General features: G+C 44.4%; 2 protein-coding genes across 5 annotated transcripts in view; both read right to left on the minus strand.

The window, feature by feature from the left end:
* Nucleotides 1-725: 725 nt before the first annotated feature.
* svopl (SVOP-like) lies at nucleotides 726-117,833 on the minus strand. Of its 4 annotated transcripts, XM_078568512.1 has the most exons (17): nucleotides 117,735-117,826; nucleotides 109,080-109,162; nucleotides 104,454-104,610; nucleotides 62,634-62,728; nucleotides 60,046-60,144; nucleotides 57,820-57,891; nucleotides 55,022-55,146; nucleotides 46,531-46,594; nucleotides 43,198-43,323; nucleotides 35,059-35,187; nucleotides 33,794-33,867; nucleotides 29,382-29,575; nucleotides 22,716-22,827; nucleotides 20,394-20,475; nucleotides 10,036-10,125; nucleotides 4,765-4,878; nucleotides 726-2,891 (listed from the first exon to the last, which is right to left on the minus strand). In XM_078568512.1, the coding sequence occupies exons 3-17, from the start codon at nucleotides 104,524-104,526 to the stop codon at nucleotides 2,862-2,864; spliced, it is 1,479 nt and encodes a 492-aa protein (XP_078424638.1). In that variant the 5' UTR covers nucleotides 104,527-104,610; nucleotides 109,080-109,162; nucleotides 117,735-117,826; the 3' UTR covers nucleotides 726-2,861. The 4 variants fall into 4 exon arrangements, 3 of the variants coding, with proteins under 3 accessions (XP_078424638.1, XP_078424637.1, XP_078424639.1); XR_013580242.1 differs by lacking the exon at nucleotides 109,080-109,162 and having other exon boundaries at nucleotides 20,390-20,475; nucleotides 117,735-117,833; XM_078568511.1 differs by lacking the exon at nucleotides 109,080-109,162 and having other exon boundaries at nucleotides 117,735-117,833.
* A 24,368-nt stretch (nucleotides 117,834-142,201) lies between these two features.
* The window catches only part of LOC144696784 (V-type proton ATPase 116 kDa subunit a 4-like), a 116,122-nt gene continuing 114,144 nt past the window's right edge, over nucleotides 142,202-144,179 (minus strand). The window contains exon 21 of the mRNA XM_078568514.1: nucleotides 142,202-143,235. Coding sequence (XP_078424640.1) covers nucleotides 143,142-143,235 — 94 coding nt within the window. The 3' untranslated portion in view covers nucleotides 142,202-143,141. The remainder of the gene's footprint in view (nucleotides 143,236-144,179) is intronic.

Here is a 144,179-nt window from a genome sequence, read left to right on the forward strand (position 1 = left end):
ATCCCCTAACATGAGACATGTTATATAACAGTGGAATATTTCTGCCTGTGTCATGCTTAATGATGGGAATTTGATTCAGACAAAACTCAATTACTGATTTTCTTTTGCTGTGAACGCAACTTTGTTAGCAGAGAAAGTTATAGGGAAATTTCAATTTCAATCAATAACGGTTTTGACAAGAGTAAATAAGGAGAACTGATTCCATTGGAATCGGTAACCAAAAAAACACACATTTAAGATAACTGGCAAAAGAACCAGAGGGGAGACGAGGAGAATTTTGTTTTCGTACAGCAAGCTATGTGATCTGGAAGGCATTACCTGAAATTTTAGTGGAAGCAGATTCAATAGTAACTTTTAAAGTGGAATAAGATAAATACTTGGAAAGCAAAATGTGTTGAGCTTATGGAGAATGAACAGGGGGAATGGGACTAATTGGAGAGTTCTTTCAAAAATCTAGCACCGGTACCATGGGTTGAATGGCCTCCTTAATGTGCTGTGTGGTTCTAAGACTTAAAAGTAAAAGTTTTGTGACAGGTGGAAATTTATGGACAGAAGAGTACTCGGGATGGCAGGTTTGAAACAAAGGAAAAGCTCGATCCTACCTCAGTAATAATCTGTAATAAATTCAGCTGTGAATCAGCAAATAAAAGACCAGGCATGGTTGAGAAATGTTCCTAATGCATCTCAATTTCATATCCATAAAAGGGAATTTTCTACAACATTCATGTGCAAATATCAAAAGTTTATTGTAATGCAATCATAAAAAAGTCTTTACCCAAATAGCCTTCAACGTGATAAAAATGACAAAACATTCCTCAAAGCAAAAACAGTAACTTTCTGTTACTCGTAAGCAACTGCATAAATTTCTCACCGTGTGGTCAGTATAGCACTTCTGGGAGGAACAAGTGATTTTTGGACCTACAGTTGGGATTTTCCTCACATCATGTCTGTTGTAGACTAATTCATGGAGGTTAATTGCATGATTAGTCAACATCTGTATTACCATTGCATCAAGCGGCTATCAGAAGGCGAGTTAAATAGACCTCATTCTTCTTTTGTCTAGTAATTCCTGAGTTCCAATGTTAAGGGCTAATTTCCCAACTTGGTGCACCCACTGAGTATGCCGTGGTCCCTGGGTTTTGGTTTTTCTGTTAATTCATTTGACTGGTTGTTGTCATTGTCTGATGGATAATCAAAGTGTGGGTATCTACGATTTTCTGATCAGTGCTCATTTCGAGTACTATTCTTCAACAGGAGAGCAAACCAGTGAATCAGCCTGATGATATTTGTTATACACATTTTATGTGAAATTCAGTCATTAGCAAAGTAAGTTTAGCAAACAAAATCATTGTAAAGGCCTCAGTTAGCCTGGGCCGTATACATCTACTAAAATGGTAGTGCAATGCTTTAGTAACTTGGGTCAACTCTGGTGTGTACAAGCTTCTTTTTAAAACGCATTAAGGAGAAGTCCTGGTGAAGAACTGAAGTCTTTCATAGTGGACAACACCGAGTTTGAAAACAGCATAGAGAAGTTGAGTTGAATAAATGCAAGATACAATTTGTGACTCCAAGTGTGAGTTTTAGGAGCTCATAGTTCATGAGAGGAAGCCTCAGGGAAGTAAGCAGGTTCCACAGTTTTGTTATAAAAACAAAAAACTGCGGATGCTGGAAATCCAAAACAAAAACAGAATTACCTGGAAAAACTCAGCAGGTCTGGCAGCATCGGCGGAGAAGAAAAGAGTTGACGTTTCGAGTCCTCATGACCCTTCAACAGAACTGTTCTGTTGAAGGGTCATGAGGACTCGAAACGTCAACTCTTTTCTTCTCCGCCGATGCTGCCAGACCTGCTGAGTTTTTCCAGGTAATTCTGTTTTTGTTTTCCACAGTTTTGTGGTCTATTGAGATAATTAGTGTAATAAAGTCTTGATTTCAATATAACAAGGATTCAGAAAACAATCAATAAGACAAAATCTGGAGCTTATGGGGAACAAGAAGGGCAATAGTAATGGAGCATAGCATTATCAGTAAAATAGAGGAAGATGTGTTTGTGATAGTGAAGGCCATGACAAAATATTCAAGGGCAGATATAGAGACATGTGTAACATGATAAGCTGACTACCAGAGATTGGCTGTGTTGTTGACTTAAATAGCTACCATATTTTTGACAAACCTTTGAGGTAACAGATAACTTAAGCACTAATAGAAACAAAGTATAGTCATAGGGAGATGGTTCGAAGGATGAGACAGATCAGCTTTCTTCAGGATAAGAGGAATGCAAAGTTCCAGGGCAAAGGCAAAGAGGACTGGCAACAGAAGAAGACAAGCTGTCAAGACCTGAGATTTATTTCCGTTCAGGGGACAGAAGATGCAACAGGGCTGGCAAGGAGAGAACGTCAGATTGTTTTAGTGGTGCTCAGTGTTTCGAATGATGCTTGTTCCAACCCACCCAATGGGGCAGGAAAGTACTGTTACACTTAAGGTGGAAATAATGTATTTTTTCCCTCAGCCACAGCTGCAATTTTTCTTTTGCTTATTATTTCATGCAGCATTTTATGCCACAAAGTTTATTCCCAAGTGCAGACAGCAGAACAAATTGCTCTGGAAGTTCAGCCTTTCTAAACCTTCTTCCTCTGTCAAAGGCAACTTGATAAGGATGTTTGAAGGATGTGAGACAATGAGATACACTTGCAGATAAAGTAGTGCATGTGGTAAATAAGATATGATCCCATGTAGAATGGAAGTAATATCACACGACCTAGACAGTCCAGCAAATGATTCAGTATCTCATTGTCGAAGGTGCTCCAAAGGTATTGAAGAGAAATTCTGTCTGCTCCGTCGAATATTGATTCCACAACTAAAGTTTAAACACTGGAGGTGGATGGATTGATCTCCTGTAAAATAAATCAAAATGGTTGCTAAAGATGGCAACAATTTAAAGGAATAAAATATAAGGTTGCAAACCATTCCCAGAATGATACTATGGAACATCGCTGTATAGATACTTGGAGGATTCATCTCAGGTGACTTTGTTCATTATTTTAGTGAGACCATATCTCAACACACGGACCTTCAATTCCTTCTCCGGCCCGGCTCAGCTCATCAGCTGCTAATATCCATAGATAGATTCAACAATTGCAATGCTCACCTGTTCAGTTTGCATGTTGCAGCCTTCATAAACTAACATCACCCAAACCTCTGCTGCAGATATCCTAACTTGCACCAAGTTTCATTCTTCTATCACGTCTGGGCTTGCTGACCTACATTGGCCCCTGGTTCGGCAATGCCTTGATTTAAAACTTTTCATCTTTGATTTCAAATTCCTCTATTTCCTTGCCACCACGACCACCACTGCCCTATTTCTGGAACCTCATCCAACCCTATAACCTTTCAAGATGTTTGCTGTCCTCCAACTCTGGGTTCTTGAGAACCCAGATCGTCTTCACTCCACCGTTGGCGGCCATGCCATCAGCTGACCAGACACTGGAATTCCCTCCCTAAACCTCTTCAAAATGCATCTTTGACCAAGTTTTGGTCAGTTGTGCTAATATGGTTCAATATAAATTTTGTTTGATAATGGTCCTGTGAAGCACCTTGGGATATTTTATTCTGCTAAAAACGTGCTATAAATGCAAATTGTTGTTATTGTTGAAGAGTCAATTTTAACTCTCAGCTAGAAACCAGAGGGCTCATTTAGTTTCTGACTAGCCTGGCAGCCATAGTTATGAAGCCACAATACTTTTGAAGGTTGGCCTTATTATCATACCTGGGGCAGGAAGTGGCTGCTAACTATTCAAAATCGCTCAGCCCATGGCTACCACAAGTGTGTGTGTAGCTGTGGAGGAGGAGCTTCAGTGAGGATCTCATAGGAGCAAAGAGAAGAGTTTTCTCAGGGATGGAGCTAGCCTGATCTATCTTTGTTGGCGGCAAAAGAGCAAGGGCCTTGTTCCTCCTGGGCCAACAAAGAAAATTGAATAAATTTACCTTTCAAAGTCTCATCATAACCCGATTTGCATCTGAGCTCATTCAGCCCTTCGCGAAAGCCGCAGCTTGCCCACTCTAGCCTTCTTGAAAATTGCAAGTAATCCTGTTGACATTTTGGTAACGTTTTTGCCTCTGAGTCCCACTCCGGGACTTGAGCACAAGAATCTAGGCTGGCACTCTAGTGCAGTTTTGAGGGAGCGCTGCATGTCAGAGGTGCTATCTTTTGGATGAGATCTTAAACTGAGACCCCATCTGCCCCCTCTAGTGGATGCAAAAGATGCCAGGGCATTAGTTCGGAGAAGAGCAGGGCACATCAATTAGCACTTCACAGATATTTAAGAACTTTTGAAGTGCAGTCCCCCTTGTAATGATGTCCAATTTGCACACAGGAAGGCCTCAAAAACATCAAATGATAAATGACCAATTTTTCTGTTTTTAAGATGGTTGTTGAGGAATAATATTAGTCAGGACATTTCTGCCTTTCTTCAGATAGTGCAATGGGAATGTTTGCATTCACCTGAGAAAGCAGATGACCTCACTTTCTATCTTATCTGAAAGACAGTACCTCAGCAGTGCAAAACTCCTTAGTACCGTACTGGAGTGTCAGCTCGGATTATGTGCTCAAGTCTTGGATCGCCTGATGTTTTAACTCCAATGGAAGAGTGCTAGCATCGGGTGTAGCCTTTTTAAACACATGACCATTTCAAGGGTCAGTGTGGAAGTAAGATGATTTATCAAGAAAGAGCCTTGAGGATATTTCAAGGAGTGTGATTCCATTCTCACCTGCATTGCACGTCCTTTGGTCTCAATGGGAAGAGTGAATGCCAAAATAGAACAAATGATGCACACAGCACTAAAGAAGCACAGAGCTGTTATAGGCCATGTGCTCATCAGGACCTAGGTGGAGCAAACAAAGTGAGTTAGCAGATGTACTGCGCTCAGGTGACGAAGATGGCTTAATGTTAGCATTAAAGAGACATGAAATGAAATGGTTAATTGAAATTCTGCATAAATCTGTTGGAGAAAATACCATTTTAAAAGAGCTAATTAGGGCATTTACTGATAACTTTCAAATACTTCCAACACCAATTTCCTTTCAAATCCTTAACAGCACTAATTTTCTTTGATAGTCATGTTAAAAACAAAGACCTTTAGAGAAGGAAATTGTTCCATATTAGATAGGAGCAGACTAACAAGAATTACAATGCCGGGTTTAGAATGCTTGTACATAAATACACAGTGTGGTGGGTAAGACTGGTGAGCTACAAGCACAAGTAGTCGTGTGGAAATATGGGCCAGGATTTTACGGACCCTCCCACCTGGCGGGATTTTGTTTTAACTCCTAATAATGGCTTTATTTAATTTGAAATATTCATTTACAATGGAATGCTGGTCCAACACAGGATAGAGTTCAGACATTATATCCAATAAGGCTTTTTCGGCCAATGCAAAACCACATCAAATTTCCGTGGCCACAAGCGTATTCCTCAGGGCGTCCTTTACAGTTATTTGTTTGTAACCCCCAGCCTTAAATGATACCATAAGCAGTCCCGCCGAACCGAATGGAGATATAAATGGCTCGCTGCATCCGCCGGGGGAGACACGCTGCAGCGGGGCCATAAAATCCTGGCCATGATGTACTGGCAATAATGGAAGTGTGGCTTAAAAATGCTGATGACTTAATATTGGGAATACAAAGTGTTCAGAAAAGATAGGAAAGAAGAGAAGAGTGGTCTGACAGTACTGACTAGGGAAGACTTTCTAGTGTTGGATTGACAGGATGTTGTTGAGGGAACAAGGACAGAATCCATTTGGTTAGAGTTGTGAAGCAAAAATGGGATGATCATGTGATTGGTATTCTATAGGCCTCCAAATGGGGTGAGGGGGGAACAAATCTGCAAGAAATCACAGATGTACAAGAATTAGTGATATTGGGGGACTTTAATAACTCAAATATGAATTAGGATAATGTTAAAGGTTAAAGAGGAGGAGAAATTTCTGAAATGTGCTCAGGAGAACTTCATTGGCCAGTACGTTCTCCATTCATCTAGGAAGCAGGTACTGCCATATCTGGTGCTGGGGCATCAGGTGTGCCAAGTGGACCAAGTGTCTGTGGGGGTAACACTTGGTAAGAGTGATCAGTGTATCCTAAGGTTTAGATTGGTAATAGAGAAAAGCAAGGAACAGTCTAAAGTAGAACATCTAAACTGGGAGAGGGCTAACTTCAATGGGATGAGAGGGGATCTAACCAGGGATCTAAAGACTGACAGGAAAAACAGTAACAGAACAATAATGAGGGCAAGTTTCAGGTACAGGTACATACCTACATGGGTGAAAGGTGGGGGAACCAAAACCACGGCTCCTTGGATCATGAGGGAGATAGAGAATATGGTGAAACATAAGAGTGTAGGATGTATGGCAGGTGAATTCTTCAAGTGAGAACCAGGCCAAATACAATAAATTGAGAGGGAAAGTGAAGAGGAAAACAAAACTGGCGAAAAGAGAATATATGAATAGAATGGCAGTTAAAATAAAATAAAAAGGAACCCAAAAATCTTGTACCACATGTAAATAATAAGTGGGCAGTAAAAGGCAGGGTAGGGCCAATTGAGGGAAAAGGTTAATAAATGCTAGAGCAGCAGGACAAGATTAAAATATTTAATGAGTGCATTGTATAGGCGTTTACTAAGGAGGATGTTGATGAAGTATCGACGGAAATGGAGTTGGATGAGCTGAAAATTGATAGACAGAATGTACTAGAAAGGCTGGCTATACTACAACTGGACAAGTTGCCTGATCCAGATTGGTTGCATCCTGGGTTGCTAAAGGAAGTGGGAGTGGGGATAGAGGAAGGGCTTGCCATAATCTCCCAAACTTCCCTAAAAATGAGGGAGGTACCAGAAGATTGGAAAGAGGCAAAGTGACACCCTTATTCAAGAAACGGACCTAGTACCTACAGGCCAGTTAGTTTAACATCAGTGGTGAGTAAGGTTTTAGAAACAATAATCATGGGGGAAAAAATCAACATGCACTTGGAGAGATTTGAGCTAATTGGAGAGAACCAACATAAATTTGTAAAAGGCAGATCGTGCTTGACTAATTGGGTTTTTTGATGAAGTAACAGAGAGGATTGAAGAAAGGAATACAATGGATGTTGTCCAAATGGATTTTAGGAAAAGTATTTGACGAAGTATCACATAAAAGACTGCTTAACAAAATTGAGGCTCATGACTTAATGACATAAGACAGTGAGTCATGGTAAATTGGGTGTAAATCAGGCTAGACGAGGGTAGACAGTGGTATTTCGCAAAAACAGTACTAGGAACACTGCATTTTTTGACATATATAAATGACTCGGATATTAGAATAGAGTAAAATTTGCTGTTGATACCAAACTTGGAGATATGGCCAACAGTGAGGATGATTCAAATAACATAACATAAGAAATAGGAGTAAGTTATTTGACCATTCGAGCCTGCTCTGCCATTCAGTGTGATCATGGCTTATCAGACTGTGGCTTTAACTCCACTTCCCTGTCTGCCCTTCATTACCCTTGACTCCCTTGTTGATCAAAAATCTATCTAACTCAGCCTTGAATACATTCAATGACCCAACTCCACTGCTTTCTGTGGTAGAGAATTCCAAAGACTAAATGACCCGCAGAAAAAGAAACTCTCCTCATTTGTCTTAAACGGGCAACCCTTAATTTTAAACCTCGCCCCCTAGTACTAGATTCCCCCATGAGAGGAACTGTAATAGGTCACAGATAAGCTAGCAGAACAGGCAGATTAGTAGTAGATAGAATTTAATACAGAGAAGTGTGAGGTGATGCATTTTGGAAAAGGAGTATAGAGAAACATTATAGTCAGTGGCACAGTTCTAAAGAATATGCAGGGGCAGAGGGATCTTGGGCGCAAGTGCACAAATTCTTGAAGATGGCAGGACACATTGAGAAAGTAGTTAGCAAAGAATATGGGATCTTGGGCTTCATAAATAGAGGTACTGAATGCCAAGCAAGGAAGTTATACTGAAACTTTATAAAGCTCTGGTTAGGCCACAACTAGAGTATTGCATCCAGTTCTGGCCACCACACTTTAGGAAGGATATGAACATCCTCGGGAGGGTGCAGAGGAGATTTACCAGAATGGTTCCAAGAATGAGGGATTTTAGCTATAAGGTTAGGTTGGATAAGCTGGGGTCTTTCACCTTGGACCAGTAGAGATTGAGGGGAGATTTGGTAGAGGTGTACAAGATTATGATCAGTTTAGATAAGGTTGACAAAGAAAAGCTACTCCCATTAGATGACAGTACAAGGACTAGGAGACATAGCTTTAAGGCTTTGGGCAAGAGATGCAGGAGTATTGAGAGGAATAACTTTTTTACACTTAATGCCTTCAAGGGTGATGGAAGTGGAGACAAGGAATGATTTCAAAAGAAAATTGGATGGATATTTGAGGGAAATAAACTTGCAGGACAATGGGAATAGAATGGAACAATGGGACTGATTGCATTGCTCTCCAGAAAACCAGTATGAGCTCAAGGGGCCAAATGGCGGTCTCCTGTGCCACAATGACTATGTCAATGGAACTATGTTCACCCTTTGCTTGTTATTGCCTCAAAGTATTCCTTCATCATGACAACTGGTATATAAAAGAGTGAAACAAGATGTGGCACTGGGAGACTTTACATTGGCTCAATGCCTACGATTGCTTTGATACTGAGAGCCAACTTCATTCACTCACAGGTTCTGCTGCAAAACTCAGAAGGATCATTTCAAAAATTTGAATAAATGCATACAGCACCTTTCACAAACTCATATTTCCCAGAGCTGTTCACAAGCAAGAATCTGGAAGGGTGGGATCAGATGGACTGAAGCGCCTTCTTCATCTAGATTGGTCTTGTAATCTCATATCCAAATATTTTCAGACATTTATTTAAATCAGTCTCTGCTTAGATACCTTTGCAATATTGTTGCATTTCAAACAGGAATATCAATTGCCTGACAGTTTTTTGAATTTCTCTTTTTTTATTCATTCACAATGTGACGGAACAGAACCTAAAACTACATTTTTACAAAAATATATCCTCATTGCTATTTCATAATTTTAAACTGGACCTTTTGGTTGAACAAAGATCATTAAGATAGCTGACCCCCTGTCTGTGAGTTATTGTCTGAGAGTCACCAGAACAAAAGAAGCCGCTTTGCGGTTTCGGAAATGTCACACCTCGTTATTTCTGAGGAGTTACTAACAGACCACCTAGGGCCTGCACATCCCAACTTCAAAGGGAGCTGCACGAAGGCCATGTGTACTTGACAGACCAGGCCTGCCAGTGGAGTCAGTGTCTACGGAGACAATGATTTCCCAAATGCCAGACCTTCAACAAATAGCACCTCTTTCAACCCATAATGGCTGTGACTTTATCAGCCTGAAACACAAACCCAATTTCCAAATACCGGATAAATGTCCTTTGTTGAAGATATTGTGGGTAGGTAAGGTCACATAACCTAAGACGCTGGCTTGTTGAATAAATTAATATTGCCTTCCTGAGCTGCACAGCAGTCTGCTGTTTTAACATCTGACTGGCAGGGCACACAGAAGGAGCTCTGGACAACTGGCCCATCTACCCTGGCTCTGCTGGTAGCTCTGTACCATCGCCTACAAACTGATTGATTCATCTCTGCGTGCCCATTTCATCTTGTGAAGTCAACACCACCAGAAAAGCGAATTTTACAACACCGCTTTTCTTCTAACTTACTTATGGAGGCAAAGTGGGTTCTGATATGAAGCCTCCTCTTTAACCTGTTCAAAATCACTCCGGTGCAATTCTATTGAACAGGAATGAGTGGAGTCTTTTTTTTAGTTGAGAGTCATGATTAGTTTAAATAATTAGAAATCAGCAAACAATACAAACAAAATAGAATTCAAACGTGGTCCCAACTGAAAATATGAAAAATTGTTTGCTGAAATAAACTGAGGAAATCATTGTACCCTCAGATCTGGTTGTCAAATGTAGGCCAACCCATTCCACGAGAAAGAAAAATACTCATCTCACCTGTGCTACAAAGGGTGCAATCATTGCCCCAATACGAGCCATCGAACTACAAGAGCCCAATCCCAAGGAACGGATGGTCGTGGGATAGACCTAGAAAACAGCAACAAATAACAATCAGTGCAGTTTTAAACAAAAAGGTATTTTTAATTCTTTAATCTGCGTTAAAAGAGCAGATGGTAACCAAAGAAATATTAGTGTGCACACATTAGAAGTCATCATCCAAACTGCAGTTTGGTAAGGATTCAAACTGACCAACTTGAATGGCAACGCTAATAAAGTACGTTGCGGAGTGGCAAGTGCTGATTATATCAAACGCAGATGAATCAACAAAAAGCAAGCAAGCAGCCATACAGCAGATGCCATCTCACCACATCCAATCATTGCACGTGCTGTGCATTCAAAGTTAATTATACTAAGTTAGTTTAAGTCAAGGGTGGTTTAAAGTGTATGGTGAGTACATGCTTGTTTTCTGAATCCAAAATGGCTGTTGGTTTGATTTCTGTTAAGGGTTAAATAGAATAGTTAGGGAGAAGCAATCCCCTCTGATGGGGGAGTCCAGAACGAGCAGGTATTATCTTAAAATTAGAGCTATTAGAAGTTATGCTGCAAAACACTTTTTCTCACAGAGGTTAATGGAAATCCTTTCCTCCAAGCAAGCTGTTCAGGCTAGTTTGATTGCCAATTTCAAAACTGAGATTGATAGATTTTCTGTTACGCAAGGGTATCAAGGGCTATATAACCAAGTAAATGGAATTGAGTTACAGATCAGCCATGACCTAATTAAATGATAGAACAGGTTTGAGTGACTGAATAGCCTACACCTGTTCATATGTCTTCACAGTAGACAATCAGTGTTCCATTTAGGCACTATTCCTGATTATCCCCTAGATCTTTTTTATATACAAGAAGCCTTGTGTGACATTGTGCCTCATTGCCCAGCCTGTTTATATTTGTTCTGTTACATATATTTCATCTGGCTGAATAAAACTGCAAAAATGCTTTGCTTTCTTTTTGTATCATGTTGGCCTTAATTCCAGCAGCTTGGGTATTGCTTGGAGTATGGTGGCCATGTTATTTGTTATCTATTAGTCGTCGAAGGCTTGTACTAATAATCTGGAGGCATGAATTCAAATCCCATTATGGTAGCCAGAAATTAAAATTCAATTAATTAAACAAATTCAATGAATTAAATAAAATATGCAATGAAAAACTACTACACTGTAACCTCTCCAGTCTGAAAATCCAAAATCTGGAATTTTGAGCATGCCACACAACTCTCAGACTTGCCACTTGTGACTCACCACAACCATGAAATAGGAGAGAGGCAAGATGGATGACAGAGGAAGGAATGTTGGCAAATAAGTAGGAAGTATATCTAAAAGTCAGAGCCTGGCACACTGTTAGTACATTCCTGGGGACATTGTTCTGCTTTTTACATTGAATGTTTATCATGACCCAATTCCCCAGCTTGGGTCTGTTGGTCGCTCTAATTCTGGGTTCTGTTCAAATCTGACCTCGCGCTGCATTTTCCTGCACTACAGTTTACATGTTCCCTGCTACCACCTGCCACTTTCTTCCCTCAGTCCTTTTGCTTTAGAGCAGACCCAGGGTATACTGTAGTTCGGTACAGTACCATTTTGGTATGGTATGGTATAGTACTTGGGGAAACATGGAAGATTCAGTATGTGGATAAATAACAATTTTTATGAGTGCTGTATAATATTTTGTCACTGTTTTAAGCCTCAGGTACATATTTATATCTGGTTCACACATTTGTGGTTAGCCACTCTAATGCTATTCTATAATCCAGAAAATTCCTAAATCTAGAAATGCTTTGGTCCAAAGTGTTCTGACTGAACAGGTTACAGTATATTGGTAATAGTGACAATGATATTTCAAGATTATCAAAAGACATCATCTTTTTCACTAATGTCCCTTCAGGAAGGAAATCTACTGTCTTTAATCATTCTGGTGTACATGTGATGTCAAACCCGCAGTAATGTGGTTGACTACTCTCTTAAATAGCCTTGCAGGCTCCTCAGTTGTATTCAAGAAGGCGTTTCACCACCATCTTCTTCAGGGCTATTTGGGCTGGGCATTAAGTGCTGGCCTTCCCAGCCACGCTCACATCCCATGAATGATTTTTTCAAAATTAGGGTTTTAAACTTAAATGAAGTGTTATGATGAAGAATTTTTTTTTAAATATTGCTCGATAGTGTGAAGTGGAGTCCACTGAAATAATAGATCCCTGGATGCAAGAGACCAGCCAGAATGGTATGTCATTGGGGTGTCATGATGAGGCCAAGTTCACTTAATGGCTTGAGGTCATCCCAATCTTATCTGGTGCCCATTTCGTCTTCACCAAATATCAAGTCAGCTGAGGTTTCCACTAAAGAGCAGGCGAAGGATTACTGCACACTTAAAAAGTCAGGACCCAATAACAGAACCGGATTTTCATGGAGGAAGAGGGAAGATCGAGTCTGGAAATTAGATGACCTGGCAGACCTAGCTCCTTAGAAAGGACCCCTGCCTGCCATATTTTTGTCGCAGGAGGCAGGAGTGGTATGGAGTTGGGCCTACCTAATCCAGAGCCAAGCCAATCCAATCCAGGAAAGTAGGCTGGTGGGTGGCCAGGCCGGCAGGCTGGATGATTGTCAAGCCCTCAAACCTTCACCTAAACCCATCCCATATGCCCCTTCCATGTCCCATACCCTCCATGCCACCTTAATTCCCTCCATAAACCCATGCTCCCATGCCCACTTGGAAACTCCATAGCCACTCATCCAGTATCTACTAGGGGTAGGCCTCAGGATATCTTTGAAATGGACTTCAAAATTATAAACTTCTAAAATCTAATAGAGCTGTCACTTTCAAAGACTTATTACTGAAAAAATCTTTCATCCCTAAAACTCACATTCAAAAATGTAAATCCCCTCTAGTGGTCAAACTTTTATAAAAATGGACACTTATCCACTTGCAACATCAAATCTTTTAATAACCTCTTAAAACTGTCAATGAAAATGTGAACACAAACCCCTGCCGGAATTAAAAGGTTTATCCCTTTTGAAATTCAAACAAGCATTCATAATAGCCCTAGCTATCAAAACAAACCCTCAATGTCAACAGTGGAGTCCACTGAAACTGAAATACCAGATAACCTTTTTTCATTTCCTGTTTCATTTCCATTTAAAAGCAGATTTCTTGAAAAAAAATGGAGTGTAGCAGGTGCTTAGATTTTTTTAAATGTTCAAACAGCAAGGCCATTTTTTTCAAAGCCAAAGATTCAGGACATTTGACTCTCAGTCCAAAACATGATAGAAGTACAGTTTTGAATGCATTATGGCACTTCCTCTTTTAGGAAAAGTAGTCTAACGCATGTGACCACACGCAATGGTGGTCAATATAATGGTGAATTTACCTTTGCAGGACAGAGCCCTATAACCACTCACTGCAGTGAAAAAGCCTGTAATTTTCAGTAACACATTTAATCATTGAAACTGAAGAAACATTGTTTTTGTATTTCAAAACCTGTCAATGAAAGAATTCCAGGAGCAGGCGACTGTTCCTTTTTGGTTCCCAATTTGGGCCTGGGGTTCCTCCATGGTTCATGACTCCTCTGAGGTGCCATGAACCACGTCTCCTAGCAGCACGGGCCCAACTCCATGAAAATAACGAGGGAGTCTGAAATGGCCAACCCTGCAATGGAGTTGGTAAATGTGGGATTGCTGAGCCAGGCTCACTATCCCTACCGGTATCATGGAGCCATAAAAATCCCACATGGCAGGAATGGTGGGAATCCCAGAATTGGGTCCTATCTGCCGTTTTGAAACCCCTTCCTACCTCCTTTCCAACATGGACCGTGGCATGAAAATCCAGGCCTTAATGCCCAGTCAAGGGGAGTCCGCACCGGGTGGAACTCGACAGCTGAATTAAAGTGGGAGGAGTTGACTGGCCAGAGTAACCCAAGGTAAGTTTTTTTTTTAAAAAGCGACTTTTATCAGTGATTTTTTTCAAAGTGACCAGCACTGCTCCCCCAGGATCCACAGAGTCCTTAATTAAGGTTTCAACTGCCCCTATACCTCCAGACCCCTAACCCCACTGACTGCTGGTGGCTTTTCTCACAAGAGCCCGATTGCAGCCTCTTGTCATTGAACTTGTGCCTCTTCCTGCCTACTAGACTTATTGTCTGGTGGTTGGGCAGGACTCAGAGATTTAAGGAAATGAAGCCCAGCTGTTAAGATTGGTCATATTTCCAAACCCTTGAGTTCATTCTCATTTCGGAGCTCAACCGCACAGTACAAGCACCCACCTCACCTTAAAAGTGAAGTTATTACTTCTGCACCTCATGGTATGCCTGACAAGAGGCAAAGAGAAATTTCATATCTTCCAGTGAAAAACCTCAGCTGTTGATACAAAATCAATTTTTTTATATTCTCAATTATTTGCCAGATCCCTTTATTCATCTGTGAGGAGAGAAGAGAGGTCTAATTTTGGGGGGAAATTGGGGATTGACTTTCTTAACGTTACAAGAACAAAATACTGCAGATACCAGAATCGGAAATAAAACAGAGAAGGCTGGAAATAGCTGGTTTGGCAGCATCTGTGGAGAGAGAAAAACAGTTACTGTTTCAGATCGATGACCTTTGGTCAAGTACTGCTGGTTGGGAACCTGAAACATTAACTCTTTCTCTCTTAGCAAATGTTGTCAGATCTGCTGAATATTTCCAGCATTTTCTGTTTTCATCAAAATGTTTCTTTGGTCCAATTTATTTCCGTTTTTATTCAGTCCTTGTATCAGTGTTGAGCAGCGACTTACTACTTGGCTTTAAAACAAAGGGTTGGTTGTAATCTAATTGGGACAAAAAAACAGTCATCTTATAGAGTCATATGGTTTCCTCCTTTTCTACAAAACTACACCTATATTAAATTCTCACAAGAACAAGGTGGAATGGTACCCATGCCAGCCTCACAAGCTGTTAGACCCAAAGCAAAAGGGAGAGTCAGCGAGAAGAACGTAATTAAATTCAACACACAGCTGCTTATTAGTGTTTGGGTTTACAGAATCACAGAATTCTAATGGCACAGAAGGAGGCCATTTGGCCCATCGTGTCTGCACTAGCCCTCCAAATGAGCATTATGACCGAGTGCTATTCCCCTGCCTTTTCCCTGTACCCCTGCACATTGTTTCTATTCAAATAATCATCTAATGCCTCGATTGAACCTGCTTCCCTACCACACTTCCAGGCAGTGCATTCCAGACCCGAACCACTCATTGTGTGAAAAAGTTTGTTTCTCACGTCACATTTGCTTCTTTTGCAAATCACTTTAAGTCTGTGCCCTCTCGTTCTTGATCCTTGTACAAGTGGGAACAGCTTCTCCCTATCTACTCTGTCCAGCCTCCTCATGATTTTGAACATCTCTATCAAATCTCCTCTTAGCCACCTTCTGTCCAAGGAGAACAGTCCCAACCTCTCCAATCTATTTTAAGTTTAGTTCATTAATAATATTAAAGCTCCCTTACAGATAGTGGACTTCAGGCATTCAGATGAAAGTCAATTGTACCAAAGATATACATGGGGGGAGAACCATTTCCTGGCTTTTTAACAGAACAGAACAATTAATGACACCAGAAAGTATAACTCTTAATTTGAATGGACCATGATCATGTCCAGTCATCATAGTTTCATCCAGTGTTTCATTGAACATTACAATGTTGACCTATGAGGTAAATTCACCGATTCCATTCTCCCAGCAGAGTTGAGAGCACAGGCTGTAGAATTGGGACTACACATTTGTAGCCCTATCTCTGACCTGCACTCTATTTGATCATGCCTTCCTGCTGAGAGCACAAAAAATATATAATTATTTTATTTTTAAAAGCCAGGACTCATTACACAGACCAGCCAAGATGATGTAATAACCTGTAACAAAGTACCTCAGACACATATGAAGGCAGAATCATGAGGGGTAATTTCATGAAGCTCTTCTCTCTGCGTCTGCAGTCTCACAAGACTCTGGAGCCTGAAATAGGCTGGCAATGCTAAAAGCCTGATTGCCCGAGCTGCATTTTGCACCAGCTATGAAGCCTCTGAAAATTACACCAGTAAAGATCTCGTAAACTCCAAATTCAAACCACAAGTATGAAGTGACAATCTTCAGAGTTCATTCCCACCCACCCTACCCGCTCCCCTCCCTCCCTTGCAATTTAATGCAATTTTATGTTCTTTGCAGAACTACCACACACTGGTTAGAATTTTTCCACTGACTTTCTTTTCACTCAACCTCCTTGAAGTCTAGGCACCAAGGCAAATTAGGAAGTAGGGATAAGATTATGTTAATTATAGGAATGTGACAGAAAGGTGTAGATTGGGGGAAGGGGTTCAGCAATGAGCCCAGGATATTAGGACATGGAAATACACAAGTTCCAACATGAGTAGAGGCTGTTCAGCTTCTCCCTTCCAAATGAGCAAATAATCCTAATCACATTTACCTACCTTGTTCCCATATCTTTCAAGCCTCTTTTGTTCATCTGCCTAGCCAATCTAATCTTGAACATTGACATAGTTTCTGCTGCAACCACTAACCCTGGAAATTAATTCCACAGCCTCGAGGCTCTTTGTATGAAGTAGTTTCTACTGTTCTCTGTTCTAAGTCTGATGTTTCATATTTTTATCCTATTACATATCCCTCAACTACTGGGGCAGGATTTTCCATTCGTTGCATGGGCGTGGCGGGTGGGCCCAGGAGTGGCCAGGAAATGGTCCACCGCCCGCGGTTAACCCCTGACTGTGATTTCACGCTGGCTGCCCAGTTAACAGCATGAAAGGAGCGCTGTGGAGCTCAGCACTGCCAGGGTGGGGGCGAGAGGAGTGCAAGCGCTGAGGTCTGTGCAGGCACTGGGGAGCACGCACTGAAAGCTCCCTGAGAGCACAGAGCTGTCTCAGGGAGCTGAAGAATTGTAGAAACTAAAGTAAAGATTTTCAAAAATGAGGTAAACATGTCACTCAGTCACATAAACAGGGACATATTAAAAATGATGTCCAAAAATGTTATTCTTTTTTAAATTACTGTTGGAAACCACATCCTGCCCATGGATGAGGTTTCATAAAAAAATCCAAAGGCCGCCTGGCCGATTCGCCCGCCCAAAGGCCGCCTGGCCGATTCGCCCGCCCAAAGGCCGCCTGGCCGATTCGCCCGCCCAAAGGCCGCCTGGCCGATTCGCCCGCCCAAAGGCCGCCTGGCCGATTCGCCCGCCCAAAGGCCGCCTGGCCGATTCGCCCGCCCAAAGGCCGCCTGGCCGATTCGCCCGCCCAAAGGCCGCCTGGCCGATTCGCCCGTCCAAAGGCCGCCTGGCCGATTCGCCCGCCCAAAGGCCGCCTGGCCGATTCGCCCGCCCAAAGGCCGCCTGGCCGATTCGCCCGCCCAAAGGCCGCCTGGCCGATTCGCCCGCCCGCCAAACGTAAGGTTGCAGTGAAAAATGGGTTTCAATTATTTGATTAAGGGCCTTAGTAGGCCTCTTAATTGTCGGCAGGCGCGCTGCCAACTCTTGTGCGTGCCTTCCGACCGAAATATCGCGCAAGTGCACAATGACGTTGGGTCACTTGCCTGACCTAATCGCACGCTATTTAACACCCAATCGGGTCGGGCGGACACCTGCCTGCTGGATGTAAAATTCTGCCCCTGGAAACAATCTGTATCTATTTATTCTGTCCCGCCCTGTCATAATTTTAAATACTTCAACCTTATCACCTCATAATCTGTGTTCTTCTAATGATAAAAGATCCAACTGTTCATGAGTTTCTTTGCATTTGCTCATACCAGGTTTCTCCTCTATATCCTTCTTATGGTGTAGCTCATTATTGTGCACAGTACTTTATCTGAGGTCTTACTCAGGTTTTGTATTGGGCTCACACAAAAGCCATCATTTTCTCATGGCTTTCATAGACTATGCTTCTTTTAATAAAAGCACAGAGCTCCATTAACTTGTCTTAATGGCCTTATCAAGCTGAGGTGCAGCCTGTGTACCTGTACCCACTATTCCCTCAGCTCTTTCACAGCACTGAGGCCACTTACATTCAGAGAATAATGATGGCTATTATTCATTTCAAAATGCATCATTGTGTACCTACTGAAATTGAGTTCCATTTGTCATATTTTAGCCGATTCCCCATCTCAACAATATTGCTTTGCGGCTAAATTTGCTTACGGCCACTTCACAGTATTCCATGAAAGAGGTCAAGTGGAGAAGAGCCTTGATCTATTCCTTTCAGTGGCTGTCTGTTCTATCTTTCTCCTCCAGCTCTCTTCAAAATTTGCCTTATGTTGCTTGGATTTTTCAGTAATTAGAATGGGCCTTGTAGCATAGATTCACAAACTGAGTGCTTTCCTCACCGGTTTACTGAAAGCTTAATTTCCTGGATGACCAGTCATATTGACTAATGAAAGGGGAAGAGGAAGATTTGTTGGTTATAGAAACTTACCTGTTCCATGTTTAAAAAAAAAAGACATACAGCCACAAAAACAACTGCCAATTTTCCCTTCCAACATTAGAAATACACTCACTGCGAAGCTGCTTTGGATCATGCACCTGACCATGTCAATAGCAGTGCTTTCTGCAAAGAGTAAAATCTTAGAGCAAAGGAGGAGGCTATTGGGCCCATCATACCTGTGCTGACTCTTTGGCCTGGATTTTCGCTCTTGAGGCAAGTGTGTCGAGTCAGGAAATTTCCCAGCTTGCCTTGGGAAAAAGTGCCCAAATGGCGAGATCTTCGTTCTGGTGGGGCAGGGGGGGTTAGGGGTGCAGGATGGAGTTGGGTCCACCATCCTGGAGGTGGCTGCATTGGCTGCTAAGTGTTGAGGTGGGCTGTATAAAAGGCCCATCTCAGTTCTCTGGGACTTTGTCCCAGTTGTTTTCTTAAACATTAGGTCTTCTAGGCCTTGCTCGTCACACCCACCTCCCCTCCCACCCACTCCCATGGCCCTTTGTGGTCTCTGTGTCAATTTAGTGACAACTTATGCCTCCCAACACCACCCTTTTGCCCTTGCATCTTCCATGCCAACTCATCCAATATGCACCATGGGCAGACTTCAGGACCCATGCGGAGATGAAATTTTTGAAATATCTATTAAGGCCTTCACTATATATAGAAAAAAAAACATTCATGAAAGCCTATTCACACATTTAAATCCCCTCAAGTACTTAGCCCCTTATAAAAACATATATTTATATTCATAACCCCACATTAAAGACAGCTAATCCTTTAATAACCTTTGAGCTGTCAATCCAAACTGTAAACCTGCAACTCCTCCCCCTCATCATGATCATGATAGTTGACGGAAAGCAGTCAAGCACTAATAACAATAGAATCGTAACACTTGGGGTTATGCCAACATACAGCTATTCAAACTAACAGGAATTCTTTTCCTAGAAAGCAGTGGAGGCTGGATCATTGAATTTATTAAGGGCTGAGTGAGATAGCTTTTTGATAGACAAGGAAGTCAAGGATGGGGGCGCAGGGGGCGGACAGGAAAGTGGAGTTGAGACCACACTAGATCAGCCATGGTCTTGTTGAATGGAAAAGGAGGCTTGAAGGGCCGAATGGCCTACCCCTGCCCCTAAGTCCTGTGTTCCTATAAAACTGGTAAAACAGATTTCTTTTCCATTTTCGCAGACACAGACAGACACTTTTTTTTCAATTTTTAAAGGGCTGGCCATTTGAATAACTAGTCAGCTTGACAGTTGTACAGACCTTAACTGCCCCTCATGAGCATTTACAACTTCTCTAAAGATTCATAACTCCCACACTGCGGGATAAGACCTTTGCTGCAGTGAAAATGGGGTCTGTTTGAACTCAGCATTGAGTTAAAATGCCCCTGCTGAGCTTGGGTTTCCCTCATGTGAGAATGACGTCCGAACCGTTTCAGAGCTTGCCATAGTCAGATTTGAGCTCTCACTTGCTGGTCCAGTGCCAGAACCTCCAGGCTGCTATTACCTGTTCGTGGGTCTCACCTGGCTTTCACGCTGCTCTGAGATCACGACCCCCATCATGTCCAATGAAGCCTCCCCAGGGTTGCTTCATCATCAGGACTAACATGGAACACTACAGCACTAGGGAGACCAAGTTCTGCAGGTCTCTGTTTAAAGGGCCAAAAATGGAAAGAATTAACTGGAATGCATAGAAGAGTCCATTTTTATGGTGGTATCGTTTTTTTCAATCTACAATGCAAAAGTGCTTGGAACGGAAAGTATTCTCCCAAGATGTTCTTTCACATTTCGCAGAGACAACAGTGATGCCCTCAATGGCAGGGTCTGGTTCTGCATTTATATTTACAAAGGGTGTTCACTGTTGCCTACCAACCTCTGCAGTGTAGATGTAGATGATGGTGAAATTAGCAGCAACAAGGGCTCGGAGAACAAAAAGTAATGCAGTCAACACAGCCCTAGGAAAGAAAAAAAGACTTGCATTTAAATACCGTTTTTCACCATTCCCAAAGCAATTTTTTTGTCAATAAAGTACTTTTAGCATATAGTCATTATTACAACAGCTAACTTTCACACAGCAAGGTCCCACAATCAGCAATGTGATAATGACCAGGTCATCAGTTTTTAGTAATGCTAGTTGAGGGATAAAAGTCAGGACACCAGAGATAATTCCCTTGCTCTTCTTCGAACAGTGTCATGGAATCTTTTACATCCACCCGAGCGGTCCTCTGTTCAATGTTTCATCTGAAAAACATCACCTCTGACTCCAGCTCTCCCTCAGTACTGTAGTGAAGTACTAACCTGTGTGCTCAATCTTAAGAATCCATGATCTTCCAACTCAGTAGAGTACCAACACAGGGCCAAGTGTAGAACTTGCAGGTTTATAATGGATGGAAGCTGATTTACTAAGAGCGCTTTGGATATTTCAAGGGGCATGATCCAATTCTCACCTTTATTGCTTATTCTTGGGTCTCAGGTTAAGACCTCATTGGAAAGGTGGCACCTCGAGCAGTGCAGCATTGGAGTGTTAGCCTAGATTATGTGCTCAAAGTTCTGCAGAGAGGCTTGAATCTGCGACCTATCTGGACTCAGATGGTTAGAGTGAGCCATGAATGACACCAGCAAGCCGCGGAATGATTCACTTGGCAGTTTTAACAGCACGTCAAATGACACTAAAATAAATGCAACTGCAGAAGGGAAAATTCCTTTTCCTGATAATACTTAGGGCAAGTGATTTGTTATCGGAAAGAGAAATTCTGAACTGGAAAGGCAAAGATGATGAAAACCATGAATCATAGGAACCCAATTCGACTGGGAAAATGTGTGTTTCTAAACAATAATGTTCAGATTGTATTCAGCCCACAGTGCTGCTCTGTCTCTTTGAAGAGAAGTTTGCAAGCAGTATACATCGCAAGATTGTACCATGACACCTATTGCTATCACGTCTTGGGCTGCAGATATGCTGGCACTTTTATAGTGGTTTTGAGTGAGCATCCACGTGAGAGGCAGTTTAACTGTGCCTTCAGATCAGCGATCTGCGCCTCTCATCTTCCCAAAGGATCACCACCATCCTAGTAACAAGTCACTGTACCAAGTTTGTAAATAATGGGAGGCCAGCAATGTAATTACAATACTTCAACCACAGCTTGCCCTGTGCCAGCCTCTGATTTTCTTAAAATTTGTTAAAACAACAATAAGTAAAGCTTAAATTAAACAAGAATTACAAATTTACCATTCAGCCTGCAGCAGAAAATTTATTTTCCTAAATGTAAGGCTAAGATTGAGTTTTCAGAGCGGGTAGTACCAGGAACAACAAAGGGACACATACAGTGAAGGAAGGGATTGTGAGTGAAGGATAGCTAGATTGAAAGGTAAAGGTTATGGATAAATGAGCGGTACACTGAAAGAAGGTGTTGTGGCTAAAGGGCAGCTACAGAAAAGGTAGGGAATGTTAAATGGACTGATGAAGGAATGGATTCAGGATGAGGAACAGACATGTCAAAAAGAGGGGTTGAGGTGACAGGGATAGCTGGACAATGGAGAATGTGGAGAAGATGGAGGAGCAGGCAGCATGAAACAGAACTAAGTAGGTGAAGGGATGACTAGGAGATCCACGAAGCATAAAGATATTTTTGGGGTACTGTTTTGTGTACAGCTTGTTGATGGAGATAAGTAAAAGCTTTTTCCGAATTGGGATGATTCTTCATAACCAGTAGATGTGGTGGCCTAGACAACTATAGGGAGCCCACTTAGTACTGAAAGGGTTAATGGGAGAAATTGAACTAAATGCTTAGGCCCAAGAGAAAAATACTGCAACCTTGAAGAACAATACCATCAGGCCTGACCACTGTTGTAAAATGAGCCCTGAGACATTCCATGTTGTTCTTTCTTAGGCCGAAATGTAATCAAAGTTGTGATAACCAAGTGCGTAGGCACCGCATCTGTTGTGGTGGGAATGGAAATTAACTAAAACATGGATTGGTCAGTTAACGTATGCAAATAAGCAGACTGAGATGTGCAAAATTTACTGATTGATTGTAAAATGCTTTTAAGCAAGTGTTTGCGTATTCTGCTTTGAGACAGTACAATAACTCTCACTGTATTGTCCTCTCTTGTGCACAAATAATAAATGGGGTCTCTACGTACGAAATGATGCCTTGGTGTGATTAATCTCCAACATAGACAATAGCTATCTTACCTGCTGCTGCATAGGTTGAGGAAGAGAAAAAAAATCCCAGAGGCCCCCATAGTTAAAGCCAAACTGCGACGTCTTCCCAGTGTCTCAATGACAAAAGGACTAAATGGAACAACTGAAAGAAAAGAAAGTTTAATTGTAAGGTAAGAACAGAATAATTCCGTTCAAATTGTGTGTAAGACTTGAGGGGAAAGAATCAACTGAAAGGGTTGGAAATGAATTAAACTGATAAAAACAACTAAAATTAGATGTTGAGTTTGTGTTCCTCAGATGTGGTATTAGTTGAGTACAAACTATTGTTTTCCTGCATTTTTCCATGAGGCATTCCCCCATTGCCTCACTGACATTGCCATTCATCATGTGGACAGTGACTGGTGACAGGCTATTCAAGGATGGAGAGATCACCTCACCTGATCCTGTGTTGATTGGAAATGGTCATATCTGTCATTTACTGACGAGCACTTTAAAAGAGAACTTTTCTTCAAAGTGCAATGCAATTTGCTGCTTAAGGTAACTCCTAAGAGCCATTATTCAACAAACACATTTTATGATGTGTTTCACTGGGTTAGTGTCAGTTTTAAAATGACTCCATTGGAAGATTACCACTGAAAAAGGATTTTTCTAAGAGCTGTTTATAGTGGTTTTGGTCCTTTAAAGGGTTTGCATTTATCTATTTCAAGACCTCAGAACATCTCAAATGGTTTTACAACAATTTTTTAAAAATTCATTTACGGGATGTGGGCATCGCTGGCTGGCCCAGCATTTTTTGCCTATCCCTAATTGCCCTTGAGAAGGTGGTGATGAGCTGCCTTCTTGAACCGCTGCAGTTCATGTTGTGTAGGTACACCCACGGTGCTGTTAGGAAGAGAGTTCCAGGATTTTAACCCAATGACAGTGAAGGAACCGTGATATATTTCCAAGTCAGGATGGTGAGTGGCATGGAGGGAATTTCAAGGTGGTGGTGTTCCCTTGTATCTGCTGCCCTTGTCCTTCTAGATGGTAGAGCTTGTGGGTTTGGAAGGTGCGGTCAAAGAAGCCTTGGTGAGTTCCTAAAGTGTATCTTGTAGATGGTACACACTGCTGCCACTGTTCGGCGGTGGTGGAGGGAGTGAATGTTTGTGGAAGGGGTGCCAATCAAGCGGGCTGCTTTGTCCTGGATGATGTCAAGCTTCTTGAGTGTAGTTGGAGCTGCACTCATCAGGCAAGAGTATTCCATTGCACTCCTGACTTCTGCCTTGTAGATGGCAGACAGGCTTTGGGGAGTCAGGAAGTGGGTTACTTGCCAAAGGATTCCTAGCCTCTGACCTGCTCTTGCAGCCACAGTATTTATTTGACTAGTCCAGTTCAATGGTAACCCCCAGGATGTTGATAGTGGGGGATTCATCAATGGTAATACCATTAAATGTTAAGGGACAATGGTTAGATTCTCTCTTGTTGGAAATGTTCATTGCCTGGCACTTGTGTGGCATGAATGTTACTTGCCACTTATCAGCCCAAGCCTGGATATTGTCCAGGTTGCTGCATTTGCACATAGACTGCTTCAGTATTTGACCGGTCACGAATGGTGCTGAACATTGTGCAATCATCAGCGAACATCCCCACTTCTGACCTTATGATGGAAGGAAAGTCATTGATGAAGTAGCTGAAGATGGTTGGGCCCAGGAGTGTACCCTGAGGAACTCCTGCAGTGATGTCCTGGGACTGAGATGATTGACATCCAACAACCTCAACCATCTTCCTTTCTGCTAGGTATGACTCCAACCAGTGGAGACTTTCCCCTGATTCCCATTGATTCCAATTTTGCTTGGGCTCCTTGACGCCATATTCAGTCAAATTCTGCCTTGATGTCAAGGGCAGTCACTCTCAACACACCTCTGGAGTTCAGCTCTTTTGTCCATGTTTGAACCAATATTGTAATGAGGTCAGGAGCTGAGTGACCCTGGCAGAGCCCAAACTGAGCGTCACTTTTATAATTCAAGGAAATGCGGCAGTTATTGTGCACAGAACAAGCTTACACAAACAGTAATTAAATAAGTTACCAGATCATCTGTGATAGGTATTTGTTGAGGAATAAAAATTAACCAGGACACTGGGAAAAGTCTCTTTTGAAATAGTGTCCTGGGACCTTTTATGCTCACTTTAGGTTATAATATTTCATCCAGGAGATGACATCTCTGGTGCAGTACTCCCTCAGTACTGGCACCTGAATGCTGGCTTAGATCTTGTGTTCAGGTTTCTCGAGTGGGACCTGAACCCACAACCTTCATCCTCAGAGGCTTGGTGCTACCACAGTGTCAGGGCTGACACTGAAAGATGCTTTAAAAGATTGTAGTCTTTTCCCAACATCTTGCATTGGCTGCTCAGAATTTTCCCATTAAGGATATGTCCCTCTTCCAATTTTTTTCCAAGGGAACCTGTGTTGGGCCTCATAACTTCATGTTGAACATCCATTTCCAGGAGTGTGGACCATGGAGCCTTACAGCACAGAAGTTTGTGCCTGAGAATCACAATACAATAAATTCAAAACTACCAGAAAATATGTTAGTTTTATAATATCCTGATTGCTTGTCTCACACTGTAACAGGGGTGTTGATGAGAAGCTCTTTTCGGGGAAACACAGCAGACAATTTGCATACAGCAGGACCCCAAAAACAGCAGTGAAGTAAATTCCACTGCACCTTCGAGTTAGCCCTGACATATGACTTATATTAAGCAAACACAATCAGTGCAGTATCCAACTCTGTTGGCAACACCACAATAAGCATTGGAGAGGGTGAGTTTAAAGAGTAGCAAGACTGATTTAAGTTCAGGGTAAATAAACTGTGTGGAAAGGTTAGGGAGAAGTGTCAGATTTACAGTCAAAGGAGAAGGTTTAAGGAATCACCAAGGTCCGTAAACGTTAACTGATGTTGATGAGGTAAACTAAGATTGTTACTTCGAACTAAACCAACAATGTAAAACCAGAGGACTTGAGTCTAAATCATGAGAGAGAAACTGAGCTAACAGGCAGGATTTTACATTTCGGGTTGGGACCAACGTCGGGGCCAGAGTTGAGGCTTGCTATTTGAAATAAAAAATGGCCCCATCCACCAGACCACAGCTGTGGCCAGGGAGGTGAGGGGCTTCCTCAAAGTCTTCCTGGAGCACTGTTCCCCTGGTCTGCTGCCAGGAGGCTGTCTCCAGGCAGCTGCTGCGTTCCCAACACCAAGGGAGGGCCAGCAGGCTGAATGAAAAGTTCAATTTGCCTCTGATCAATGGCCTTAATTAGCCTTTTAATTACCATAACTCGCTATCTATCACTTGCACTCCCACCATCCAGCCTCTGTGAAGATGGGGGTGGGTTAGTGCTGGCAAACCAGCACGCTGGCTGGCAGCATGAAATTACATGCCCTCCCTTCCCACCCTATATTGGGGCAAAAAACCTGGCCAAGGTTTCAAGTCAATAACTCGTTTTCTCTCTCCGCAGATTCTGCCTGACTTGCTGAGTGTTCCCAGCATTTTCTGTTCCTATTTTAGATTTCCAGCATATGCAATATATTGTTTTTGCCTAAATTATGAGAAATTGTTTAAAGCAATTATTCAGAGGAGCTTTCTTCCTCATTGATGGCAGGTGGTTCAGATTATCAGCCCGGGAGGGTGGAGTGGGATGTTCCAGGTGCAGTTGTTGCTGTAATGGGAGAGTCCTGGTAGTAATGGAGCAGGTTTCAATGGCTGAATGGGAAGTCTGGCTGAATGCCTTTCCTCCAAATTCTGGCCTGGCTGAGGTCAACTAAGTCTTCATACAGCAAGGATGAAACCTGGGGCCTTCTTGGCCTGTTTTGTTCAGTTTGACATCAGATAATCTACTCAGATTTCGCTTCTCTTCTTTAATTTGCTCAGCGTTCTCAGTGCCTCCATTCGGGGTGGAAAATGCACCATGTATTCCTAATTCAAATTTAGGAAGGTTTATCAGTGTGGTAAATTAATACTTACACTGTTCAGTGAGTTGTTAAGCAGATGACATAAACACAAGAACATCACCAATAAAACAGAGTTGTTAGCACATGGAATGCCGCACCAGAAGCAGCGGTGAATGCAGAGTCCATAAAGGGGTGGATTTTCAAATCGTCACCCCTGCTTGAAACTGACGTTGCGGATTTGACACTTGCTATCTCTGTGGAAATGAAATTTGCTATGAGAGCTTGCCAATTCACAGTGCTAGTTTTAAAACTGAGTGGTGGGTTGAAAATCTACCTCAATAACTTATAAAAGGGAAAGAGTGGTAAATATTTTAAAAGATTTAGAAGGAGCACAGATGAAGGAAAGGGACTATTTGGATAGCTCCTTCAAGCAGCTGGCATAAGCAAAATGGGCCGAATGGTCTCATCCTATGCTGCAAATTAATTCTAACATTGGCATATGAATGTGAGAACTAATTTGGATGCTTGTAATACATAAATTGAGTTTGTCCCAGTAACCTTAAGTCTGTGCTTTGTAGGGGTGAAGAAAATAAAGGCTTTGTGAAGTGAAATTACTCTTGCTGTTTGGCCGATACTATATCATCAGTAACATGTCACTGCAGTCTCACCATGGCAACGATAGTGTGTGAGGCACAGCCTAGGTGGATACTGCTAATACAAACTGATCTCATGTATCAGAAGAAAATAATTTTGTTTGTCATTATAGTGGCTAAGAATGTTGCTGAATAGCCTTTTCATTAAGTTGACTCACACAGGCTACTGGAGCACCTTCAAATTTAACCTGCAAGCGATCTGATTCTCATCATGTACTTAGTGTACAGTCATACCTAAGTTTGCCAAACACAAGTGTTATTTGTAAGTTATGGGAGCTAAATTACCCCTTTGCTTGATATGGCGCCTCTGAGGAGGGGAGGAATCTAAAAGCATAAAGAAATTTTTGTTATGCTCCCCTGATCAGGAAATCCCCTATTAAGAAAGAAGCTTGCATTTATATAGTACCTTTTACAAATCCAAGTCATGCATTATGCACTAGCCCTTTATTAAACACTACCCTCAACCAAGTATATAATTCAATTCTTTTTGCGATATATTTAGTTGAATTCCTGGCACATTACTTTCATAAACCAGTCCTTATAAATTCTTTGTGGTATGGAATTAAGAGGGAGCTCCCAAAAGTATAAATATATCCTTTACGTTTTGTTAATAATACCTAGGCTGATTACTGTTATTTTACTTGGGAGTGTCTTTTGTCCCAGTTTATGCAACCTGTCCAACAATGTTAGAATTCAACAAAGGATAACTAGAAAATCGATAAAGAGAAAAGAAAATATGAAAGTAGATTAGCAAGGAATATAAATAAAAACAGATTGTACAAACTTCTATTGATAATTAAAAAGGAAGAGATTAGCAAAAGTCAAAGCGGAGGCAAAGACAGGAGAAACCATAAAGTGGAATAAGGAAATGGCAGAGATATTGGGCTAGATTTTGTGCTTCCAGTAATGGTGGCATGTTCAAAGTTTGCTGCAACTGGATGTTGGAGTGGCTTTGAAACTTGCTGAGTGTACACACTATAGCACTGTGACATTTGAAGTCTGTTGTATAAAGGGTTAATGTTAAATATGTAAATATATGGTCTACATCAACAGTGATGTAAGGTCACATGACAACAGAGCACGGAGAAAGATAGTTTTATGTGGAGCCTCGTGCTGAGTCTGTATTGTACACATATAATGTTCAATAAAAGGTAAAGTTTACCAAAGCCTTGCATCCAGCATTGTCTGCAAGCCTAGACCCACAACTACCACGTCTGCGACCCGAGACAACAATAATGGAGAATCTGCACCTGAAAAGTAGAGTGTTAACTTCATTGTGAACAGTGGGTCCTGATATTCTCTTTTAAACTGAATGGTCCCTGTAAGGGCTGGAAGCAGTGGCATAGTGGTATTGTCACTGGACTAATATTCCAGAGACCCAGGGTAATGCTCTGGGGACCAAGAGTTTGAATCCCACCATGGCAGATAGTGAAATTTGAATTCAATAAAAGTTTGATGATGACCAGGAAACCATTGCCGACTGTCGTAAAAACTCATCTGATTCACTAATGTCCTTTAGGGAAGGAAGTCTGCCGTCCTTACCTGGTCTGGTCTATGCTGTGGGTCTGGAGTTACACAATGTGGTTGACTCTTAAAATGTCCTCTGAACAAAGGCAATTAGAGATGGGCAAAAAATGCTGGCATAGCCAGGGACGCCCACATCACATGAGCGAATCAAAAAAAAATTAACGAACATGCAGCTTTGGAATGTGCAATTTACTTGCCAGTAGAACTTGTTGCTTCTTAGAACTGTAACCTTAGATGCAGAAGTCATGTAGAGTTATTGTCCAGTTATTGCATTGAAGTTCTACTGTGTGCATCCTTATCTGGGAGTATGTAATTTGGTTTTTGCCGACCAGTTTTTACAGTAACATTTTTACAAATCTTTCTTCTTGACCATGAGATATCTGCCTTTTTTCCCAGCTGTCTAAAGCTGCACCAATATTATGTCATATTCTACACTGAAGACATTTGAAAGAGGAAGAACAGGACAATCCTCCAGCTTTCAACATGCACATAATGCAATGTTCAGAGTCACATAGATTCAAGATCATGAATTCCAACAATTACATGCAACAGAAAGGATGAGTAATAATTAAAAATTTTCAAAATCTTACACATGAATTCTCCCAAAGTGCTGATGATCATGGTCTGGTAGTCTTCAGCTTTGAACATCTTACAGTGGCAGGTCTCCAATGTAGTGACCACATCTGATACCTTGCTACCTCCTGTATTAGCACAGACGGGATTGTTTTCCAATAGTTCTGAGCTGGTTAAAACCAGCCCATAATATGCAAATGCAGTTCCCAACCTAGAAAAACCATGGAAGTCAATTACTTCAAAACAGGCACCCTCTTTCAATCGGTTTCAACTCAGGTTATTTTACCAAATAAATGTCGGCATATTATTTCAGGAAATCGTTACATAATAGCGGTCAATCGTCACAAGCCTGATTCAAGTGAGCCAGGCCAAGCAGAAGACCATCTAAATTGGCCCATTGCTTTAAAAAAACCCCTTCGGGCCTCCTTCAAATACAGGCACAAAGAAACATTTATTAGCCCAGAATTTGCTGAAAAAATAATGGCACCATTATTAATGTGCAAATCAGCCAGCAACTTGCGATGAGGAAGGGATACCTCATGGATTGCAAATTGCTGCAAACTACTGGCCAATTTACACCATTCTGCCATGAGCTTTTGAAAAACAGCATCTCACTCTCAACCTCCCCATAATTTTCATGAAGTTGCTGAATTTATCCATAGTCTAGTAATTAACAGCACAAATACCCTTTTAACAATATGTTGATTGCTGTCAACATCTTTTGACCAAAAACTAAACAGTTAAGAGTGAAGAGTCAGGTTGTGAATTGCTGCTGGATTTAAAAATGTCAAATTTAAGTTTCATACTTATCCATTCTGTCACATTTTTTCTCTTATTCCAGTCTTTCATGCCTATTTATTTTCTTTTTTGCACCTGATTTGACTTTGAATTCACCCTCTCTAATTCACCCCCCTTCTCAATCATTTTTCTGTTTATTTCTGAATCTGTTAATCTCATTGTTTAAGGAGATGCACTGCTTGTTCCATTGTTCACTTAAGTTTCAGATGCCCAGTTGGTCCCATTGCCTCATTGTCAGCTTACACTTCTAGCAACTCTGGGAAAATAAATGTTAAAAACTAAATTTTCACAAACAAGTGTAACTAACCAGACATGCAGCAAGATGTGCTGCTCCTGCAAAATCTAGGCATTATTGCTCAGATGTAGCCAAAGATAAAGGTATATCCATTGTCTCACGGGCCTTTGGACAGGATATCATGTTGCTTATGTGGAATATTATAGTCTGTTTACCTAGTCACCTAGTGAGATCAATATTATTACCAATTCAATTCAAAGATCCACATTTCTTGAGTCATGTAAGTTGGATAAGAAATATACTCAAACAAGTGTATAAGATACAGATATAGGCCATATACTGTTCAATTTCTAGCTGTTAGCCAAGCAATTCTTGTCACCAATGGAAATATTTTATTTGATTCAAGGGTCGATTGAGATGCCAGATCTATAGCTTATTAAATTTGGTCTGTATGGCACCCACTCCTTATTTGGTCATCACTGTTCTATGACGTGCAGTCATGCCTGAAGTTATACAATTCCTTCATTAGATGGTGCATCCACAGCTCCAGGAGGTGTAGATCCCATCTCAATACCTACAACATTAACACGCTCTGAGGGAATCTCCCTGTTATCCTGACTTTCTAATGGGCAAAGCCACGGGAGATCCAGATGAAGTTGAAAGAGTCCTGGACATTGTTGTAATTACAGGGAGAAATTCTTTTAAAGTGGAAGTCTGCAATAGTGAGATCCATAGCTCAAGCAGTTGAATTCCTCAGCTCCCAAACTGATGGTGGTGACTTTGAGCCTCACAGCCATTGACCGCTTGATTGAAAGTGCTTCATTGGGTAGGGAGTTCCATCATAGCAAGATCTGGCCATCCAACCATCCCTGGTAACTCTCAAATCTGGATCATGGCTCAATCTATAGATGTTCAGCCAACCAAGAGCCCAAGTTAGCTCACCTTCCCAAATACATGAGAATGGAAGACTGTTATTGACATTACCCTATGTTCTGGTGGGTCAGTACACTTGTTAGGTATAACAGAAGGTCCAATCGACCCAGGTTTCATCATCAACTTGTGCTAAACTAGCTAATCTCAAACATAGGGCAGCATTTACTGCAAATTGCTGAAGTGGGCTTTGAGACGGGAAGCGGGCAAACAGGAATTCCGATGGCCGAAACTGATGGCCAAATGAAATGGCCGGCGCTGAGGCAGCATCATTGGGGCAGGAAGCCAACTTTAATAGCTAAGAAGGCTGTTAACATTCATTTGCATGTTGAACGGTATTACACGTACCTTTTACAATTAAGCAGATAGCGAGTGGGGATTATGGGCTGTCAGATCCCTGACAAGTAAAAGCTGGCAATGTTGAAGTAGTGGGGTGGAAAGCCAGTCATCTCACTGCTGCCTTTCACAGGAGGATGGAAGGACTTGCAAAGTTGCAGTCTGAGGGGTATAGGTCAGCAGGAGGGGAATCTGCTGGGACAGTCTGAGGAGTAGAGATCAGAGGGGGAGGGGCTGATAGGACAGCCTGAGGAGAAGAAATCAGAGGAGGAGAGGTTGATGGGCCAGTCTGAGGGTCATAGATCAGAGGAGAAGGGGCTGATGGGCCAATCTGAGGGTCGCAGATCAGAGGGGGAGGGGCAGATGGGATAGTCTGAGGGTAACAGAATGGAACTCAAATCTAGGGCGGCAGCCAGTGACATGAGTTGTCACCTTAACTTAATACAGCACGACTTCTTTGACATTGGAGTCTAGGTCGTGAAAAATATATGATTTCGCAAAATAATCCAAGAGCAGCACAAGTTTACATTATAGAATATAGCCACCTATGTTTTTTTCAATTAAGAGTAATCTTACAGCACCCTGGTATGGAACGAGAGTAAGGCTGTTTTGTTTGCAAACAGTATAACTCCACCTTCCATTTTTAATGTAGATCACAATGTTGGACACATGACCAGAGCAGCATCGAGGGAGGTGTCAGCAGGCACCATAGGCACCATTATCAGTGAGATCAGCAAAAGGGCCCCTCCCTGTCACATAATTGGGAGGGCCCAGCGCATCACTTTCACTAATTGGCCAGCTTTTTAAAATTAATTTATGGGATGTGGGCATCGCTGGCTCGGCCAGCATTTATTGTCCATCCCTAATTTCCCTTGAGAAAGTGGTGGTGAGCTGCCTTCTTGAACTGCTGCCTTCCATGTGGGTGCAGGTACACCCACAGTGCTGTTAGGGAGGGAGTTCCAGGATTTTAACCCAGCAAGTGAAGGAACGGCAATATATTTCCAAGTCATGATGGTGAGTGGCTTGGAGGGGAGCTCCCAGGTGGTGGTGTTCCCATGTATCTGTTACCCTTGTCTTTCTAGATGGTAGTCTTCGTGGGTTTGGAAGGTGCTGTCTAAGGAGCCTTGGTGTGTTTCTGAAGTGCATCTTGTAGATGGTACACACTACTGCCACTGTTCGTCAGTGGTGGAGGGAGTGAATGTTTTTGGAAGGGTGCTAATAAAGCAGGCTGCTTTGTCCTGGATGGTGTCAAGCTTCTTGAGTGTTGTTGAAGCAGCACCCATCCAGGCAAGTGGAGAGCATTCCATCACACTCCTGATTTGTGCTTTGTAGATGGTGGACAGGCTTTGGGGAGCCAGGAAGTGAGTTACTCGCTGCAGGATTCCTAGCCCCTGACCTGCTCTTGTAGCCACAGTATTTATATGGCTAGTCCAGTTCAGTTTCTGGTCAATTGTAGCCCCCAGGATGTTGATAGTGGGGGATTCAGCGATGGTAATGCCATTGAATGTCATTGAATGATGGTTGGGTTCTCTCTTGTTGGAGATGGTCATTGCCCGGCACTTGTGTGGCACGAATGTTACTTGCCACTCGTCAATATTGTCCAGATCTTGCTGCATTTGGACATGGACTGCTTCAGTATCTGAGGAGTTGCGAATAGTGCTGAACATTGTGCAATCACCAGTGAACATCCCCACTGCTGCTTGATCGGGTTTGGCTGGCCCCTTCCCACTGCCTCAAGAATCCCGCTGATTTCAGTAGGACCCCTGGCTCCTGGACTAAATTCCTCCCATCTCAATGTGGTAAGCAGAAATTCACTGGCCCTATTTACTATCTAAAGACCCCTGCAGGAAAATTGAACTGAAAGTCAGGTGAATGACAGATTTAGGCTAAGCCATGATGCCTTTCATACTTCAATGTCTCAACACTGACCATCTAGATCTCCAACTGAAGAATGCAGAGGTGGGGTAGGGGAGGGGTGCCAAATAGTTTTCAGCACTTGTGGTGCCTGTAACTCAAAGAAGTCACCAACTTGAGAGGAGCAGAAGGAGAAGAGCCACACTGTGTTAGCCATAGAATATTTACAGCTTTGTTTAAATATCTGGATATAGTTTGAAGGTAGACAGCATTTACCAGATGAACCAGGATTGTAGTGTTGTGCGTCTGTACTCTGTATCTATCAAGTCAAAGAGTGTCCCCTTCCTTGGCTACAGATTTAAAAAAAATCCAAGTCAGAAATTTGTCAGTCATTTCTTCTCTCAGTCAAGATTATCCTATCACAATGATGACCTATGCACATACCCAATTGGTGCAGCTTTCTCCAGCACTGAGTTTTGATATCATGCTCCCGTTGTATTTTCAACAACAGTTCTGAGGGACCATCTTGTAGCTTTGAGAGGTCCTCTCATTGGCATAGTGCTATTATTTGATGTACTGGGAGCAACTCTCTTCCCAGCTTTAAAAAAAAATCAGAAAACCCATCTTTTCAACTGAGCTTTCAGTCACCTCCCAAACTCTCCCATCATAGCTCGTCATCTTTTCTATTTCTCATACCTCTGAAAACTTTGGGAATTCCTGCAGGCTAAAGGTGCTATATAAAAACTACCAAGTTATTGACATTGTTGGAATTATCCTGGCTAATGTCCCTCCTTTAACTAAAAACCCATTAACTGGACATTCAACTCATTGCTGTGTCTAGGATTTTGCTGAGTACAAAACAGCTGCCCATGTACCTATATCACAAATACCTTCCCCTTCCTGGTCCTACCAGTGCCGGCTCTTGTGGGGAGACACTGCCTCTGGAGCTAGACCTTGCCCAGGCATCTATTCTTCTAGTGTGGATTGGATAATGAGCATCAGTTGCTCAAGGCTTCAGTTCAGGCCACTGAAGCTATATGTAGACCACCCCACCCCCACCCCCCCCCCCCCCCCCACCCCCAGCCACCTTGCACCACCCAAACTACTAAAGAAATTAGTATTAATCAGAACTTTCTCACCAAATGGGTAAATGTGAACTTTCTTAACTCAGAAGCTCAGATTGAAGGAAATCCAGTTGTAAAATGACATTCATAATGTTTGTAGTCAATAATGCACCAACATTGACAGCCCTTAGGAATTGAAGATACAACAAACTAAAGCATTAAGAAAAATATTCCACCTGGGTTTTCATTGATCTGTCAGCTTGTTGGCTTTAACTAAACTACAATCTTTAGCCATCTTATATTCAACCTAACTATTTTGTAGTTACTTATTTCCAATTGTTCTCCGATTCTCAGAGCATCCTAAAAGACATTCCCCTGCTGAAGATCTTATTTAACATATGATCCTGGTGATATGCAATCTTCTCCAGCCACTGGGAACTAAATTGCTACGAATATGGGGGTATTTTTTGGTCTTACCACTTCAGTTTCCATTAAAGAGCCCTGAGGGAGACAGGAACGATTCATCTTTGCAATGTAGTTCAGGGTCTTTGTAGCAATCTGAGATTTCCCCTCAGAGACATTGTAACGGGCTGATTCTGGAATACACTGAAAGAGAGAAGTGATGAAGATTCAGCATAATGGGTGCACAATGGATCAGTGGTGAATGGATAGGTGGGTGAGTTAATTGTGTTGGGTGTTGTGTGGGTGGCTGGATTGATGGGTTAATGGATGTATGATTAGATGGAGGGGAGTGAGCGTAGTGATCTATGGGTTGAATTGGGGCAGAATTGGGCCCATTAAGGAGCCTGAAATGTAGGACTGGTCAAACATGTCTCCCGACTGACAAAATATGTGATCAACATTTTTAGCAACTCTGGAGGGGGAGCAAGTCACCTGATAAATTCTTGGTCACACTTTTTTATTGGGAGGGAGCTAGAAAGCACTCCAAGAAATGCTCCTACTTAGAGTCAAGGTGTGAGATGAGATTATTGCTCATCAGTTATGGAGGTAGTGGTATAATTTGTTAAGAACAGAATCACTCGGGCAGAAAAGAAACAGTTATGGATGTAGCAAATCAAGACAGGATTCCTTGTAACACAAATTAATACAGGTCATCCAACTAGCGTCAACAATTCTTCATTGCAATACCAAGACACTGTTGATGAATGCTTGCTCAAAATCATGTGACTCTACATTGCACGAACATTCACCATCTGTTGAGCAACTGCGAGCTCTAGAACATTCCAGAATGTTTGGAACAGCACCAGGTTGTTTTGCTTGCAGCAGTTTTTGTTACTAAGCAATTGAACACACCTGGAATATAAAGCACGTTTTATTCAGTTCACATCTCTCCCTTCTACAGTTACAACTGATTATCTTATTACATTTCCAACAGAAACATGGAAGGAATTCCACACCCAGGTTGCAAACACTTATTCTTTGTTCCTTAAATTGGGGCATAACTTGGATACTTTTGGTGACTTCCTGCTTTTTCAGCAATGATGAGATTTCTGTGAAATTTCAAACAATTCATTGGACATACCCTTTTTGGAATGAGAACTCTTGTGGAAATATTCGCAGGATGTTTTTCAATTGTTTAAATTTTCCAGTCACGTCTCAGCGCTGATGAATTCTTCAATGGGCAGAATTGTCCCAGATTTGCACTAAGTGCGATAGTGGGCTTGTAAAATGATGTTTTACCCGATGGCTATGATGGGGGTTTTCATGCAGTATCACCCCAGACCCACCACATTAGTTAGGCATTCCCGGGAAGCATGCCATTTCCATGGCGGGAAGGCTCTCATTTGCCTGCCTGCCATCGTCTCATCAGTTCATCACACCAGGCACCATATTTAAAGTCCAGCCTTGCGCATACATCTCAGTGCTTCCAGACCACGAATGCTGCAAAGAAGACATGGCCCTGAAAGGCAAAAAGACTGCAGCCCCCGGTTCAGCAACCCATCACTGGAACAACTTTTGGATGCCGTGGAGTCCCACTGGGATGTCCTCTACCCCTGATCTGGCCGCAGGATGGGCAGCAAGCTCACTAATCTGGCTTGGGAGGTGGTGACAGTGGTGGTCAGCGCCAACACCCTTTGAAAGGGGACAGCCACCCAGTGCTGCAGGAGGATGAATGATCTCCTCTGTTCTGCCAGGGTAATTCACTCTTCTCATCACTATCAACTCAAGCATTCAAACCCATCACACATCCATAGGAATCTTACTCACTGCCAGCTCATGGGGCATCACCATTCACGCTCTCTCACTCGCCGTCATTGTCCTCATCCCATCCACACAGGCCAGACATACTTATCACCTGGCCTGGCTGGCATCCTGCTCACACTTTCTCCATCTCTATTCATGCAGGACAAGCTGGCACACAACAACAGGGAGTGGTCACAGACTGTTGGAAGAATGCCTGAAATCAAGGTCCTTACCAACTTTGAAAACAGAGCCATCCAGCTGGCCGGCGACAATCTGGACCGGTCCTGTGCTGACGGTGATATTGGCACTGCTCTACCAAGTGATAGTCCAGCAGTGCAACATCCATCAGACAACCATGCTGTGAATAATGTGTCCTGTTTTACAGGCCACTGCCATGCACTAATTATCTCTCCTTGCTTTCACAGGCACATTGGCAAAACAGCCAATGGAGTCCATAACCCAGGGCCTCCAATCAAGCCCCAAAGAAACTTCTGAAGTGGAATCTGAAGGCACCCTCCTTAAAGTCCCATCACAGCACTCACCCACACTCTCCACTAGTGCAGAGACACGCACCCCGGTGGGACCTAGCCTTAGAATAGCCTCAGGATCACAATCTGGTGAGCACTTCTCACTGTCTGATCCACAGCAGGTGGTGGCAGGGACCACCCTGACATGCGGCACTTGGAGGATTGCTGGAGGCCAGAAATTTGCTAAGTCCAAGTCAGATGACAGGCCTCTGGACTTGGTCATGTCACAGTTGCTGGAGCTGCAAAGGCAAGCTTGGGGACATCAGGAAGGAATGTCCGCTGCACTCCTCAGATTGCAAGGCATGATGGAGCAGTCCGTCCGCCTTCAGGCTGAGGTGATAGCGCCGGCATACCAACGCACAGAAGTTAACTCTGGTAGGATAAAAGCAAAATACTGCGGATGCTGGAAATCTGAAATAAAAACAGAAAATGCGAGAAGAACTCAGAAGGTCTGACAACATCTGTGGAGGGAGAAACAGAGTTAATGTTTCTAGTCTGTATGACCTTTCTTCAGTGCTGTTAGGTTCTGGCTGCCATGGACACCTTGGTCCAGGACGTTACCCCTACATTGCTGCACGGGCTCAACTCCATCACTAGCGCCATAGTTGGCCCCCAACAGTGTGTACGCAAGAGGGGTGCCGGGCAACTCAATCTCACTCCAGATACTCCTCTTTAAGGAGTCAGCCTGGGGCCCTTGGGCACACATAGGGAGGAGGAGCAGGAGGTGCATCCGCCCAGATGACTCCGACAGTGCCCAGCCCATCCAAGTCCCCTCTTCCTGTGACCTCAGCAGCTCCAGCTCCACAGGCCGAGGAGGGTGCCACTGCCACACAGCAGGACCCAGAAAGCAGGCCAGGACCCTCCAAGTCTCGGCCCTCCCGAGGACGCCCATCAAGGTCATAACAGACAGGGTGTAGCAGTCAGCAGGCTGCCTTCACTTCAGCTGTGGATGTCCAGGGTGCACCAAGATATAGCGGCAGGTTTAGGAAGTTAAGAAGAATTAGTTGCATAGCCTGGGCATGGGTGTTAATCACTTTACATACTGTTCACTACTGTCAATAAACTCCTAAGAATGTTTCCCTGCCTATGGCTCCTTGTTCTGATGAGCAGTGTTCTTGTCACTCAGATGTGAACCCTTTCTGTACAAGATAAAGGCAGATGTCTCAGTCCAGGGCCTCTTCCCTGTGCTCTGTGCAGCCTCCAGGGCCTCTTCCCTGTGCTCTGTGCAGCCTTTGGACCAAAGTGATGGTCTGGTCTCTCACTCCCTGGAAACAGTACTGATGCCTGCACCTCGGCAGTGCTTGTCATTGCTTCCAGAATGTAATGTGCAGGTGCCACAAAGTGTTCTCATTCTCTCTGTGTGCTCTCAACACCTTTAAGGTGGAGCTGGCCCCCATTTCTTCAACATTTGTGACCCTGATGCTGTGATCCTGAAGGGCTCAGGTGCTGAAGGCAGACAAAGGATCAGATGCTTCAAAAGTTTCATGTCTGCATCCCTATGATATGACCCTGTCATATAGCGCAAGCGAGCTGCCCTCAGCCAGACAGGAGTCAGACATTCTCAGAGGCTGTGTGAAGATCTATGGAGTGTCCTCACTGCATATTGTCATCATCTTCTTGCAATCGACTGCTAGGGCCTCCACTGCATCCCCATGACAGGAGCATTCTCACAGGGTATTTGCACTGTCATAAGTCAGACTGGATTCAAACATTCACAGATGCAATATGAGGATATATGGGGCCACCTCACTGCATGTCATCATCCTCCACAAATCTAGCAGCTATGAGGGCCTCCTGAGTGCGCCTGCCTTGTCTAGCCAGTGCAAGGGCCTCATCCCTGTCATCGTCACCTCCGAAGACCACCTCATCCTCATCAGAGGAGACATGCAGCTCCACCATCTCCTCCTCAGCCAGCTCATCTCCCAGTTGCAGCGCCAGGTTGTAAAGGGCGTAGAAGACGATGTGTGACATCCTCTGCGGACTGTACTGCAGGGTCCAGACCGGTCCAGGCAATGGAACCTCATCTTTAGCATCCCAATGGTCTGCTTCACCAAGTTGCGAGCTGTAGCATGAGCCTTAATTATATCTTTGCTCTGCTGCAGTCTGAGGCTGCCACACGGGTGTCATCAGCCACAAACTCTGCGGGTAGCCCTTGTGCCCGAGGAGCCATCCCTGCAACTTCTGTGGACCCTGGAAGACTTCAGGGATCTGTCACCGACTGAGAATGTAAGAGCCGTGCACATTCTTTGCAAACCGTGAGCATACCTGCAAGATGCGTTTCTGGTGATCGCACACCAGCTGCACATTGAGCAAATGGAACCCCTTGCGGTTAATGTAGTCCACCGTGTGTTGCGACAGAGATCTGAGTGCCACATGAGTGCAGTCGATCGCACCATGAACTTGTGGGAAACCCAAGATCTGGGTGAATCCAGTCGCACTTGCATCATGGCTGTCCTGGTCCTGGGCAAAATGTACAAAGTTGTGTGCCCTCACAAAGATGGCGTTCGTGACCTCATGGATGCATTTGTGGGTGGAGGTTTGTGAGATCCCTGCTTGGCACAAAATCCAGCAGTAGCTGGCAGATGTGACCAACCAGCTCCCTAGACATGCACAGTCTTCGGCGACACTGGTTCTTGGTCATCTGCAGGAATGCCAGGCGGCGTCTATAGACCCTGGGCGTCGCTAGGTGCTGACCAGCAATGGCTCGCTGTGGTTCTTCGGCAGTGTGTGCAGGATCCCTGGCCACCTCTCCTTCCTGAGGTTGCTGTTCCTGCCTCTGCTCAGCCAGGAGCCTCAGTCGCTGTCTCCTCCATCGTCTTTGCGCTCTGTAGGCCATCAGGCATATAGCTCTTTCACCAGGCTCCATGATCCTGATGTACTCCTGCAGGATGAAAGACAGAGACACATGGTTAGCATGGGTGTACTAAGAACCTGTCCTGGTTAAGTATGAAGGCCCCTTAATGGTTCCCAGAGAGGGCTGGCCACTACTTGGCCAGAGATTAGTGTGCTGCATGGCTACCCGAGACCCCACTCATCACTGTCCCACTTCACCTGACCGATTGGCGGCAGCTTTGCCCACTGGACTGCATGCGCTGCAAGGCTGCACTGTAAGCTTGAATCATGGGGGAAACTGGTCCAAACCGGGATGCTGACATTGCAAGGGTCTGTGAGCACTTTCGCCAGTGACTGCTCCATGGCCAGCTTTAGCGAGGAGATTGTACAAAGTGTGCAGTCGTCCAACTGTTCTGCAGTCCACAGAAATGTTCATGACTTTGTAGCCTGTGCCAGCAGGGGTTGAAAAGCTTTGGAGTATTTGGTGGCACTTTGATGCTTCTGCATTGCTTGAGTGGGCAGATAAGCTAGAAGCCCGACTCCAATCATATCAATGTGGCTGCACTTGAATTGCCTCAGTTGCAGAGGAATGGTTACTTTATACAGGTTTCCCTAATTCGTGGCAACTTCCCTCGCCCACCCTACCCCCTACTCCGAATGCTTGTGCACCATATTCAATGGGAGGGCTGCCCTTGCTCTCCCCCAGCCCCCTCAGCCCCCAACAGGTCGGCTCAATGGCTGGGCTGCCCTTAACCCTGACCCCACAACACCCCATAAGCTTGAAGCCCAACAGGCGATCCTGGCAAGCGCTGCACAATGTTACTTTGTACTCACTTCCGAGTTCCCCTCAAAGTGCAGGCCACCAAGTGCACGTCTTTTATGTGCTATTGTGAAACACGTCGGCGTGCTTTCCTGCTGACGTGGACAGATGACCCAGCAGAGGGGAGGAGGATGATTCCAGAGGGCTGGCCTGATAATTATATGCTGATGTATTACATTGAAGTTCCCGACGTCTGATGGCAGGAAACGCGACCCGCCATTGGCAGGCTGAGCGGACAGCTGCGAACTGATTTCACATCATCGTGAAACTGATCACGCCATATTGTCCGCTCACGCCGCCGAACATGCCCAGCACCAGTGGGCACAGAAAATTCCACCCGATATCTTAGCTGAGACCTAAGCAAAACACAACAAACTACAATTTAAATTCACCAAAGGATGATGGCTCTTCCAATCACACTGATCTCAGAGGTCACACGCTTGGTCCTTGTGTTAGCTGTTAGTCAAGGCAATGAGGGGTACTTTATTGGACTCAGCAGCCTTGGACTGGTGGGCATACTTCTGGTTGTTATTCTTGTTGGCAAAGGTACATGTCGAGACTTTAGGTGAGAGCAAAATCGGGAATCGTTGCAATGCACTCTTCAGTCAAAAACCTAGTCAACACTCACTTGCTGTGGCATATGATGGGTTTGGCATGGTGTGATAGACAGTTAGCTGACCAGAGTTATAATCCCGGCTGTGCCTTGTGTATCCCAATAAGCTTCGCTACTACAGAGCTGATTACTTGCATGGATATTGGTCAAATTTCAACACAGACTAGACTCCAACAGCACTCCACCTCAGCACCAGCTCAGGGCTCCTACATCCTGTTACTGTTAATGTAAGTGATTCAGTTCAAGTGCACACCATGGATGGGGATTCTTTTGTAACATCTTCAGCCAGCAGTCTGACTAGATGATTTATCTCAACCTCCTTCTCAGGCCCCACTATCACAGAAGCCAGTCTTCATCCAAGTTTACTCCACATGACATCAAAATATGGCTGAAGGCACTGGGTACAGCAAAGGCTACAAGTGCGGAAAAAGTCCTGGCTATAGCACTGAACATTTGTGCTCCAGCATCAGCTGCGCCCCTAGCCAAGCTGTTCCAGTCCAACTAAATCACTGATGTCGACCCATTAGGTGGTAAGTTGTTCAGGTATGTCCTCTCCAAAATAAGCAGGACAAATACAATCTGACCAACTACCACCCATCATACTACTCTCAATCTTCAGCAAAGTAATAGAAAGTGTTGCCATCAGTGCTATCAAGCAGCACTCGCTCAGCAATAACCTGCTCACTGACAGATTGGCAGCCCATCCACCACCTTAAGCATTCATCCCCTACACCCTGATGCATAGTGTGTACCATCTACAAGATGTATTGCAGCATCTCACCAAGGTTCCTTCAACAGCACCTTCCAAACCTGTGACCTCCACCTAGAAGGATAAGGGCAGCAGATGCATGGGAACACCACCATCTGCAAGTTTTCCTCCAAGCCTCTCACCATCCTGACTTGAAACTATATTGTTGTTCCTTTGGCTGTCACTAGGTCAAAACCTGGAATTCTTTCCCTAACAGCACTGTGGATGTACCTACACTAGATGAATTGCAGTGGTTCAAGATGGTGGTCACCACCACCTTCCTGAGGACAGTCAGGGACAGGTAATAAATGTTGGCCTAGCCACCAATGCCTACATTCTATGAATGAATAAAAAAAAGACTCAAGGGTCAGACAGGGCCGTGGTTTAACATATCTAACAGTTGTCACTTCTGACAATGCAGTACTCAGTACTGCATTGGGAAGGTCAGCCTAGGTTCTATGTTTAAGTCTCCGCAATGGGACTTGGACCCATAACCTTCTAACCCAGAGGCTACCCCTGAGCCCAGACTGACACCTCTTTACTTTTCAACCCCTCACGTTCAAGTTAAGAGTCAGCATCAGTTGGAAAGAGATGAGAAAAGAAGATTGAGTATACAGGTAGGGTTTGGAGAGTGAGAGGAGTACCAGTTCAGTGGAGGGGCAAGGAAAAAGAAGAGTAGAATTGAGGTGGGAAAGGAAAGACGATGACAGCCTACCCTCCATAAACAATCTGTATCCTCCATAAAGGATCTGTGTCCCTTCTATACAATCTTCAGTGGCTATACTGTTTTCTGTTGTCAGTTTAACACACATTTAATCAAATATCTGTTAAAATTGTGGGCTCTGAGAATGAAGGGATTGCTTTGCCTCACCTTAAATAGCACCAGCAGGACGATGCTGGGTATGGTGGAGATACGCACAAGCCAACGCCAGCCCAACGTGGGAATAATTAGGTATGCCAGCAGGATCTCTATTGTGGATCCCAGGAGCCAGAAGATCTACAAGAGATAAAGAGAAGGAAATAATAAAAAGAAAAAAATAAGAATGACTGGTCCATTTCCTCACAGGAGAAGTGAAATAAATAATTAGGTCTGGCAGATTCTGGCGAGAGAGAAAAGAGGGTTAAAATTTTGATTAAAGATTCTCCATCTGACTTGGAAAAAGGAAGTCCCAGTGTCGGACTGAATAAAACAAAGGGAGGAGGAGGGAGGTGAAGTGTACACAGGTAGTGTAACAATACATGGTAAAATGCAGGTAACGTACATTTCAAAATAACACCTAAATGAGTTAAATCAACAGATATTGAGAACAAAAGTTGTTCATGGTTAAAAATGTTCAAGATTTAGAAGAATGACATACATCAATCAGGCTCTGAAGGACTTCAGAAAGATTAGAGTAAAACAGATCTAAAGTGGAGGGGAAAGAGAAAAAAGGCCATCTTTTGAGAAAAGTGTGTTGAAGACAAGTGGATTCATAACTCCATTGTAATGGCACAGATAGGAATTTATTTGCTGTTACAATAAAGATAATGTAAAGACTTAAGTAAACTTTAACATTAACCAAATAACTTACCCCGACCACCTAGTGCTAGCAATATTCTCCTGAGTCCACTGAGTCTCAGGGTAGTGCATTAGTTTTGGATTGATCCAGCACAGATATGATGGGTCCACTTGGCCTCTTTCTGTGCTGTAAACTACTATGGTTCTATGGGGATGATTTTCATCTCACCAGTGCCCTGCCTATACTTTAAAAATGAGCTATAACCAAAGCAAACTTAAGCGGTGGATAGTTATGCTGACTTACTGCAATGTTGATGCTTGTTCTGCTTTCTGTTTTGGAAAAACCTGAATTCTTGCAACCAGACACCCAATCAGAAACAGGAGAAAACCTCTTGCATTTTAGCATCTGGGATTCAAGTGGCATGATTAAGAGCCCAAAGTTAATTTTGTCTCTACCACCTGACTCCTGCCAGTCCCTGGCTGAGGAGGTGACCATTTCCAGCCATAATTAAAGGGACCTTCAGCTGCCATCAGAGAAAGCAAGATGGAGCTCTCAGAGAAGTCCTTTTTACTTCCAGTTGTTTGTGGATCTTTGGATCCTAATGCAAAATGCATCTCCCCTTTCAGCTGCTGCTCATGTCCAATTTCCCACCTCCAGATCAGCAGGCTACCTACTGGGATACCTGCCTCACACTGGCAGCTCACTGACCGTGGGTTAATGATTTGAGCCACCATGAAAATCCACCAGGTCCCGCACTGAATACTCCAGACACCTACCACCCACCTGATTAAAATGCCCACATCAAAATGGCACCCCCATATCTCCACACACACGCATATGCGCACAAACTGTAGATAGAGGTCATTGTTCTTCTCAGGGGCTGGTCTTGAGCAGAACTGGGCATTGGGATAATTTGGACTTTGTGAAACCTTGTGAAACAGGCACTGTGGGATTAGCTGTCTGTTATACATCTCTGCTGAACACACAGTCCAAATATAAGTATTCTTTCTTGAACAAGTTTTCCCTTCAATAGAGGAAAACAACTCAGAGAGGAGAGCAGGAGTGCCCACCAAGGCTATCATTTGATTTTTTAAAAATTCATTTTTGGGATGTGGATGTCACTGGCTGGGCCAGCGTTTATTGTCCATGTCTAATTGCCCTTGAGAAGGTGGTGGTGAGCTGCTTTTTTGAACTGCTGCAGTCCATGTGGTGTAGGTACACCCACAGCGTTGTTAGGGAGGGAGTTCCAGGATTTTGACCCAGTGACAGTGAAGGAACTACGATATATTTCCAAGTCAGGATGGCGAATGGCTTGGAGGGGAACTTCCAGGTAGTGGTGTTCCCATGCAACTGCTGTACTTGTCCTTCCAGATGGTAGTGTTCGTGGATTTGGAAGGTGCTAACTAAGGACCCTTGGTGAGTCTCTGCAGTTTAACACACTGCTGTCACAGTTCGTCAGTGATGGAGGGAATGAATGTTTGTGGATGTGTTAACTGTTGTTGGAGCTGCACTCGTCCAGGCAAGTGGGGAGTATTCCATCACACTCCTGACTTGTGCCTTGTAGATGGTGGACAGGCTTTGGGGAGTCGGGAGGTGAGTTACTCGCCACGTGATTCTTGTAGCTCTTGTAGCCAGAGTATTTATATGGCTAGTCCAGTTCAGTTTCTGGTCAATGGTAACCTCTAGGATGTTGTTAGTGGGGTTTTTTGCAGTGATAATGCCATTGAATGTCATGGGGCGATGGTTAGATTCTCTCTTCACAGAAATCAGAATGTTACGGCACAGAGGGAGGCCTATTGCATCTGCACCAGCACTCCAAATGAGCATTATGACTTTGTGCCATTCTTCTGTCTTTTCCCCATACTCTTGCACATTGTTTCTATTCAAACAATCATATAATGCCCTCTTGAATGCCTCGATTGAACCTGCCTCCACCACACTCCCGGGCAGTGCATTCCAGACCCGAACCACTCACTGTGAAAATGTTTTATCTCACATCACATTTGCGTCTTTTGAAAATCACTTTAAATCTGTGCCATCTTGTTCTCGATCTTTTTACGAGCAGAAACAGTTTCTCCCTATCTGCTCTATCCAGCCCCCTCATGATTTTGAACACCTCTATCAAATCTTCTCTTAGCCTTCTCCTCTCCAAGGAGAACAGTCCCAACCTCTCCAATCTATCTTCATCTTGTTGGATATGGTCATTGCCTGGCCTCCAATCTATCTTCATCTTGTTGGATATGGTCATTGCCTGGCACTTGTGTGGTGCAAATGTTACTAGCCACTTCGCAGCCCAAGCCTGGATAATTGTCCAGGTATTGCTGCATTTGGATATTCAGCATCTGAGGAGTCACAAATGGTGCTGAACATTGTGCAATCATCAGTAAACATCCCCTTATGATGGAAGAAAGGTCATTGATGAAGCAGCTGAAGATGGTTGGGCCTAGGACACTACCCTGAGGAACTCCTGCAGTGATATCCTGGAACTGAGGTGATTGACCTCCAGCAACCACAACCATCTTCATTTGTGCTAGGTATGACTCCAACCAGCGGAGACGTTTCCCCTGATTCCTATTTGCTCCAGATTTTCTAGGGCTCCTTGATGTTGAGATGATAAACACTAAATAGTCTCTCGTACAAAGTATCAACTTGCCAACCGTTGAAATCTGACCACTTAGCTGTTCATAGCACACACACTTGCTCACCTGTCCCAACGGTAAAATACGACCTCGATATTTGGTGGGCATGAACTCTGTCATGAGAATAAATCTGCACAGAAGAAAATAAAATTGATGTCACCATTTCAAAAAGTTGTCATAGAATGATGCAGTACAGAAGGAGTCCATCGTGCCTGTGCAGGTTCAAGATACAAGAAGAAGAAAAGCAGAGAGAAGTATACGTGACTTAGAGGCAGCAAAGAACAACAGAAGTCAAGCCAACGCCCAACAAGATCCTGTTCTACAACATACATTGGAAAGAACCAAAGCAGTTAATGAGAATCCTTATCCAAACATAGGGAACTGAACAAGACCCTTAGTGAAACATGTGCAAATAATATATCACATCTGCATGACATCAAGACTTGAGGAAGTGTGTAAATCTTGGTCCAAGTCGAATCATTAAAAAATAATGAAGTTACTGCAGCTTTTCCAATGGTCAGTCAAAGAATATAAGTCCAGACCACGCAGGTGATAGCAGATGGGTTCGGAGTTTGCTTGCTACACGCCATGACTGATCTAAGAGGGTAGCACTATTATAGGACCGTACTCAACTCTATGACATGAATATATTAAATCACTAGTGAATGAGCTAAACAAAACTGCAATGTAACTAGCTTTATTTAAACTGTAGTCAGCGCTTAGTACAAATTGTAATTCCATGCCACTTGGAAGGGATTGGACAGTTTTAAGTACACAAAGTAATTGGGCCAATTGTTATGTCTGAAAAAAGAGTAAAAGGACAGACTTGTATTTATTCAGTAACTTTCACAACCTAAAGATGTCTCAAAGCACTTTACAACCAATGAAATACTTTTTGAAACGCAGTCACTGTTGTAATGTACAAAACACAGCAGCCAGTCTATGCACAGGAAGCTCCCACAATCAGTAATGTGATAATGACCGGATAATCTGCTTCAGTTGATGTTTGTTGAAGAATAAATATTGGCTAGGACACTGGGGAGAACTTCTCTGCTCTTCAAAATAGTGTTATGAAACCTTTCGCATCCATCTTAGAAAGCAGACATAGCCTCAGTTTAACACCTTTGACAGGAAGCACTCCCTCACTGCTATCAGCTGAGATTGTGCATGCATCTCAGGAGTGGGACCATGCACCTTCTGACTCTCAGACAACTGAACCACAGCTGAAATCATGGGTAGGCTTCTGCAAAAGCGCCGAATGTCCCGACGGTAGGACCAGAAGTGCACAGTCCACTCAGAGGCAGGTGGCTGGCCCCATGCAATCATGCAGCGGACAGCCAATTAGATACTCAGAGTCGTGGGGCCCAGCCAATTGTGCGACAGGGGCGGGCAGGAAGTCATTGATCCCGTTGTTATCTTACAGGGTCGAAGGTCCGGGTGCCATAACGGCATTCACTCCCCACAAGTCAGCAGCATCAGTCTGGCTGTTTGAGAGGAGTTTTTCAACTCTAACTGCTGCTACCCCCTCTCCACCTGCCATCGTTGGATCCCTGTAGCTGGTGCCACCCACTCTCTACCGGTGATCTCAATCAACTGCTGTCACCCCATACAAAAGTGGATAAAATGTCTCAGTGCAGAGAACAAGTGGGTCCACAGTTTGGTGATGGCTCTCTGCAGGTTATCCTCCAGGCCGTCCGGGAACAGCGGTAAGGGGGTCCTGTTTCCCAGCAATGACTGCAAGAGACAGTCCTGCCTGACTAAGGTGGCCGGGATGGAGATTGCAGCAGTAAACAGCTGTGTGTTCCACAACCAAAACTGGGTGCAATTCCAGAATGGGGTCAACAACCTCCTCCGCTCAACAAGGTAAGTGGCACTTTGCAATTTAGGCAAAATGGCTCCCATGAGGGGCATGAAGCAATGTATATGTGCCAGTTGGGAGTCAGTGTTTAAGACCTCAGCACCAGATGGAACATGAGGACTGAATGTGTGGGGCCAGTTCATGCTGAGAAAGGTGTACCAGTTGTGGGACAGTGCATGTGTGGATCACTTACCAGGGAGGTACCACTAGCTGTCCTGGGGCTGCATGCTCATAAAGGGGCTAGCTGTCCACTGAGATGAAACCTTCTGTCTGCCTACAGGCTGAAAGAGCACATTAGACCAGGGAGCAGGGTTAGATTCCGCCCCATGTTTCCATCCGTTAATGAGGTCTAAATTTCTGCTACAAGGACACCTGCAAGCGGGATGTGAAGATGGCAGACACTGACAGTGACAACTGGGAGATAGTCGCTGATGGCTGCAACCTCTGGAGGCTGACTGTTTGGAAAGGCATTGGGAAGAGGTCAGCAGAAACAAAAATTCAGCTGGTTGGGAAGAGGACCCGGTGAATCATGCATCTTCTCAGCCCATTGTCTTCCTTTGTAGCAAATGCGGCCAAGACTGCCGTGCCAGCCAGAACGGGGCTCCTGGCCACAGAGTCGGCCATCACAGACAAACCATCATCTTAGGAGATGGAAGGCTGCCACCCAATCACCTTCATGCGAGGCACAAACTGCTGAGTAAACACAGCTGCCCAAAATTAAAAAGCATTTAAGATGGTAGAACCAGCAACCCTGAAATTGATGTTAATGCAAATGGTTAATATCTATCCCTTTACAGCCAAATAAGTGACTGCCTATTTTAAATGTGACTGTGGTGAGAACTGTATTTTTATAGAAACAAGATGGAGGTGGAGGAATGTCAGAAACCCACTGCATGGGGCCACCTAGTGGCCAGAATCTGTAACTTCATAACTTGATAGAAAAATTGAATGGGAAGCGTTGACGTGGCAATTTACTGTGGAAAATACAGGCTCATAAGTGTAACAAGAGGAAATAAGGTTTGTGGACAGCAAGTATGCACACATTTCCTTTTAGTAACATGTAGATATTTGAAGTACATAATGAGAAAACTTGCCCCATCAAATTGTTTCCTTCCAATTCATATCTATTTTGCAAAGTTAAATCAAATCCCACTGAAGTTGTACTGCAGGCCATGGGTTCAATATTTCCCCAAAATGACATTAATTTCCTAATGTTTTTAAGAAACCCTTAGCTTAACGATTCCTCTAGTCACTGCATCCAATTATACCAGAGGAATATCCTGCCCTCTCTTCCTCCAGGCTCTCAACTTTCTAGCACAGGGTTGCCCTCTCTTTTAGCCTCCTGATTTTCATATCCCTCTTTCAAAGCTGAGATTGGTTGGGGACACCCTTGATGGGGGACACCCCTGACGGTGGGTGAGGGTGAGATGGGGTGAGGTAGCAGCGAGACGGGGGGCTAGGTGAGATGGGGGTGGGGGGAGAGAGAGAGAGGGAAAGAGAAATATAGGATGTTCTGTCTTAAAACTGAATGCCAGCACTAACCTTGTCTCTCTCTATAAGTATAGACTGTCTGCAGTGGTCCAGTTGCAATTATCCATTGATAACCTAGCTAAGGTTAAGTTTTGGACAGCATTTATCAGACCAAAATGCTTGAAATTTTTACAGTACTGAGTATTTAAAACCTAGGCCAAAGCTGCAATCCTAACTGCATGGCATAGACAGGTAGGCACACTGATGCATTGTGGGAAATGGGATAGGGGAAGCATTTCCTGGAGGAGCTACATAGGGTCATGGGAACTCAAGTTCTCTATGCTTACAAATCCAGCTGTTGCTGCTATTGTACTGTGTCAATGAAATTAATTGGATTGAAAGTAGAGGCAGGTCACACGCTGCTGGAAAGAAATAAGGGACATTTTGTCGGGGGGTGTGGGGAAAGGCTTGTGCTGGTGGTGCTGCAGACACTAGTGACTGAGGTTGGGGGGAGTCAAGACTTTTGGGAAGCCAGCCAGACCGCCCACATGCTTGGGCCTACTGACCCCTGTACCCACAGGCATCCTGGACTCGGCAGCCAGACACCCCCATCCCCACCACCCACCAATCCCCTCACCAATTCCTGTGCCTGTTGGACCACCCACCCCCTGCACCTGTGGTCCAGGACATGGGAAAACAACAATAATTCTGGGACAATCCCCTAAAATACAGGATGGTCAGTCACCCTGAGTGCAGGCTGGAGAAAGGATCCGTGCGATCTGATAACACAGAACTACCTGGCAAAATTCAATAGCCAGCATATGGGCAAAGGTTTACAAACTCTGTCCAATATCTGTTAACACACAAGAATAGGGAACACTAGCCTGATCAGACATATGCTACAGGGGCCATAAGTGTCTAGACTTCATGCAGTCAGTTCCCAGTAAATCACAGCCAAGGTTGGCTGACAAAATCAGATGCCAACTGATTTACGGTTGGAGGTCCGAGCTGTTCCAATTGCTCCCGTTCGGAAATAGAGAGAGTCTAAATAAGTTATATTGGTATTTGTGGGTGTTAGGAATGAGTTTTAGCTTTAATGTTGAAGTTTGATTTGTACTTCTGTATCTGTGTGTTAAGAAATGATCAAGTTGAGTTTTAGTTTCACTTTAAAAGGTGCCTGCATTTCTAATGAGTTAACGACTGTAAGAGAAATTAAACACGAGTAAAAAAACTGAGCTGTTGCCTAGCAACAGGTGTCCAGAGAGGCAGGTCCCTCCCATAGACACACACACAAGAAACTAGAAACAGCAGTTTTGAGTTCAGTTTTGAAGACAGCTGCCAAGCAGAAGCAACCTGGAAGGGGCAAATAGCCAGTCCCCAGTTAAAGTTGGTTGAAAGTAGCTGCCAGAGAAAGACTGGAGCAAATGGGGCAGATAGCAAGTCCTAAGCTAAAGAAGAAAGTCCACAAAAATCTAGGGGAGTGGAACAGGAGAAAGTCCCAAGAAGACCTTCTAGTCAAATGAAGGACAGGAACCTGGAAAAGGTTCTGTTAAGTGAAGTTGAGTGAGGAGCACGAAAGGCTTCAAGCTTAAAGTGATAAAGGCTTGTGAGAAGTCAAAAGATCCAGAGAGACAACTGAAGGTCTGAAACTCTTTCCTATGGACATGTGAAACAGTGGTATACTGTTAACAGCTGAGTGGGGGTGAGAGAGTGCGTGGAAGAGAGCTTGAATGCATGTGGTGACCCAGGGGAGAGGAATATCATAAGGAGTCGAAATCCTGGAGGTGGACCCTTGCGGAAGTCATCAGAGAGAAAGGGTTGGTTTGGGAGAAGATTTCAAAGCGAGTTCTTGGAGAGTGGAGATTGGAAACACTCATGTGAAGGACAGAGTTCAGTGAGACTGATTGGCTCACAGTGTGACAAGTGTCTGTGCGGGAGGGAGGGGGGTGTTGTTGAGGAGGGATCCATAGTATCTGGTTGAGGTGGCATCTGTTATTTGTTTTCAGGGTGTGGTGTGCCTGACCACGGGTCGCCAATTGGTTTACATGGACTGTACTTACTGTAGACAGAGTACAAGATAGCTTTTGTGGCATCCTTACAAATCTCTATATATCTGTAAAGGTATAGTTATGGGTGAAGGAGTACTGTAATGTAGTTTATCTTGTTTAATAAATGTTTTATGCTTTTGTTAAAAGTTCATTAGCTGACTCCGGTGACTCTGTTCACTAGCCCCTCTCCACGTTTCTAAACAAACAAACAAAAGTTAGGTTAAAAGCAAAATACTGCGGATGCTGGACATCTGAAACAAAAACAGAAAATGCTGGAAAATCTCAGCAGGTCTGGCAGCATCTGTGGAGAGAGAAACAGTTAACATTTCAAATCCGTATGCCCCTTCTTCAGAGCTGAAGAGAAGTGGAAATGTGATTAAATTTATACTGTTTAAGTGGGGTGGGGATCTATCAAGGATCTAGCAAGCTGAGTTCCACTCTGGGATCAGGCTTGTCCAGCGATTGGAGACCGGTTCGATACAGTTGGTTTTCCTTAGAAACAGAGAGGATCTTCACTCTTCACCTCGCTGACAAGACTCTTCAGATAATAAGAGAATCACCAAACATAACAAGAAGCAGCAATATTCAAGCTCTCACAGCCATGTTAATAAGTGCTGCTGATGAACTATCTACAGTGTGGGTTGTCAGTCAGCCCTGAGGTATAGCATTACAGCAACAATAATATCAATTATTGGGATTTGTTGGCAGCAGGAGGGATGAAATTAATTTATTAGCTTGATGGGTCTAAAATCTGACTAACTTCCCCAAACCATTTATAACAAAGTAAATCATATGATTGACACAATGCCTGCAATTATATTAACACCACACAAACACCTGATTTCTCAAGTGTACATGTCTGAGATTTGAAACTGAATTCTCAGGTGTATGGTTGAGGTTTTGTTTGTAGATTGCTAATCCTCTTTGGTGGAGGAGTTTTAAGATCCTGCTTTGAAAGGCAGTAATCTGTTCCCTAATCAGTTCATTGTCCACCTCATTTCATTCTAAGAATGTAGGAACAGGAGTGGGAATTCAGACCTAGACTCCTGTTCTGCTGTTCAATCAAAGTATGGCATCTCATTGAGGGCACATGTTATAGAGTTGATCTTCAGACAACTTTTCTTAGTGGAAACATTAAACTTTATTTACAAGAAAGCAACAGCAACTACATGTGTGCATCAAACTCCATAACTAAAGAAGAACTCTCTTGTAGAGGTTCCCCCTTCTGCTAACACACTGGTTTACACAGATCATGTGATCTTACAACACAGGTTATTCTCAAATCTACAGACCTACGTTTATCAAAACTATAATTACCACAGTACATTAAATACAATAACAAATATAAGTAAATTATAGGGTAAATTCAGCAGTTCTAATGAAAGGTCATTGACCGGAGTTGGGAAAATAGAGGTCAAGACTGTTTCCGGGTTCTGAAGCTGACCCCGGGCGCAAACAATCACTCATTGTGATTTTCCTTGGGGCTTCCCACCTCCGCCCTTAATGGCCTGGAGATAGGCGCGATGTCCAATTAATGATGGTGGGCAGACAGGCTCTCCAATCAGAGGCCTTCCAGCTTGAAATAAGCAGTAGGCCATAATAGAGAGTAATTGTGGGAGAAGACACTGCAAGATGGAGCCATCCACATTCTTCCTTTATCAACTTAATTAAAAGAAAGGATCTTGCAGCCAGGCCATCACTGTGGTTGAGGGGCGAGAGGGATAGGGGGTGGTGGAAGCCCCTCCATATGGCAGCCTGTGCCTGCACCCAGATAGACAGAGAGGGCTTCTAGGCCTGCCTAGAGTGTTAGCCCCCCCCAGCTGTTGGTGAAATCTGCCTAGAGGGACCTAAGCTAGACCCTGTCACCCTACTCAATACAGTCCAACCTAGCCTCCTGGACAATCATAGGCTCCGGGCATCAGCAGAGCCTGAAGGAAGCCGCATGTGATTAAAGTTTACATTTGTATTTCGGGAACCTGGAGACCAACTGGAAAATCCCAATCGGCCTCCTTCAATAGGCTTCAATAGACTTTTAACAAACTTCCATGTGCAGATAGGTAGCCCTGCCAGCCCATCCACCCCTGCAGAATGGCTCAGATGGAGCCACATAGAGGGCAGGGCTATTTTTTTTGATCTCCCGCTCACCTTTGATCCTGCCCCAGCAGGAGTTGAAAAACCAGCCCACTAATTCTGTTTCTCTCTCCACAGGTGCTGCCTGGCCTAGTTTTCGGTTTTTATTTCAGGTTTCCAGCATCTGCAGCAATTTGCTTTTGTATGAGTAAATAACACCTTGTTAAAGTGTAATTCCCTTTTGTATACTTTAAACCCATTAATCTCCTGGAAATGCTGGGCAATTATGCTTTGTTCTGAACATTGCCTGAAGTTTAAAGGATGACTTGCATTCATATCATACTTTTCACAACATCTCAAAGTGCTTTGCAAACAACCAATGAAGTATTTTTTGAAGTGTAGTCACAGTTGAAATGTTGGAAGCACAGCAACCAATTTACACAAGGAAGGTCCCACAAACAGCAACGTGATAATGATCAGATAATCAGTTCATGGTGACTGAGGGATAAATTTTGGCCAGAACACTGGTGATAACACCACTGCTCTTCTTCAAAATAGTGCCATGGAAAAGTGCAATATATCCACCTGAGACAGCAGACAGGACCTTAGCTGAACATCTCTTCTGAAAGTCACACTGACTCAGTACTGCACTGGAGTGCCAGCCTAGAATTTTGCCTAGAATGGGACTATGAGCTCTCAACCTTCAAACTTAGAAGTAAGACTACTACCAACCGAAGCACAGCTGAAATACAACTTTTTGTCTTACATGTAGTTTTGTTCAGTTTATTCAGTGGGGATCTAAAACATTCTTGTCATTTGCAAAATGCTGCAAGAGCATCATTCGTTATAGCAACTAACAGGTATAGGGAACAAATTGCACCTTAGATCTATTCTGCCCTTTTCAACCAAGTAGTCCAATCCAAAGGCACATAATAGTTGCTTTTGATGAAGCTATTTTGGGCCTCACAACCGTTCCTAGCTAGTCCAACAAATAACCCATTGGAAACATTGAAACACGTAACATCCAGGCAGGCTGGTAACCAGAGGTGGGAAAGGGCAATACTGTAATTGGTCAGAAAAAGGAAAAGATGGACAGCAAAATGCTTCATACCCTTGTGAATGACCAGCCACCCCACATCCTACCATGGAACGGAGGAAGACAAACCAGCCGTAGGTTTGTGCAAAGGAAGTCAGGCCAGAGTAATAGGAACTCCAGACGGTGACTAGGAGAAGAATCTGGAACAGAAAGCAAAATCAGAATCAAGGTTCCAACACTACCAATTTAACAAAAGCCTCTAATCTTACTGACACTGTGTACCTTGCCTAAAAAAATTAAATAGCTCTGGATCTTTTGCCAGGGGCTAAGATTTTATCAGCTGAGGGCAAATGTTACAGTCTTGAGTGTGTTATCTACACAGTTTTCCAGGATGCGTTTAGTGGCACAACATTCTTCTTGAGGCTCTAACACTTGGTTGTTTTCTCAAAAATATTTGAAGAAAAGGAAGAGAATAAATAAACCTTTATCCGGGTCAAGTTTATGCCATTTTTTAATTAAATGAAGAAGATGGAAATGAGAGCCACTTATAGGCCTGATTGGGAAAGTGCAGCAGATTGTTGTCTCCTAAAGGACTTCAGGGAATCAGTTGGGTTTTTACAACAATTCAATAACTCAATGGTCAGTTTTCTGTTACAAAAAACAACTATTTTACCAACTGAATTCAAATTCTCAAACTGCCATGTTGGGTTTTCCGAACCCACATTCTCTAGACTATTACTCTGGATCAATAGAATTACTACTCCCAGTATAATGATCACTATGCTAACATACATAGTAAAGCTTTGTGACTAGCATGCGTTAGTTACACTGCAGTAATGTCAGTTAGCTACCGTTCCTTTAAAATTCAATGAATAATTGACCCTGTGAAGCGGATAGCTACTGATCTGTGTCCATTTGACCCCAAGTCCCAATTTCTCTTTGTTCAACACACTATAAAACGTAAGAATATAGAAACAGGGGTACAATTTGGACCTTTGAGCTTGCTCCGCCATTCAACAAGATTATGGCTAACCTTCTACCTCAATTCCACCATCCCAAACTATCCCCATATCCCTCAAGCCCCTCAGTACCCAAGACTCTATCGACCTGCCTTAATTAGACTCAATGACTGAACACCCACAGCTATCTGGGATAAAAAATTCCAAAGATTTATGACTCCCTAAGTGAAGAAATATTTCCTCATCTCAGCCCTAAATGGTCATTCCCCTTATCCTGAGAGTGTGACCTTCTGTTCTATTCCCCAGCCAGGAGAAACTTTTCTCAGCATCTGCCTTGTCAAGTACTCTAATAATAATACCTTTTAGTAAGCTCAATTCTTATTCTTCTAAACTCCAGAGAATATTGGCCCACTCTAATCAATTTCACCTCATAGGACAGCTATTTCATCCCAGGAATCAATCTAGCATACCTTTGTTGCACCCCTTTCAAGGCAAACCTAGCCTTCTTGGGTAATAAGACCAAACTTGTGAACAGTACTACAGGTGTGGTGTCAAAAAAGCCCTAAGCAATTGTAGCAAAACTTCCATGTTCTGAAACTCCAACCCCCTTGCAATAAAGGCAAACATATCACTTGTTGAACAAAGTGGGAAAGTCAATAAGCAGGTTAGTGAGCTACAGGAAGACAGTCAGTAATGTTTTACTTATGGTTTTCAATTGAAGTAGAAATGTGTGAAATTTAGCAATGATACTCTCCTCTTCCCGGTGGCTGCACTTTCACAAATGAAATTAGTTCAGTCAACCCACAAAACATTTCTGGAATTCAGCAGCTAATTGTTATCCAGTACACTAAGGGGAATATAAAATTCAGATCCCATTATTGTACTGGGCATTTGCAAAAATCAAAGGGTGTTCATTACACAAAGATAAATTCTGATCCCTCTTGTGAGAAGAGTATCTCTCGAATCTTCCACTCTAAATTGTCACACTGCTTATCTGACACCTAGTACTGGATGAGCAGAAATATCCTGCCATTAAATATTGGAAATCGGAAGCCATTGTTTTAGGTCTGCACCACAAACTCCGCTCCCTAGCCATCCTCTCTCTGGCAACAGTCTGAAGTTGAACCGGACTGTTCTCCACCTCAGTGTCATACTTGACCCTGTCATACTTGACCCTGAGGTGAGCTTCCAACCACACATTCATGCTGTCATTAAGACCGCCTATTTCTTCTTCCGTAACATTGGCCATCCCTGTCCCTGCTTCAGCTTTTTTGCCTCTGAAACCTTCACTCATGCCTTTGCCATCTCCAGACTTGACCATTCTTACGCACCCCTGGTTGGACTCCTACATTCCACCCTCAGTAAACTTGAGGTCATCCAAAACTCTGTTGCTTATGTCCTACCTTGCACAAAATTCCATTCACCTGTTACCCTTGTGCTTGCTGACCTAGCAACACCTTGATCCTAAAATTCTCATCCTTGTTTTCAAATCCCTCCATGAATTTGCCCCTCCCTATCGCTGTAACTTCCTCCAGCCCTTCAACCCTTCAAGATATCGGAGCTCCTCTAAATACAGCCCCTTGAACATACCGATTTTAATCACTCCACCACTGTGATGGCTATAGGCAGGCCTTTAGCTGCATAGGTGCTCAGCTCTGGAATTCCCTCCCTGAACCTTTCCATCTCTCTACCACGCTTTCCTCCTTTGAGACACACCTTAAAACCTATCTCTTTTACTAAGATTTTGGCCATCTGCCCTAATTCTCCTTACATAGCTCAGTGTCATATTGTCATATTTTGTTTTATATTACCTCCGTGAAGCGCCTAGGGACATTTTATTATATTAAAGATGCTATATATATACACACACACACACAAGTGCAACCTGTTGTTAGAAACAAATTCTTGACTCACCTTCCAACGGCCGAATCTATCAGCAAGGTAACCCCAAACCCAGCTGCACGACATGAAGCCTAGAAACACCATCTGAAATAAATGTGTTTCAAGGCACAAATTACTCACAGCTTGGCCTTATTTTCACTTAATTACACTAAATTAACAAAAAGCCATCATAGTGCGTCTTGTTTGTTCCCCCCACCCCCACCCCCACTAAGAGCTGACACTTGTACAGTTGGTAAACAGTGAAAAGAATAGGCCTGGACATCAATGGGCATGATTATAAACCATTCCAATAAAAATATTCCACATAGGGAGTTGAACAATTTTTTCCTCGATGTACAGATAATGACGCCAGCTGATGTTGTCCTGGGTTGACTCCTGTCCATCATTGTAATATCAGGCCATTGGATCAGGAGCTCAAAGTTAGCATCAAAAGGCAAGTAAATCTCAAAGATTAAAAAGGATCAGAGTGGCCATTCAAGCCATCGTGTTCATCCTTCCATAGAGGATTACAATCCTCCAATCACAGCACCTGGATTGACTCTGGAACACTTATCAAATATTAAGAAAAACCATGGCTGACATAAGTGGTGAGAAATAACAAAACTAAAGGAAAGATCTAATTTTAGTCGATCACAGGACCTTAGCAGAAAATTTCTCTCTCTCCTTCCTTGAATAATTTCCAATCTGGAGTGGAAGATTATGGAAATGTTCTGACCTGCTTTCTTTAAAACCCTGGGATTGAAACCATCTGTAAAAACCATTATTGTAAAAACTTGCTGTTCTTTATATCTGTGATGGCTGTTGTTCATTAAGAATTAGGTATCTCTGTTGACAATGAAATTCAATATTTTGAAATAACCCCTGGTCTGTAATTCACGTTGACACATCATGACTCCATCTGTGAACAATTCCTCTATCCATTCTGCTAGCAAATTGTAAACATATTTTATTGGGTGTTGATTTTTGTCTGATTACATGTAAAGCATCTTGTGTTGTTAACAATGTCGTTTAAATGAGTTGCTATGTAATAACCAATAAAGGAATAAAACAGATAAAAGTGCAGAAATGTGTAGATCCAGGGAACTGGGAGATACAAAGAGCAGCAAAGCAAGACAAAAAAAGATTGCAAGAGCTGCAAATAGGGAATATGAAATGAAATTTAGGAGGGATATATAGATTAACAAGTTTTTACAATTATTTTAAGAAAAAAAGGTAGTCAAGGGCAATGTGGGCCCTTTATTATTGCATATAATAAGGAAATGGCAGGCTGTTGAATAACTATTTTGTTCCAGTCTTCACAGGAGAGGAAGAGGATAATACACCACACATTCCAAATAAACTAATAATGAGTTGAGGTTTCGAACCCACTGAAGTTACCACAAGCCAGAAAACAGTATTAGAAATAATAATGGCACTAAAGAGTGACAAATCCCCAGGACCAGATGGCTTCAATCCTAGGGTTTTAAAGGAAGCAGGTGAGAACATTTCCATCATCTTCCATTTCAGGAACTGTGTCCCTTTAATTGGAAATTATATAAGAAAGGTGAGGGAAACTAGAAAATGATAGACCTGTTAGTCTAACATCTGCTGTATGGATGTTGTTGGAATCTATAAATGAGGACAGAATAACTGAACTTTTGCAGGAATGGATTTATAAAGGATAGGCCATGACAAAAAAACCTGATTGAAAGTTTTGAGGAAACAATTAAAGTAGTATACAGTAGAATGTCTATAGTTGTGTCCCTATGAACTTCTAAAAGCATTTGATAAGATTCCACCTAGCTGAAAGGAAAAGAACTTTGGGACACCTTGAGGTTGTGAAAGGCACATATAAACACAAGGACTTCTTTTAAATGTAAAAAAAATCATGAACAATAACACTCCAAGTGAAAAATTACTTCATTGGAAAACCAAAAGCAAAGGGCTCAAGTGCAATACACCAAAATAGAAGAGAGAAAGAGTGAATCAGAAAAGAGCAGCCAAGCAACTCCAAGCTTCAGTTTTAAAAACCTGAAGACAATAAGAAATGTTGGTCCTATTCATTAACTAGAGCAATAAGTTGACCACAATGATTCATGTTTCACTTAACTGAGACTTGGATTGGATTTGGTTCCTGGACAATCGTCATAAACTCGCTATGGTACAATGCCACTCTTGACTCATAAGGAGCCAATTGAAGACACTATAACACAGACATAATAACCCTAAATAGTAATGGAAGCAAAGGAGTAAACTTACAGTGGTAACCATGGCAACCTGCCATTCTTCCAGGCGCCATTCACAACGAATGACTGGGGAAATGACTGCTAGAAGCATGATCTCCATGGCTTCAGCCACCTGAAGAAACAACCAGGGATATGTTAAAATCAAGATTCAATAATAGTCAGAGATTTCAACTCATCCTCAAATAATTATTTTTCCTACTTAGAATTCCATTTATCTCTTCTACCCAATTTATTGGAGCGATCTAGCAGCTTGGTGAAAGCGCTCCCGCCTCAGAGCGTGAAGAATTCCAGCTCTTTCCCAGACAGCACTGGTGGGTGGAAATCGAAATATTGACACTGGGTACTCCCATGGGGAAAGAGTGTTCATTGGCACAGTGGCAGTATTTCCACCTTTGTCAGATGGGTTGAGTTCAGATCTCACTCCAGACAGTTCCAGCAAGTGGAGACCGTACTACCAGTTCTGAATATTGGGTTGATATGCTTGCATCAGATTGCTGTGGCTGGTCCCCTCCCACTGAAAAGGATAGGTGGGCCTCTTTAGCCTTGGTTGCAGCCCACTCAGGAGAAGATAAAGACTATGAAGAAACCACTTCAGCTTCTAATTTTTTCTTCTCAAGAATCTCATGTTTGAATCTTGACTTAGGACATGCCTTGTGGGACAGAACAGCCAGTGTTTCTTATCTCAGGTACCTCTACAATATTCCCCTCAATCGTCATGTTTCATTGCCAAGAATCAAAATTTCCCCCTTTCCCTTGCAACTGAGTGTCGACTTTGGCTCTGTGGTAGCACTCTCGAATCAGAGTCTGCAGGTTGTGGGTTCAACCCCTGTGTAGGAGTTTGAGCACATAATCCAGGTTGACATTGAGGGAGTGCTGCACTGTTGATGATGTCACCTGATGTATTTAAATACGTGAGGAGGTAAGGAATAAGTTGAGATGAATACTGGCAGAGTATAATTGGGCAGAATGGCCTGTTTCTGCAGTGTAAAATTCTATGTGACTCAGTACTGGAATGTCATGGCTGTTTCCTGCATCATCCTGGGCAGAATTTAATCCAGGCAACTGGGGTCTCACCCCTCAGTTGGAGAGCCAGCAAGAGCCTGTGTCACCTCCGTTGGGAAGACCTGTTGTACTGAGTGCCTATCAGGCACTTAACTGGCCAGCAGTGGGCCTTCCCCAGGGTTTAGGACCCCAGAAGTAGAAATAGAGTTGCCAGCCAGTCAGAGGCTGGCAGCTCTTCATTACCTGTCAGCACCACCAGGAGAGGTGGCAGCCGCCAGCAATGCACCCACTGAAGGCTTAGGATTGCCAAGGGACCCAGACCACAGATGAGCGAAGGTGGGATGGTGGTTGCAGGGGAAAGTGGGTCAGAAGAAAAGGCAAGGAGATGGCTCTCAGCAGACTCACCTTCCTGATGCCAGGTCCCTTGACGAGGGACCCACCCTGGGAACCCACAAGCAAACCCAACGGGATTTTGCTTTTTGGGCTCCTTGCGTGGCAAGTCCCTCACCCGCTGCTGGTTGAATATCAATGATGACAGAATGAGGCCCTTAAGAGGGAATTAATTGCCCACTTAAGAGCCTCAATTTCCATCCAGCAGGGAAGACCAACTGCAAACCTTCCTGCCTGGACTTAATTGGGGTGGAGGCAGGAAGGCAGCAGAGTACCTATTAAATTAAATTAAGTGCACCCAGCCTTCAAGCTTGCCGCTGGGGGAGCATTAAATTCTGCCCCCTGTCTCTCAGACACTTGAGATTTGGTTTATCAAGAGGAATTTGCACAGAGATTTGGTAAAATGTTAAACCCATTGGCTTTGATATGGCATTTCCGAGTGGAAACTCCTTTGTAATGAATTCTTCCACTTCCACTGGCATGTTTACTGTGATTTTAAGATTAGCAGTTTCTACTTCAGGGTTTTTCCTGTTGTAGGGTGGATAAAGGCAGAATGAATAAAGGCAGAAGGACAAGGTATTTCATTGTACTTGGGCTGTACTGAAGTGTAGCTGAAGGAACAGCACCTCACTTTGACTTGCCACTTTGCAGCTTCTGGACTCAACGTTGAGTTCAACAATTTCAGAAGGGGGTCTCTGCCCCCATTTTGTTTTCTTTTCTCCACAGGTTTCGGTCTTAATCTTGTTTTTCTCCTGCCTTTCTTTTCAGCTGGCAGCTATTCATTGTCCTGCCATTCACACCTCTTCTGGACACATCTGCTTCTTTGCTTGTTCCATTATCACTCCCTTTGTTTCTGTGCAACCAACTCTCCAACCTTCCACTCTATCACTGAAGACCTTCTCATTTGTTCTTTTTCCAACCTTCCTCACCTTACCTGCTTAAAACTATCACATTTCTAACTTTTCCCAGTTCTGATGAAAAGGTCACCGACCTGAAATATGAATATGGTTTCTCTCTCCACAGACGCTGCCAGACCTGCCAAGTATTTCCAGCATTTTCTGTTTTTATTGAATTGCACTTCCGTCTCTGCTCTGTATTATTCATTTGTTGAAAGCAATGGCAAAACATTACCTTTTGTTAACCCCCAGTCAAAGTTCTGGCAGTGTGCACTACAGAGGTCCCTACAGTCTCTATTCTCCCAGTACTTACATTGGTGCTTCCCATGATTGTGACCAGCAAAACATGGAATCGCCCAAATCCAATGGTTTCCACTGCTTCCTCCACTGTATACGATTTTGTCGGGGCTGAAAAACAAAGTAAGTCACTTATTGAATTTGAAATGGAACATAATTCAGTAAATATAGCTTTCATCTTTGGTTGCAAGGTGGTTACACATAAGATGTTGGCTCATATCAGTGGGTTAGCATACTAAGCTTTTAGTGGGATCTCGGGGCGAAATTCAGCCTAGTTTGAATTAGTTTGAGTCTTTCCTCATGTTGGAAATAACTGATAAATCTTTACCACATGCGTGTTGAGTTAAACTGAGCAAAGAATTCTAATGTCCTGAGACTGAGCTACAAGAATCACTACAACGACTAAGACAGAACAATAGCACTTCATTTCTTTTGTCACAACCTGCGCTCGAATTTCTCCTTACTAAAGGCAATTAAGACCAAATGCCATCATCAACAGGCACAACTTGAATTTATCTTATGCTTTCAATAAAGTAAAATGTTCCAAACCACTTCACAAGAGTGTTATCAGACACTATTTGACACTGAACCATGTATGGAGATATTAGGATAGGTGGCCAAAAACTTGGTCAAATAGGTAGGTTTTAAGGAGCATCTCACAGGAAGAGAAAGAGTTAGGAAGGTGGAGAGGTTTAGGGAGGGAATTCTAGAGCATAAGGCCTAGGCAGCTGAAGGCACAGCTGCCCTTGGTGGAGTGATTGAAATCAGAGATGCTCAACAGGCCATAATTTGAGGACCGCACGTACATTGGAGAGTTGTGGAACTGAAGAAGATTACAGACAAAGTTATTCTTCCTTTCTCTGTAATCTTCTTCAGAAGGCCTTAGAGGGCCTTAAAACAGGATGAGAATTTTAAAATTGAGGTATTACCAGACAGGAGGCCGATGTAGGTCAGCGACTGCAGGGCAATGGGTGTTTGGGACTAGGTGCCAGTTGGGATACAGGCAGGAGATTTAGGTGAGCTCAAGTTTATGGAGGTGGAATATGGGACTCCAGCCAAGCCTGCAAACAGTATAGCCGGGATTTTCCGAGTCCGATCATGACGGGCGTGTTCGGTGATGAGATCGGAGAATCTTGTGAGGAGGCCCTAGTATCATTTCCCAATGGTGTAAATCCAGGATGTGATTATCCCTTCCCCGCATCAATGGTGGGTCGTGTTTCCCGCCATTGAACGTCGGGAACTTAATTATAATAAATTTGCACGTAATTATTGTGGCCACTCGCTGGAATCATCCCCCCATGGCAAATTTCAATCTCACGACGGTGTGATTTACAACTGCCTTTAAAAGACATAAACCTGGCGACTTCAACTTTGAGGGGAGCTTGGAGGTGAGTGCACACAACTTTGCACAGCGCTTGTGATGATCCCAGCAACTCTGCACATTCCGTGGGGTCCCAGGCAAGTCTTGGCAGTGGCTTCTTTGTGGCTGGCTTGTGGTGCCATGTGACAGTGGCAGAGGGGAAGGGGGAGAACACAACCTCAGGCAAGGGCAACAGTGCTGGGAGGGTCATGTCAGCACCAACTGAAGTTTGAGCACAAACACATGCGGGGGCGAGGGGGTTGGGGGTGGGGGAGAAAACGGCCGGGCTAGTGGCAAAACATACCAAAGATGAACATTCCACTGCAGCTGAGTGAATTAGCTTGAGCTCAATTGACATGCTTGGAGTCAGCCTAGTCAAGCAATTGTGCCCACTCAAGCAGCACTAATTCCTCACAGTGTCAATGATTGCTCCTCTACTGTTCACTCTTCGCATATACACTGCGAACTCAAATGAGTGCTATGCAGAACCATTGTGTGACTGGGCAAGCCTGAGGATCCCCTTGGGAGAGGTGGCCAATGAACACTGACGGAGGGTGCGCTCCATTCCCTCACATTATGTTTCAGTTGACATTGAAAAGTCACCCTCATGGTACAAGCAAACCGGGAAGCCTTGGAGTCCAGGTTAGGACAGGGCCTGTGTCTGAGATGAGAGTTGAAGATGCAGTCGAGTGGTCGAAGCTGCTGCCACTCGGTCATGTTGTGTGGCGCGGTGCTGGGTGCGGGCATAGTGAACCATCATACACACTAAACACTGGGCATCCATGTGGTGGCCTGGACTCTCCGGCATGCATTAAGGGGTCTTGAGAGGCAGCTGCAGGCAATTACTTGACCAAGAGCGGCCCTTAGGAGACAATTGCTGACCCTTGCGTCTCTCTCTTTGATACTGCAGTGAGGAGACCATCAGGAACATGGAGCCTGGTGATCTCGCTGTCTGCCTCATTGCTTATAGGCAGGAGAGAAGAAGGGGAAGAATGCGACAGAGGTGCCTGAATCGCCAAAAGGAGGAGCAGAACGCTGGAGACCAAGGGGTGGCAGGGCCTCCTCCACACGTAGAGAATGAACCCTGCAGAGCTGTCATTCGTAGGCGCATTGCTAAACCCACGGTCTACAGACGGTGCATCTGCTACCTGCAGATGAGGAAAAATCAGTGTCATTGATGCCTGCGCATGTCAAGGGAACTGGTCACACACATACGCCACCTTCTGCAGGAGTTGGCACCACGGGGACTCAGAGGGCATCCACTGCCGTCGGCAGTTAAAGTTACCACCGCGCTCAATTTCTACAGCAGTGGCTCCTTCCAAGGCTCCGCTGGGGATCTTTGCAGAATCTCACAAGACTTCACCCACAAATATGTCCAGGATGTCATAGAAGCCCTTTTTGCCATGGCAAACACCTTTGCCAACTTCGACAGGGATCCGGCAAGTCAGGAAGCATATGCCCTGGGATTTGCTGAGATTTCTGGATTACCACAGGTGCAGGGAGTCATCGACTGCACTCACATGGCTCTTAAATCACCCTGGCAACTAGCAGTCCTGTGTATGAACCACAAAGGCTTCCACTCTCTCATTGTTCAGCTGTCTGCAGCCATAACAAATGGATCATGCAGGTTTGTGCAAAGTACCCTGGAAGCGTCCATTATTCGTACATCCTCAGCAGGTCTCAGAACCCTGACATCCTCCAGAGACCACACAGGATGCAGGGTTGGCTCCTAAGGGACAAGGGCTACCCACAAAGGACGTGGCTGATGACACCCGTGTGATGGCCTCAGACTCCTGGTGAGAGAAGTTACAACAAGGCTAATGCTGGAACTCGGAGTTTGGTTGAGCACACCACTGGCATCCTGGAAATGAGGTTCCGGTGTCTCGACAGATTTGGTGTCATGCATCATCGTGGCTTGTTGTGCACTACACAACCTGGCGATGCAAAGTGGGGGAGGATGTGGATGATGAGGAGATGCAAGAGCTGCACATCTCCTCCGATGAGGAGGAAGTCGAAGGAGATGAGGGTGATGAGGTCCTGGAAGGGGAGAATGCAGGCGATGAGGCCTTTGTACTGGCCAGATGGGACCGGCAAGATTGTGAGGCCCTCATTGCCACAAGATTCCAGGAGGAGGATGACGAGATGCAGTGAGGACACTCCTGAGATCTTAACATTGCATCTGGGAATGTTTGACACCTGTCTGGCTGAGGGCAGCACACATACGCTCTGTGAAGGGGCTCATATCATGGAGATGCTGCTGAGATACAGTGGGTACATGGACTTTAAGACAACTTGGTCCTTTGGTAGGCTTCACCACCTGTTCCCTTCAGCACCACACCTTCGCCTGTCAGGAATGGTGTTGAGATGGTGGGGGGGGGAGCCCCGCCTCTAAGATGCTGAGGGCACACAGAGAACATCACGGAACCCAGTGACACTTGGGTACGAGATTCTTACAGCAAACCCAAGCCACACGGAGGTGCAGACATCACTGATCTGGAGAGTGACTTTGAAGCTGGAAAATCATTGTGCTAAAAGGGTTACACTGCACAGGGGAGAGACCCTGGGCTGTGACAGTGGTCTTTGTTTTGTGCAGGAAACAACGGCAGCACAGTTCACATCTGATTGACACGAACACTGCTCATCATAACAAGGAGCCATAGACAAGGAGACATTCTTGGGAGTGTATTTACAATGGTCAACATTACGTACAAGTGATTAACACCCGTGCCCACATTGTGCAACTAAATCTTCTTGACCTTTTTAACCCTGCCACTATGTCTTGGTGCTCCCCAGAGGGGGAAACCTGCTGACCACTACACCCTGTCTGTGATGACCTAGACAGGCGGCCTCTGAAGGGTCGAGACAGGAAAGGCCCGGGCCTGCTTTCGGGACCCTGCTGTGTGGCAGTGCCACCCTCCTCGGCCTGCTGAGCTGGAGCACCTGGGGTCACAGGAAAAGGGGATTCGGATGGGCCAGACATTCCTGGAGTCACCTGGGTGGATGGCTCCAGTGTGTGCACCTGCTGATCCTCCTCCCTCTGGGTACCCGAGGGCCCCTGGCTGACCCCTGGAGAGGAAAGGGTAGCTGGAGTGAACGCGAGATGCCTCGCCCCCCTCTCGTGTTGAGACTGATGGATGCCAACAAGTGCCTCAGTGATGGAGAGCGGCTCCTACAGCAGTGCAGGACCAATGGCCTGAACGAAGTCTCCATAGCAACTGCCACCCTACCAGTGTTGACCTCAGTGCGTTGGAATGCCAGCACTATCACCTCAGGCTTAAGTTGGAAGGACTCCTCCATCGTGCCTTGCAATCTGAGGAGTGCAGCGGACATCCCTTCCTGATGTTCCCAAGCTTGCCTTTGCAGCTCCAGCAACTGAGGTATGACCAAGTCCAGAGGCTCCTCATCTGACTCAGACTCAGCAGATTTCTGGCCTCTAGCACTCCTCCAAGTGCCGGAAACCCGATGTGGATCAGACAGTGCAATGTGCTCACCAGATTGTGGCCCCAAGGCTACTCTAGAACTAGGTGTCACTGAAGTGTGTGCCTCTGTGCTGGTGGAGGGTGTGGGTGAGTGCTGTGATGGGTCTTCAATGTCGGTGCCTACGGATTCCTCTTCCCTGGTGTCCGCGAGGCTGGATTCAAGGACCTGGCTCGTGGACCCCCTCAGTTGCTTCCCAGATGTGCTTGCGAAAACAAGGAGAGATAATTAGTGCATGGCAGGGGACTGGGGAACAGGGGACCTTACTCACAGCATAGTTGTCTGACGGATGTTGCACTGCTGGATCCTCACTTGGTTGCGCACCGCCGACCTCACTGTCAGCACAGGAACGGTCCAGATTGTCATCGGCCACCTGGATGGCTCTATTTTCAAAGTCTGTAAGGACCTTGATGTTGGGCATTCCTCCACCAGTCTGTGGCCTCTCCCTTCTGTTGTGTGTCAGCTTGTCCTACATGAATGCAGATGGAGAGAGTATAAGCAGGATGCATGCTAGGCCAGATGACAGGGATGCCTGGTATATGTGGTGCTGAACGGTGCCATGGATGGGATGAGGACACGATCTGCAGGACAGATGAGAGAGTGAATGGTGATGTCCCTTGAACTGGCAGTGAGTGAGATCCCTGTGGATGTGTGATGGGTTTGTGAGTTGAGAGTGATGAGAAGAGTGACTTACCCTGGCGGGACAGAGGAGATCATTCATCCTCTTTCGGCACTGGGTATCTGTTCTCTTTTTGTGGGGCATTGGTCCTGACCACCGATGCCACTGCCTCCCATGCTGGATTGGTGACCTTGCTTGCTGGTCTTTGTCCAGAGCAGGGGTAGAGGACATTATGGCGGGCCTCCACTGCGTCCAGTAGGTGCCCGAGGGAGGCATCACTAAATATGGGGGCAACATATTTCCTCTCTTTGGCAGCCATGGCTTTCCAGCAGCTTCCGATCCCTTAGAGAGAGCCAGTTTTGTACAGGAGCACCCTTTAAATACGGCACCCAGATTACTGAAAGCCTGAGATGATGGTGGGGTGGATGGGGTGGATGAACCCGAGGCCGCCCTGCCAGCGATTCGACGTGAAACCCGTCGCTCTGCATTTTTTCAATAAAGTGCCACACGGTATGACATAAAGAGCCGCCATTGCCATTGGCGGGTCAAACACCGCTTTCCCCACCCGATATCAGACTTTGCCGATTTCTGGGATGATTCTGCCCTCTGGTTCAGTTTTAGACAGTTGCTAGGGAGAGGGATGAATCAGTGGCTAGGAGTGAAGTTTGTAATGGGGATTGAAGATAATGGCTCTGGTCTCCCTGATATTTAGTTGGAAGAAATTTCTGTGCATTCAATACTAGATGTCTGACAAGCAGTCCGACATAGCAAATTAGTGACAGTGGAGGGGTCAAGAGAGGTAGAGCTGGGTGTCATCGTTGTACGTGTGGAACCTGACATTGCGTTTTCAGATAATTTGACCAAGGGGGCAGCATGTCGATGAGAAATAGGAGGGGGCTGAGGATAGATCCCTGGAGGACTCCATAGGTAACAATACAGGAGTGGGAAGAGAAGACATTGCTGGTGAATTTCAGGCTATGACTAGATAGTTAAGAATGGAACCAGGCAACCTAACAGTCCCACCTAACTAGAAGATGGAGGAGAGGTGTTGGAGAAGCATGGCATAGTCAACGGTGTCAAAGGCTGCAGACCGGGTAAGAAGACGATGAGAGGTAGTTTATCATTAACAGAGTCATGTGGGATTTAATTTGTGACTTTGATAAGGGCCCCTGTGACAGGGGTGGATATCTGATTTCATGATGGAATTCTGGGAAAGATGACAATGCATGGACACCTGACAACACATTTGGAGAGGAAGAGAGTAACACGGATAAATACTCTGCATTTCTTTTTACTGAGCCTGTTGGGAACCAAATAATTCCTGTGAATTGTGAAGAGGAATGGGATAGAAGTGGGCCCATTTTTTTTATCCCACTTTCAGGGTGCGAGGGTGTTGTAACACAATTTTGACTAGTTTATGGACTTAGGGTCATAACAAGCACACAGAGAAAAGGGTAAAAGTTTTCAGGCACAACTTCCAGCCATTAAGTCCAATTACAATTCTGTTCTTGTTTCCTCTTCCTAATTTTAACCATGGTCTAAATGGACGACAGCTTTCAAGAAAAACCAGACTGGCTCCTTAGTCAGGATCATATCTAAAATCATGTCTTCAAAGGGTGTAATCAACAAATCAGAATAGCCACCTGCCCTCCTGCATTAGTGTTCTCCACTCCTAATGCACAGTTGCTGACTCACTATGGTTCAGTCTCACAGAGGCCAGCAGACAACGCCCAAGTATTCATTCTTAATTAACAGGATATGAGACAAACATCCAAAGAAAGATATTCAAGGATGCAGAGCAAGAGCAAAGCGCTCTATTGTGGAGCTTGTGTTGGATTAGGGCCAACAGACTGAAAGGCCACCTTCTGTTTGAACGTGGAAAGTAGGTGTATTGTTTCAATGTGAGAGCCATCACACCCAAAAATAATCCCATCCTTACCAGACCTCCTTCACAAAATGCCCTGAAAGCATTGACGCCACGCAATTTGCCTGCCTGCTATACACAATGGCTGGAGTAACAGAACAAGAGTACTTTACAGAAGTCGGGTAGAAGAAATATGTAAAGAGATTATCTAAATCGAGATACCAGCTGTGTGTAAACACCACCATCCCCCAGATGGTGATGAAATTGGCATTCCCAACCTTTTTGGGGCACGTGTTGGACGAGATCCTGAAGCTACAGGGTGGCACAATGTGGGTGACAAATTGTGCATCATCCTCCACAAGGTGCAGCTCATCATCTGCAACAGGCTGGCAAGAAAGTCTTGTGTCAGTCTCAGGAGTTCTATGGGCCCTGGGGAAGGGGCACAGTGGTTGGAGCTTGTGGGGTTGTCTGATCCATTGGGGTAATCTCACTATAGCCAGCTGCAAACAGCTCCTTGAACTGCACAAAGCAGTCATTGTGTTTCATACGTTTTCAGAAGTACTTCTGCAGTTGATGCTTATAGTGAGGAATCACAGAAACGTTTAAGAGAATGGTTCTAGGGATGAGGAATTACAGTTACGTGAAGAGATTAGAGAAACTGGGGTTGTTCTTTTGAGGACAGAGGAGACTAAAAGGAGATTTGATAGAGATGTTTAAAATCATGAAGTATCTAGAGAGTAAATAAAGAGAAACTGATTACAATGGCTGAAGACTTAGTAACTAGAGAGAACAAATTCAAATTGATTGGCAATAAGAACCAGAAACAAATGTGAGGAAAGGCTTTTATTACATATTAAATGGCTAGGATTTGGAATGCATTGATAGGATGGTAGAAGCAGATTCAATTATAATCTTTAAAAGGGGAATTCAACAAATATTTGAAGGAGGAAAATTGTAAGGATGAGAAAAGAGCAGGGGAGTGGGACTAACTAAACAGCTCTTTGAGAAAGCTCGTCCAGAGTCAATGGGCTCAATGGCCTCCTCTGCTGTAGTATTCTATGATTCTATAACCCCCCCACCCCCCCACTCCATCCCCCACAGCATAGAAAGAGGCCATTCGGTCCAATGTACCTGTGCCTGATCTTTGAAAGAGCCATCCAATTTGACCCAATCCCCTGCTCTTTCCCCATAGCACTGCAAATCTTTCTTTAACAAATATATATATCCAGTTCCCTTTTGGAAGTCATTACTGAATCTGCTTTTTCCACGGGCAGCGCATTCCAGATCATATTTTATTTTCTCATCTCCTCCCTGGTTCTTGCAATTTACCCTGCACCCAAGGGTCCAAGTTTTGCCAGTTAAACAGTTTCCCTCCATGAACTCTATCAAAATCCCTCATATCTACACATGAAGTTTTAACTGCATCCATTAAGAATGCTTGTTTCCTCACACTGTATAGTCTATATGCCCAAAGTGGATTTTTGGACACAGACTCAGACTTGTTGTTTATTAACATGTTACATGCACACAGCCAATGCTGAGGTTACAAAGGATGCTTTGCTGAAGATACTCACATTACAGGCAGGTGTCGTCAACCCTCAAGATATCTCTGAACGTCACATCACAATGATCATATAACAGAGGCTACATCTCCTACATCACCTTCAATCTTGGCTTTACATTAGCTTATTAATTCAACACAACCAGACTCAAACAGACTGCACTGCACGATTACAGGATATGACAAACTACCTTATTTACTGTACAGAAAATAATAAACTGATAGTTGTGTTTGACAGCATTAGTACCATCCAAAACTGTGTTATATGACAATTTGCTGACATTTTATAGATGTTGTTTGTCAGCTACATTTTCAGGTTTTACAATTCTATTATTTCATTGAAAGAACTAATAAATGAAAGCAAAATAAGTGATCCTTGCACATAAAGTGGGTGTAAATATTTCTCCAGCTTAGCAGGGTAGTTTTAACATGACGAGGAGTCAGGGGAGGGAGGTGACTGATGATGCATGGGCAACCCAGGTTTAATGCAGCACGTCGGTCAGTAGTGTTTTAACCCAGCCATTGCATCTGCATCTAACTTCCAGGTTTCCCAACTAACTTGCATGAATGATGCATGATGACAATGCACATGGATCGATGGCAACTGAACTACTTAAAGGGACAGTTAATGGATCCAGAGGTGGGAGAACAGAGGAAGTAAGTATCATAATAGAGTCCAAACACTCCAAACTCTGTCTCTCACTTTAGGGATGCTTCCCCAGATGTGATGCTGGGCTGTAAGGACCCACACGGAGACCCTGTCCTGTAAAAGCAAGAAGGCATGGCTGGAGGTTGCTCAGGAGCTGAGCAGTAGGAATGTGGTGCCATGTCCCTGGATTCAGAGCCAAAATCAGTTTAATGACCTAATCAGGACAGGAAAGGTTAGTATGTGCCACTTTCAACTCCATCCATCACATGATGTGTCCGTCATGCCTTCTCCTCCCTCTGCCTTCTCAAGTCTATTCCAGCACACCAATCCTTGCTACAACTTATCTTCCAGATGCACCCATCTCCCTCTGACTATCCACTTCTTCACATCCCCATCCATCCATCCAGCACAAGACACTCACCCTTAATGCAATGTTACACTTCTCCCTCATCATCACTCTCAACAAATGTCCATCATCTGTTCAACACATTCCAATTCTCTCACTCACTCTCCTTGTAGGAAAAGAGAGCTCAGAACACCAGGGAGGGGCAAAGAACTGGAGGTTGTTCTCCAGTAATCTCACAATTAACATCTGTAGAGGCGGTGGTTTTGGAGATCGGTTCAGTCTCGGCATGTCTGGCCATCAGAGATGGGAGCCTCCCACTGACCTGGTGACAGGATTAGATATCACACTGCCATATGACTTACACTCACTCATATTGACTAGATGTCAGATACCAGCGAAATATGACCGCTTGCAAAATGATAATTTAAAACATTCTTCCCTTGACAACTCTAACTCACATTTTTAAACTCCCACAACTCAGGAAAAGGATCAATACTAGAACATTAGAATATTAGAACATTTACAAAGGAAAAATAAGGTGGACTTGCTCAAAATTAAAGATAGACCATCTCTGATACATACTGGTCAGGAGTATTTAAGGTTTGTACCTGATCTATGCGGAATTAGCTGACCATACCCAGGGCTAGTAATATTAGGACTACAGTGTCCTAAATTAGGGAGGAAAAATTGGTTAGGGCTCCTCCTCCTCATTATTACACTGCGATCCCTGTGCAATGTTTGCATAGGTGCAAGCTATATGAAGGATGGGTTCATAAGACAGGGCTCTAGCTTTGAAAAGAGACAAAAAGGTATATGATAACAAAATAGTGAAAATAAACCCAAAATTAAACTCCAGTTAGGCCATAGAAGCAGGGTAAGAGAAGTTGGTGATATGTAAATTTAGGACAGATGTCAGGAAATATTTCAGCTGGTAATCAATAGTTGCAATGGCTGCCAAGAAAAGAAGGGTGAGGCCAGTACACTGAAGTAATTTAGGAAATGATGTGAAACTGTGATGAAAGGACAGTAGGGTTGATATTGCTTCAGACCAAATGGGATGAAAAAGATTTTCGTCTGAATTTAATTTTGTGTTAGGAGGTTGGCTTTGGGATTTTTTTAAAAACAGCCGGATCTGAACACATGTTTGATCTGAGACAGCAGAACTGTATCAGATGGGGTGAAAGGTGAGCCGTGAGAATGGAATCTTAAATGCCAATTAGAATTATTTAATTTAGGTTCTTTGTGATTGCCAATTTTCCCCTCTACTCTCTCCTCAATCAAGGGTACTGAGGCCAACCAACTGTGGCATCCGAGATTAGTTTACATTAGCCACCTCAACAGAGGTCAGGTTATGGGCCTCGGATGTTCCTCATCTGCATGGTCCAATTATCCACTCAATATACGTGTTGAGCCACACTCAGTTACTGCACTGACATAGACAATGAGAATAAAAGCAAGAAAAAAACAGCAAAGATTCTTCATCAGCAGCACAGCCTCACTCAATTTACCCTGTAGCCTGGAAGGTAAGCTGAATCACCAGGCCAGTCATGAATACAAATAGGTCGACTGACAATTACTTTTGGATCATTCCAGACAGCAAAGGACTCAACATTAGTGCTGGTGTGATCAGGAATCTATGAAGGCATTGACTTCTATGCACTTATATAAGTTTCACCTTTGTACGCTTTGCACACCCTCACAAATTTGCAATTAATTCTTCAAACACAGCAAGCCTTGTACAATTGTGTAGAGATCACTGCAACACATCTCTAATCAGGATAAAAAAAAGCCAAACCATTGCTGATGTTGAAAATAAACTTGAAAAGAATGGGTGATTTCAGCACAGGAAACGAAAAGAATTGATGGACTCTTTTGTTTTGGGCAGACTACTTGAATGTTATAGCACGATCAAGTTATCATTCAGTTAATATTCTCTAACCTCAGCTCCCTTTGTTTCCAGGAAAAGTGCTGAAACCAACAACTAACGCTGGAGAAACTAACCAGGAGCTACAGTATGGGCATTTCCCAGTGTGGGACAGGATGTGACATAAAGGGATGGGGAGGGGAGAGCAGCAGTAGTGGAGGAGCTGGAAGCTGTGGTGAATGAGCCAGAGCCCCTATAGGGCATGGGCCCTGGCGTTTTGCACCTTGTGCACCCCTCTCTCCTGGGTCCTCTGGTTCAAGCTGATCCTGTCCCCATGTTGGGGGTGTAGCCTCCCGCGAGCTGCACCTCTCTGCTCAGCCCCTCTCTCCTGTAGAGCGGCAGATCTGTGGGGAGAAGATACCTGCTGCTCCTGTTCATGCTTCTGGTCACCTTAGCCCTCATCCGAAGTTCAAGTTAATCCTAAACAAGCAGACCCCACACTAATCTGATACATCAGCTGCAAATCAGGCGCACAATCCTCCAAACTCGTGAAAGTCACTTTAAATTTGTGAAAGTAACCTGTGAATTAGTGACATTAACCTCTCAGTACAGTGAGCAAAACCTTTCACACAATTAGACAAGAAAGCAGCTGCAAGTTTTCTGCAGTTGTGGGAATTCTTGCCTGTTATTTCTTCAGACCCTGCAGTTTCTGCTATGCACTTGCTTTCACCTGTATTCCAGGAACCAATTCCAGGACCAATATTTATCCCTCAATCAATATCACATAGTAAAAAACAAGATTATCGGGTCACTATCACATTGCTCTCTGTGGGAGTTTGCTCAGCATATATTGGCCGCTGTGTTTCTGACATGACAACAGTGACTACACGTCAACAAGTACGTCATTGACTGTCAACCGCTTAGAGACATCTAGTGGTCATGAAAAGAATAATATAAATGCACATTTTTTTTCTCTTTTCGCAGTTGAATCTCAATTATGAGAAGCTATGAACATCTTGGTAACCCCCTCTGTTGAGGGCTTTTCTCTCACATTGCCGACCATTCTGCAGTTAAATGCAGAAATCAGCAGATTTGAGCCAGCTTCCCACGCACACGGTCAACTTCAGCCCACTCGCTCTCGGAAGTTAAACCTTCCACCCCATCCCCCAGCCCCGCCCTGAATCTCTAACATATCCACACAAGCATCAATCCAGCATCAAAAATCGATTGAATGAACTGAAGAGGAAGCTGTCTGAGATCTACTTCGCATGCATTCTGAAGCTTAACCAACAAAGATCATTTTTAAAATCTTTCACAATTGTATCAGGCTGTCAAACACTCCCAGGATTTCAAACACAAGAATCTGCTGCCCTATAGGCCTTGATATCTCAATAAGGATCAAGCTGAAGATTTACTTCCTTCCCAGGATCAAGTTAAACTGTTTTAACAGTTGGTAGTGATTGGGAACATAGGAACATAAGTCGGCCACTCAGCCCCTCAAGCCTGTTCTGCCAGTCAGTTAGATCATGGCTGCTCTGTATCTTAACTCCAGCTTTGGCTCTATATCTCTTAACACTCTCAATCTATAAAATACTGTCCCCTGTTCATTAATCAAAAATCTCAGTGTTAGCATAACACAGAAATCTTTAGGAACACGGATCCATTGGTCCAACAACCTTGTCCTTATTTTATAATTTGACTTCACTTACCCACCCCTCACCACATGCCTCCCTCCCCCCACAACCACCACCCCCAATCCTTTCTCTCCCTCTGCACAGTTGATTGTCTCTTAAATCTATTGATACTGTCCACTTTCCGGGAAACATAATCCACAACTTTATTACCTTTAAGTGAGGAAATAATGCCTGTGTTCAAATATCCTCAATTTAACTTGTATCCACAGAATATCTCCTCATTTGGATCCCAGAGAAACAGGTTTCTCAGGCATTAACTGGTTAAAGAGCTGGTCACTTCACATGAACACAAATTAAACACAAAGGTCAATCCCACCCAAAGGATGCACAATACTTAATCTATGAACCATTTGCTCCCTAGCACCCCATCAGATGTAAAATATCAGGCCTCCATGACATTACGCCAGCCACCGTGTTGGCTGAAAATGACCCAAACATTTTATACAAGCTTTTTTTTCGCATAAAACAGGCTACCAAGTTTTTATTACCCATTTTGCACAGCCATCAAAGGCTTGTTTGACCTCTAAAATGCTTTATAAATTCAATCGCATAAAGGTGTGTGTGCTTGTTCTGCCACATTGTGGTAAACCTGAAGTACTGCACCCTTAGGCACATCAGTCAGGCACCAGCATCACAGGCTCTTTGATTTGGATAGGTTAGGGTTGTTTTCCTTAGGACAGAGGAGGCTAAGGGGTGACCTAATTGAGGTGTACAAAATTATGAAGGGCCTAGATAGAGTATACAGGAAAGGCTTGTTTCCCTTAGCTGAGGAGTCAATTACCAGGGGGCATAGACTTAAGGTGATTGGTAGAAGGATTGGAGTGGACATGAGGAAAAAGCTTTTCACCCAGAGGGTGTTGGGCATCTGGAACTCACTGCCTAAGTTGATGGTTGAGGCTGAACGTTCAATTCATTTAAAAAAGTACCTAGGTCTGCATCTGAAGTGCTGTAACCTGCAAGACTATGGACCAGGTGCTAGAAAGTGGGATTAAAATCAATGGCTAGGTTATTTTTTTCCTCTTTTTTTTTGGCCAGTGTAGACACAATGGGCTGAATGGCCTCTTGCTGCACCGTAACTTTCCTATGGTTCCATCAGAAACCACAATGTTCAATAATTGGTTGATTTTCCTAATAAAAATAAGATAAATTGTTAGCAAGGTATTATGACATTTTCTGTGGAGGAAAATATTCATAGTTTGAAAGGTGCTAAATCATTGCAGAATTGTCAGAGGCACCGCCTTTTGGGTGAGATGTAACATCTGCCTGCCCTCTCAGGTGGACATAGAATATCCCTTGGCAGTATTGGAGAAGAGCAGAGCGGTTCCCCCGGCATTCTGGCCAAGATATGTCCCTCAGCTAAGATCATTAAAAAGCAGCTTATCTGGCTGTTATCTCATTATTTTTTGTGGGAGTTTGCTGTGTGCAAATTGGCTGCAGCACTTTCTCCATTACATCAATAACTACACATCAAAAATATACCATTGGCTGTAAAAGAGTTTTGGTAAAGGAGCTGTAGAAATGGAAGCTCCATCTTTGTTGCTTTTTCATTTCAGCTGCTATGGATGTTGGGGCCGGTAGAGTTGACCTGAGTGTCTGTACGTTGAGGGATTGGCAGGGTTACTGTTCATAGGAAGGTCTGGGGGTGGAAACCAAGCTGAGGACAAGATTACGACCCGCCGACTTCTGGCTTCGGCCCCACTTTTAAATTGCAGATGCCGAGGACACCTTGTCCAAATCCAGCCAGGATACAACATCATCCTCAAATCGATACTCACTCCTGCCTAGTGTTAACCGGGCGAGGAGGGTTATCACTGTCTCACATCAAACATATTTCAGTTGGATGAGACTCCAGAGCTCATGGGGCCTGCACACCAACAACATTTAGCAAGATCAGGAGAAATTTGGCAAAAAAAAAAGCATCGCCCATTATCTGGCTCATATCAGTAACAGCTCATCTCAAACTGCTACATTTTACTCCACTTAAAAGCTCAGATATGAATTTCAAAAAAGGTTACATCTTGAGTCCTTCCAATTAGCTGACATCACAAGATAGATTCACATAATGACAACCATTTGACCCATTTGGTATCATCTTCCACAATACTGACCCCGCCAACTCCCCAAAACAGAACACTCGGGGCTGAACCCTTCGTCCCGCAGGCGGGCACACACCTGACCCGATCAGGAGTAAAATAGCACATGATGATGTCAGGCGGCCCCCGCCATTAATTAACAGGCCACTTAAGGCCCTTTACAGTCCAGTTGACTGTGATTTTTCCTTGCCCGTGTGACTTTCCGCTCTACGCACAGGCAAAACAAGCAGGCGGCCAGCCAACATTTTCACAAACCTCATCCAAGGGCGGGATAAAAAGGGTCAGCAGCATTGCCAGTGTGAGTAGTGAGCAGTTTTGGAGATAGTTTGCAGCTGGTTGCTTATTGGTACTTGGCAGCTTGATCTCTGTTCGGGGCGTCATTCTTAACATTTCCAGGCTTCCAGGTATCAGACAGCCTTCCGTTACCCTGGTGATGGGGGTTGTGGTCTCCACTGGAGGCACCTCCTCTGAGGAGGAAGAGAGGGGCAGAAGGGAGAGGAGGCCACGTGTCCCTATTCAGCTTCCAGGGGAGGGACCTGTGGGGAGAGAGGTGCAGGCACAAGGGGCACAGGGCCAGCAGGTAGTCCAAGGCAGAAGGGGCCACAGAAGACACCACTATCCCGTTGCCAGGGTTTACAGGCAGCGATGCAGCTACCTCAGTATGTCCAAGGTGCAATGCCAAAGGAGGCTCCGCCTCTCCAGGGAGACTGTGACCTCCATTTGTCAGATGATTGAGCCTGAGGTCAGCTCCGACGGTGTGGGTGGACACCCCATGCCAGTGGCTCTAAAGGTCACAGTGGCCCTCAACTTCTATGCCTCTGGCTCTTTCCAGGAGTCAGTGGGGGATCTGTGTGGAGTCTCTCAGTCAGCTGTCCACAGCTGCATCAAGCTGGTGACAGAAGATCTGGTGGGTAATGACCTTTATTCTTCATCATACGGACGAGGCCAGCCAGGCTGGCCCGAGCCAGAGGCTTTGCAGCAATTGCTGGATTTCCCCGCGTCCAGGGTGCCATCGGCTGTACACATGTGGCCATCAAGGTGCCTATGGGTCAGCCCGGTGCCTTCATCAACAGGAAGGGCTTCCACTCCATGAACGTGCAGATAGTGTGTGACCAAAGAATGCAGATTCTACAAGTCTGTGCAAGGTACCCAGGCAGCTCCTATGACACGTACATCCTGAGACACTCCCAGGTGCCGGGGCTCTTCAGTGCTCCAGCCCGGCTGGATGGATGGCTGCTGGATGACAAGGGCTATCCATTTAAGAGATGGCTCATGACACCTCTCTGCCACCCAAGAGCAGAGGCAGAGAAGTGTTACAATATGAGTCATGCCTCCACAAGGACGGTGGTAGAGAGGACCATAGTCTTCTGAAGATGCGCTTCTGATGCCTGGACTGTTGAGGGGGCGCACTGCAATACCCACAGAACGGGTGTCGCTGATCACGGTTGCATACTGCACTCTCCACAATCTGGCACTGGCAATGGAGGACCCACTGGAGGAAGAGGATCTTGACACAGCTGCACAGGCCGCAGATGATGTGTCCAGTAGCGAGTTAGAAGGTGAGCATGGTGAGGAGAACGCTGAGGACGTGGAGCCAAACCTCGGGAGGCAGGGACACCAGGGATGCCTTGATCCAATGCTCCTTCAGCTAGGCTACCAAAGATCAGCTTCAAACGCATACCAGGGCTGCCTCCTCCATCCCAGATGTCTGAAAGGACACTTTCATTTGAACACAAAGAACACTCAGTGCCTGTACAATAAAGTTCAGAGCCACGTATGTCCAGCATTACATACTGGCATACCCTGCACCAATAAAATAAAAAAGGTGACGCATACGCAGGTCATGACAACAAGAACACAATTTATCTCCTTGTGGCAATTCCAAACTATCTACATAAATGTTTCTGGTCTTCAATCCCAGACCAGTATAGGTAAAGTGAACAGGAATGAACATAAAATCACCCATGACCTGTTCTTCTTGTGCTCATGGTGCCTTTAACTTATGAGTGCTAAGTCTAGGTGCTCCCTCCCTAGTGGACAGGCAGAGGTGACAGTCAGTTCGTTTGCCAACGTGAGGTCGCTGTGGACCTCCCTGCACACCATTGATGAACGGGCACCTAGCTGGAATACTGAGCGCCTCATCCATCTCTCAGACTGATACTGACCACATCAGGTCAGTGCCTGTGTGAGGGTTTGCAGGTCTGAGCACAACCCCAGGAACCCCTGATTCTGTCCCTGGAGCTGCTTCTCCATGAGAGTCGTCACTCTCTCAATGGAGGAGGCAATGCGCTCGCCCGTGATGGTCAGTGCAGTGCTCACACTCCGCATGGACTCCTCCATCACGGAGACCATGGCACGCAGACCCTCAAGGATCTCTGCCAGTTCCTCCTGCACATCTCGCTGGGCATCCAGTATCTGCCACCTAATGGACAACTCCAGAGGCTCATCATCAGCCTTTGACTGAGCAGCATCCTGGTCCCCAGAAGTCCTCTGACTGCTGGCGCCCTGGGCACTCTCTGCCTCTGCTTGCACCTCAAGCGACTGTGAAAATGAGGACGGCGAAGATGAGTCCTCACCAATGGGCACCGAAATACTAAGCGCCGCTGTAATGCCCACCGAGGTGCTGGGATCTGCACTGGTGCCTGCTTCAGAGAATGGTTATGACGCTGGTGAAAATGATGCCCGGTGGTCCTCTGGTGTCAGGGGTGGCCCTTCGGGGTCTGCAGATCAGACGCCTGCTGGTGAACCTAAAAGGGAGAAGAAGGACACGTCAGTAATTAAAGTCACCACACTGTTACTGTTCATGCCTGGCACCCTGGTGAGACAACGGAGATCCGCATCATGGTGCCATCGTCTTCCAATGATCAATGGGGATTCCAGGTTCGAGGCTCACATTAATGAAGAGACTACACTTGAATGGTTGCACATTCCGAAAGTCTCATCTCTGTGCATTGTACTCTTACATTCATCTGGCACCCCTGCCTGTCCACGCCCGGTTGCACAGGGAGCATGCCGGCTCTCGAGCTCAAGGGCGTCCTGCTTGAACCTGCTGAGCAGGAGGAGGCTGGATGGGCCTCTGCCAGTTCGTGCCCTCTCTCGGCTTGGTTATGGCTCGTCTTCTCCTGAAAGGACAGAGGAGCATTGATTAGTCCACTCTCTACCTGCAGCGCCATTGCAGCCTGGCCAACCCCAGCTGAGGAACATCTGCCAGGGCACATCTGAGTCGTGGACCTCAAGCCGCAAGGCACTCAGTGCAAGCAGCCCGGGCTCACCCCCTTGGCCAGCTCTGGCGTGATTGACAGTTGGCACTCAGACTCTAGCACCCCTGAGGTCCACAGAGGGACGGCCAGACCTGAACACTTCTACGCACTTACCCATGCCAACACGGTACTCACCCCTCCTGAGCACAGCAGGTCATTGGAGCGCTTCCCACACTGGACCCGGGTGCACCGCACCACGTCAGGGTAGTTCACCTGGGCTGCCACCTCCTCCCACGCCCTCTTGGTGAGGTGCGGTGGCTTCCTCCTCCCGTCTCTGGGGACAAGGGTGTCCTTCCTGGCACCCACCTCCTCAACAAGGACAGTGAGGCACTCATCGGAAAAGCGGGGGGCTGAGTTGCCTGGCATTTGCAGCCGCACTTGAGTCCATTGTTAGAATGACAGACAGACGTCCTTCGTGGCAGCCTTTCTGGGGCTGCCTGGGCCATTTTTAAACCAGCTGCCAGGTCACCATTGGACCCGGCGGCCGACAGGTCCCCGCCCCGCTTGGCCCTTCCCGGCTAGTACGTAGCCACATTTCACGCTGGCCGGGCCTTAATTGGCCAGTGTGAAATCGCGGTCAGGGCCCGATTGCGGGTGGCGGTCAGTTTCACGGCTGCTCTCAGGCCCGCCCAATGAGGGGAAAGTCCTGCCCTTGGGCTTTGATCATTTAAGGGGGTACGGTAGTGTAGTGGTAATGTCACTGAACTCGTAATTCAGAGGCCCAGGCTAAACGCTCTAGGGATATGGGTTCAAATCCCATCATGGCAATTGGTGGAATTTAAATTCAGTTAATAAATCTGGAATATGAAGCTAGTCTCAGTAATGGTGACCACCCATTGTTGTAAAAACCCACCTGGTTCACTAATGCCCCTTTAGGGTAGGAAATCTGCCATCCTTACCTGGTCTGGCCTACATGTGACTCCAGACCTACAGCAATGTGGTTGACTCTGAAATGGCCTAGCAAACCATTCAGTTCAAGGGCAATTAGGGATGGGCAACTAATGCTGGTGATGCCCAGGCCCCCTGAAAGAATTTTTAAAAATTAATCTCAGAATACAATAAACAGATCAGCCACTTCATTGTTAAATTGGGCATAATTTATTGTGTTCGCAAAGTGATTGAATTCAACATATTATTCTCTCGAGCATCTTTTCTCATGTGTATTTTTTTAAAGTATTTATTATTGACTAAACTAGATAAAGGATCAAGGCCAGTAGTGCAGGACAGTACCAAGTTTAATTAGCTCACATGAGTTGTCACAATGAGTGAGTTCAACTTAAGATGCCATATCCTACCAACTGCACCATTAGCTCACCCACTACTCAATCCACCACACCTCAATCAGCCATTACAAACAATCAATACTCAACTCTTCAACTCATATTCTCTACCTCACCCTCACACAGTTAACACTGTTGCAAACCTGACACCCACAACTCAACAGATTGTACACATATGGCGGTCATGGTTGAATAGCTGCCAATCACCCAGACATATTGCATGGCACACACCGACACACTTTCCTTTTTCTTGCAGGAGGTGGTGGTGCATAGCAGGAAGAGCAGCAAAGGACTGGAGGACTGCTGACCAAAGGGGAATCATTGAGCCCGTGCCTACTGGAGGGATAAGGGCATCTGCATATCAAGTATCCTTCTCTCATCACGTACCTTCTTCGTCCCTCAATCTCTTTTGAGTCGGAGGCTGTGGAGGCAAAGAGCGGAATTTTATGGCCCCTCCCGCTGGCGGGATTTTCCAGTCCCGCCAAAGTCAATGGGCTGTTGAATGGCTCGCCACTTTTCCTGGCGCTGGTCCTGCCTCCTACATGACAGGGCCGTAAAATTCCACCCAAAGTTTGCGATTGCTGGCGAATTGGAAGTTGGACTTGATGGTGGCAGCATCATACGTGCATTAATTAATTACTTCGAGCCCAGACAGGAAAGGGTTATCTACCTTGTAGCCTCCATTCCTTTGCCTGTTCCTTCACTTCCTCTTCCTCCTCTTGTCCAATTACACCTCAGCATCACCTACTCGGTGAGAAACGAAGGGTTGTCCTCTCACAATAGCCAGGTCGTGCAGCATGACAAGTCTTGAGATCCACTCGGCTGAGCACTGCAGGATTCCTCCAGAGTGGTCCAGGCAATGGAAGCATTGTTAGAAAACACCGATGTTGTGCTCTATCACAGTCCTCGTGGCGGCGTGACTCTCATTGTAGGCCTGAGTTCTGGAGCAGGGTCATGAGTAGATAACCTTTGTCGTCCAGTAACCATTTGTTTTTAATGGGTGAAATACAGCTAGCACAGAGGATTGCTGCAGAATGAAGGAATTGTAACTACTTCCAGGATGTCACCTGCATGATATGTAGCCTTGTGGTTGCATATCAACTGCACATTGAGGAAGTGAAATCCCTTTTCAGTTCATGAGAGTGGTCAGGTTCACATGTGGCATACACTTTCAATATAAGAGCTTAAACTAGGCCAGTGGCATTTACACCACAGAAAAGTAGAACCCTTACTATTTTTTGCTGTGTTTCAACCACAGTTTTAAGCCTAAAAATCCATTTTGTGAAGAATGGGGATAGGAGGCAAGAAGAGAAAAACTTAGATCACAAACCTTCACTCCTGTCAAAAGAAAAGCATTACTGTATCCTCATTGTTCAGTAAACAAAGCTGCAACACTGTGATTCAACACAAGGTATTGGTTTTTAGTGGCATTTGCCAGTTGGTAACTATTATTTGGCTGGGTCTCTGACTCTTGCAGGAAGAAGCCAATATTCAAGCCTATATAATGCGTGCTGTTAATAGCACCCTGCACAACGGAGAAGTCTGCAATTTAAATACAGCTGCACGCTCCTCCTGCCTGCATGTCTCTGGCAAGAGGGAATAAGTTGAAACTGTCTCTCTGTGTGGAGAGCCTTACTGACCTTCCACATAGAGCCATGTGCTGCAAACTGTGAGAAGTTTCATAAATCTCCAACAGCAGCCTCAAGACGGAGCTAAATGCATAAAAGTTAAGGGCCTACTTTTCCTTGCAGTTGTGGCTGCAGGAGTAGGCAAATTTCAGCCATAGCCTCGTCAAGCAAAGACATCACAAGCATTGGTTGTTCCTGAAGTTGAGATAAGGTGATTGATGCCTGAAGATCCTGGGTATACATGAACTCCAGCCGAGAGTTCTTCTCCTCCTCCTCCATCTTCTAGCATCACGTCCTGCTCTTCTTGGTCTCACTTCATTCTCTCAGCCATGCTCAATTCCCAGAGGAAGGCCTACCGAGCACCCATATCTGGAAGCAACTTGTTTTAACACAAGATTTTAAATCAATAAAAAAAGTCTCTGTAATTAACTGCATTAAACACTAGATGCCTTTTTTTATTCATTCATGGGATGTGGGCATCACTGGCTGGACCACCATTTACTGCCCATCCCTAATTACCCTTGAGAAGTTGGTGGTGAGCTGTCTTCTTGAACAGCTGCAGTCCATGTGGTGTAGGTACACCCACAGTGCTATTAGGGAGAGAGTTCCAGGATTTTGACCCAGTGACAGTGAAGGAATGGCGATATAATTCCAAGTCACGATGGTGTATGGCTAGGAGGGCAACTTCCAGTTGGTGGTGCTCCCATGTATCTGCTGCCCTTACCCTTCTAGATAGTTGTGGTTGTGAGTTTGGAAGGTGCTGTCTAAGGAGCCTCGGTGAGTTGCTGCAGTGCATCTTGTAGATGGTAAATGCTACTGCCACTGTTCATCGGTGGTGGAGGGAGTGAATGTTTATGGAAGGGGTTTATTGTACCAACAGCCAGAAGAAATAACCCAGCAACTAATCTTTAAGTATATCATGATTCCTTTAATTAGCACGGGTAGGAGGGGTAGCTGGAAGTCCAGGTCTGTGAGGTTGGTCAAAGTGTGGCATTCTAAAATGGCAACTCTGACATTAAATCAGTGGTGTACACTGACTGACACCATAATCTAGCTGATCTACATGCTGCTAGCGGTCGTTTGGTACGAATCTGCAAATTACTGTACCAAAATAGCGTCCAGCACACTTCCCATCAAAAATGTGTGTGCATGTAGGATGTAATTTTTGAGATTTAGGAGGAGTCTATCAACCTGGAGAGGAGCCTGTTCAATCCAGATGGAAAATACAGCTGAGGTCGCTGCAGGGATCCAGGCTGGGACTACAAGTGATGGAGTGAACATTTTAGTTAAAGAACATTACTGCTCTCACTATATGGGGATTTTTGTCTGATTTTCTGTCCCTCCCCTTTAATCGGCCGTGTTCCAGGTTTAAATCCTATTGGCCGTTTCCCAGTTTCCAGCTCGAGCTGAGTGAGTGTGACATCAGACATCCCATTGTATCATCAGACGCCCAGCAACAGGATCGCGAGACTCAGAGCTGCCTGACCCTATAGCGCTGCTTCTGCAGGATATCCAGGACTGAGCATTCCCCGATGGGGCACTGGAGAAATGTACAGACAGGAAGGATCCAGGCTGGGGATCAGTCTGGGCTGCAGCGGAACACTGACAATTGTACTCAGTATTCCTGGGTTTGGGGGTAAAGTACCCAGGGCTCCCGCTCAATACCAGTGCCCAGTGACCCTGCTGGGAAGTGAGCCTGTGTGGGTGCAGGATGGGGATAGGGACTATTCAGTTGGGGTAGATCCCACCATCCAATATAGACAAACACCCACTGCATGGACCCAGGGAGAGTGTCCTATTTGGGAGGTTCCAGTGCACTGTGTAACCAGGGAATTGGACCGAAAGTATCAACGCTTTTCTGTCAAGTAAGAAAACAACAGTAGTTGAAACAATGTATTTAATGCAGACTCTGCCCTATTGATATTGCTGTAATTTACATACTGAAGGGTGAGTTTCTAAACAGCTGGAATGACACACAGGACTGGAGTGTGTCAAATATAGAAGCTGACTTGGTTAATTCACCCACCTGCTCAATGACCGATGCACATATAGGGACCTGGATGTTTATGTGCATAGATCATTGAAGGTGGCAGGGCAGATGGAGAGAGCAGTTAATAAAGCATTTGGTATTCTGGGCTTTATTAATAGGGGCATAGTGTACAAGATCAAGGAGGCTATGCTTAGCTTATATAAGAGACTAGTTAGGCCTCAGCTGGGATATTGTGTACAATTCTGGGCATCACACAGGATGTGATCACATTGGAGAGAGTGCAGAAGAGGTTTACAAGAATGGCTCCAGGGATGAGAAACTTCAGTTATGAAAATAGATTGGAGAGGTTGGGACTGTTCTCCTTGGAGAGGAGAAGGCTAAGAGGAGATTTGATAGAGGTGTTCAAAATCGTGAGGAGGCTGGATAGAGTAGTTAGAGAGAAACTGTTCCTGCTTGTCAAGGGATCGAGAACGAGAGGGCACAGATTTAACGTGATTTGCAAAAGAAGGAAATGTGATGTGAGAAAAAGCTTTTTCACACAGCGAGTGGTTCGGGTCTGGAGTGCACTGCCTGGAAGTGTGGTGGAGGCAGGTTCAATCGAGGCATTCAAGAGGGCGATAGATGATTATTTGAAAAGAAGCAATGTGCAACGGTACGGGGGAAAAGCAGGAGAATGGCACTAAGTCATAATGCTCATTCAGAGTCAGTGCAGACACAGTTGGGCTGAATGGCCTCCTTCTGCGCTGTAACAATTCTGAGATTATTTCTTATAGAACCAGGTGCTGCAGAACCCTATTTCTCTGCCCCAAGTCCAGTTCTCTTCACTGACTGTACTTCAAAAGTATTTCATTGGCTGTAAAGCGCTTTGGGATGTCCTGAAGTAATGAAAGGCACTACAGAAATGCAACTCTTTTTGTGTGGAGTGCCACAATCTCAAGAAACAACAAAAACAACTTGCATTTATAATCAATGATGAACGATGAATCAAACAATCTTTAAGAGCTGGTCAAACAGCACATGTCAAGTACCTCATCAACTGGAGTCGAGGTTATTGTTGGAATGAAGTCATCTGTGAAGGCCTAGGCTGAGGGCCAGAGTTTAAGGCAGCACAGCTACACCACATTATGGACTTAAAAAGCCATCATGGGTTTAATTCATTAACTATAAGAGAGGTTTACAACTGCAAGTGGCTCTGCTCCTGGATAGCTCAAAGCTTCAGAAAGAGAAAGAGGTGTATAAAAATACAACCTCAAATCAGAAACACTGAAAGGCAGAGTGGGAAATAATAGAGATGGGTAAGCAACTTTAATGCACAGACAACCTAAACATTCACTCCCTTCTCCTGTGACCGCAGCGCACATCACCCGCAAAACACACTGCAACAACTTGCCAAGACTTCTTTGACAGCACTGCCCAAACCCACAATCTCTACCACAGGGCTTCCCAAACAGGGAGTCACGAACCCCAGTGGGGTTACAAGGCAAGATCCTGGTGTTGCAATGGCTGCCGCAGAGTTCTGACTAAATGTTAATAGCTCTGAGGCCCCTTTAAATCCTCGCTTTTTTTTAAATGGTGGGCGTGACCTAAATGAATGACATTTGAGGCCTGATTCCTGATCCAGGAAACCAACTGAAAAGGAAAGTTTTAAAAAATATCTGAAGATTAAAATCTCTGCTCCCCCAACCGCACCCACCCCCACACCCGCCCGCCTCACAGGTTTTCCCCGCATCTCCCACTGAGGCGTCACAGCAGCTTCAAAGCCTAGAAATGGGGTCCCAGTGGGAAAACATTTGGAAAGCACTGCTCTACCACCTAGAAGGACAAGAGCAGCAGACTTCCAGGTCACACACATGACTTCAGCATTGCTGGGTCAAATTCTTGGCACTTTCCTTCCTGACACCATAACTACATTGCTTCAAGGTCACCACCTTCTAAGGAGCAATTAGGGGTGGGCAATAAGTGCCTGCCATACCAGCTGCACCCACCTTCCAAGAATGGATTCTTTAAAAAAGGTTTCGCAAAAAAGATCGAGTAGTGGCCACAACTTGTTTGTGGGGGACGCGGGGAGCAATGGAAAAAAAAATAAAGGAATCAATGTTACAACTAATGCTCTATCGTGGAATTTGCACAATGTTTAGAAAACAAAACGGGCACTGTACATGTACCATGCCACAGACAGATTACTCGAGTTATTAGGAAATTAGGTCACGTCAATGCAAGAGAATGCCAGATCTGATTTCCCACTATTCTCAGTTCGCAATCTCACCCACCGGCAGGTGTTGGGAGAAAGGCTATGCCCCTCTGATAGGATAAAGGAAAAGAACAAGCAAGAGGCCCTGTTTGGGGAATATCTGAACAACCTATCAGCAGGGAACAGAGGAGAGCAAGCCCCAGAATACAGGTAAAATGCTATGCAGGGTACAGGGCAAAAATTGTGTAACTATCTGAAACAAATGAGTGGCGTGAGTTGACCTCTTGTGATTAATTGTTTCATGAGCTCCCAAGAAAACTGAGACGTGCTTTCTTCTGTGCCTTGAGTTATATAAATGATGTTTTATTTGTTATAAACTGGTGAGTTCATGAATGGTTTCCTTTAGCCATAGATAAGTGTCAGGAACTCAATCCTAAGAAACTAATTTGATAATTAGCGTTGTTGTTTTAAGAAACCCGTACTTCTTGTGGTTGGAACGGAGGAACCAAATCAGTAAAACAATACCTTGATAATATTCCTAACCTTGAAATACGACTTTGTGCTTGTGTCAGAAAGGTACCAACAAAATTCAACCACACTTCCAGTTTCCAGCAGCACCTGTGCTGCTTTCAAAACAAATAAAGATGCAACGTCAGCAACAGACCTAACGCACTTCTAGGGGCTTTCGAAGCTTGATGTGATATGTGTTACCTGCGCCGTGAAGTACAACTGGTTTAATTGCCTCTCAGCCTACATATTCAGTGGTTCACAGGATTTAAGTGGTCGGTTTGCTTGTTCTCTCCACTGCTGTCAGACAATCTCCCTCAAACAAGCTCGTCGCCTATTCCCAGATTCACTATGTTGGTTCCGACACAGCTCAGTGCCAGCCTTGCCCTCAGCCAGGTTAATATACGGTCTCTTACACGTAAAATTCCTTAGACCAATATTTAATATGTGAATATATACTTAGTAATCATGTTTTACGTTTACAATTACCTGGAGTCTTATAGTTGCTGAACTCCTGATATCGCTGCTTTGACATCTCCATGATTTCCTTCGGTGCCACTTAGAGTCAGCTGAGAGTAAGCACCCAAGTGAAATGCTGATTGGCTGCCTGCTGCAGTTCTACTCCTAACAGGGTGTGATAGCCAAAAAGGGGAAGTCCCATGGAATGCCAGACTGTTTCACTCTTTGTAAAGGGCACTCAGAACACCAGGAATGACTGTTCTGGTCAGCAATGAGGCCTGCAGACCTGAAGGTCCCCAATCTTCAACCCAGGATCATTCTCCTTTAATTACAGAGAAGACATTTGGCTCTGAGTGCTATTACATGCACACAACTGGTTGGAGCACTCAAGTACAGGGTGAGTCAGCAGAGGGTCAGACATGGCTGTCGTCAGATGAGGCTTTATGGGAGGGGGATCAGTGTATTTGTGTGTGTGTAAAAAGGGTCAGGAGCTGGGTGGGTTACAATGTGTGTGAGAGGGCGGGGAGTTGGATGGGGTACAGTGTGTGTATGAGAGAGGGTGGGGAGTTGGATGGGGTACAGTGTGTGTATGAGAGAGGGTGGGGAGTTGGATGGGGAATTGTGTTTGTGAGAGAGAGGGTGGGGAATTGGATGGGGAATAGCGTGTGTGTGAGAGAGAGGGTGGGGAGTTTGATGGGGAACAGTGTGTGTGCTGGGTGGGGGGGGTGGATGGGGTACAGTGTGTGTGAGAGGGTGGGGAGTTGGATGTGGTAGTATGTGTGTGTGTGTGTGTATGTGAGAGAGACAGTGGGGAACAGGAAGGAGTAATGTTTGTGTGCGAGAGAGGTTGGGGAGTTGAATGAGGTACAACTTGTGTGTGAGAGGGTGGGGAATTGATGGGGTACAGTGTGCGAGAGGTTTTTGGAGTACAATGGTGTACAGTGTGTGTGTGTTTGAGAGAGAGGGTGGGGAGTTCGATGGGGTACATTGTGTGTGAGAGAGAGGGGTTGGGAAGTTAGGTGGGGTACAGTATATGTGTGTGAGGGTGGAGAGTTGGATGGGATACAGTGTGTGAGACAGAGGGTGGGAAGTTATATGGGGTACAGTGTGTGAGGGTAGGGATTTGGATGGGGTACAGTCTGTGTGAGGGTGGAGTGTTGGAGTACAGTGTGTGTGTGTGAGAGGGTGGGGAGTTGAACAGTGTTCAGCGTGTGTGACGGGGTGGTGACTTGGATGGGGTACAATGTGTGTGTGTGTATGGGTATGGTGTTCGATGTGGTACAGTGTGTGAGAGAGAGGGTGGGGAGTTGGATGGGGTACAATGTGTGTGTGTATGTGGGTGTGTATGGGTGTGATGTTCGATGTGGTACAGTGTGTGAGAGAGAGGGTGGGGAGTTGGATGGGACATACTGTGTGTGTGTGTATGTGGGTGTGTATGGGTGTGGTACATTGTGTGAGAGAGAGGTTGGGGAGTTGGATGGGACACACTGTGTGTGTGTGTATGTGGGTGTGTATGGGTGTGGTACATTGTGTGAGAGAGAGGTTGGGGAGTTGGATGGGATACACTGTGTGTGTGTGTGGTGTGTGTGTTTGTGTGTGTGTGTGAGTGAGAGAAAGGATTTTGAGTTGGATGGTTGTAGTCTCTCTACCCATCACATACCCCAACATTTCACCGATACCCTGTGTGTTCCAGGCTCCCCATATTTATTATAGGCATATTAACCCCTCTACCAATAAATCAGCCTGGCACTCTTATCTCCCTCCAGCCCAATTCAATATATTACTCTCCCTCCACCACTCATTCAAATGGCTTTCCCTTTTCCTGCCAGTTTAAGCTGTCACTTCCCTCCTTATCTTTCTCTTAGGTTAAGCTGACACTATCATGCTTCGCCATTCCTATAGAAATTATTAGATTTGATACCTTTGGCACAGTTTTATTGCTCAACAATACGACGATTTGTTTAATTATTCATCCAGACAGGACAGAATGTGTCTTGAGATAGATTTCGGAAGATAACAGATGTGGTCAATTTATGAAAACTATCACCATGGCACCAACTGAGAAACAAAACCAACATCAAAATTGGATAGCTGGTGATTTTGTGCTCTGATGTTTGTGGAATCTTCATTTTTGAGACTGACATATTTGCTTATCTCACAGCAGTGACTGCACTTCATCAGCTGTAAAGAGCTTTGGGATGATTTTGAGGACATGGCTATTTAATTGAAGGTTGGTTCCCTTTGAAAAGTAGCAATAATGCATCATTGAATGGGCTGCATTGAGGAATAAAGGAAAGTACAGAATGAAATTGACTGAAAGGCTCAGTTCCAGATTTTCACAGAGTCATGGAGACTCCGCACCTTAGCCAAAATAATACCGGGACCCTGGATCTACAAGTCCCACACCCATTTCCACAGAAACTATTTTCGCTGAGTTGGGGTGGGGGAAACATGATTCCCACATGGGGGTGAACCCAAACCCAGAAGGGCCATTTGAACTCATTGCCCAACCGCAAAAAGACCACATTTTTGTTGGAACAAGGTGTGTTTCCTACCGTGTGTGACCTACGATTTTTAAGAGTAAATGTGAATGTTTGTAAAAGGTGGGTAAGGCCTGTGGAACTGTCAAGCTGCCATGGTATTTAAATCCCCTGCTCTTTACAATTTCAGCAAAAAATAGCCTGCTGTGTCTCAGAGTTGAAAAAAAATCAGTGCTTGCTATTTCAATAGCTGCTTATTAACATAAGTCGGAGGTCTATCTTGATAGTATTATTGCTGTTTGACCACTTCCACAACTGATCATTATCACAGCAGGAGGAGGGTGAGACTATAAATTCACAATTTGATTGATAACTCCAAGAGGTTATTGAGAGATTGGCTGTCTTTGATGTAAGGCTATGAATACAAATGTTTGTTATTATAAGAAATTAGGTACTGGAAGGGACTTAAATTGAATGGGCATTTATCAGTGAGTTTTTTAAAAATATAGTGAAGCCTGTAATAGATACTTAGAATTTTATTTGATTTCATTTCGGCATGGTTCCTGAGATTTGCCTATGGTGGACACTGGGTGAGTTTGCATGCAAGGTGTAAGGGCAAAGGGTGGTGGGCGTGGGGCATGGGTTGGTATGAGTTGGCATAGGGGCTATGGGGGTGGGTAGAAGGGCATAGGTTGGCATGGAGGGCATGAGGGGCTGGGGTGGGTAGAGGGGCAATGTGAGGTGGGTGGGGACATGATTTGGCATGTATGAAGCATGGGGTGTGGGTGGGGCCATCCTTCACAGGCCCTAACTATGTTTTGTTACAACTGGGACAATGTCTTAGAGTGCTGAGGTGGGCCTTGTCTGCCTCGGAACTTGGCAGCCCCTGTAGCTGTCTCCAAACTGTTTCCGAGGGTAACAGTCTGACACCAGCACACAGCCACACCCTTGGGATGAAAATCCAGCCACTCAGGGGTGTTTCCCCTGAAGCAGGTGCACCCAGCTGGGAAATTTCCCTACTCCGCACACCCGCCTCGGGTGTGAAAATCTGGGTCTGTAGTAAGACCTGTCTTTCTCTCTCTCTCTCTCTCTCTCCAGGTACCATGCCCTAAGAGGGTGTTGGAGACCGTGGACCTCCATGTTAATCTTGCTCTGGAGGTGTAGATCATTGCCGTTGTGGTACATTCATCCAGTTTGCGAGGCTCTTTAGAAAGATCGCTCTTTCTCTACCTCAATCTCTTTTGCTATCAATCCTTCCTATCAGCATCAGATTTTCTAAATCATGGTGCTTTATTACAGGCCCAAGAAATTCCAACTGTCTTTTGCTAATCTTGGTCAGCAGAATTTTTTTGGTCTCAGATTTTATTAGCACCTCTTCATTGGCAGTGTGATTTGTCCAAGATATCTTCATTATTCACCTCAAAAACCACAACTCTGCAGCCTCAATTTTTCTCTGCCTTGCTGCACTCATTGTCCAACACTCACTTCTGTATATCAAAATTGGTGTGATGTAGCACTCCAGCGTTCTCAGCTTTGCTTTCATGGCTGATTTTGAGTTGATCATAATCTTCTATATTTTTCGAAAGCATCTTTGGCCATTCTAATCCTTCGTCTTATTTCTTGGTTGTACTTTCGGTCTGATGTTAACATACTTCCTAGGTAACAAAATTTGTCTACCTGTTTGACCTTGGCATTCTTCACTGTAATCATACGTTTTGGTAGGATTTTCTTTCTGGACACTACTAGGTATTTCGTTTTTACAATTTCTGATAAGCCCTTTCTTCTCACTTTCACTCACTACTCGATCCAAAATCTTTTGCAGTTTCTCTTCAGAGAGTCAACAATAAGAATGAGCTCATCAGTGTAACTTATATTATTAAAGTTGCAACCTTCAACTAATAATCCAGAAAGGTCTTCACTCTCTAAGAATATTTTCACTATACAAATTAAATAAATCTGGGGAGAAAACACACCCCTGTCTGACCACCTTTTAACCTTCACAGAATAACTTAGATCGTTCTCAACTTTTATGGCCGCAGTTTGTTCCCAGTGAAGGTTTCTTATCACTCTAAGATCTTTGCCATAAAGATCAAGAGACTCTAACATGCTCATCAGCTCTTCATGTTTCACCTTATCAAATGCCTTACTATAATCAATTAAACTCATGGGCCAGAATTTTACGCACCCCACCTCCCCCACCACCCCCCCACCCACCCCGGCAATGGGCGGATTCTGAAGCAGCAGTGGGGGGGCGGTGGTGTGGGGGGTGGGGGGGGGGGGGGAGTAGTGTAAAATTACATAGATGGGATTCCCTCCGAGATCCCTCCTGTCCCAACCTCGCAGCGATTTTACGGTGGGGCGGGCAGGGCCTAGGACGGGAAGCCTGCCCTTGCCCCAATTAAAATCCTTAAGTGGCCATTGAAGCGCCAATTCCTACCCAGCCTCAATTTTTAGGATGGCGGGCAGATGACAGCTCGGTCGGGAGGGTTGGCGTGGCCGGAATTAAACAGAGTTTGATCTTAGGCGGGAAGGGAGCAGGGGCATCTCCATCATCTGACTGGGGCACCCTCCCCTCAGGGCTCAGTGAGTTCCGGCCCTCCCTCCCCCCTAGCCTATCCCTCGAGGCCTCGAACACCCGCCCTCCCCACCTTGTGAAGCCCCATACGTTGCCTACCATTCCTGCCCTGGGACCCCTGCCACTTACTTGTCCTCTGGGTACTGGACCTCAGTCTCAGGCAGCTCTTGCAGTGCCTCTTCCGGCCATTGCAGTGCTGTGACTGGAGAGCTGCCAGCCAATCTGATTGGTCAGCAGCTCTCCAAGGTGGGGCTTCTGAGTGAGGGCGGAAGTCCCGCCTTATGCCAAACAAGCTGTTCAAAACGGCTTTGAATTTTATATTTTTTTAAATTTGAGCTCTCTGTTGAGTAGTTCATAATCTAGAGTAGTTCATAACCTTTTCAACTTCCTCAGCTTTATTTTGATGGTGCAAACTACAGGTACATGGCCGCTTTCGCAGTCAGCACTCGAATAGGTCTTTGCTTTGAACTGCGTTACCGCATCTGCTGTTTATCGTCACAGAGTCAGTTTGATTTCTGGTCACATCACCAGGATTTGCCCAGGTGTATTTCCTTCTTGGATGCTCCTTGAACCAGGAAGTTACAATAACCTGATCATTTCTTATACATAAATCGATCCACATTTCCCCTCTTTTATTGGGATCACCCAGGCCACGAGGTCCAACTATGTTGCCTTTCCTGATAGAATTTACTATTGCATTTAGATCACCCATTACAAAAAATCACCTTATTTGTTTTATGTTAATGTTTGGCTCTAACCTGGGCTTCATAGAAGTGATCAATATCCTCTTCTTCACTGGCAGATGTTGGTCTTGAGTCTTGGATAATGGCAAGATTGAATGGCTGGGCTCTGATTTTAACTAGGATCACTCTGTCCGAAATAGCCCAGTAACCCAGCACACATTTTGAAATTTCTTCATCTAGGAGGATTCCTAAGCTCTCTCGTGCTTTTGACCTCCTGAGTAGATGAGTGTGGTGCTGTCTGATGTAGAATTACATGAGTCTTTCCAGTACGTTTCACTCAAACCAAGAATGTTGGCTTTCAAATGCCTCATTTCATGTTTGATGTTCATCAAGTTTTCAGGTTGTAACAGGGTTCTCACATTCCATGTTCAATGCTAATGTTCTTCTTTTGGTAGCCGACAGTAGCATGATGATGATTTGGTGTTGCCTATAGCACGTGACTAACCATACCGAGCCAGGCATTCCCTCCTGGGTTGGAGAGGATCCCCTTGATGCTGTTGTGGTTTTTCTTTGATTTGTGTTGGTCCGTGGTTATGCTTGGCTAGGCTCTGCAGTGGTTTGCCGTTGGCTTCAGCAGGCTGCAGTGCTCAACTAACAACAGCTTGAATCTGCTGTTGTTACACCAGTTGAACCAGGTTTCTGCCAGCCAAGAAGATCCACCACCCTGCTTCCACAATGGCTTCACCATAACCCTGGCATGGGACCCTTCCAGGGACTATCAGCTGAGACAGCTGAACCTGGGGCTCGCAAAAGGGCAGGGTCGACCACACCCTGGGGGCTCTCCAGATTCCCCGGCTACCCTGATTAAGACCTATATTACAGTTTAATTGAAAAGGAAAGAGGTTCATTAACCTAAAACCGGTTAAAACCATCGGCACTCCACAATGAAGCTGCCTTCTACCATTTCAATCCATTGTTCATTTTGAACTGCAGTAAATGCATGTGACATGAACAAAGTTCATTATGTTAACCCACTATGATTGGAACGGAGTGCCAAGAGGCAAGATTAAAGGTAGAAGGTTCAGAAAAGAGAGGTGCTTTTTTAATAGAGTTGTGAAATATATTACCGCCCAGTTAGTGATTGAATCAGAGACCATGCCATCATTTAAGATTGCTTACATAGATCATTAAAGGATGGGGATAAGAGCAGGTACGTGGGATTAAAGCTACTGCTCATGTGGAAAATAAACACCAACTTGGACTGTTTAGACTAATGACCTCCTGTCCTCTATAGTTCTCTATAAACTGACCGAACAATAGAACAATGAACAATGGCCAGGGTTTTGCCATTCGAGCAGTAGCCCTGAAGACGGATGGAAATGTATGGCACCGGCATGCACAGGCAGGCAGCAGGACGTCCCCCTGCATTTTACCATCAGCAGCCAATTAAGGCCTGCCAGCGAGGGAGTGGGCAGGTTCCAGTGCTAGCTGCCTGCAAGCTGCCAGGATTTTAATGTATTTGTGCAGCAGTCAGCCAGCTTGAACCTAAAGGCAAGTTGGAGGAGCTGGGCAGCTGAGAAGGCATATAGAGATGGCAGCAGAAAGAGGAAGAGTGGCCCCACGTTTCAGCCACACCTCTCTTGAAGCACTTTAGAAAACAATCTGCAAAAGGAGGCAGATTGTCCTTCTGGAAGAAGGGAGAAGGCCAGCACATGTCGCCAAGAAGGCACTGCTGGAGGTGGCAGAGGTCATGAGGAACCAAGGTGTCATTGCAAGAATTTGAATCCACATAATGACCAGCTACAGACTGGAAAGGTGAGGGAAGTTAACAGTTGAGCAACTGGAAGCCCACCATTACGTGATAGGCACATCCATGAAATCTGAAGCCAGGTGGTAGACCCATGCATGGAGCAGCACCAGGCACCAATATTAACACTGAGGTGCCCTGTTACCATGCACCTGAAACCCGTGCTCAGGCATGGGTGGATGCTGCACGGAGATGGCTGAATGGCTGCCTCACCACCAGAGTGACTAGCACATCGACTCTAGGAGACAGGACTGACAGTGCTTGTGTTCATGCTTGCAGGGGAAGCGTGCTCAAAACGTTAGGGAACATCAATGGGCCAGAGGCGGAGTTGATGTTATCGCCGTGGTTACAGCGATGGAGGAGGTGGCCATGCAGATTGGATGGTTCAGTGCAAGGCAGTCTGTCACTGAGGGCGAGTCAGGTGTAGGGGGTATGGAGAGTGTGAGAAGATTTGGCTGTGTCCAACATTCCCTACACCATGTCAGGCATGAGGCACCTACGTGGGCCTTCACCACCATTGTAAGCTCCTTACCAAGGGAAGGCAAGAGGCCTTGGTTGAAGGACTGCATGCTTCACTTTAACATTTTATCTCCACTAGGTCCAGTCACAGAAAGGGGACAGAGCAGGGATACAGCCACACTTGGATCACAGGACGCAACGCCATCTGAAAACATTGCATCACTTCATTCCTGTGCAACATCCACCAGCACAGATACACTCACATCAGAGTGCGTGTTTCATTCCATGTGTAGAATTGGTGGCACTATCTGGTGAGCACTTCACAGATGTGCAAGAGGCGGGAGTGGAGGCGGTGACAGCAGTAGCCACTTCCTCGGGGCAGTGAGAAGAAGCCCAGCAATGTGCAGCTCCATGCAGATGGCAAGCTTTGGGTGCCATCAACAAAGCGACAGAGGCTTCAGCTAATGTATCAACTGTGTGAAGATCTGTGGGAGTTTCCAGAGGCAGTGAAGTCCCATGTGCAACAGTGGAGGAATCCGTCAGAGACATGAGTGGTTCCATCTCTCTGGTAATGAATGCGTGGCATCCTCAAAAGGAGAAAGTGGCAATCCTCATGAAGAGACACATGGAGCATAACACCAAGTGGTTACTGAGATTGCAAATTGACATTCAGAGTATAGCCTCATTCATAGGGAAGATGGTGGTGTAGTGGTAATGTTGCTGGACTAGTAATCCAGAGGCCCACATAATGCTCAGGGCGGTGGTGGGGGTGGGTGGCGGGGGGGGAGGGGTTCACTAGGTTACATCATGTTGTAGCATGAAACCTAACTTGTGTTATGTTTAATGAAGGAAAAGGTTGTTGAACTGCAAACTGAAATGATTTGTGTATTTATTTCAATGCAGTATCACAGTTGACATTAGCCAGATGTTAAATCCAATGACTGGATGGTCTGTAAAAGGCGAGCACCTGTTTCAATAATTGCCTTAGCACAGTAGTGGTCACAGACACACAGGATGCTGAGGGTCTCCAATGACAGCTCAGCCAGCACTGGATGTCTGATAAGCAGTCTGATTATTTAGCAACGACGGAGGAGTTGAGAGAGGTGGTGGTGAGGTAGAGCTGGGTGTCAGCTGTGTACATGTACACATTAATGCTATGCTTTTGGATGATGTCACCGAGGGGCAGCAGCATGTAGGTGAGAAATAGAAGGGGGCCAAGGACAGATCCTTGGGGGAACGCCAGGGGTAACAGTGCAGGAGTAGGAAGAGAAATCATTAGAAGTGTTACCCTGGCTATGATTAGATAGAATGGAACCATCCTGCTGGACAATAGTGGAGAGGCTTTAGAGGAGGATGCTGTGGTCAACCATGTCAAATGGTGCAGACAGGTTGAGAAGAATGAGGAAGGAAAGTTTACCTTCATCAGAGTCACATAGGATATCATTTGTGACTTTGGTAAGAACTCATTATGTAAAGGTAAGGATTGAAGGGGCAAAAAAGGTGGTTTATGATTGAAGAAAGGGGCTTAGAGTGTGCATATTCTCCTGGATGACCTGAGCCTGTCAGAGTGTTTGGCTGCTGAGAATGAGAGGAGGAAATCCAGCCCCCATGTGTTTCAGGTTTCAGAGCTAAAGGTTTGGCAGTGAGTCTGTGTTATGTCAGGGGAACAGCAGATGGACCACAGCGGTTCACGAAAGCTCCACCACCACCCTCACAAGGGCAATAAAGTTGGGCTTGCCAGCGACAACAAAATGCTGAGAATGAATATAAATAAAAGTGATTGCATGTGTATTTTCCCTCAGCTCAAAGCAGTAATTATATTAGTTTGATTCATGCTGTAATTTAATCATTGTGTGAGATTCAGCAAGGAGAGGGAGTGCAATGAGATGGCAAAATGCATTCTATATCCTCCTGACACTACTGCATCAGATAAACAGGTTTTAATGAACCTCCTGAGAATGTTCAACTCCAACATGACGACAGCGAACAGGAAACCAGCCAAAGCAACTGCAAAATCATCAACCACCATTTACCACAAGGTGGCATGACATACATACCAGAGAGAGCTTTATAAATAGAGGCAGACAATATTAAAAAAGGAATAAAACAATAAGTGCTAGAAAAACTCAGCAGGTCTACTAGCATCTGTGGAGAGGGAAACAGAGTTAACATTGAGTCCAATATGACTCTTTGAAACTAAAGAGGGATAAAAACATGATAGGCTTTATGCTGTTGAAAAAGGGGAGAGGGTCAGGTGGAACAAAAGGGAAGGTGAAGGATAGGTTAGAGGGCAGAGAAGATTAAATACCAAGATGCCATAGAACAAAAGGCAAAGACAGTGCTAACCATTGTGATAAAGAAACAAAGCTTAGGCCTAGTACAGGTGTTAATTGAATAATAAAGGTCAGCTCAGTTTGAAAGCAAAATCAAGATATAGACTGATACTTGGCAAAAAAAAAAATCAAAATGACTTTCTCTCTCCATAGATGGTGCCAAGCCTGCTGAGTTTTTCCAGCAGTTTATATTTTTTTATTTCAGATCTCCAGTATCCTCAGTGTTTTGCTTTTAGAAAAGGAAGATGTTATGCTAAATATTTATAAATCATTAGTTAAGTCTTAGCTGAAGTGACCTAATTACCACATTTTTGGAAGGACATCAAGGTCTAGGAAAGGGTGCAAAAATGTACCAGAGTTCAGGGACTTCAGCTGTTTGGAGAGACTGGAGAAGCTAGAATTGTTTTCCTTAGAGCAGAGAAGGTTAAGAGGAGATCTAATAGAGGTGTTCACTATTATGAGAGTAAGTAAGGGGAAACTGTTGCCACTGGGAGGAGGTTTGATAACCAGAAGACACAGATTTATGGCAGTTGGTAAAATAAACTAGGAGAATTTTTACACAGCAAGAATGATTTCATCTGTAATGCCTGAAAAAGTGGTAGTAAAAGATTCAATAGTAACTTTCAAAAGGGAATTGGGTAATTGCCTGAAAAGGAAGTATTTTTAAGGCCATCAGGAGTGACTAATTGGATAGCTCTTTCAAAGAGCCAGTACAGGCATGATGGGCCGAATGCCCTCCTTCTGTACAGTACTGTATCATTCTATTTTATAGTAGGGTCCAATTATGCAAATAGTCAATAAAACATGGACTGGGCTATTAGAAGGTCAAAGACAATATATAACAATCTGCCCTCTGTTGCCTCCAATTTTGTTCTATTTTAATCTTCATTCAGAAAGTTGACCACATGCACACATTACATGGAAATCACATCACGGACATAGGTCATTCAATTCAACCAGTCCGAGCTGATGTTTACCTCCTGCGTGAGCAGTAGTCCTAAACTCATACTCCCACCCTGTTACCATATTATATTATCACCTTTTCTTCAACTGCTCATCTAACCTTTTCTTAAATGTTAACATGGTCTCTGCTTCAATCACTAACTCTGCTGAGCAGCATTGCAATCTTCTGTATAAAAATATTTCTCCTGCTCCCTGTCCCAAATCTCTTCCATTTAATCTTATATCTGTACTGTGGAGTTAATGTTAAGTGTGGTCACAGGGTACTTACAGGAGTATATACTAGCATGATGGGGTTGTCAGTACAATGGTGGACACACTAGGACAAACATGTTGCTAGAAGAATGTGATGAGAAAGTGAAATCCCTGGGCTCGGCTGGGTTGGAACCTTGCCTGCACAATGAATATTCTTGCCGGGTTAAGTTTGTATATTCCAACAATAAAATACCAAGGTCGGGCTTGTTGAGACATTAGCCCCAATCTTGTAGTCTCCCATTCTCCCGTCCATCCCCCGCTCCTTCCCCCCACTTCAAAAATGGGAGTGAAAGTGCTGTCAGATGACTCGAAAGGCGTCAGTCATGCCTCAGTCTGTGGGCTCAAGTCCCACTCCAGTGCTTGAGGACAGAAGTCCGTGCTGGCACTTCAGTGCAGTAACGAGGGAGTGTTGCACTGTCCGAGGTGCCGTCATTTGGGGGTGACGTTAATACGAACTTACAAAAATTAAACCGAGACCCCGTCTGCGTGCTCGGGTGGATGGAAAAGATCTGGTGACTTTATTCTGAAGAAAAGCAGGGATGTTATCCCTGGTGCCATCAACATTTGCAAGCTTCACACTATTTAATAAATATTCTGCTCTTCCATTCTTATGACCAAAATGAATAACCTCAGACTTCCCCACGTACGCCATCTGCTGCTTCAGTCACTTGGACAAGGTCCCAAAGGGCAAACCACAGGCTCTCGACTCCAGACTGCATGAAGTCTCATGGCATCAGGTCAAACTTGGGCAAGGAAACCTCTAGCTGTTTACCACCTACCGCCCCCCCACTCAGCTGATGAATCAGTGCTCCTCCATGTTGAACACCACTTGGAGGAAGCACTGAGGGTGGCAAGGGCACAGAATGTACTCTGGGCAGGGCACTTTGATGTCCATCACCAAGAGTGGCTCCGTAGCACCACCACAGACCAAGCTGGACAAGTCCTAAAGGACATAAGGCAGGTGGTGAGGGAACCAAGAGGGAAAAACATACTTGACCTCATCCTCACCAACCTGCCTGCTGCAGATGCATCTGTCCATGGCAGTATTGGTAGGAGTGACCATCGTACAGTCTTTGTGGAGATGAAGTCCCGTCTTCACATTGAGGATACGCTCCATTGTGTTGTGTGGTACCACCACCGTGCTAAATGGGATAGATTTCAAACAGATCTAGCAACTCAAGACTGGGCATCCATGAGGCGCTGTGGGCCATCAGCTGCAGCAGAATTATATACAACCACAACCTGTTACCTCATGGCCTGGCATATCCTCAACTCTACCATTATCACCAAGCCAGGGGATCAACCCTGATTCAATGGAGAGTGCAGGAGAGCATGTCAGGAGCAGCACCAGGCATACCCAAAAATGAGGTGTCAACCTGGTGAAGCTACAACACAGGACTACTTGCATGCTAAACAGCATAAGCACTAAGCAATAGACAGAGCTAAGCGATCTCACAACCAAGATATCAGGTCTAAGATCTGCAGTCTTGCCACATCCAGTCATGAATGGTGGTGGACAATTAAACAACTTAGTGGAGGAGCAGGTTCCACAAATATCCCCATCCTCAATGATGGGGAAGCCCAGCACATCAGTGCAACAATCTTCAGCCAGAAGTGTCAAGTGGATGATCCATCTCGGCCGCCTCCAGAGACCACAGCATCACAAATACCAGTCTTCAGCCAATTTGATTCACTTCATGTGATATCAAGAAATGGCTGAAGGCACTGGATACTGCAAAGGCTATGGGCCCTGATAATGTTCCGGCAATAGTGCTGAAGACTTGTGCTCCGGAACTTGCTGCACCCCTAGCCAAGCTGTTCCAGTACAGCTACAACACTGGTATCTACCCAGAAATGTGGAAAATTGCCCAGGTATGTCCTGTAAGCAGGACAAATCCAACCTGGCCAATTGCCGCCCTATCAGTCTACTCTTAGTCATCAGTAAAGTGATGGATGGGAACATCAACAGTGCTATCAAGTGGCACTTCTTTGCAATAAGCTGCTCACTGATGCACAGTTTGGGTTCCGCCAGGGTCACTCAGCTCCTGGCCTCATTACAGCCTTGGTTCAAACATGGACAAAAGAACTGAACTCCAGAGGTGAGGTGAGAGTGTCTGCCCTTGACATCAAGGCAGCGTTTAACCAAATGTGGCATCAAGGGGCCCTAGCAAAATTGGGGTCAATGGGAATCAAGGTGAAAACTCTCTGCTGGTAGGAGTCATACCTAGCACAAAGGAAGATAGTTGTGATTGTTGGAGGTCAATCAACTCAGTTCCATGTCATCATTGCAGGCAGTGTCCTAGGCCCAACCATCTTCAGCTGCTTCATCAATGACCTTCCTTCCATCATAAGGTCAGAAGTGGGGATGTTCGCTGATGATTGCACAATGTTCAGCACCATTCTCGACTCCTCAGATACTGAAGCCGTCCATGTGCAAATGCAGCAAGACCTGGATAATATCCAGGCTTGGGCTGACAAATGGCAAGTAACCTTCGTGCCTCAGAAGTACCAGGCAATGATCATCTCCAACAAGAGAGAATCTAACTATCACCCCTTGACTTTCAATGGCATCACCTTCGCTGAATCCCCTACTATCAACATCTTGGGGGGTTACCATTGACCAGAAACTGAACTGAACTAACCATATAAATACTGTGGCTACAAGAGCAGGTCAGAGGCCAGGAAACTTGCGGCGGGTAATTCACTTCCTGTCTTCCCAGGCCTGTCCACCATCTATAGGGCACAAGTCAGGAGTGTGAAGGAATACTCTCCACTTATTTAGATGAGTGCAGCTCCCACAACACTCAAGAAGCCCAGCACCATCCAGGACAAAGCAGCTCCCTTGATTGGCACCCAATCCACAAACACTCACTCCCTCCACCACCAATACACAGTGGCAGCAGTGCGTACCATCTACAAGATGCACTGCAGCAACTCATCAAGGCCCCTGAGACAGCACCTTCCAAACCCATGAACATCACCATCTAGAAGGGCAAGGGCAGCAGGCATATGGGAACACCACCACCTGGAACTTCCCCTTCAAGCCATTCACCATTCTGACTTAAAAATATATGACCACTCCTTCACTGTCGCTGGGTTGAAATCCTGGAACTCCCTCCCAAACAGTACTGTGGCTGTACCTACACCACATGGAATGCAATGGTTGAAGAAGGCAGCTCACCACCACCTTCTAAAGTGAAACTAGAGATGGGCAATAAATGCTGGCCTAGCCAGTGATGCCCACTTCCCATGAATGAATTTAAAAAGAGATAGAAAGGGAGAAACAGGACTGTATAAAGGAAGAGAAGAAAGCAAAAATAGTCTTGTGCTGGGTTGGCCAAGCCTAGTGCTGGGCTAAGATAAGTTTCAAAAGGCTGAACGACCTCTCAGCACTCTGGAACAGCTCTCCCATTGAAAGAATTTATATCTGTTGTACCCGTACCTTTTGGAAGTGAGAGTGTGCAGCGTTCCTCCAGGTGAATATAATGGATCATTGTTGATTTCCTGGATGTCATTTTGCTTCTTAGGAACTGAATCACAGGTTCTGTTCAAGTAATAATGAACGCTCAGCAGTTCAACATTCCCAATAAAAGAAAGACCTAAAAGGAAAAGAGTAGGGAGAGATTGCTATACACAACAAATATAATTTTATGCTATTTTGTTCTTAAGCTTTTTCCAAGCATCTATATTAATAATCTGCAGCTTTTGTCTGCTGTACTTATTTGATTGGTCAGTGGGTTGATTTGAGGGACAAAGCTTGGATCACACATGGGCTGTATGGACAACTGGAGTGCTCGAGTCACGTGTTGTATTAATTCGGAGGTTACAGAAAACTGTTAAATTCAGATATCGTGAAGCAGGCCCATTGTTGCATTTTTATTTTGTTTTAAATCATTTTGTTATCTCATTTACTGGCTGGCTGAACAGTCTGCACCTAAAAGGCTGGGCAAGTCTCAAACATGACTTGCCAACCACTACCAAAGCCCCGGTAGGAAAGGCCAGAGCCTGCCTGATGTGACTCTCCCATTGGACTTTCCACCCTCCCTGGCTCCTTGCCTTCCCTCCACAGATGGGAGACATTCCAACCTCTTCTGGCAGATATAGGCCGAGAGATCAGAAAGTGTGAGAAGCATAGCTCAATGCAGTGTCTGTCCACATGCAGAATGGTTGCTGGCGGCAAAAGCAGGGTAGGGTAGGGGGAAGTTAAAGGTAAAGAACAGCAGAAAATGAGAGAAGTCCAAAGTTAAACAGCTGGAGGGATTTGCGGGGGGAAATGGCTGGCATAGATTGGGGGATGGGGACGATATGAGAGGGATGCCCTTTGAATTTGGATGGAGGTTCCTGGGTGAGAGTGTCAGTATTTACAGGGGTCCCTGGGAGAATGTCAATATATTTACACAGGGAACCTAATATTTGAAAAGCACTGTAATAACATTTGGGTTTATGGGTTAAACTAGCAGAGATCTGCAAAACAATTGTGGTGAAATTGGTATCTCTACTGCAATGTCCTTGCCTTGTCATCCATCTCATGCCATACCAATCTCTGTTGCACAATCAGTTAGCACGAGAAGGATGGAATTGCATGGGATGGGATTTAAAGAATAAAGATACTGTACTAATTTCAAGTGCAAATGCTTTGCTTCTCATGCGAATGTGTGCGAGGTATGGAATGGGAGATGATGGCAAAGGAAGAAGGGGTGAAGAGATGGGATGAAAGGAGAGGAATGAATAAAATGGTATAGATATAAAGAACATGAGGAATAGGAGCAAGAACAGCATGAGCCTGTTCCACCATTCAATACAATCATGGCAAATTTTCAGCCTCACTTCTACTTTCCAAAAACACTTTGAAAGACCTTGTTCCAGCAAACGTGTTAACTTGGTATGGCATGAGACAGATGGCAAGGCAAGGACATTGCAGTAGAGATACTAATTTCACCACAATTGTTTTGCAGATCTCTGCTAGTTTAACCCATAAGCCCAAATGTTATTACAGTGTTTTTCAAATATTAACACTCTTTGGTTCCCAGAAATATATTGACATTCTCCCAGGGACCCCTGTATATACTGACTCCCCCAGGAACCTCCAACCAAATTCAGAAGGGCAGTGTCAAGCACTAAGTGCAGGAAGTTTTTTCCTCACTTAAACAGAAATAAAGATAAGAGCCCTTGTAATATGTATATCTATAATAATGATAGTTTGTGTGTGACCAAAGTGTTTTGATTGGTCAGTTTAAGGGGCATCCCTATTTACGGACAATGCCTGCCATACACAGAGGCACATGGGGTGTGTGGAGGACTGGAGCATGGGATACACATGCAGCTGCCAAAGTTCAGTGCCGGCAGCATCAGTGGCAGGGTTGGTGGAGGGTAAAATAGCAAAAGATAACCCAACAACAGAGTTATCCTTGCTGGGGAGATTGTTTCTGAGGGATGGGATGTAATTGATGGGAGGGATGGATATGATGATGGAATTAGTTAAGTGTGGCAAAATGGAGGGGACAATTATTTGATATAACTTATTTTTCAAAAGCTGTTCTTTCTGCCAAGAATGAAGATTGACTAGATTTGAATGAAAAGATTTTCAAAAAACTTTTTTCAGGTGCATTAAAAGAATACATCATTGTTGATTTGTAGTTGAAGATGATTACAGTCTGTACATTCCAGAGTTTCTACGCAGTGTAACTCCAATAGGCATGCCACTGCATAAACTTAGACTCTAGGAAAGGTCAACTATAATGTTGCTATGAAACTTGAAACCTAAAGGAGGACGTTGTCATGGAACAGGATTGGTAGTTAGGAAGCTGTTTTCTTCAATGATGGTGAAATGATAACAGGCCGGTTTCCAGGAAACAGAATGTTTATTCCTTAAATAATATTGAGCCCCTCAAATGTAAACCTAACATTTCAACTCAAGAGAAAACAGTTCCCAAATTAGACTTTCATATTCTATGACTACAAGCAAGTCAGAAGACCAGACTCTTGATAAAATTTGTATTTATATTCCAAGGCCCATTCTTACACAAGGACAGTGTGAGACGTTTTGATTCTGTTAAAGTTCTTGGTGAAAGAATAAATAAAAATCCTGTATTAATGAAGTACTATTGTAAGTAAGATACTAACTTGACCACATGTGTTTTATATACATATATCATATAAAAGGCAGACAATCAAGCATCCTGTAGAAGTTTCTCCTGCCATCACCCTCAGGTATTCCAGCATAAGACCTAAATGATCTAAATACTTCAGATCAGGAGACCAGCCTCCAGTGCACTCTTTAAGAGGATGACTGGTTTCACTCAAGCTCCTGAGAATGTTGACCATAGCATGCACAGTGCATTCTGCAATCAGTAGCGGCTAAAGTTTCAGATAAAGGGCCTCCATTGGTCACTTGTAATATAGGTAACACAACGGGCAATTTGTGCACAGCAAGGTCCCACAAACATCATTGTCATGATAATCTGTTTGAATGAGTTGGAGGGATAGGTGTTGGCCAGGACACTGGAGAGAACTTAATCAAAATACGATTTATGTTACAATAATTGTCCATTGCCTACAAAAACTAATTAACTACATATTGTATATAGCACCCTAAACAAACTGCATGGTTCATTCCTCTTTAAGTGTTTCTATAGAAACATAATGTTAATAGCTACAATCGCAACAGTCAGTGACATACTTGTGGGGCCAGGGAGGAGACGCACTTCTACCCCTTGCATACTTCCATGTTTTGCACTTCACTCATCAACTTGAAAGCTATAGACCTCTGATTTTTTTAAACAAGTTCTTGTGGTAAATAATTTATCGTAATTGCAACACTTTTGAGGAAGTAAAAGACTTAAAGTCTTTGGAATAGAAACTGCAAGGAGGAACTGATAAATCGTACTTGTACAACACCTTGCATAGCTATTGGATTCCTTCCCTTTAACCCCACAGTGACTGTGATATGCCAACTTAAAATGCAGAGCAACTTGCAGTCAATTATTCAACTTGCAGTTTCAAGGGGCTTTGTGCATTAAGTGGAATTTTTTAAAAATTCAATTTTAAGTTTAGTAAAAGACAGGTATTTATCACTCATCTCTAGTTGCCCTTAAAAAGCCTTCTTGAGTGCACTCCGTGTGTGTTGCAGGTAAAGAAAGACTTGCTTTTATAAAGTGCCTTTCACAACCACTGGATATCTCAAAGCGATTAAGTCCAATAATGCGGACTGCTTTGTTGATCTTTTTGAGTATTGTTGGTGTTAATGCACACATTTAGTGCAGCAGTAAAACCACACAGATCACAATCTCTGGTGCATTTTCATCCTTTCAGCCGTTGCTCACAGAGCAGCCAGTTTTTCAAGAAGAAGTTATCTTGGGATGTGAGTGTCACCAGCAATGCAGATATTTATTGCCTATTCCTTCTCGTCCTAACTGAGTGACTTGGTAGCCTACTTTACAGGCCTGTTTAAGGATCAACAACAATAGTGTGTGACTAGAATCCCAGCCAGATCAAACCATGGAAGCAGAGAAGGTTTTCTGGCCTAAAGGACAGAAGTGAATCAGTTGGGTTCTTATAACAACCCGCAGCTTCATGGTCACATTCACTGATGCTAGCTTTTTATTTCCAGATTTTCAAAACTGAATTCAAACTCTCAAAGTGGGATTTGAACTCATAGTTAATAACAACCATTATATTAACATGCCCATAATGAAGATGTCAATAGGGCATGGTAAGCAGTGATAATGGCAAAATCAATTGTTAACCTTGTCCGTTCAAGTCTCCTTGGGCGGCCAGACAAGGTCATGTAGCAGACTCCTCGCACTCCACTCTGGCCTCCTGTATTGAAAATTCCAGTCTCGGCTTTGACTTTTAGTCAAATACCAATTCCAATCTTCTGGAAACTTCTGCCATGTTTACATTTTTGGTTCCTTCTGCTGTTACAACATTGTCAACATTCTCTTTGCACTCACAAGCTCCCTGTTGGCAACAGAAATCCCACCGTATGTCTCCTCTGTGCGTAGGATGAAATACTGACTCAAGGAAGTGGGTTATGGGTACAGCAACAAAACTTGCATTTATAAAGCACCTTTAAGTTAGGTAAACATCAAGGTTCTTCACAGAAGCACATCAAGCAGTATTTGGCAACTGGAAGCTCTGCCCTACCAGAAGCTTCTCCACAAAATAAAAAGGAAAATTTCAGACCCAGTCTCTGCTTCCCAAATCAGTCTTCGACAGGAGAACACAATAAACATGGGAGTGCCTTGGGACATTTTACTACATTAAAGGCACTATGTAAATGCATGTTGTTGTTGCCATGTCATATGCAAAGATATGTTTGATGTCACTGTTCCAAACCCATGATATAAAAGTCTTCAGGGCTGGGAGCAGGAAGGTGGGATTAGAAAGGGCACTTGGGCGTCCTCGGGCTGGCGTGGACAAGATGGGCTGAATGGCCTCCTTCTACGCTGTAACTTTTCTATGGTTCTATGACCCATACACAGTAGGTAGCCCCTTCTCTAGAAACAGGGGACACAGTCTCAGGATAAGCGGTCGGCCATTTGGGCTGAGCTGAGGAGGAATTTCTTCACTCAGAGGGTGGTGAATCTTTGGAATTCTCTACCCCAGAGGGCTGTGGAAGCTCACTCATTGTGTATGCTCAAAACAGAGATTGATAGATTTCTACATATTAAGAACATCGAGGGATACAGGGATAGTACAGGAAAATGGTGTTGAAGTAGGTCAGCCATGATCTCTTTGAATGGTGGAGCAGGCTTGCAGGGCTGAATGGCCTACTTCTGCTCCTATTTTTTATGTTTTTGTGTTCCATCACTTTCTTACCTTGCAATACTTAATTTCTTTAAACCATCACCTGCCCCTTGCTAAGAGTAGTCATCACATCGCTTGTTACCCCTGATGTGATGCTTTCTCTCCCCTGCCCCTTCCTTTTGGTCACTTAGTCCCTCACCCCTCAAAATGCTGGCCCTAATAAATTGTTTAACCTGTCCTTCCCTTGTTCAGTTGCTGACTGATCTGCCATGTACTTTCTGTTTTTTATTTCAGATTTCCAGCACTCATTCAAGAGGTGGACCCATTTCTGGCTGGGGGACGGACATCACCTAGAACATTAATCAAGTCCAGGGTGGTAGGAACACACAGATTCACAGAAAGATTTGGTCCATTGTCTTTGTATCCGCCAAAAAGAGCTAGCCAGATTAATCACACCTTCCAGCTCTTGGTCCATAGCCCTGTAGGTTAAGGCAATTCAGTGCCTATCAAAGTGTTTGGTCTCCTCATTAGTTTCCAATACCTAAGGGGGTTAGAGGGGAATTTTCCTCTGCCAGGGGATTTCATGGTTGAAATGGTAGGAGGGGGAAGTTTCTAGCCATGGTGCTCTGACCTGTAGGGCAGGCTCAATAGATCCTTTCCTGACCATTAATTTCACGTCTGTATGAGCCAAAAGTACTGAAAGAACAAACTACTATACACATGCAGAGACTGCTGTATCATGACTGTAAGTTTGCTCCCAACCTATAAGACTGACAGCTCATTCAGCTCGCCAATAAAGTACGCCAAGTCTTTCTTGCCACACTCAACACTATTGGTCATTTTCCAATCAGATAAGAAAGACTTGCATTTATGAGGTGTCTCATTACATTTCTCAAATATCTCAATTGCACTTTGAAAACTAATTACTTTGAAGAGCACTAACCATTATTGCATAGACAGACACGGTGGCCATTTCTGATGTAGGCAGCAACAACAACTTACATTTATATAGCACCTTTAACGTAATAAAACATCCCAAGGCGCTTCATAGGTGCATTATAAAACAAAATATCACACCAAACCACATAAGGAGATATTAAGGCAGATGACCAAAAGCTTGGTCAAAGACGTAGCTTTTAAGGAGTGCCTTAAAAGAGGAAAGTGAGATCGAGGAACGGAGAGGTGTCGGGAGGGAATTCCAGAACGTAGGGCCTCAGCAACTGAAAACACAGCCGCCAATGGTTAGATTGTTTAAAATTAGGGATGCTCAGAAGGCCGGAATTAGAGGAGCACGGATATCTCGGAGGGCTGTAGGAGATTGTAGAGAGGGGCAAGGCCATGGAGGGATTTGAAAGCAAGAATGAGAATTTTAAACTACAAACATGGCTTAACCGGAAGTCAAAGTAGGTCAGCAAGCACAGGGATGATAGGGCAACGGGACTTGCTGTGAGTGAGGACATGAGCAGCAGAGTTTTGGAGGATCTCAAGTTTACAGATGTAGAACATGGGAGTCCAGCCAAGAGTGCATTGGAATAGTCAAGCGCAGTGGTAACAAAGATGAGGGTTTCAGAGGCAAATGAGCTGATCCTAAGGTGGAGCAAGATGATATGACAGAGGTGGAAACAGGCCGTCTCATTGATAGTGTGCATATGTGGTCAGAAGCTCATTTCAGGGTCAAATATGGCACCAAGATTACAAACATTCTGATTCAGCCTCAGATAGTTGCCGGGGGTGGAGAGGCTGGGGGGCGGTGGAATCAGCCAGTGGCTAGAGGACAGAGTTTGCAGCAGAGACCAAAGACAATGGTTGTCTTTCCAATATTTAGTTGAAGGAAATTTCTGCTTATCCACACTGAATATCAAACAAGCAATCTGACAAACTATATACAGTAGTGGAGTGAGAGAGGTAATGGGTGTCATCAACCTAATTATGCAACTGATGCTGTGTTTTTGGACAATTTTCATCTGCTTCAACAGTGACCTTCCCTCCATCAGAAGGCCAGAGTTTGGGATATTCGCTGATGATTGTACTATGTTCAGTTCCATTCACAACTCCTAAAACAATGAATGAGACCATGTCTGCATGCATCAAGATGTGGATAATATTCAGACTTGGGCTGATAAATGGCAAGCAACATTCAGGTCACATAAGAGTCAGGCAATGATCATCTCCATCAGTAGAGTCTAACCACATCCCCTTGATATTCAACAGCATCACCATTGCTGAATTCCTCACATGGCGATCTGGGCTGGGCAATAAATGCTGGCCTTGTCAGTGATGCTCACATCCCATGAAAACATTTTTTAAAAATATGTCACTAAGGGGCGGAATGTAGATTAGAACCAGGAGAGAGCCGAGGATAGATTCTTCAGAAACTCCAGAGGTAACAGTGTGGCAGTGAGAAAAGATGCTATTCAGGTGCACCTCTGGCTATGAATGGATGGATAAGAATGGAAGTAGGTGATTGGAGCCTTGCACGGCTTTATGATGGTGGAAAGGTATTGAGGGAGAATGGTGTGATCAACTGTGTCAAAGGCTGCGGTCAGGTCAAAGAACCTTTGTCATATTCACATGGGATGCCATTTGTTGCTTTGTTAAGAGCTGCTTTGGTACTGTGGCGGGGTGGATACCTGACTGGAGAAATTCAAACGTAAAGCAATGGGCATGGATTAGAGGGGCTACAACAGGTTCAAGGACTTTGGAGAAGAAAGGGAGGTTAAAGATGGGGTGCTAGCTTGCAAGGATGGAGGAGTCAATGTTTCAGTTTTTGAGGAGACAGGTGCTGATGGGAGATTTGAAGGAAAACAGTACAGTGCCTGAGGAGAGAGAACTGTTAATAAGATCTGCTAACATGGGAACCAGGAAGGAAAGGTGGGTGGTCAGCAGTTTAGTAGGTATAGGATTGAGGGAGCAGGAGAAAGGTTTCATGGACAAGATAAGCTCAGAGAAGGCATAAAGGGAGATAGTAGAGAAACTAGAGAAAGATGCAAGTTCAGGGCTAAACAAGGAGAAGCATTAGAGGAGGTTTGGCCTGGTAGCTGTTGTAATATGCCTTTAAAGGGTAGCAGCATGATATCACTGGAAGGGAAATGTGTCATGTGATCCAGTCTTCCTTTCACTTCTGCTTTGAGCAGAGCACACACACAGCTCTAATGTCTTCAAGCTTTATACCTATGTGTAACTGTTATCATGTGCCTAGTCTTAATAAATGAACCTACAACATGTTTGCCCAATCGCCAATGAGCGATTGGTGCCTTTATCATTATAACACAAAGTGGCTAGGGGAATAGAGAGAAGTGGCAGAGGCAGCTGATCAGATGGTCTCGATCTTAGTGACAAAGAAGTTCACGAACTCCTCACTTATCATGAAAAAGGAGTTATTTAAGAAGCTGGAAGTAGAGAAAAGAAGGCGGGGATTATCTTTGCATTCCAGGATCATCCTGGAATAGTGAGCAGTTTTAGCAGACAAGGGCAGGATTGATAGCTCTTTAGGAGGTCCAGTCAGATCTGATGAATAGCCAAACCAATTGTCCACCTTATCTGTTCAAGTCTGCATCCTTGCCAATTCCAGGAGCAGGAATGTTTTTATATGGGATTACATAGGATATACGGCACTGTAACAGGCTATTCGGCCTAACCAGTTCTTGCTGGTGTTTATGCTCCACTCAAGGCTTCTTTCCTCATCTAAATCAACCATTGTAACCCTCTGTTCCCTTCTCCCTCATATGCTTGTCTAGTTTCTCCTTAAAAACATCTATAGGTATCTATTTAATTGCTTCAACCATCCCCTCTGAAAGAAAGTTCCACTTTTTCACCATTCTTTGGGTAAAGAAGTTTCTTCTGAATTCCCTATTGGATTTCTTGGTGACTATCTTATATTGATAGCCTCTTGTTATGCTCTACCGTACAAGAAGAAACATTCTTCCTGTAATCACTCTATCAAAAGCTTTCATAGTTTTGAAGATCTTTATTGAATCTTTTTTTTTCAAGAGATGGGAGACCCAACCTGTTGATCCTTTCCTGATATGTATACCTAAGCATTTCTGGTATCATCCTTGTAAATCATCACTGCATCCTCTCCAGTACCTCTATATCTTTTTTGTAATATGGTGACCAGCACTGCATGCAGTACTCTAGTGTGACCTAAGGTTTGATACAGATTCAACATAACTTTCCTTTTATCAATTCTATCATTCTAAAAATAAAGCCTCTGTTTGGTTTGCTTTTTAATGGCCTTGCTAACCTGTGGTGCAACTTTAAGTGATTGATGTATTTGTACTCCAAGGTCTCTTTGTTCCTTTGCCCAACTTAGAATTGTATCTTTTAAGCAATAAGTGTCCTCCCTATTCTTCCTGCCAAAATGTACTACCTGGTGTTAATCTTCTTTTGCCAACAATTGTCTGTTCTGCAAAAATATCCTCCTGTAATTTGCTGCAATCCTCCTTAGAATTGACCATGTCCCCACCACAACTTCATGTCATCCACAAATTTGGAAATTCAGTTTCTGATTGCAAAGTCCAAATGGTTAATGTAATTTGTGACCAGCAGTGGTTCCAGCTCTGATCCTGGTGGAACACCATTTGTCACTTTCTGCCATTCTGAATAACTACCCTTTACTCCCAATCCTTTCTTTCTGTCTTGAAGCCAGCTAGCAATCCATTCTGTGACTTGTCTCCAGACTCCACATTCTATTCACTAGTCTATTATGGGAAGTCTTATTGAAGGCCTTTTGAAAATCTACTGCATTACTATTGTCTACTCTCTCTGTTACTCCCTCAAAAAAAATCAATAACATTGGTCAAACAAGATTTTCCTGTTTGAAATTTTTGCTGCCTATTCAGGATTTCTCATTTCTTGATGTTCTCACATTCTCTCTTGTAGTAATGATTCAATTATTTTTTTCCTACCACTGATGTTACATTGGCTGGTCATGATGTGGGCCATATCAGTGGGAATGGTGAGAGAGAGCAAGTGTCAGATAAGGCTACAGGTACTGAACCCACATGTAGCATTCCCAACATTGCCGGCTCCAGTGTGGGGGCGGGAATTTCAGATCCCTTGCTACTTTTATGGAATCAGGCCAGCTTTTGCAGGAGAAGTGGCTCACGGCTCCTTGGAGGAGTTGTCTCCCATAAATTAACTCTAGTCTGGAATCAGGAACTAAACAAGAACCAAAACATTCGACATTCCCTGTGAAAAGAATAGCCTGTTTAATCTTATCATAAATCTGTCAAACTCAGGCATTGAAAGTCCCATTAATCTATTTCACATCTCTTAGTCTTGTTGAGAAAATCCTGAGGAGAGTGCACGGAGGCTTCAAGGGGACTTGGACAGGCTAAATGAATGGGAAAGAACATATCAGGTGGAATATAATGTGAATAAGTGTGAAAAAACAGAAAGGCAGAGTATTTCTTAAATGGTGAGAAGTTAGGAAGTACGTGTGTCCAAAGGGTACCCTTGTTCATGAGTCACTAAAAGTTAGCATGCAGGTGTAGCAAGTAATTAGGAAGACAAATGGTATGTTGGCCTTCATCACAACGGGATTTGAATACAGAAGTAAAGATGTCTTGAGTTGTATAGAGTCTTAGTGAGACCACACCTGGAGTATTGTGTACAGTTTTGGTCTCCTTCTCTGAGGAAGGATATAGTTGCCATAGAGGGAGTGCAATGGAGGTTCACCAGATTAATTTCTGGGATGGCAGGGTTGTCTTATGATGAGAGATTGAGGAAACTGGGCCTGTTTTCTCTAGAGTTTCAAAGAGTGAGAGGTGATCTCCTTGAAACTTACAAAATTCTTACAGGGTGTGACAGGATAGATGTGGATGGGATGTTTCCCTGGCTGGTGAGTCTAGAACCAGGGGACACAGTCTCAGAGTAAGGGATAGGCCATTTAAGACTGAAACAAAGAGGAATTTCTTCACTCAGAGGATAGTGAATCTTTGGAATTCTCTATCCCAGAGGGCTGTGGAAGATCAATCATTGAAGCATGTTCAAAACAGAAGTCAGTAGATTTCTGGACACTAATAACATCAAGGGATATAGGGATAGTGCGGGAAAGGGGCATTGAGATGGATGAACAGCCATGATGTTATTGAAGGATGAAACAGGGTCGACAGGCTGTATGGTCTACTCCTGTTCCTAACTTTATCCTTGATGCAAATCAGCCCAAAAGGAAAGTAGGATTGGGGAATGTGGATGGACAGTGTTACAAAGAAGTGATCAGAGATTAACTAATCTGTAATTAACACAATGGAAGTAGAGAGGCTGTGTGAGACGGCAGGGTCAATGGCGTGAGTGTGAGAATAGGGTGGTGGTTGAGAAGTTTATATGGAAGGAGAAATTAAAGGCAGTTAAGAGGTCAGTGAACTGAGAGAATGAAGAGTTGAGATGAAGATTTAAATCATCAAAGATGAGAAATGACCCAGCACAGAGACGGCGGAAGGAAAGCACTGAAGATATCACGATGTAGAACATTTTTATGGAACCAGGGTAGAGAACAAGGAGGAATGAGGATTTTAAATGAGGCATGAGAGGAATGACAAAAGACATGATGCTCAAAGAGGGAAAATAGGGGACAGATCAAAATGCAATTTGGTGATAAGAGCCATGCCAGCACCATGATTGTCTTGACAGGCCAAATGGTAGAATGTATAGCAGGAGGTGTGTCATCATTTAGGCCGCCCCTCAGCAAGATTTCCATTAAGGCCATGATGCCAATTCAATCATCACAAGGAGCTCATGGATGCAAGGGCCTTGTTCACAAGTGAACATGGAGGGAGATGTGGAGAAGGGCCAGTGCGAGCTCTGCCACTGGCAGACTCTAGAGGTTCATAACTGGGAAAGGCGAGTTGGATGGGGAGGAGATTGGCAAGATCAGCTCCCATCCAGCATACTGGGTGGGAAGATCAGCTCCCATCCAGCATACTGGGTGGGAAGGTCAGCTGGGGGTAGGATGAGCAGTTGGGGCTGCTGCTCATAAGGATGCAGCGATGGAGGATGCTAATAAAAACACAGAGGGAAGCTGGAGGCTTACCCAAGAGCGAGTCAAGCCTGGGACGGTGGCAGGAGAGTAGGAAGGTGAAGGAATACTGAAAGGTTGGGATAGGGATTTCGGAGGGCAGATTGCCTGAGAGGGAAGAGGTGAAAAGAGGTATGATGACAGGAGGGGTGGGGGGATATCCAGGAGAGGTAAAGGGAAAGGAAGTAAAATGGGGGGGGAAAGTGGGAGTGGAAGCAATGGGCTCAGGCCCAGAGCAGTGCCCAAAATGTACACATGAATGGGCACAAGGTAAAATCAAGTTCAAAGGCCTGGCTAATACAGGGTACTTAGAATACAAATGTTATATAAAATATTAAATGGAAAGTAGAGAGGAGAAAATAGGAAGAAAAAGAAATCCAAAGTTAAAGGCAGAGGTCCAGTGGTGGGATCAAGTTGAAGTAAATGATGTGGAGTCAGTATGGAGCTTTGACAAACTGTTGTCCCGATGTAGCAGCTGGGTAAAATCCAGAAACTATTTGAAGAGTAGCGTATCCAAGGACTCACTAATGGAGGTAATGTCGGAATATAGATCCAGATGGTGTAGAATCAGGTGCAGGCAGAAAAAGAAACAGTGTGTGTGAAGTTCACCATAAGGTTCAGAAGCAGAGAAGAAATATACTTTGCTCAGGAGAGCAAATATCTGCATTGTGATTGTGTGAAAACTCAGCCGAACTCCACCTGCATGCTATTTTTTAGGAGAGGAAGTATATAGTATGGTTCTGAACATAGATTGGTTAAGCTATAAATATCTTCTATGCAAAAATTTCCTTGCAGTCATTTGCTTATTCTCAGTCCCTCAACAAAACAGTTGAAAAATTCCTTTTTTTTGTCTTTTCCCCTTTGCTCCTGCATTAATAATCACCCCCATCTGTCCCCCTTCCACATCCTCTAAGAACAAGGGCAGATTTAAACTGTGAACGCTTTTCTCAGACCTACCTTCTTGTCATTTCAACGCGGGGAAACCTCTGCTTGGTTCCTTCAAGCGTGAGAAATAGAAACTTGCTGGCAAGTGAGTTCTTATTGGTTACACAATCATCGTCAGGTTCATGTACTCTTTCCTCATCAGGTGCACACAACTGGTAAACAAGTTAGACCAGTCAAACAGGTGCAACATCCATCTCTTCTTAAAGGGGCCACACCACAAACTAGCTCCATTGAAATGATAACCAGCAGAGCAGTGAAGGCTCACTTGTTGAGATTCAAACTTAATTCATTGCTCACCCCATTTAATAGCCTGGGGGTTGCTAAACAATTGCAGCCACCGAAATGAGTTCACAGTCCCTATAATTACAGCCCACAACACTTAAAAAGCATTAATGTTCACTCGTATTACTAAGCCTGCGTCTGACTTGAAGCCTCCACACTCCCCTCACTCTCACAATTCAAATGCCTTGTTAGCTTAAAGTAAATCGTGCAAGAAAGACAAAGGCTCCTATATTTACATAGATTGATTCGATCCATTGGATAGAAGCATAGAATCTGAGGGCGGAATTTTCCCTGCCTGCTGCCATCGGGCGTTATGGCAGGCATGAGCGGACAATATAGTGGGAAGGTCAAAAATCAGTTTCACAATGTCGTGAAATCAGTTTGCAATTGTCCGCTCTGCCCGTCAATGGCGGGCTGTGTTTCCCATCGCTGGACATCGGGAACTTCATTGTAATACATCTACATATCATTATAAGCCCAGGTCACCGGAATCATCCCCCCATGCTGGATCACCCGAGCTTGTTGGCACGCCAACATGTTTCACAACAGCATTTATAAGGCATGCGCCTGGTAAGCTGCACTTCGAGGGGAACTCAGAGGTGAGTGCACAGTAACATTGCGCAGTGCTCACGAGGGTCGCCTGTTAGACCTCAAGGTTGAGGTGCCGCACATTCAGGCAAGGACACAGGCAAGTTACATTTTCTCAGCTAGCTGACAGTATGGTGCTGGGGCAAGGGCTGCCCTGTGGGTTGAAGCAAGGTGAGCGGGGTGGGGGGGGGCAAGGGCTGCACTGCAGTTGAGGTGAGTTGGTGGGGGTCAAGGACTGCACTACAGTTGAAGGTAGTGCACAACCATGTGTGGGGCGTGTGGAGGGAAGCAGTCACACATTAGAGAGCCCTTGTATAAAGCGACCATTCCTCCGCAGCTGAGACAGTTCAGACACAGCCATATGACATGCTTAGCTCAGGTCTCTAGTTTATCTGCCCATTCAAGCAGCGCAGAGGCCTGAAAGTGCTACCAAATGCTTGAGAGCTTTTCACACCTCAGGGACAGACTACAAACTAATGAGCGGTTTAGTGGACCGCAGAACAGCTGGATGACTGGGCACGGTGTATAATCTCCTTACTAAAGCTGCTCGTGGAACAGTCACTGGTGGAGGTGCTCACAGCCCCTTGCAATGTCATAATTCAGTTTTGGACCAGTCTGCCCTATGGTTCAAGCTAACAGTGTGGCTTTGCATTACGAGTTAGGAGAATACCTGAGCTGAGAGCACAGCATGCAGTCCAGTGGGCAAAGCCCTGCAAGCCGATCGATCAGGTGGAGTGGGGTTTCGAGCAGCCATGCAGCACACTAAACTCTGGCCATCCAAGTGGTGGCCAGTACTCTCTAGTTTGCATTAAGGGGCCTTCAGACTTAACTAAGAAAGGTTCTTATTATACCGAAGTTAATCCACGTGTCTCTCTCTTTCATCCTGAAAGAAGAGTACATCAGGAGTATGGAGCCTGGTAACCTAGCTGTATGCCTCATGGCTTACAGAGAGCAGAGACGAAGGAGAAGAGAATGGTGGAGGCACCTAGCTGGGCAGAGGGAGGAGCAGCACCCTCAGGAAGAAGGAGCTGCTGGGACTCCCACACACACCGCTGAAGAGCCACAGGGAGCCATCACTGGTCGGCACGTAGCTGGACCCAGGGTCTATAGACGGCACTTATTCCTGCAGATGATCGAGAACCAGTGTCGCCGAAGTCCGTGCATGTCGAGGGAACTTGTTGGTCACATCTGCCACCTGCTGCAGGATTTGTCGCCATGGGGACATGGAGGGCATCCACTGCCAGTGGCCGTGAAAGTGACTGCGGCACTCAATTTTTACGCCAGTGGCTCCTTTCAGGGCTCCACAGGTGACCTCTGAGGCAGATCGCAAGCCTCCACGCGCAAATGTATCCATGAGGTCATGGACACCATCTTCACAAAGGCAGACAGGAAAGCCAGGATGCAAGAGCGCTGGGGTTTGCCCAGGTGTCAGGTTTTCCACAGGTGCAGGGTGCCATCAACTGCACTCACCTGGCTCAGACCTCTGTGGCATCAAACAGTCAACTACGTCAACTGCAAGGGCTTCCACTCACTGAATGTTCAGCTGGTGTGCGATGACCACAAACGCATTCTGCAGGTTTGCGCATGGTTCCCAGGGAGTGTCCATGACTCCTACATTCTCAGTAGGTCTCAGATCCCTGACATCTTCCAGGGCCCACAGAAGCTGCAGGGTTGGCTCCTCAGGGATAAGGGCTACCCACAGAGCCCGTGGCTGATGACACCCGTGTGGCGGCCTCAGACTACAGCAGAGAGAAGTTACAGTGAGGCTCATGCTGCAACTGGCACTTTGGTGGAGCAAACCACCGAATGCTGAAAATGAGATTCCAGAGCCTGGACCGGTCTGGCGGTCTGGCAATAAAGCCCACAGAGGGTGTTGTGCATCTTCATCACCTTCACAACCTGGCGCTGCAACAGGAAAAGGAGCTAGCTAAGGAGGAGATGGAGGAGCTGGACACTCCCGGAGTCACCGGGATGTGCATCTGCTGATCCTCTTCTGTATGGTTGCCCAAGGGCCCCTGCCTCACTTCTTGAAGCAAAGGGGAAGCTGGAGTGAGATCAAGCTGCCCTGCACCCCTCTCGCGTTGACACTGTTGGAGGCCAACTATGGCGTCAACAATGGAGTTCAGCCCACGAAGCAGTGCAGGACTGATGTCCTGGATCAAGGTCTCCATGGCAGCCGCCATCCTACCAGTGTTGACCTCAGTGCGTTGGCATGCCAGCGCTATCGCCTCAGTCTTAAGGTGGATGGACTCCTCTATCATGCCTTGCAATCTGAGGAGTGCAGCAGACATCATTTCCTGATGTTTTTGAGCTTGCCTGTACAGCTCCAGCAACTGAGTTATTACCAAATCCAGAGGTTTGTCATCTGACTCGGACTCAGCAGATTTCTGGTCTCCAACAGTCCTCCGAGTGCCGGAAACCAGGGAAGTCTGACCTGCGTCTGCCTGCTGTGGATCGGACAGTGCAATGTGCTCACTAAATTGTGACCCTGAGGCTATTCTGAAGCTTGGTCCCAACGAGATGTGTGTCTCTGCGCTGGTGGAGGGTGGGGGTGAGTGCTGTGACGGGACTCCAATGAGGGTTTCATCAGATTATTCTTCTGAGGTGTCTTCGGGGCTTGAGTCTAGGACCTGGGTAGTGGACCCCCTCGGCTGTTTCCCAACTGTGTCTTCAAAAGTAAGTGGAGATAATTAGTGCGTGGCAGTGGCCTGTGAAACAGGACACATCACTCACAGGATGGTTTCTGATGGATGTTGCACTGCTGGATCCTCACTTGGTTGAGCAGCACCGACTTCTCCGTCAGTAAAGGAACAGTCCAGATCTTCTCCGGCCAGCTGGATGACGCTATTTTCAGTCTGTGACTATCTTGATTTCAGGCATTCCTCCACTAGCCTCCCTGTTGTTATGTGTTTGTCCCACAGTTTGTCCCATATGAATACGGATGGAGAAAGTGTAAGCAGGATACCTGCCAGGCCGGATGATAAGTATGCCCGGCATGTGTGGGTGGTGAGTGGTGCCATGGACAGAATGAGGACAATGAAGGTGTGTGTGAGAGAGTGAATAGTGATATCCCTTGAACTGGCAGTGAGTGAGGGCCTTTTGGATGTGTGATGGGTTTGTGAGTGTGAGAGTTGAGAGTGATAAGAAGGGTGACTTACCCTGGCAGAATGGAGATCATCATTCATCCTCTTTTGACAGTGGATGGCTGTTCATTTTTGCAAGGCATTGGCACTGACCACCGCTGCCACCGCCTCCCAAGCCAGATTAGTGATGTTGCTGCCCCTCTGCAGCCAGAGCAGGGGCACAGGACATAACAGCGGGTCTCCACAGCATCCAAAATGCGTTCCAAGGACACGTCGCTGAATCTGGGGGCTGTAATCTTCTTGCCTTTTGGGGCCATGTCTTCCATGCAGCAGTCCTAGGTCGGAAGCACTGAGAGGAGTGCGTGCATATGATGAGGTGATGGCGTGGCGGGTGAATTGGAGGCCACCCGCCAACGAAACAATGTGTTTCCTGGGAATGCATGATTATTGAGGCAGGATTCGGACAATGCGACATGAAATGCCATCATTGCAGCTGGCGGGTAAAACATTTTTGTTCCTGCCCACTTCTGCACTTAGTGCAAATCTGGGATGATTCCGCCCTTACAATACACAGAAGGCCATTTGGCCCATCGTGTCCTAGCTATATGACTCTTTACAAATGGCATCTTGTGTGATTGTGACAAAGGCAAACTTTACCCCTTCAGCCTTCTTGACCTTTATGCAGTCTTTGAAATGGCTGACCACACCATCCTCCTCCAACACCTCTTCACTGTCGTCCAGCTCAGTGGAAATGCAATTGCCTGCTTCCATTCTTTTCTTCCTAATCAGAGCCAGAGAATCGCCATCAGTGGCTTCTCTTCATGCTCCCACACCAGTACCTCTGGTGTCCCCCAAGGATCAATCCTTGGTCTCCTCCTATTTCTCACCCACAAGTTGCCTCTTGCAATATATTCCGAAAACACATTATCAGTTTCCATATGTACACTGACATCGCCCAGCTCTATCACACCAACCCTCCCGCGATTCCTCCACTGTTTCTAAAATATCAGGCTGCTTCTCAGATATCCACTGCTGGATGAGCAGAAATTACCTCCAGTTAAATATTGGGAAGCCTGGGGAGGCATCAGGTCAAACATGGGCAAGGAAACCTCCTGCTGATTACCACATACTGCCACCCCCCACGCCTGCCCCCACCTCAGCTGAATAATCAGTGCTCCTCTATGTTGAATACCACTTGGAGGAAGCACTGAGGGTGGCAAGGGCACAGAATGTTCTCTGGGTGGGGGACTTCAATGTCCATCACCAAGAGTGGCTCGGTAGCACCAGTACAGACCAAGCTGGTTGAGTCCTAAAAGACATAGCTGCTAGACTGGGTCTGCGGCAGGTAGTGATGGAAAAACATACTTAACCTCATCCTCACCAACCTGCCTGCCATAGATGCATCTGTCCATGACAGTACTGGTAGGAGTGACCACTGTACAATCCTTGTGGAGATGAAGTCTTATTTCCACATGGAGGATACCCTCCATCATGTTGTGTGGGTCTACCACCATGCTAAGTGGGATAGATTTCAAATAGATCTAGCAACTCAACTCAGGTCAACCTTGAAGGGCTGTGGGCCATCAGCAGCAGCAGAATTGTACTCAGCCACAATCTGTAACCTCATGGCCCAGGATATCCCCCAGTCTACCATTACCATCAAGCCAGGGGATCAACCCTGATTCAATGAAGAGTGCAGGAGGGCATGCCAGGAGCAGCACCAGGCATACCTAAAAATGAGGTGTCAACCTGGTGAAGCTAGAACACAGGACTACTTGTATGCCAAACAGCATAAGCAACAAGCTAAGCAATTCCATAACTAACAGATCAGATCTAAGCTCTGCAGTCCTGCCGCTTCCAGTCGTGAATGATGGTGGATGATTAAACAACTCACTGGAGGAGGGGGGGTCCTCAAATATCCCCATCCTCAATGACGGAGGAGCCCAACACATCAGTGCAAAAGACGAGGCTGAAGCATTTGCCACAATCTTCAGCCAAAAGTGCCGAGTAGATGATCCATCTCGGCCTCCTCCAGAGGTCCCCAGCATCACAGATGCCAGTCTTCAGCCAATTTGATTTACTCCATGTGATATCAAGAAATGGCTGAAGGCACTGGATACTACAAAGGCTATGGGCCCTGATAATATTCCGGCAATACTACTGAAGACTTGTGCTCCAGAACATACTGCACACCTAGCCAAGCTGTTCCAGTACAACCACAACACTGGCATCTACCCGGCTATGTGGAAAATTACCCAGGTATTTCCTGTACACAAAAAGCAGGACAAATCCAACCTAGCCAATTACCGCCCCATCAGTCTACTCTCGATCATCAGTAAAGCAATGGAAGGGGTCACCAACAGTGCTATCAAGTGGCACTTGCTTAGCAATAACCTGATCACTGATGCTCAGTTTGGGTTTCGCCAGGGCCACTCAGCTCCTGATCTCCTTACAGCCTTAGTTCAAACATGGACAAAAGAGCTGAACTCCCAAGGTGAGATGAAAGTTACTGCCCTTGACATCAAGGCAGCATTTGACCGAGTGTGGCATCAAGGAGTCCGAGCAAAACTGCAGTCAATGGAAATCGGGGGGAAACTCTCTGGTGGTTGTAGTCATACCTAGCACAAAGGAAGATGGTTGCGTTTGTTGGAGGTCAATCATCTCAGTTCTAGGACATCATTGCATGAGTTCCTCAGGGTAGTGTCCTAGGCTCAACCATCTTCAGCTGCTTCATCAACGACCTTCCTTCCATCATAAGCTCAGAAGTGGGGATGTTCACTGATGATTGCACAATGTTCAACACCATTCACTACTCCTCAGATAGTGAAACAATCCATGTCCAAATGCAGCAAGACCTAAACCATATCAGAGCTTGGGCTGACAAGTGGCAAGTAACATGCATGCCACACAAGTGCCAGGCAATGACCCTCTCCAACAAGAGAGAATCTAACCCTCGCATCTCAACATTCAATGGCATTACCATCGCTGAATCCAAGACCTGGTAGTTCCCTTCCAAGCTAATCACCATCCTGACTTGGAAATATATCACCGTTCCTTCATTGTTGCTGGAGGTTACCATTGGCCAGAAACTGAACTGGACTAGCCATATAAATACAAGAGCAGGTCAGAGACTTGGAATCCTCCAGCGAGTAACTCACTCTTGACTCCCCGAAGGCTGTGCACTATCTACAAGGCACAAGTCAGGAGTGTGATGGAATACACTCCACTTGCCTGAATGAGTGCAGCTCCAACAACATGCAAGAAGCTTAACACCATCCAGGACAAAGCAGCCCGCTTGATTGGCACCCCATCCATAAACATTCACTCCCTCCACTATTGATACACAGTGGCAGCAAGATGCACTGCAGGAATTCACCAAGGGTCCTTTGACAGCACCTTCCAAACCCACGACCACTACCACCTAGAAGGATAATGGCAGCAGAAACATAGGAACACCACCATCTGGAAGTTCCCCTTCAAGCTACTCACCATTCTGACTTGGAAATATATCACCGTTCCTTCACTGTTGCTGGGCCAAAATCCTGGAACTCCCTTCCTAACAGCACTGTGGGTGTACCTACACCAGGGGGGACTGCAGCAGTTCAGGAAGGCAGCTCACCACCACCTTCTCAAGGGCAATTAAGAGTGGGCAATAAATCCTGGCCTAGCCAGTGATGCCCACATCCCATGAATGAATTAAAAAAAGCCACTGTCTTTGGTCCATGCCACAAACTCCCTTCCCTCGCCACCAACTCCATTCCTCTCCCTGACAACTGTCTGAGACTGGACCAGATTGTTCACAAACTTGGTGTCCTATTTGACCCCAAGACAAGCTTCCAACCATGTATCCGCACCATGAGTAAGACTGCCTATTTCTACTTCCATAACATCACTGCTTCTGCCCTGCCTCAGCTGTTCTGCTACTGAAATCCTCATCCTTCCTTTGTTACTTCTAGACTTGTATATTCTGGCCAATCTCCTATATTCTATCCTCTGTGAACTTGAGGTTATCTAAAACTCTGCTGCCCGTGTCACAAACAGTGCATGGTTCACTGACTCAGAACTTTGAGTCCCACATGTCCACAAGCCATAATCATGGCCATCAGTGCCCTCCTGATCTTACCCCAGCAGAATGTCCAATATCAATCTTGATCAGGTGCTCGAGTCCGAGGGCGGGATTTTCTGGCCCCGCCTGCCACCGGAATCATCCGGTCATACCGAAAGTCAATGGACTTTGGCTGGGCGCCGAATCTTCCACAGCGGGTCCTGCCGCGATGGGCCAGAAAATCCGGTCTCTCGGATGAACTCCCAACCCTCTGGGTTGAGGGAGCTACCACTGAGAAGTTCCATCTAGTTCCCATGTCACCATCCTGGCAGTCACATGATACAATAACAATGGGAGTTGTTGGCTAATCGTAGCGATCAATCTCCACCAATTAGTTTACAACAGAGCCAGACATGAGTTCAGGTAAAGCCCAGAGGTGGGAAGCTTTGGCAATGGGTCCAAAGTCACCTGTTCCTCCCAAGTGTTTTCAACTTACCGCCCCTCGATCTTCATTGTGCTGGGAAAGTGGGAAATCCTGGGCAGAGAGCTAAAAAAAAAGAAACAGGCAAAAATTAATTATCAGCAATGGTGGTACCTGTCACACAGAGGAGCTGAATGACCCAGAAACAAGTTTGCTGAAATGCTGGGCAGTGATGTAAGTTGTAACAGCAAAAAAATTGATGTAGTTAAAGCAAGAACTGTGCAATGTTTCAGATAGCTCCACAATTTGTTAGGCAAATCAGCTTTGAAAAGTAATGGTGAAGATTGGTGGAAAGGCGAGTAGCTTTTATGCAGCTCACACCCAGGACACTTTGTTGGCTACAAAAAAGATGTTGGAAACATGCAACAGGTCAGGTAAAAACTATAGAGAGAGCAATGGGTAGGATCCTGTGTAGGTTTGATGGTGGTGGGGGGGGCGCATTTAATCAGGTGGGAAAGTGGCAGGTGGGATCCCTAACACCTTCCAACCCCCGCCACAATTAAATCTGCGGTGGGAAGGCCCATTTCCCTCCCAGCCACCAATTGAGGGCTTTAAGTCACCAATGAATGTCCACTTAAGGGTGTCATCCCACTGCCACTGGTGTTAACCCAGCAGCAGTGGAGGGGGGCTCACCATGCAGGGACCATGACAAGCAAATGTGTTTTGCATCAGATACACTCAGCTTTGACCTCTCTTAAGGAAGCAAAGATGGGACGGTGTTCTTGGGAGCAATGAGAATGAGGGACCTTTCTTTTAAGGTCTCACAGCACCAAAGGTGGAGGTGAGGAGATGACCAGGAAAATAGAAGCAAAGGTGTAGAGAAGCAGGTTACATTTCAGAACACGTTTTGGCTTGAAATGTTGGGTGGAATCTTGTGGAGGTGACAGGGGTCTTGGTTGCTGGAGGGATGGCGATACCCCAGCATCACCTTTTTTCAGGAAGGTCCACCGCATCTTATAAACATACAAATTAGAAGCAGGAGAAGGCCACTCAGCCCCTTGACCCTGCTCCGCCATTTAATAAGATCATGGCTGATCTGATTTTAACCTTCACTCCACTTCCCTACCTACCCCCGATAACCTTTCACCCCTTTGCTTATCTTGTGCCACTCAGGCAAGTAGCTGGCCAATGGCTGGCCTACCCCCAGGATCGAGGACGTTTGCTTGCAGGCTCCTGGGGGTGCTGTGTTTGGGTGGGGGTGTCCTTGTTCAAAGACACTCAGTACCTGATCGAGGGATCCGACCTCGAGAAGCGGATCCTGCTGAAAGCCAACCCCTGCCCTTGCTGTCGAACCACTCACCCGCTGACCACCGCTCCCCTCAACATCACTCAACAACAAGGTCTGGGTCCCTCCTCAATCAAAGGCTTTGGTTGTAGTACCTGCAGCAGCCACCACCTCCTTGGTGGTGCTGATGACTACAGAAGAGCTGCTGGCTTCTGATTGGCTGGCAGCTCTCAGCAGGCAGAGCTTCCATCCCCAGGGTCCTCGATCCTGGGGGGTAGGCCAGCGCTGGCCTGTTGAGTGCTTGAGTGGCACAAGATAAGCAAGGGGGTGAAAGGTTATCGGGGGTAGGTAGGAAGGTGGAGTGGAGGTTACAATCAGGTCAGCCATGATCTTATTAAATAGCGGAGCAGGCTCAAGGGGCCGAGTGGCCTACTCCTGCTCCTAATTTGTATGTTTGTAAGATATGGTAGACCTTCCCAAAAAGAGGTGATGCTGGGGTATCGTCATCCCTCCAGCAACCAAGACCCCTGTCACCTCCACAAGATTCCACCCAACATTTCAAGCCAAAACGTGTTCTGAAATGTAACCTGCTTCTTTATACCTTTGCTGCTATTTTCCTGGTCATCTCCTCACCTCCATCTTTGGTGTTCTGACACCTTAAAAAAAAGCCCCCCATTCTCATTGCTCCCCAGAACACTGTCTTATCTTTGCTCCCTTAGGAGAGGTCAAAGCTGAGTGCATCTGATGCAAAACACATTTTGACATGAACCACCAAATCCGACGTAAGTGTATCAAAATTTATCAGGATTTACTTTCTTCTGGCTACTACTATTCAAATATTATCCTGAGACAAAGGGCAGCCCTATGCTTTTCCGCTCCATGTTTAATTACATCTTCAAATATCTTCTCCTGCCCATTCACACTCGGCTGCAAAACCAAATGTGGGAGGCTCAGGAAGTTTTTGTCTACAAGATTGAGACGATTCATGTTGTCTCTGCTGCTTTCTCTGCCCTTCATCCCATACATCACCCCTCCCCAAACCAGTATAACCCCAACCTCTCACTGCTCTCCTCTTTTACCCTTTAAAAATCCATGGGACCCACCAGCTGTTCTCTACCCAACTCCTGATCATCGAACTACCACTCTGGCCACTTATGTAACCTAATATTTTTCACTTTTCTCTTCCCATATATATCATCCTCTCCTTTTAAAACTACTACCATCATTTCTTTACGTGAAAAATCTATGCCATCTGCTCTTTGTCATCTGCCCTTTTGAGACCTAAGGTCCTGGATTGTGCAGTTGTTTGACAGGTCCAGTTCTCATCAAACTCCATGTTTGAATCACTCTATCGCAATGTTTATCCACATCACAGGGCTGAGTCCACCCTGTTCAAATTATGTCTTCTATCATATTGGCCATTGTGTGCTTTCCTTCCTTCACTTTCTTAATCTACTCACCTGGTCGATCATCCTGACATCCTCAGCATCTTTCTTTCTCTGTCACCCAATTCTATGGAACTACCCTTGCTTGCTATTTGACTGCCAGCAATGTTTTTTTTATTCATGTGCGTATCATTGTCAAGGCCATCATTTATTGCCCATCCCTAATTGTCCTTGAAAAGGTGGTGGTGAACCACTTTTTTGAATTGCTGCAGTCCACGTGGTGTAGGTACACCCACATTGCTGTTAGGAAGCGAGCTCCAGGTTTTTGACCCAGCAATGGCTTCTCTTCTCTTATCTGTATTGCCTCTTCATGCATCACTAGGGTTCCTTGGTTCCCTCCTTTTCTCAAGTATATGCCATCCTTAGTGACATCACTCACAAGCTTCTATTTGTATGTTGATGATACCCAGCTCTGCTTCTGCAAAACTTGCCTCAATCCCTCTACCACTTCTCTGCTGTCAGTCTAGAAGTCCAATGACAAGTCTTGGATGAGGCACAAGATCCTTCAACTGAACATTTGGAAGACTAAGGCTGCTACAAAAAGCTCCTCCAGCCTAATACAGACTTCTTGACCTCTCACTTAGATCAAACAAGGCTCTATGAAACCTTGGTACACTGCTCAATCTGAATCCCATATTTCCTCTGATTATTTCCATCTCCAAACCTATTTTAGCCCTTTTGCCACCGGAACCCTCATTGTCTCCCCAACACTCAATGTCTTCAATGATGTCCTTGCTGATCTCCATAAACTCAAACTTGTCAAAAGTGCAGCTATTCATATCCTAACCCACACTGAGCCCTGGTCTATCAGTGATGTAAATTGGCTCCCTGCCCCCTGACCCATAAAATGTAAAATCCTCATCCTCGTCTCTAAGCACTCCAATACGTCGTTCCCTTCTACCTCTGCAACCTTCTCCAGGGGCAGAATTTTATGGCCCCATCGCAGCGGGGGCAGGGCTGTAAAATGGACAAGCCGTTCAAAAGTCCATTGACTTCAGCGGGACCGTAAATCCTGCCGGTGTAAAATTCCGCCCCAGGTTATTCTCCTTTCCACATCCTTCAGTCTTCTGATTCTGAGCTTCAGATTCTCCCTATATGCCATCAGGAATGTTTTCAGCTGTCTTGGTCCTGTTATGTATAATTCCCTCCTAAAAGCCTTATGCCTTTCTTTTCCTCTTTCAAAAACTTTCTCAAAACCATGAAGCTTTCAATTATCTGCAGAAAAGCAGAAAGAGATACACCTTGCAAATGATCTGGAATAAGCCTAGGAATGTTTGATGTTGACATGGGCTGCCTGAACAGGGAGCTAAGGGTCATTTGCACATATCTGTAAAAACAGGTTTTAATGAGGTACAATTCACATTTGAGTATTGTATTTCTCTATTCCAACAGTGACTATGTCGAAGCACCTCATTGGCTGTAAAGCCCTTTGAGATGTCCCAAGGTTGTAAAAAATGTTATTTAAATGCACATTTGTTCTTTCTTTCTAAACAGGACAATGGCATTCTGGGTTCTATGGCCAGGATTTTACACTCCCCCCCACAACCTGGCGGGTAATGAGGCAGAGAAGGGGGTGGGGAGTGTAAAATTGCAGGGACGGGATTTCCTCTGGGTTCCTGCCCACCCCGACCTCGCAGCGATTTTATGTTGGGGTGGGCAGGGCCTCAGACAGGAAGCCTGCCCTTCCCCCAATTGAGGCTGCCTGTGCCTCCATCTTTAGGCTTGCGGGCAGATGACAGCTTGTGGGGGAGAGCCGGAATTGAAGAAAGGTGTTGGGCAGGGTGTTGGGTGGGCTGGTGGTGGTGCCTCATCAGAAGCCCCCTTCTGACTGGGGGCACGGTCCCCTTAACAAACACACAAACATAGGAGCAGGTATAGGCCACTCGGTCCCTCAAGCCTGCTCTGCCATTCAATAAGATCATGGCTGATCTGATTGTAACCTCAGCCCCACATTCCTACCCACCCCCGATAACCTTTCACCCCTTGTTAATCAAGAATCTGTCTATCTCTGCCTTAAAAATATTCAAAGACTCTGCTTCAACCACCTTTTGAGGAAGAGAGTTCCAAAGACTCACAACCCTCTGGAGAAAAAAATTCACCTCATCTCAGTCTTAAATGAGCAACCCCTTATTTTTAAACAGTGACCCCTGGTTCTAGATTCTCCTACAAGAGGAAAGATCCTCTCCACATCCACCCTGTCAAGACCCCTCAGGATCTTAAAGGTTTTAATTAAGTCGCCTCTTACTCTTTTAAATTACAGTGGATACAAGCCTAACCTGTCCAGCCTTTCCTCATAAGACAATCCGCCCATTCCTGGTGTTAGTCTGAACTGCACCTAACGCATTTACATATTTCTTTAAGTTAGGAGGCCAGTACTGAACACAATACTCCAGATGTGGTCTCACCAATGCCCAGTACAACTGAAGCATACCCTCCCTACTTTTGTAATCGATTCCCCTCATAATAAATGAAAACAACCTATTAGCTTTCCTAATTACCTGCTGTACTTGCATATTAACCTTTTGTGATTCATGCATTAGGACACCCAGATCCCTCTGAATCTTGGAGCTTTGCTATCTCTCACCATTTAGATAACAATCTTCTTTCTTATTCTTCCTGCCAAAATGAACGATTTCACAATCGCCCACATTATATTCCGTTTGCCGGATCTTTGCCCACTCAATTGACCTATCTATGACACTTTTTATCCCCCATGTCCTCTTCACAATTTATTTTCCTACCTATCTTTGTGTCGTCAGCAAATTTAGCAACAATTCCTTTGCTCCCTTCATCCAAGTTATTTATATAAATTGTGAAAAGTTGAAGCACTGATCCCTTTGGCACACCACTCGTCACATCCTGCCAACCAGAAGAAGAGTCATTTATGCCAACTCTCTGCTTCCTGTTAGCTAGCCAATCTTCTATCTATATTAATATGTTACCCCCGACACCATGGTCTTTTATTTTCTGCAATAACCTTTGACGTGGCACTTTATCAAATACCTTCTGGAAATCTAAGTACAGTACATCCACTGGTTCTCCTTTATCCACAGTACATGTGACTCTTTCAAAGAACTCCAATAAATTGGTTAAACATGATTTCCCTTTTACAAAACCGAACTCCAATAAATTGGTTAAACATGATTAACCTTTTACAAAACCATGTTGACTCTGCCTGATTGCCTTGGATTTTTCTAAGTGCCCTGTAATAACATCTTTAATAATGGCTTCTAACATTTTCCCTGTGACAGATGTTAGGCTAACTGGCCTATAGCTTCCTGCTTTCTGTCTCCCTCCCTTTTTGAATAAAGAAGTTATATTTGCTATTTTCCAATCTAATGGAATCTTCCCCAAATTTAGGGAATTTTGGAAAATTAAAACCAGTGCATCAGCCATCTCACTAGCACTTCTTTCAAGACCTTAGGGTGAAATCATCCGGACCTGGGGATTTGTCAGCCTGCAGCCCCAACGATTTGCTTAATACCACTTCCCTGGTAATTGTAATTTTCCTGAGTTCCTCCCTCCCTTCCATTTCCTGATTTACAGCTATTTCCGGGATGTTACTTATGTCCTCTATAGTGAAAACCTAATTAAAATACCAGTTTAATTCATCCACCATCTCCCTACTTTCCATTATCAATTTTTTTTCCACTCTCTATAGGACCAACACTCAGCTTGTTAACTCTTCTTATTTATATATCTACAGAAACTCTTACTATCTGTCTTTATATTACTAGGTAACTTTCTCTCATACTCTGATTTTTCCCTCCTCATTAATCTTTTTGTCATTCTTTGCTGTTCTTTATATTCTTTCCAATTTTCTGACCTGTCACTCGTCTTTGCACAATTATATGCTTTTTCTTTAAGTTTGATACTGTCCTTAACTTTCTTAGTTAACCACGGGTGGGGGGCCCTCTCCTTGGAATTTTTCTTTCTCATTATATCTATTCTGTGTATTCTGAAATAACTCTTTAAATGTCTGCCACTGAACTTCTATTGACATATTCCTTAACCTCATTTGCCAGATCACCTTAGCTAGCTCTGCTTCCATGCTCTCATAATTGCCCTTATTCAAGTTTAAAATACTAGCCTTGGATGCACTCGTTTCTCCCTCAAAATGAATGTAAAATTCAATCACATTATGATCGCTGCTACCTAAGGGTGCTTTCACTAGGAGGTTATCAATTAATCCTATCTCATTGCTCAATACCGGGTCTAGTATAGCCTGCTTTCAGGTTGGTTCCAGAACGTGTTCTTCTAAGAAACTATCCCAAAACCATTCTATGAACTCCTCATCTGCACCTCAACTCACCTTTGCCCATCTGATTTTTCCAGTCTATATGTTGATTAAAATTCCTCGTGATTATTGCTGTACCTTTCTGGCAAGCTCCTATTATCTATTCTTTAATACTCTGTCCTACCATGTAGTTACAATTAGGGGGCCTGTACACCACTCCCACAAGTGACTTCTTGCCTTTCTCATTCCACATCTCAACCCAAACCACTTCTACATCCTGGTTTCCTGAACTTAGGTCATCCCTCTCTAATGTGCTAATACCATAATTAATTAACAGAGCTACCCCTCTACCTTTTCCTAACTTCCTGTCCTTCCTAAATGTCATACACCCATCAATGTTTAGGTCCCAATCTATGACATCCTGTAGCCATGTCTCTGTAATGGCTATCAGATTGTACTTATTTATTTCTATTTGCGCTATCAGTTCATCTGTTTTGTTTTGAATGTTATGTGCATTTAGATACAGAGCCTTTAGTTTTGTCCTTTTTATTATTTTTGTAGCGTCTAGCCTTATCTACTGATTTACTCTTACATTTGTATTCTCTGTCCCTTCCTGTCACAGTCTGTTTATCCTTTCCCATATTAATACCTTTCTCTCTTACCTTGTCTCTACTCTTTGGTTTACCACGTCTTCCCAAATTTGATCCCTTGTCCCCAGTATTCAGTTTAAAAGACTCTCTACTTCTCTAGAGTGGTGCTCGTGAGGACACCAGCCCTAGCATGGTTCAGGTGTAGACCGTCCCAATGGTACAGATCCCACTTTCCCCAATACTGGTGCCAGTGCCCTACAAACCAGAACCTACTTTTCCCACACCAGTCTTTGAGCCACACGTTCATTTCTCTAATCTTATTTGTCCTATGCCAATTTGCACATGGCTCAGTTAATAACCCAGAAATTATTATCTGTGAGATTCTGCTTAATTTGGTGCCTAGCTCATCATACTGGCTATACAGAGCCTCCTTCCTCATCCTGCCTATGTCGTTGGTACCTACATTGACCATGACCACTGAATCCACCCCCTCCCACTGCAAGTTGCAAGGTCCTCTCCAGCCTTGAGCAGATATCCCAAACTCTGGCACCGGGCAGGCAACAAAGCTGTCTGGACTCTCGCTCTTTGCTATAGAGACAGTGTCAATCCCCCTTACTATACTGTCCCCTACTACCACTACATTCCGTTTTGCTCCCTCCACTTGGATGGCTTCGTGTACCACGGTGCTATGGTCAGTTTGCTCCTGCACTGCAGCCTTCACTCTCATCCTAACAAGCTGAGAGAATCTCAAACCTGTTGGACAATTGCGGAGGCTGACACTCCTGCACCCTTCCTGCCCTCTGGGTCTCCTTACCTACCTCACTCGCAGTCACACCCTCCTGTCCTTGGCCACTGACCAAATCAGATGACCCTACCCTAAGTGGCCTTCTGGTTTTAGGCATCCAGGTAACTTTTCCCCTCCCTGATGTGCCGCAGAGTCTGCAGCTCAGGCCTGGTGACCTCTGGACCTCCCTCTCGGCCTATGGCCTGATATCCTGATCGCAACCACCACCACCCCCCCACCGCTACCAGCGACCTCCCAGACCTTCCCACCCTCCCTGCCCTACGACCCCCTGACACTTACCTGGGCCTCTGGTTCCCGGGACTTAGGCTCTGGCAGCTTCATGCATTGCCTCTTCCGGCCACTGCAGCGCTGTTGCTGGAGGGACTGGAGAGCAGAGGCCAATCTGATTGACCAGCAGCTCTTAAAGGCGGGACTTCCTCCGACTGAGTGTGGAAGTCCAACCTTAAGCCAATCAACGCTCGTTAGAGCATAAAATGGCAGCGGTGTCTCTGAGTCATTGGGGATGTGTTCCCTGCTGACTCTTCAGTTGGCGAGGGCCAAGCCCAATTCAGCCTTATATTTAGGGAACTGTATATCAATGCAAAGTTTCTATAAGACTTTGGGGAGATCTTGTGGTGCACTGGTACCTCTGGACCAGAAACTCCAGGTTTAAGTCCCACTTCAGGACTTGATGGCTGTGGAAGGTGCATTCATAACATGGCCAAACTGGTTGATTATCAGCATGTAAATCCTTCCAAAATACCTGATGGCAGGCAGTAAAAATGGGAGTGTTTCCTGGTCAGCCATACTGCAGAAGGCAAAGGCAAACCACTGCAGTACTTTGCCAAGCATAATAATGGACCAATCCAATGGAAGTCCATAGTCACCTCTTAGGGCATGGTACCTGAAGGAGAAGGTACAAGACTTTAACTTATTTGAAATACTGCGAGCTGATTTGAGTATTCCATTTTGGAAAGAATATTAGCACCATTGGCAAGGCGTAACATAGATACACTATGTTAATGACAGGATGAGAAGATGTAGATATGGAAAGAAACTTGAAAAAGGAAATTTGAAAATTCATATTCAAAAGAGGGAGAGATTAGAAAAAAAGTTCAAGCACAGGTTTGGAAAACAATGCACAACATTTAAGAGAGAATCAGTTAAACAGCGCTGTAAACAACATGTAAAGAGATATTTAAGGGAAAAGGCAGGGAAATGGGATTAATCCTGATAGCTCTGATGTACTAACATTTCTATGAGATTCAGTGGATAGTTTTTCTTTTATTCACTATCGCTAAAAGAGACAATTTTTGTTAAAGCTTTTCACTGGTTCATTCCCCAGGGCAATAATGTCTTGACCAATCAGAGTCAAGCTGCCTGGTTTAAATTTCAAACAATGCTCAGCAGTTAACTGTTAGTCACTATCAAATGGTGCATTCTTCATAGCAACATCTCTACCAGAGTCCACTTGCCAACCAATCTGCACTCTCTTCTCATACAGTATAAATTTATTGGTTCCCCTGCCATTGTGAATTGTCCTGATGAGTGCAAGATGAAAAGCTTTGACAAAAAAGTATCTTTTTTCAGCAATACTCAAGTTCTGTACTACCAAACAACAATTTTTATTCATTCTTGGGATGAGAGCTTGATAGGCAAGGCTAGCATTTATTGCCCATCCCTAATTGCCCTTGAGATGGTGGTGGTGAGTTGCCTTCTTGAACCGCTGCAGTACACATGGTGTAGGTACACTCTCAGTGCTCTTTTTTATAGTAGTTTGATATAACAGTGACTTGTAAGGCCATTTCAGAGGGCAGTTAAGAATCAAACCGTGATGTGGATTGCACATGGATCTGGAGTTACATATAGGCCAGGCCAGGTAAGGTCTCCCCTGAAGGACATTAGTGAATTAGACAGGAATTTAAAACAATCTGGTAGTTTCACGATGATTATTAATGAGACTAACTTTTTAATTCCAGATTTATTAATTGAATTTAAGCCCCTAGCTGCCGTGGTGGAATTTGGACTCATGACACCAGAAAATTAGTTGGGGTCTCTCGATTACAAGCCCAGTAACATTGCCACTAGGCTATCACCCCCCATTACACAGCATAGATACAGACACGGGGTAGCGTCAATGATATGTGCCACTAAATTTGCACTTTCTTAAATTTCAGAAATCAGATGCATTATTGAGGCCTGACTAACAACTAGTTCACCTATAGCAACATTCTTCCATTCATTCCGTAGTTGTGTTCAAAATTATATTAATTCAGATGCTAACTTGTTGGGCTTACCATGGCAGTATCACGCATCAAAAGACTATTTTAAAATAATTTCAAGTGCAATTTGGCAATATTTATCCACAGTGTATTAACATATTAAAGGTCTGGAACAGGGCGTCTGCAACCTGCAGCTATGGAACTCCATGCGGCTGTTTAACATCTCATTTGCAGCTCCAAACCTTTTCCAGTTGGAACATATTAACATGAAAAAAAGCCTAAAAAAAAGCCAACAGAAGTAAAAGGTGTGTTTTTATTGTGGGGATAAAAGGCTAATCATTATGCTGCTCTTTATGTTTTCAAATAATTATTTTAACGAGAAACATTACTGTGCTCTAAATAAACCTTTCTGAGTGGTATAACTACACTGTGGTTATAGATCATGCTTTTCATTTGACCATTCTTGTTTGCAATGCAGCTCAGATGATAAATTATTCCGAATGTGTTATTACAAGCTTTTTTTTAATCATGAGAATCAATAGCTGAAAAGATGAGTACAGTTAAGACAATTTTAAATTAAAGTTTGTTGTAAAGATGACTTTACTGACAAAATTATAGTAAAAGCCAAAAATGCCTTGGTCTATTTGAATATCAATTTTCTTTTGCTTTTATGTATATATTCAATACATGTATTTTATTTATTAAGTATACAAATTATGCATTTATCAGAGACACTTGGCAATTTGCCAAATATTTGGTTTAGAAATGCCAAATTTTCATCTGGTGGCTGTCAGTCATTTTTATTTTAGGCCCTTTTAAAGGCTCTTCAGGTAAAAAAGGCTGCTGACTCTGGTCTAGCATATAGAGAGATGGGGGGTTGGGGGGGTGCGATGCTGTATAACCATATTTGGCCAAGCAAGATTGATGTGAAGAAATCATATTTGGCTATGATATAATCTAATTACATCATTTCCACATTTTATGCAATGGTGAAGATTGATATTTTTAATATGCAGAAGGAAAAGGACAATTTTGAATATCTTATGTCAAGAATTGAAAGATAGAAAGAAAGCCCTTCTTCTCCTCCTCCATTTGAGAGGGAAGCAAAGACATGTTTTTATAGTCATTAGGTAATACAGAACTTGAGTATTGCTGAAAAAAAGAGACTTTTTAGTTGGAGCTTTTCATCTTGCACTCATCAGGGCAATTCGCAAGAAACTACCAACATCAGGGGAAACAACATATTTGTACTGTATGAGAAGATAGTGCTGGGTTGTTGGCAAGAGGACTCTGATTGGTAAACATTGCCATGGACAATGTACCAGTTGAGGTGACTGACAGTTAACTGCCAAGCATTGTTTGAAACTTAAACCAGACATCTTGACTCTGGTCATGACATTGTCCTGGGGAATGAACCAGTGAATAAATGTCACTTATTTTGTTTTGCTGAAACAGGCAGAGTGTGTGTACATGTTCTTTCCCCTGACATTGGCATTTTCTTGATGATTGTCCTGATTAGTGCAAAACAAAAACACATGTTTCTATGGTCACATAGCAGGGCGTCTATCAGAACCACAGAGGTTAATATGTCCTAACAATGCAAATTAGGATCATCAGAACTAGGATTGACAGGCTCAATAGAACGTGAAGTTAATTTTACATAAACCATCTTTTCCTCATTCCAACCCCACCCTCTCAGCCAATGAATGACACCTGTTTTTTTGTGTAGGAGTGTATGCTTAACAGAACATTCAGCTGATAGCCTGAGAGCACACAGAATTGATGAAACTCCCCTTCATTCTTTTAAAGAGCATTGTTTGTGGCTCTGGCTCCAGCAGGACCGGCAGGCCTGACAAATTGGGTTGTTCTTATCTGAATGCAGAAATCTCAATGCAGTAGGGCAAAAAGCAAGAAGCATCTAGGGCCCTGAATGATTTTGTGCAAATCTTATTAGCATATATAATACAGACAATGCTGCTGCTACACCCACAATGGAACTTTATTAATGACAAAGCTGCCCAATTCCTGCTGAAGCTGCAAGATACTAGTCATATGGCCAGAAAAATGATAGATGGAATTCAAATCTTGAGAAATTTGGGATAAAGCATTTGGGGAAGACAAACAAGGGAACACACAATAAATGCTAAAGTACGGAGAAGTGAAGAGAAACAGAGGCACTTTGGAGTGCTTGTCCACAGGTGCTTGAAGGTAGCAGGAGAGATAGATAAGGTGGTTAAAAAGACAGAAGGGTCATGTTCCTTTATTAGCTGAGGCACAGAATATAAGAGCAAGGAGATTGTGCTAGAACTGTATAAAACGCTAGTTAGGCCACAGTTAGAGTACTGCGTGTAGTTCCAGTGACTACATTACAGGAAAGATGTGACCACATGATAGACAGAGTACAGAAGAGATTTACAAGGATGTTGCCAGGAATAGAGAATTTTAGGTAAGCGAAAATATGGATAGCCTGTGTTTGTTTTTGTTGATTTAGAGCTGGTTGAGGGGAGATTTAATTGACATCCATAAAATAACGAGGAGCCTAGGTGGATAGGAAGGAACTATTTCCGTTAGCAGAGTTCAACAACTGGGGGCAGGAGGACATAGGTTTAAAATAATTGGCGGAAGGATTAGAGTGGAGTCGAGGAGAAACTTGTTCATCCAGCTGGCAGTATGGATCTGAACTCATTGTCTGAAAAGGTGATAGAACCAAAAATTCTCACCGTACTCAAAAAAAATACTTAGATATGCACTTGAAGTGCTGTAACCTACAGGGCTCTGGACCACGAACTGCAAAGTGGGATTAGGCCGGACAGTTCTTTTTTGGCTGGCAGACATCATGCGCCGAATGGCCTCCTTCTGTGCCATAAACTTCCATAGATACAGATGAGGGAGTACACTTTAAATCATCTAATCATAAACAAAGCTAACAATTCCTCATCATGTGACTGGATCTTAAAATTTGGGTTTTATAAATTGGAGTACTGAGTACAGGGACAAGGCAGTTAAGATACACCTCTACAAGACAACGATTAAGCATTGCATGCAATTTTATATCATAATTGTCATACACTTTTGAAAGTCCATATGTCTAAGTACCAGACAATAGGCTTCTTAGCAAAATTAAAGCCCATGGGATTAAAGAGAAAGTGGCAGAATGGATACAAAATTTTCTAAGGAACAGAAAGCAGCGTGTAGTGGTGAATGGCTGTTTCTCAGAAGAGCGTGGCATAGTGTTCTCCAGGAGTTCTACTCTTCGATATAAATTAATGACCTGGACTCAGATGTGCAGGACATGATTTCAAAGTTTACAGATAACACAAAACTGGAAAATGTAGTAGACAATGAGGAGGTTAATAACAGACTTCAGGATAACAGACTTGTTAAATGGGCATAGGTATGACAGGTGACATACAACAGAAGTGTGAAGTGATATATTTTAGTGGGAAGAATGAGGAAAAGCAATATGAGCTAAATTATATGATTTTAAAGTGGGTGCAAGAACAGAGACACCTGGGGGTGTATGTGCACAAGTCTTTTAAAGATAAAAGCAAAATACTGCGGACGCTGGAAATCTGGAACAGAAACAAAAATAGCTGGAAAAACTCATCAGATCTGACAGCATCTGTGGAGAGGAACACAGTTAACGCTTCGAGTCCGTGTGACGTTTTGATGAGTCATACGGACTCGAAACGTTAACTGTATTCCTCTCCGCAGATGCTGTCAGGCCTGATGAGTTTTTCCAGCTATTTTTCTTTTAAAGATAAGTTGAGAATACTGTTAATAAAGCATATAGGGCATTTGACTTTATTGATAGAGGAATAGATTACAAAAGCAAGAAAGTTATGCTAAATCTTTGTGAAGCACTGGTTGGGATTCAGCTGGTTTACTTTGTCCAGTTCTATGTACCACACTTCAAGGAGGAAATCAAGGCCTTAGAGAAGGTGAAGTAGCCATTTACTGGAATGGAGCCAGAGTTGAAGAGCTTCAGTTACACAGACACTGGGGATTGTTCTCCTCACAGCAGAGAAGGACAGGAAAAGATTTAGTGGAAGTGTTTAAATTCATCAGCTTTGAGAGAGTAAATAAGGGGAAACTGTTGCCAGTACAGGGGATTAGTAACCAGAGGACATAGATTTAAGGTGTTTGGTAAAAGAACCAGAGGTGACATGGGTTTTTTTTTAAATCACAGCCAGTTATGATGATTTTGAATGCATTGCCTGAAAGGGTGATCGAAGTAACCTCAAAATACCCCATTCAAAAGTGAATTTGATAAATATTTGAAGGGGAAAAAACATACAGGACAATGGGAAAGAACAGGGGAGAGGTATTAATCTGATAGCTCCATAGGACCAGCATAGGTACAATGGCCCAAATGACATCATTCTGTGCTGTTTCATTCTATGATTCAATGTTGAGCATCCCTATTTAAGTGTGTTATTAGTAAATATCGAGTAGTGCTCTGGATGTTCCCCAATAAATGCCATTGTGCAGGAAAGCAAGTATAACATGCTCAGTAAATTTGCATTATTTAATATCACGGAAGGGAACCTTATCGAGTTATCTAAGGTTGCAAACAGTCTGATTCAGCCTGAGACATCAGCTAAGAATGCAGATGGAATGGAGTTTGTGGCAAAGTCCAAAGCCAACATCTTCCATCTTTGAATGTTTAACTAAAGGAAACTACAGAAGAATGTCAGACATGCAAACTGATGAGTGGAGTGGTCACAAGGTGCTAGTGAGGTAGGACTGGGCATCATTATTATCCATGTGGAAACCAACACTGCTTTCAGATGAAGAAGCTGAAGAGCAGAATATAGATGATGGAATAGAAGAGGACGCAAGTAAAGATCCTTGGAAGACTCCAGACGATGTGGGGAAAGCAACAAAGAGTATTGTTTGTGATTCTCTGGCTATGATTGATTAGGTAAAAGTGAAAATAAGCAAGGTTGGTCCCACCTGGCTGGACATTGGAGGACAAGTGCCAGAGAAGTATCATGGGGCCAACCATCGAAAGGCTGCATGTTAGGTGAAGAAAGATGAGGAGGGGGAGTGCACTGAGGTAACAGTGACAGATGAGGTCTTTCAGTTCCATTAGATTTCTTCCAGTGCTGTAGCAGGGTTGGAAATCTAACGGAAGAAGTTCAAGCACTGATTCTGGTCACTTGGTTTTGGCTTGCAGAGTTAAAATAATGCTGACAATGTTGGTTTATTAAAAGTTAGGCAACCAGTGAGACAATGTTACAAGTTTTGGGTGCCACATCTCCTTTTGGTACCTGGGGATGAGGGGTGGGTGCTGATGGTGCTGGTGGAGAGAAATATCTTCATAGTTCCATAACTGAGTTGACTGAATTTCTTTTGACTGCCCATTAGGTTATCTACAGACAGCTTTCACCAGTGAATTTTTACCCTTCTCATTCCAGCCTAGAGGATCATTCCAAACAAACATCAATATCACCACCCTCACCTTCTTTGGAAAGGTACGAGATCAGTCAGTATCTGTTGTATTTGAAATTTGCTTTAATCAGAGCTTTTATTTTTGGTAACACTTGTTGATCTAACAATTGTTAGAGTGTACACAAACTCTATGACAGACATCTTTGTTACACACCTGTCTTCACTCCCTATTTCCAGACAGCAGTTATAAGGACATTTTTACTCTCACGCTCCCAGGCAGTGATGGAAAACACTAAGCAGATGGTGACATTATAAAGTTTTCCATTCTTGGGGTATATTTTCCATTTTTTCCAAAAAGAGACATCTTTACTGTGGTCCTAAAATAGGTTTTGAACCAATTCGTGCTCACCATGACTCTTTGGCTAACACCGGACAAGAAAATTTCTCAGTAATGTATTTCTCAATGATGAAGCACGCTCAATTACAATGATGGATAAATAGTCCAGCATTTGATGCAATTTGGAAGGTTAATGGTGTGGCAATTCATCCATTGAATACAGAGGCTCTCACTTCTGTATGTCCCTTATTCTGAGATGTCAGCAGTACTAGAAACCCTCTGTTGTAACTCCAGTGATACCATTGCACATAATTCACCAAATTGAACTACCAATGTGAAGCAAATACAAAAATCATTTTAAATTACATTTTCCCCCTCACTGAAGATCTTAAATCTTAAATTGCGTGAATATTAATATAGAGATGCAGAACATGTTACAACATTCCTCTCTCTATTACAACAGCCACTTGTCCACTGATGTTAAACTTGCCAACACCTCTGCTAGACAACAAACAACAGGATTCCAGCTGAACACTGTACACTAAAACTCGCACAAGCTAAATTTCAAGACCTTAGTGTTATCTCTAATCAAGAATCTATTGCATCAATTTATCATCAAGATTCATGGTGATTATTTTCTAAAGACACAATCTTTTAATCCGTAATTGAAATGTTCATTGCACTCATATAATGTTGAAATGCCGCTCTATTCATCTGGATTTCCATCCAAAATGGATTTGAACGAGAAGGGGTTAAACTTGTAGCCAGCTCCACCATAGAATTTATTCTGGAACTCCACCCTAGACAGAAAAAAATAAAACAAATGGATGCTGTATTAAATACTTTTTAAAGTGAGATATTTTGTCAGAATGAGGAGACACCAATATAAACTAAAGGATACAATTCTAAAGGTGGTGAAGAAAAGGAATACCTGGGGGTATATCTGCCGAAAACACATCATTGAAGGTGGCAAGGCAGATTGAGACAGTGGTTTAAAAGACGTGCAGGACCCTGAGTTTATAAATAGGGGCACAGAATACAAGCGGCAAGGAAGTTATGATGAACCTTTATAAAACACTGGTTTGGCCTCAACTATAGTGTACTATTCTGGGCACAACACCTTTGGGAGGATATGAAGGCTTTAGAGAGAGTGCAGAAAAGAAGCACAAGAATTGTTCCAGAATCTGGTGTTTATGTGGGTAGATTAGAGAAGCTGGGACTGTTCTTGGAGAAGAGCAGGTAGAGAGATTTGAGACTGTACCCTTTGACAGAAAGGCAAGAACCATAGGACACCGATTTAAAGGTGAATAGTAAAAGAACCAATAGTGACAGAATATTTATTTTTATACGCAGTGAATGGTTAGGATCTGGAATGCATTGCCTGAGTGTATGGTGGTTACGCAGTGAATGGTTAGTATAGTAATTATAGTTCTGATAAACGTAGGACTGTAGCTTTAAGAATAATCCTGTGTTGTAAGATCACATGATCTGTGTAAACCAATGAGTTAGCAGCACAGGGAACCTCTAGTGGAGAGTTCTTCTTTAGTTATAGAGTTAGATGCACACATGTAGCTGCTGTTGCTGTCTTGTAAATAAAGTTCAATGTTTCCACCAAGAAAAGTTGTCTGGAAAATCAACTCTACAACAGTTAGGATCTGGAATGCACTGCCTGAGAGTGTGGTGGAGGCAGATTCAATCATGGCTTTCAAAGGAAATTTGGTAAGCACCAGAGAAAAATTCGGTG

The sequence above is a fragment of the Cetorhinus maximus genome, chromosome 22 (genome assembly GCF_964194155.1).
Source record: "Cetorhinus maximus chromosome 22, sCetMax3.hap1.1, whole genome shotgun sequence".
Lineage (NCBI taxonomy): Eukaryota > Metazoa > Chordata > Chondrichthyes > Lamniformes > Cetorhinidae > Cetorhinus > Cetorhinus maximus.

Coding starts and splice junctions, on each gene's coding strand:
- svopl (XM_078568511.1), bottom strand. CDS start 104,526: ATGACATCCAGGAAATCAACAATGATCCATTATATTCACCTGGAGGAA. Junction 62,729..104,453: donor CACACTCTCACTTCCAAAAG/GTACGGGTACAA, acceptor TTTGTTTTTCAG/CCCCGACAAAATCGTATACA. Junction 29,576..33,793: donor CTACAATCCTGGTTCATCTG/GTAAATGCTGTC, acceptor TGGTTTTTCTAG/GTTGGGAACTGCATTTGCAT.